Genomic DNA, 124995 nt, shown 5'->3' on the forward strand with positions numbered 1-124995 from the left:
TCAATCACTTTGCTATTTTTCCTGTTCAGTAAAAGGAACCTCATTTATCGACGCTTGATCATCCCTTGTCCCAGCCCATGCTGGCCAGTGAGCCAAACCCCTCTCTGTGATTGGTGAGAATTAGAGGCTTGGCTGCAGCCTATGCCAACTTGTGTATAAAATTCGTTATGTTATCTACTTTGTGATTGAATCACTAGCTAGTGTCTTATCTGCAGATAATAAAATCTTCCTTGGCTGAAAATCACCTTCTCTCCTTGCTGGCTGGATGATTTCAATTGGGCCTGATCTGAATGCTCGCCAAAGCAGGGACTCACTCAGAATGGGCAGCTCAGGCGGATCATTTGCCTGGGTTTCTGCCAACAGGCTTCTCCCTGGTCTCACTGAAATGGGGACAACAACACTATGTAACACTATTTTTGTTTCTGGGTTCTCAATGTCATTTCCTAATTGGTTCTATCATAAAAGTATGGGAAAAGTTTATTAAACTGCCAAAACTTGGTCTTTGCCAGAGGGAGGGACCTCTTGAAGTTGGTACTAAGGAGAATGGGGGCACCTGTCCTACCTGTGCTCCCCCCTGGCAGGCCGGGCGTTACCTGTTTGTTCATGAAGCAGTAGATGATGGGGTTGTAGACGCAGGAGCTCTTGGAGAAGAAGGCGGGGATGGTGACCAGGCGCAGGTCCAGGCCGTGGTCCCGGTTGTTGACCATGTACATGGCCAGGGAGGCGTAGGGCACGTAGCAGAGGCAGAAGGAGCCCACCATCACCACCACCATCCGAGAGACCTCCCGCTCCGCCTTCTGCGTGGTGGCCGACTCCTGCTGCTGGGCCGCCACCTGCGCGGGACGGGAAAAACACGCTCACATTGGAAGGGGCTCCCAAAGGCCACCTAGTCTGACCCCTTATTTATTTATTTACAGCATTTCTATTCCGCCCTTCTCTCTCACCCCGAAGGGGACTCGGGGCGGATCACATTACACTTATAGGCAAACATTCAATGCCTTTTAACATAGAACAAAGACAAGACAAACATAGGCTCCGAGCGGGCCTCGAACTCATGACCTCCTGGTCAGAGTGATTCATTGCAGCTGGTTGCAGATGGCTTGCTCTCCAGCCTGCGCCACAGTCAGGCACAGGTGGCCACCCGGCCTCTCGTTACAAACCTCCCCAGAAAGAGAATCCACCGGGCGTCCAGACACTCCATATCCCACTAGAGTTGGAAGGGACCCCCAAAGGCCATCCAGTCCACCCACTCCTTCCATCCAAGTCTTCCCTATAGATGACCATCCAGCCTCTGTTTACAAATCTCCCCAGAAAGAGAATCCACCGGGCTTCCAGACACTCTATATCCCCAAAGGCCATCTAGTCTGACCTCCTTCTGCCAGGCACAATCCAAGCCCTCCTATATGCCATGAGAGTTGGAAGGGGTCCCCAAAGGTCATCCAGTCCAACCACTCCTTCCATCCAAACCCTCCCAATAGATGACCATCCAGCCTCTGTTTACAAATCTCCCCAGAAAGAGAATCCACCGGGCTTCCAGACACTCTATATCCCCAAAGGCCATCTAGTCTGACCTCCTTCTGCCAGGCACAATCCAAGCCCTCCTATATGCCATGAGAGTTGGAAGGGGTCCCCAAAGGTCATCCAGTCCAACCACTCCTTCCATCCAAACCCTCCCAATAGATGACCATCCAGCCTCTGTTTACAAATCTCCCCGGAAAGAGAATCCACTGGGCTCCCAGACACTCTATATCCCACTAGAGTTGAAAGGGACCCCCAAAGGCCATCTAGTCTGACTTTCTGCCAGGCACAATCCAAGCCCTCCTATATTCCATTAGAGTTGGAAGGGAGCCCCAAAGGCCATCCAGTCCACCCACTCCTTCCATCCAAGTCTTCACTATAGATGACCATCCAGCCTCTGTTTACAAATCTCCCCAGGAAGAGAATCTATCAGACTTGCAGACACTCTATATCTCACTAAAGCTGGAAGGGAGCCCCAAAGGGCATCCAGTCTGACCCTATTCTGCCATGCACAATCAAGGCTCTCCCAATAGATGACCATGCCGCCTCTGTTTACAAATCTCCCCAGAAAGAGAATCCACCGGGCTCCCACTCTATATCCCACTAGAGTTGGAAGGGACCCCCAAAGGCCATCCAGTCCACCCACTTCTTCCATCCAAACCCTCCCTATAGATGACCACCCGGCCTCTTTTTACAAATCTCCCCAGAAAGAGACACTCTATATTCAACTAGAGTTGGACGGGGCCCCCAAAGGCCATCCAATCTGAACCTCTTCCTCCCAGGCATAATCTAAGCCAATGAAAGGCAACCTTTTGCGCTTGGGTGTGTCAAAATTCACTAAAAGACCTAGCATGACTTGGGTGGTGTGTAATATGTATAGTTTAAATAACAAAAATGTATAATTATAATATATAACTGTATTTAATAAATCAAAAGCTATTTACTACCATTATTTCCATGTACAACAATCTATGGCGCCTCTTGCAGTTTCCACGCTGATTTCTCTCTATTGTAGTTTCAATGTAGTCATGAGCAATGAATAATATAATAATAATATCATAGTAATGATGTAATAATATACTAGAATAATAATAGAATGATATAATAGTAATTATATCTATATATATAATTGTGATGTGCACAATTCCCATGGAGTAAACAACAAAACCACTGGACGAAATCACACCAGATTTGGCCACAAAAGACATAGTCATCCAATCAATCTGCATGCGGCAGCGTGGCAGCAAAAACGGCTAGGCGTGTCAGTGCTGACACGCGTGTCATAGGTTGCCCATCACTGATCTAAGCCCTTCTGACAGAAGGCCATGCAGCCTCTGTTTTGACTTCCTTCTGCCAGGCGCAATCCAAGCCTTCTTGGAAGATGACCATCCAGCCAGTTTACAAATCTCCCCGGAAAGAGAATTCACCAGGCTCCCGGATACTCTATATTCCTCTAGAGTTGGAAGGGACCCCCAAAGGCCATCTAGTCTGATCTCTTTCTGCCAAGCCTTCGCTGCCGATGACCATCCAGCCTCTGTTTATAAATCTCCCCAGGAAGAGAATCTATCAGACTGGCAGACACTCTATATCCCACTAAAGCTGGAAGGGAGCCCCAAAGGGCATCCAGTCTGACCCCATTCTGCCATGCACAATCCAAGCCACTCCCGACAGATGGCCATCCAGCCTCTGTTTACAAATCTCCCCAGAAAGAGAATCCACCAGGCTGCCAGACACATTAGATTCAATTAGAGTAGGAATGGGCCCCCAAAGGTCATCCAGTCCACCCACTTCTTCCATCAAAACCTTCCCAACAGATGGCCATCTAGCCTTTGTTCACAAACCTCCCCAGAAAGGGAATCCACCAGACACTCTATATTCCACTAGAGATGGAAGGGACCCCCAAAGGCCATCCAGTCCACCAACTTCTTCCAGACACTCTAAATTGAATTGGAAGGGATCCCCAAAGGCAATCTAGTCTGACCCCATTCCTGCCAGACACCATACAAGCCCTCCAAACAGATGGCCATCTGGTCTCTATTTAAAAATCTCCCCAGAAAGAGAACCCACCAGACTCCCAGACAAAACATATCATCTAAATCCAACATTTCAGCATCACTAGCATTTTGTGATGCTCCTCCTGCAAACTCAGAGGTTAAGATGCTGCAAATGCACTAAAGAGCTCAAGAAAGCCCAAAGAAAGGAGTTCAGGTCCAAGTGAAAAGGCACAAGGAAAGGCGCATGAAAAAGAGCATGAAAGGGCGCATGAAAGGGCGCATAAAAGAAGCATGAAAGGCATGCGAAAAGGCACATGAAAGGGCACATGAAAAGGAACATGTACAGGTGCATGAAAGGGTGCACAAAAAGCATGAAAGGGCACATGAAATGCGTGTGAAAAGGTGCCTGAAAAGGCACATTAAATGTGATTGAAAGGGTGCATGAAAAGGCGCATGAAAGGGTGCACAAAAGGGCACATCAAAAAGAGCAAGAAAGGGCACATGACAGGAGCGTCAAAGGCACATGAAAAGATGCATGAAAAGAGCATGAAAGGATGCAAGAAAAGGAGCATGAAAGGGCGCATAAAAGAAGCATGAAAGGCATGTGAAAAGGAGCATGAAAAGGAGCATAAAAGGGCACATGAAAAGGATCATGTACAGTTGCATGAAAGGGTGCACAAAAAGCACATGAAATGCATGCGAAAAAGTGCACGAAAAGGCACATTAAATGTGATTGAAAGAGTGCATGAAAAGGCTCATGAAAGGCTGCACAAAAGGGCACATGAAAAGACACATGGAAAGGAGCAAGAAAGGGCGCATGAAAGGAGCGTGAAAGGCACATGAAAAGGTGCATGAAAGGATGCAAGAAAAGGAGCGTGAAAAGGGGAATGAAAGAAGCATGAAAGGGCGTGTGGAAGGGCGCATGAAAAGAAGCATGGAAAGGTGTATGAAAGGGTACATGAAAACGTGTGTGAAAAGGTGCACGAAAGGGCACACGAAAAGCGCAAGGAAGGAGCATGAAAAGGAGCACGGAAAGGTGCATGAGAGGGCACATGAAAACGTGTGTGAAAAAGTGCATGAAAGGGCACATGAAAAGCGCAAGGAAGGAGCATGAAAAGGAGCACGGAAAGGTGCATGAGAGGGCACATGAAAACGTGTGTGAAAAAGTGCATGAAAGGGCACACGAAAAGCGCAAGAAAGGAGCATGAAAAGGAGCACGGAAAGGTGCATGAGAGGGCACATGAAAACGTGTGTGAAAAAGTGCATGAAAGGGCACACGAAAAGCGCAAGGAAGGAGCATGAAAAGGAGCACGGAAAGGTGCATGAGAGGGCACATGAAAACGTGTGTGAAAAAGTGCACGAAAGGGCACACGAAAAGCGCAAGAAAGGAGCATGGAAAGGAGCACGGAAAGGTGCATGAGAGGGCACATGAAAACATGTGTGAAAAAGTGCATGAAAGGGCACACGAAAAGCGCAAGAAAGGAGCATGAAAAGAAGCATGGAAAGGTGTATGAAAGGGTACATGAAAACGTGTGTGAAAAGGTGCACGAAAGGGCACACGAAAAGCGCAAGAAAGGAGCATGGAAAGGAGCACGGAAAGGTGCATGAGAGGGCACATGAAAACGTGTGTGAAAAAGTGCATGAAAGGGCACATGAAAAGCGCAAGGAAGGAGCATGAAAAGGAGCACGGAAAGGTGCATGAGAGGGCACATGAAAACGTGTGTGAAAAAGTGCATGAAAGGGCACACGAAAAGCGCAAGAAAGGAGCATGAAAAGGAGCACGGAAAGGTGCATGAGAGGGCACATGAAAACGTGTGTGAAAAAGTGCATGAAAGGGCACACGAAAAGCGCAAGGAAGGAGCATGAAAAGGAGCACGGAAAGGTGCATGAGAGGGCACATGAAAACGTGTGTGAAAAAGTGCACGAAAGGGCACACGAAAAGCGCAAGAAAGGAGCATGGAAAGGAGCACGGAAAGGTGCATGAGAGGGCACATGAAAACATGTGTGAAAAAGTGCATGAAAGGGCACACGAAAAGCGCAAGAAAGGAGCATGAAAAGAAGCATGGAAAGGTGTATGAAAGGGTACATGAAAACGTGTGTGAAAAGGAGCACGAAAGGGCACACGAAAAGCGCAAGAAAGGAGCATGGAAAGGAGCACGGAAAGGTGCATGAGAGGGCACATGAAAACGTGTGTGAAAAAGTGCATGAAAGGGCACATGAAAAGCGCAAGGAAGGAGCATGAAAAGGAGCACGGAAAGGTGCATGAGAGGGCACATGAAAACGTGTGTGAAAAAGTGCATGAAAGGGCACACGAAAAGCGCAAGAAAGGAGCATGAAAAGGAGCACGGAAAGGTGCATGAGAGGGCACATGAAAACGTGTGTGAAAAAGTGCATGAAAGGGCACACGAAAAGCGCAAGAAAGGAGCATGAAAAGGAGCACGGAAAGGTGCATGAGAGGGCACATGAAAACGTGTGTGAAAAAGTGCATGAAAGGGCACATGAAAAGCGCAAGGAAGGAGCATGAAAAGGAGCACGGAAAGGTGCATGAGAGGGCACATGAAAACATGTGTGAAAAAGTGCATGAAAGGGCACATGAAAAGCGCAAGAAAGGAGCATGAAAAGGAGCACGGAAAGGTGCATGAGAGGGCACATGAAAACGTGTGTGAAAAAGTGCACGAAAGGGCACACGAAAAGCGCAAGGAAGGAGCATGAAAAGGAGCACGGAAAGGTGCATGAGAGGGCACATGAAAACGTGTGTGAAAAAGTGCACGAAAGGGCACACGAAAAGCGCAAGAAAGGAGCATGGAAAGGAGCACGGAAAGGTGCATGAGAGGGCACATGAAAACGTGTGTGAAAAAGTGCACGAAAGGGCACACGAAAAGCGCAAGAAAGGAGCATGGAAAGGAGCACGGAAAGGTGCATGAGAGGGCACATGAAAACGTGTGTGAAAAAGTGCATGAAAGGGCACATGAAAAGCGCAAGAAAGGAGCATGGAAAGGAGCACGGAAAGGTGCATGAGAGGGCACATGAAAACGTGTGTGAAAAAGTGCACGAAAGGGCACACGAAAAGCGCAAGAAAGGAGCATGGAAAGGAGCACGGAAAGGTGCATGAGAGGGCACATGAAAACGTGTGTGAAAAAGTGCACGAAAGGGCACACGAAAAGCGCAAGGAAGGAGCATGAAAAGGAGCACGGAAAGGTGCATGAGAGGGCACATGAAAACGTGTGTGAAAAAGTGCACGAAAGGGCACACGAAAAGCGCAAGGAAGGAGCATGAAAAGGAGCACGGAAAGGTGCATGAGAGGGCACATGAAAACGTGTGTGAAAAAGTGCACGAAAGGGCACACGAAAAGCGCAAGAAAGGAGCATGGAAAGGAGCACGGAAAGGTGCATGAGAGGGCACATGAAAACGTGTGTGAAAAAGTGCACGAAAGGGCACACGAAAAGCGCAAGAAAGGAGCATGGAAAGGAGCACGGAAAGGTGCATGAGAGGGCACATGAAAACGTGTGTGAAAAAGTGCACGAAAGGGCACATGAAAAGCGCAAGAAAGGAGCATGGAAAGGAGCACGGAAAGGTGCATGAGAGGGCACATGAAAACGTGTGTGAAAAAGTGCACGAAAGGGCACATGAAAAGCGCAAGAAAGGAGCATGGAAAGGAGCACGGAAAGGCGCATAGGACTTACGGCCCGCAGTGCGCCCAGGAGCTGTGAGTAGGAGAAGATGATGAGGGTCAAGGGGACGATGAAGCAGAAGATGAAGAGGAACCAGGTGTAGTACTCGCTCTTGTACTTGGTGCCCACCGTGTACCAGTCCGGGCCGCAGGAGCATTGCAGGCCCTCCGGGATGTACCTGAGGAAGAAATATCACAATACAGCGCAGGGACGATGAATGGCTTATATATACCCCAAAATCCCCATCCTGTCATAGAATGGTGGGACCCAATGGGCCTCCTTGAGGTCAGCCAGCCCACCCCTTCTTCGTCCCCTTCCTCACCTGCTCCACCCGAAGAAGGGCGGGATGGAGACCCCGATCCCGATGAACCACGTGGCCGCTACCACCAGCAAGGCGTGCTTGGAGTTGAAGCGGAAATTGCCGAAAGGCTTGCAGATGACGATGTAGCGCTCAAAGGCCAGGAAGGCCAGCGACCAGCCGGTGACCAGGCCTGGGAGGGAGGAAATGGACAGACGTGGGTCACTGTGGAAGGACGGGACAGGTCTCTTCTCCATCCTGATGTATCTACACTGTGGAACTAATTCGATTTGACACCACTTTGGCTGCTGTGGCACGATGCTATAAAGTTCTGGGAATTGGTCTCTTGCCTTCTCCACCAAAGGATATGGGTGCTTCACCAAACAACACTTTCCCAGGACACTATAACATTTAGCCACCTCAAAGTAGTGTCAAACTATATTAATCCCATGGTGTAGATGGTGAAAGAGAAACTGGGATGCTCTAAACGTAGCTGAATGAAAGAGCATGATTCCAGTGTGTCCCAAATCTGGGAGAGGTATATTATGCGGGAAATACCCGTATTGCATCGCATAATAGTCGCACCACCATTTTTGTGTGTGCCAAACATGTTATTTTTGTTTTCTTCGCAGGAAATACATGTATTTCATCGCATAATAGTCGCACCACCATTTTTTGTGTGTGCCAAACATGTTATTTTTGATTTCTTCGCAGGAAATATGTGTATTTCATCACATAATAGTCGCACCACCATTTTTGTGTGTGCCAAACATGTTATTTTTGTTTTCTTCGCAGGAAACACATGTATTTCATCGCATAATAGTCGCACCACCATTTTTGTGTGTGCCAAACATGTTATTTTTGTTTTCTTCGCAGGAAATACCCATATTTCATCGCATAATAGTCGCACCACCATTTTTGTGTGTGCCAAACATTTTATTTTTGTTTTCTTCGCAGGAAATACCCATATTTCATCGCATAATAGTCGCACCACCATTTTTGTGTGTGCCAAACATGTTATTTTTGTTTTTTTCGCAGGAAATACATGTATTTCATTGCATAATAGTCACACCACCATTTTTGTGTGCGCCAAAAATGTTATTTTTGTTTTCCTCGCATAATAGTCACATTCTCATTTGGGGCTGATTCTCCTTTCCTTTCTTCTTTCTCCGAAGGCAAAACTACAAAATTGAGTTTTCTGAAACTCCACTCTTCTCTCCTTCCTCCTTCCAAGGCGATACTTAAGGCAGTTTAAAAAAACAGAAATGGAAATCTCTGGAACATGGATCTTGCCTCCTTTCTTCAAAGAAAGGAGGTTTTGAAAACTGCTTTAAGGCTTTGGAGGAACAAGGAAGGAGAGAAGAATGGAGCTTCAGGGACTGCAATTCTGTAGTTTTTAAATTGAATTGTTTTTGGAGAAAAGAGGGAGGAGAGAAGAGTGGAACTATAGATATCCTTAGCTGCTTTGAGTCTCCTTATGGAGAGAAAAAGCAGGGTATAAATAATAATAATAATAAACATAACAACAACAACTGCCTTTGGAGAAGGAAGGAAGGAAGGAGGAGAGAAGAGTGGAGCTATAGAGACTCCTAACCGCTTTGAGTCTCCTTGGGAAGTGAGAAAGCAGAGTATAAATAGTAATAATAATAATAATAATAATAATAATAATAATAATAATAATAATGTGACAGAATCAATGAGAAGCAACTGGAAAAGCTTATTTAATATGAGGATTTAAAGCTCGAACTGCAAACACTCTGGCACAAGCCAGTAAAGGTGTTCCCAGTGGTGATGGGCACACTGGGTGCAGTACCTAAAGACATTGGCCAGCACTTGAAAACAATCAGCAATGACAAAATTATCACCTGTCAGCTGCAAAAGGCCACCCTACTTGGATCTGCACGCCTTATTCACCGATACATCACACAGTCCTAGACACTTGGGAAGTGTCCAACGTGTGAGCCAATACAACAGCAAGCATAGGGATTTTGTTTCCTGTGTACTCATCTTGTTGTGTATCAAACCATAATAATAATAGCATTTGGAGAAAGAAAGAGGGAGGAGAGAAGAGTGGATCTCCTGATACCTTAATTTTGTTGTTTTGAAACTGCTTGCCTTCTGAGTAAGGAGGGGAAAATCAGCCCAAAATCTGGGTGCGACTATTACGTGATGAGATACAGCATCCCTTTATTTCCGCGCCACCCCTAAGAAGACCCCTGAGCTGCCTTACAACAATAGCCTTTGGAGAAAGAAGGGAGGAGAGAAGAATGGATCTCCAGAGACCTTAATTTTCTTGTTTTTGAACTGCTTGCCCTCGGAGGGAGGGAGAATCAGCCTGAAATGTGGGTGCGACTATTACGTGAGGAGATACGGCATCCCTTTATTTCCCCACAACCCTTATGAAGACCCCTGTGCTGCCTTACAACATAATAGCCTTCGGAGAAAGGAGGGAGGAGAGAATCAGCCTGAAATGTGGGTGCGACTATTATGTGATGAAATATGGCATCCCTTTATTTCTGCACCACCCCTATGAAGACCCTTGTGCTGCCTTACAACATAATAGCCTTCGGAGAAAGGAGGGAGGAGAGAATCAGCCTGAAATGTGGGTGCGACTATTATGTGAGGAGATACGGCATCTCTTTATTTCCCCGCCACCACTATGAAGACCCCTGTGCTGCCTTACAACATAATAGCCTTCGGAGAAAGGAGGGAGGAGAGAATCAGCCTGAAATGTGGGTGCGACTATTATGTGAGGAGATACGGCATCTCTTTATTTCCCCGCCACCACTATGAAGACCCCTGTGCTGCCTTACAACATAATAGCCTTCGGAGAAAGGAGGGAGGAGAGAATCAGCCTGAAATGTGGGTGCGACTATTATGTGAGGAGATACGGCATCTCTTTATTTCCCCGCCACCACTATGAAGACCCCTGTGCTGCCTTACAACATAATAGCCTTTGGAGAAAGGAAGGAGAGAATCAGACTGAAATGTGGGTGCGACTATTACGTGATGAAATATGGCATCCCTTTATTTCTGCGCCACCCCTATGGAGACCCCTGTGCTGCCTTACAGCATAATAGCCTTCGGAGAAAGGAGAGAGAAGAGTGGATCTCCAGAGACCTTAATTTTCTTGTTTTTGAACTGCTTGCCCTCGGAGGGAGGAGAGAATCAGCCTGAAATGTGTGTGCGACTATTACGTGATGAAATATGGCATCCCTTTACTTCCCCACCACCCCTATGGAGACCCCTGTGCTGCTTTACAACAATAATAATAGACTTTGGAGAAAGGAGGGAGGAGAGAATCAGCTTGAAATGTGGGTGCGACTATTACGAGATGAAATATGGCATCCCTTTATTTCTGCGCCACCCCTATGGAGACCCCCGTGCTGCCTTACAACAATAGACTTCGGAGAAAGGAGGGAGGAGAGAATCAGCCTGAAATGTGGGTGCGACTATTATGTGAGGAGAGACGGCATCCCTTCATTTCCCCTCCGCGCCTATGGAGACCCCCGTGCTGCCTTACAACAATAATAATAGCCTTCAGAGAAAGGAGCGAGGAGAGAATCAGCCTGAAATGTGGGTGCGACTATTGCGTGAGGAGATACAGCATCCCTTCATTTCCCCGCCGCGCCTATGGAGACCCCTGTGCTGCCTTACAACGATAATAATAGCCTTCAGAGAAAGGAGCAAGGAGAGAATCAGCCTGAAATGTGAGTGCGACTATTGCGTGAGGAGATACAGCATCCCTTCATTTCCCCGCCGCGCCTATGGAGACCCCTGTGCTGCCTTACAACGATAATAATAGCTTTTGGAAAAAGGAGGGAGGAGAGAATCAGACTGAAATGTGGGTGCGACTATTATGTGAGGAGATATGGCATCCCTTTATATCCCCGCAACCCCTATGAAGACCCCTGTGCTACCTTACAACAATAATAATAGACTTCGGAGAAAGAAGGGAGGAGAGAAAAATGGATCTCCAGAGACCTTAATTTTCTTGTTTTTGAACTGCTTGCCCTCGGAGGGAGGGAGAATCAGACTGAAATGTGGGTGCGACTATTACGTGATGAAATATGGCATCCCTTTATTTCCACGCCACCCCTATGAAGACTCCTGTGCTGCCTTACAACAATAATAATAGACTTTGGAGAAAGGAGGGAGGAGAAAATCAGCCTGAAGTGTGGGTGCGACTATTATGTGAGGAGCTACGGCATCCCTTTACATACAGCCTATGGAGACCCCCGTGCTGCCTTCCACCTCAACGCTTTACCTGCCACCGATCCCAGGAAGGCCTCCATCGCGCAGACGTGCCTCCCGAAGAAGAAGTATCCCTGTGAGCTGGCCATGAAGACAGTGAAGACGGAGAAGGTGCAGAAGAGGAACCCGGCGAAGGAGATGTTGACCAGGATGTAGTTGAGCGGCTGGCGCAGCTTCTTGTACTTGACGGTGACGATGAGGATGATGGCGTTGAGCGGGGTCCCGGCGAAGAAGACGAAGCCCATGAAGGCGGTCTGGAAGTAGAAGGCCCACATCGGGGCGATGTGGTACTGGGGCCCATCCCAGGGCCCCACCGAGGAGATGTTCTCAAAGAGGTAGAAGTCTTCTTGGCCGGACATGCTGACCGCTGCCAAGCGCCGCCAACCGGGCACAATCCTTTCCCGGGGCCTCCTGTTATAGATGCCGGCGGAGGGAAATCCACTTAGGGGATCCAGCGGGGATCAGGCGGTAATCCCCGATTATCCCAGAGGCAAACTTGGGGATTACGGGGTCCTAAGAGCCTTACCTTCTGTCCCGTAAAACCTCCCCAGAAGTTAATCTCTGTGCTGCTTGGAGAAGATTCGAGGAGCTTCTTCGGTGGCACGGCAAAGAGCAAGGCAATGGAGAAAGCAGGGCTTATTATACAAGGAGGACAAACTCCCATCATCCCCAGAAATGGAGAATTGGGGTCAGTTTTGTATTGTGCAATATCATTTGTCTGATTCCTTCCAGAACCATTTGGATGGAAAGCAGCGAGCCCAGCTCCAATCGACACTGCTGTATAAATGCAGTTTCGTAACGCAATTACACTGCCGTAATGAGTCCAACTTGCCACATAATGCAGTTGCATAATGCGCATAATTGCAATGGAGTTTATGATGGGGATGAGGGTTTATTATTGGAGGACGAGGAGCACAAACACCCATCGTCTCCAGAAATGGAAAATTAGGGTCTGTTTTGTATTGCGCATAATAGTCATCGCATAACAGTCGCGCCACCATTTTTGTGTCAAAAATGTTATTTTTGTTTTCTCGTTGACACCGCCGCATAATGCAGTTTCGTAACACAGCGGCACTGCCGTAATGACACATAATGCAATTAAACTGCATTATGGAATTGCATTATAAATCAGCACAGATAGGGTTACAAAGAGACGGTCATCATAATGCAGTTGCACTTCCGTAATCATCATCATCATCATTTAATTACTTATTAATCGCCCTCCATCCAAGATGCTCTAGGCGATTTACAAGATAAAATTGTAAAGGATAAAAATACATACATACAAATATTGATAAAATTAAAATAGATTAAAAGCTCTAGTAAAGAGCCAGGTCTTCAGTGCTAGGGTAAAAGGCCTAATGACACGTAATGTGGTGAAACTGCATTATGAGTCAAGTGTAGATAAGGTTACAAAGAGACAGTCAAAATTGTCCTAAAAGACCTCTCGTTAAATTGCAATTGAACGAATCTGCACAGCCAATCGACGAAACACACATTTACAAATTGCAAAGCATTAATGCAACGGACGAAGGAGACCACAGTGGCGCAGCGTGTTAAAGCGCTGAGCTACTGAACTTGCGGACCGAAAGGTCGCAGGTTCGAATCCGCAGAGTGGAGTGAGCACCCGCTGTCAGCCCCAGCTTCTGCCAACCTAGCAGTTCGAAAACATGCAAATGTGAGTAGATCAATAGGTACTGCTCCGGCGGGAAGGTAACGGCGCTGCAGGCAGTCATGCCAATAATAATAATAATAATAATAATAATAATAATTTTATTCTTATATCCCGCCCCATCTCCCCGGAGGGACTCGGGGCGGCTTACATGGGGCCATGCCCAGACACGACAGCACAAATCAGATAAAACATTAAACCGAGCAGTAAAACTTCAACATGATTAAAAACAGTCATAAAAGTCAATATACACAATAATATTAAGATCCCGATTTGGGTCACACGGCCTTGGAGGTGTCTATGGACAACGCCGAAACGGAGATGAGCATCAACCCCCAGAGTTGGACACGACTGGACATTAAGTCAGGAGAAAACATTTTCCTTTACCTTAATGCAATAGACAGTACAGTAGAGTCTCACTTATCCAACATAAACGGGCCGGCAGAATGTTGGATAAGTGAATATGATGGATAATAAGGAGGGATTAAGGAAAAGCCTATTAAACATCAAAATAGGTTATGATTTTACAAACTAAGCATCAAAACATTATGTAATACAACAAATTTGACAGAAAAAGTAGTTCATTACACATTAATGCTATGTAGTAATTACCGTATTTACGAATTTAGCACCAAAATATCACGATGTATTGAAAACATTGACTACAAATATGCACTGGATAATCCAGAACGTTGGATAAGCGAGTGTTGGATAAGTGAGACTCTACTGCAGGGGTCCTCAAACTTTTAAAGCAAAGGGCCGGTCTACAATCCTTCAGACTGTTGAGGGGCTGAATTATCATTTGAAAAAAAATACGAACAAATTCCTATGCACACTGCACATGTCTTATTTGTAGTGCAAAACAACAACAACAATGAAAGAACAATACAATATTTAAAAATGAAAACAATCTTAACCAACATAAACCTATCAGGATTTCAATGGAAAGTGTGGGCCTGCTACTGGCCAAGGAGATAGTCAAGTTAATTAGGATTGTTGTTGTTGTTGTTGTTGTGTGCCTTCAAGTCATTTCAAAATTCGGGTGAGCCTAAGTCTAAAATTAATTATTTATTTACTTACTACATTTATTTACTACATTTATATCCCACCCTTCTTACCCCGAAGGGGACTCAGAACAGCTGTATGTACATCCAATATATTATATTATTAGCATAGCACAATATTAGCATTATATATTACTTTATTGAACTATACCACTATACTGTAATATTATTAGTAATATTATATGTAATATAGAATATATAATTAATATTATCATATGGTATTATTATTAGTATTATATTGTATTACATTATAATATTATTATCAATATTATATGTACATCCAATATATTATATTATTAGCATAGCACAATATTAGCATTATACATTACTATATTGAACTATACCACTATACTGTAATACTATATGTAATATATAACATATAATTAATATTATTATATGGTAGTATTATTATTAGTATCATAATGTATAACATTATAATATTTTATCAATATTATATGTATATACAATATATTATATTATTAAAACTGATATAAAAATATATTATAAAACTGAGGGTGGGGGCCAGGTAAATGACCTTGGAGGGCCGCATCCGGCCCCCGGGCCTTAGTTTGGGGACCCCTGCTCTACTGTATCTCCAGAATCAACGACTCACTCAGATAAGGACATCCTTCCACATGAGTTCTTGGGACTTTGTTCTGTTAAAGGATTAGCAAGGAAATATAAGTGGACCAACTTTCTGTAAAATTGTTTACGTCTCTTTCATCATTTACTTCCTTGACTCATAGAATCATAGAGGTGGAAGAGACCTCGCGGATCATCCAGTCCAACCCCAGTCAGCCAAGAAGCATGAAAATCGCATTCAAAGCACCCCCGACAGATGGCCATCCAACCTCTGTTTCAAAGCCTCCACCTCACTTCGCAGCAGAGAGTTCCAATGCTGAACAGCTCTCTCTCCCAGTGAGGAAGTTCTTCCTCATGTTCAGGTGGAATCTCCTTTCTTTCCTGTAGTTTGAAGCCATTCTAGTCTCCAAGGCAGCAGAAAGGAAGCTTGCTCCATCCTTCTTCTGACTCTCCCTCATATCTTGATCCATAGCCCTCATCCTGTCTCTTCTCAGCCTTCTCTTCTGCAGGCTCAACATGCCCTGCTCTTTCAGCCGCTCCTCATAGGGCTTGTTCTCCAGACCCTTGATCCTTTGAGTCGCTCTCCTCTGGATACACAAGAACTCCAAGATCTTTTCCACGCGTCCTGCTGTCGAGCCAGGCATCCTCCCCCCCCCCCCCATTCTGTCTCTTTGCATTTCCTTTTTTCTACCCAAAATGGATTATCTTGCATGTGTCCCTCTTGAACTTCATTGCGTTCGTTTTGGCCAATCATCTCTCTAATCCAGAGGTCCTCAAACTTTTTAAGCAGAGGGCCAGTCCACGGTCCCTCAGAGTGTTGGGGGGCCAGACTATAGTTTAAAAACAAATATGAACAAATTCCTATGCACGCTGCATATGTCTTATTTGTAGTGCAAAAAAAGGCCAACAAAATGTTATGGTTTGCAAAGGCACTGTGCTATATTTGTGTGTTGACTAGAAAATGAAGTGCATGAAGCCAATTGGCTGAACCTGCAAAGACCTGTAATTTGATTTGAAACTGTTTCTGTTCTGCTGCTGGAGAACCGGTTTGAACAAGTTTTTGTTCAGTGTGAGTCTGTGTGGTGACTGAGTACTGCCTGGGGAAGATGACTCTGTACTCAGAGAGTCCTTGCTATTTCTGAGGCCTTGTTTGCTACTGGGAAAAGAGGATGAAGAACCAGGACTGTATTCTTCACTGAAGCAGATTTATGGACTGAAAAAGGGCTGTTTATGACTGCTGGGTTTCTGTAAGCAATCAGAGGGACCATTGTGAATACCATTGTTTTTTTTTGATCCCTTGGAATTAGTAAAGTCCTTGTATTATTTGTTCTGCAAATCTGAGCGGTGCGTCACTGTTCTGCAGGCTCATGGGCACATGTAAGAGCTTCCGTTTACCATCTACAATGCGCAACACGAAAGAACAATATAACATTTAAAAATAAGAACAATTTTAACCCACATAAACCTACCAGTATTTCAATGGGAAGCGTGGGCCCGCTTCTTGCTGATGAGATAGTCAAGTTAATAAGGATGGTTGTTGTTGTTGTTGTTGTTGTTGTGTGCCTTCAAGTCATTTCAGACTTAGGGCGAGCCTAAGTCTAAAACTGAGGGCGGGGGCCAGATAAATGACCTTGGAGGGCTGCATGTGGCCCCCAGGCCTTAGTTTGGGGACCCCTGCTCTAATCTGTCAAGACTCTTTGCCTTGACTTTTCCAAAACAGCCAAGCCCCATGTTTGAGCAAAACAGGAGGTGATGTTTTCAATGCATTTCCATTTTTCTTAGTATTGCGTTATTCATTGTCTAGCCCAGGGGTCCCCAAACTAAGGCCCGGGGGCCGGATGCGGCCCATCGAAGCCATTTATCCGGCCCCCATGGCACAAGGGCAGAAGGGGGTTAGACTAAATGACCCAAGGGGTCTCTTCTTCTCTTACAACCATTATTATTATTATTATTATTATTATTATTATTATTATTATTATTATTACTATATTTTATGACACAGCAAACAAGATTTATATGCTGGATTTCATATCACAAAATCACATTATTATTATTATTATTATTATTATTATTATTATTATTATTATTAACATTGAGGCTGGGTGGCCATCTGTCAGGGGTGCTTTGCTTGTGCTTTCGGAGCACAAAGGCAGAAGGGGATTGGACTCAATGGCCCAAAGGGTCGCTTCCAACCCTCTTTGTTGTTGTTGTTGTTGTTGTTGTTGTTGTTTTATTGTATGACACAGCAAACAAGATAGATATGCTGGATTTATTATTATTATTATTATTATTATTATTATTATTATTATTATTATTGCTCGGTGGCCAACTATAGTCCAGCCCTCCAACGGTCCGAAGGATCATGAACCGGCCCCCTGTTTAAAAAGTTTGGGGACCTCTGGTCTAGCCGCTAAAAGTTAAAACAACAAGAAGAAGAAGTTATTAGGACCTTATGTGACAAGTGAGCATTAAAGTTTTCTGTAATTATTTGCATTTGTTTCATCGTTCAGTTCCTTCACTCTTTGTCTTGACTTTTCCCATTTTATTGCACATCATGAAAGGATGTTCTGTGTATTTACAGATTTGTTATGCTATTAATAATTGGACAGCAGCTAAAAGTAAACATGTTATCGGGTCCTGATAGGATTGTTGAGCATTAGAACCATGTTCAACAGCACTAATTGAACTCATTGCATTGCAATGTAACATCTTACTTGAAATGCGGTAAGACCATTATTTGGAATTTCGTGGCTCAATGCTATATCATAGGAGTTGTAGTTTTACAAGGCCTTCTCTGCCAAAGAGTGCTGGTGCCAAATTAAACTACACCTCCCATGACTCCATAGCATTAAGCCGTTGTAGCACAAGTGGTGCCAAACTGCATTCGTTCCCCAGTGTAGATGCACCTGGAAATACCTTTTGTTGCATCGGAAGGTTCGTCTACACTTGGAGCGCTACGGCTCATGGCGATGGAATCCTGGAATCTGTAGTGCGACATTTAATACTGCTTTTAATATTTGTATATTATTTTAAATCGTATTGTGATGCTTTTAGGAGCAGAGCTCCAGAGACCTCAATTCTATACTTTGCTTTCGGAGGAAGAAGGAGGGAGGAGAGTGGAGCTTTGAGTCTCCTTATGGAGAGAAAAAGCAGGATGTAAATACACATAAACATAATATAATCTATATATATAAAAGGGTAATGAAATTTCGGCCTAGGACAAAACAACAAAACTACACATCCCAGAAACACTAAACTTGGCAGCACAACCCCTCATCCATGCCTCTACGTTCATACAGCAAAAAGAAAAGAAATATAAAGTCCTAATTAGAGGGAGAGGAATAATTGTTTTTATCCAATTTCTGCCAGTTAAAAGGCTAAGCTCCACCCACTTGGTCTCCCAGCAACCCACTCAGCCCAGGGGACAGGCAGAGTTAGGCCTCACTTAGGCCTCTTCCACACTGCCTATAAAATACAGATTATCTGATTTGAACTGGATTATATGGCAGTGTAGACTCAAGGCCCTTCCACACAGCTATAACCCATTTATAATGGACTTAATGTAAGGTAAAACCTTTACCCTTTACCTTAACTACCACCAATTCCTCAAGACTTTATTTCCCATCCCACCAGACTTCGCCACAGCAACGTGTGGCCGGGCACAGCTAGTCTATATATATATAAGGAGAATGGCATCGCTCCACCGGGCAAAACAACAAAACCAAAGGCCCCCCAACCTAGAAAATTGACAACACAACCCCTCATCCACGTCTCTATGTTCTTACAAACAAATAACACATCCCTAACCTCCATGGGGCCAAAAAACCCCCAAAACCGGAATGCACCCCTTTGTGACCCACCGTGATTGACACTAAACAGCCTTGCAGCTTCAAAACCAGGCTGCCCCCTAGGCTACAGCAAAAAACAAACAAACAAAAAACAAACAAAAAACACCACTTCAATGTGAATGTTAAACCATTGTGTAGAAGGGGCCTCATATAATCCTGTTCCAGGCAAATCATATAACATTATCAATATAATGTATAATAATTACTGTGCTCTAATAACAACACACAACAATATAATCTTCAAAATCAGGACACTAAATAAACAACAACACTCAGAACACAGGGGAATTCCACACAGGAAACAACCAGGCCCAGCTAACACCTCCCAACAAAGGATTCCCTCATGCAGGAAGCAGCCAGGCTTGGAAACTGCAAGACCATTCAATGCTAAACAACTTCAATAATCACACCCAGCTGACATGTCCCAGTAAAGGATTCTTCCAAGTACTAACCAGGCAGACCTTGAAGCTGCAGGCCTATTCAATGCTAATCAAGGAGATCCATAGCAACACCTGCCTCAACCAGACAACAGTTCTTTCTACCACACTGCATGTTATTCCACACATATATCAACCCCTTTGTGGCCCACCTTCATTAACACTGAACAGCCTTGCAGCTTCAAAGCCAGACTTTGAAAACCACGAGGCTACTCCATCTCATTCAGCCTGGCCTAGCAAGCATACCCTATGTAGAAAACGGCCAGGCTTTGAAGCAGCGAGGCTATTCACTGCAATTCCAATTGGCCACAGCAACGCGTGGCAGGGCACAGCTAGTAATCATATATTTTAACTAGGAAATGACTAGAGAGATCATCTGGTCCAAGAATACCATACAATTGTGCAAAAAAGCAGGGCTCGTCCGGGATTTGAACCCGGGACCTCTCGCACCCTAAGCGAGAATCATACCCCTAGACCAACGAGCCAGTTGTTGTCAATGCTTTCCAGATGTTCTTTCTCTTAAGGCAGGCCTTTGATTTAAGGCTCAGATTACTTTCCATGTGGCCAGGATTGTGCGGCTTAAATGCTATGCAAACACAGACACAGAGATAGACACACACAATGCATGGCTTTCAGCATTAACTCTTTCTTCTCGCAAGACGCAATAGTCTAGGACACACTCAACAAGCCTGAGCCCCATAGGATGAACGGAAATTGTGAACAACAACAACAACAACAACAATGCATTGCTTCCAACATTAACTCTTTCTTCTTTCAAAATGCAATAGTCTAAGGAATATTCAACAGGCCGGAGCCCCATAGGATGAATGGGAATTGTCAACAACAACAACAACAACAACAAGAGATTGGATTTTCCTGGCAAAACAAAGACACAACCTTGCTGTGATGCAACAACAACAACAGGATATTGGATTTTTCTGGCAAAACAAAGACACAACCTTGCTGTGATGCAACAACAACAGCAGCAACAACAGCAACAGCAGCAACAACAACAACAACAAGAGATTAGATTTTCCTGGCAAAACAAAGACACAACCTTCCTGTGATGCAACAACAACAGCAACAGCAACAGCAACAGCAACAACAACAACAAGAGATTAGATTTTCCTGGCAAAACAAAGACACAACCTTGCTGTGATGCAACAACAACAGCAGCAACAACAGCAACAGCAACAACAACAACAACAACAACAACAACAACAGCAACAAGAGATTGGATTTTCCTGGCAAAACAAAGACACAACCTTGCTGTGATGCAACAACAACAACAACAACAACAACAAGAGATTAGATTTTCCTGGCAAAACAAAGACACAACCTTCCTGAGATGCAACAACAACAGCAATAACAGCAACAGAAACAACAACAAGATATTGGATTTTCCTGGCAAAACAAAGACACAACCTTCCTGTGATGCAACAACAACAGCAACAGCAGCAACAACAACAAGAGATTAGATTTTCCTGGCAAAACAAAGACACAACCTTCCTGTGATGCAACAACAAGAGCAACAACAGCAACAGCAACAACAACAAGAGATTAGATTTTCCTGGCAAAACAAAGACACAACCTTCCTGTGATGCAACAACAACAGCAACAACAGCAACAGAAACAACAAGAGATTAGATTTTCCTGGCAAAACAAAGACACAAGCTTCCTGTGATGCAACAACAACAGCAACAACAGCAACAGCAACAGCAACAAGAGATTAGATTTTCCTGGCAAAACAAAGACACAACTTTCCTGTGATGCAACAACAACAACAACAACAACAAGAGATTAGATTTTCCTGGCAAAACAAAGACACAACCTTCCTGTGATGCAACAACAAGAGCAACAACAGCAACAGCAACAACAACAAGAGATTAGAAGTCTATTATAGAAACCTCTATAAAAACACGCAGATAGATACAAAAAAAATAGATCAGCACTTAGCAGATATGAAGGTCTCCAAACTTTCTGAAAGCATGAAATCAGACTTGGATAGACAAATTACATGGGAAGAACTGAACTCTGCTATTGACAAGGCCAAGCTAAATAAAACCCCAGGTCCGGATGGTTTCTCAGCTCTGTTCTACAAGTTGTATAAAGAAGAGTTAGGCCCATTACTGCTCTCAACTATGAATCAAGTGCTCCAAACAGGAGAGATGCCAGAGTCCTGGGAGGAAGCCACAATAGTTCTGTTACCCAAACAGGACAGAGATATGGAACAAGTGAAGAACTATAGACCCATCTCATTAGTCAATAACGATTATAAGTTATTTGCCGTAATCTTAGCAAACAGGTTGAAACAAATCTTAGTAAAAATAATACACGGGGATCAAGCAGGCTTTCTTCCAGGCAGACATCTGAGCCAAAATGTAAGAACTGTGCTAAATATAATAGAATATGCCGAACAAGACCCAAGCAGAGAGATTGCGCTATTGTTTTTAGATGCAGAGAAAGCATTCGACAACGTGCGGTGGGAATATATGTTGAAAGTGTTGGAGCTCTTTGGAGTGGGACAACATTTTAGAAGGGCCATAGGAGCCATTTACTCTAGACAAAGGGCCAAGCTAAAAATAAACGACGAAATGACAAACTACATAGAAATTCAAAAAGGGACTCGACAAGGGTGTCCCCTGTCGCCGCTACTGTTTATTTGGATATTAGAAATTTTGAACATCAGAATTAGAGAGACCAGCGAAATCAAAGGAGTCAGGGTAAAAGGATACGAATTTAAAGGGAAGGCTTTTGCAGACGACCTGGTCTGCTTCTTAAGGGAACCATTAAAAAGTACATGCACATTATTTGAGGTTATTAACAAATTTAGCATGGTGTCGGGCTTCAAAATCAATAAGGAGAAATCGGTTTTTCTAACCAAAAATTTATCCAATTGTGATACGGCTGACCTAGAGAAATTGTCTAACTGCAAGATAGTGCCAAGAGTAAAATATCTTGGATTATGGTTAACTAACAAAAACAGCAAACTCTATCAAAATAACTATGACAAAACGTGGAAGGAGATAAAAGGAGACCTTGAAAATTGGCAAAGACTCCAACTTACTTGGCTAGGGAGGATTGCTGTGATTAAAATGATGGTGCTACCCAAAATGCTGTTTATGTTTCAAAATTTACCAATTATCAAGGGGGTAAAGGTGTTTGAAAACTGGAAGAAAGATTTGGTTAAATTCATTTGGAATGGGAAAAAAGCTAGAATTGCCTATAGGAATCTTATTGACGTGAAGGACAGAGGGGGCCTGGCACTCCCAGATCTCAGATACTACTATGAAGCTGCTAACTTTAGCTGGCTAAAGGACTGGATTAAATTGGACAACAAAAAATTACTTAAATTAGAGGGACACAATTTAAGATACGGCTGGCATGCTTATCTATGGGATGAAAAGGACAAGGTGAATAAAGAATTTAAAAGGCATATTATAAGATCCAGTCTCTTAGCAACGTGGAAAAGATACAAGAAGGGGATTGAGCCCAAAACCCCTCTGTGGCTGCGCCCACTCGAAGCAGTCTTGAGACCAGCTACATGTAATGAAGTTGGAACGTATGAGGAATATTTAGTTAAAGAAAGAGGGCAATGGGCACTTAAGGGCAGAGAAGAATTAGGGTTAAAAGACTGGTTCAGTTTTTATCAACTGCATGATAGATTTAGAAAGGATGCGGCGGTGGGATTTGCATCCAAAAAATCCGAGTTAGAATGTATCTTTGACAGAGGCAACAAAGGCTTAATCTCAAGGCTTTATAAATTTATTCTAGACTACAACCTTGCAGACAACCTAATAAAAACCGTTATGATCTCTTGGGCCAGAGACTTTAGTAGAAACATAGACCTGGAAGAATGGGAGTATCTCTGGAAAAAGGGGTTTAAATTCTCTCTGGCCGGCTCAATTAGAGAGAATATGTTTAAAATGTTCTATAGAACATACATAACTCCAGAGCTTCTGGCGAAAATAGAGAAAACAGAAAGAGGGGCCTGTTGGAGATGCAAGAAAGTAAAAGGAACATTTTTCCACATATGGTGGACCTGTAATATAGTTCAAGAATTCTGGATAAAAGTGGTGAAAGAAACAAATAATATGATTACCAATAAGGTCAAGAAGAACCCCGAGACATGCTTACTAGGTTTATTTAGAAGGCGTATTAGCGCAGGAGATGAAGAAATTTGCCAATATTGTTTTGTTGCGGCAAGACTGATAATCGCAAAAACATGGAAGGGGGAAGAAGAGCTAAGTATTAAAGACTGGAGAGACAAACTGGGGGGTTATATCCAAATGGCCAAGCTGACAAATAGCAACAGAGGAGGAAATAATGAGGAGTTTGCAAATAAATGGAGGCTGGCAATTGGGTATTTGGAAAAGAAGACAAAGGTAGATTTGACGACAGCCATAAAGGGGATTTAGCGAAAGAAGATACAGGGGTAGTTGACGGTTAGTTACGTGATACTTACTGAGGGGTATCGGAGGTCTAGGGGGTCGGGTTCACGGGTGAGGGGCAAGGGGGACAAGGATAAGTTAAGGTACAACAATGGTATAGCAAATCTGTGATCATCCATTAGTTTAGCGACATGTGCAAATTGTTATACCTGTCTGGGTCTTCTTCTTTCCTTTTTTTTTTTTCCTTCCTTTTCCTTCTGCGGTTGTATATGGATACATGTTACTCTATTTTTTGTTTTTCACTTTCATTAATAAAAAAAACATTAAAAAAAAACAAGAGCAACAACAGCAACAGCAACAACAACAAGAGATTAGATTTTCCTGGCAAAACAAAGACACAACCTTCCTGTGATGCAACAACAACAGCAACAACAACAGCAACAGCAACAAGAACAAGAGATTAGATTTTCCTGGCAAAACAAAGACACAACCTTCCTGTGATGCTTGACATTGTTGTTGTTGTTATTACCACCACACTGTATCTCTCCCGAAGGAGACTCAATGCGACTTAACATAAAAGCATTAGCATACAATTTAAAATATACAAACAGGCAAATTTTAGATATTTGTATGTTGTGGGTTTTAAATTGCATTGTTTTTTTTATTGATGCTGTGAACCACTTTGCATCTCGGTCAAGAGGAATAACAACAACAACAACAACAACAATTTTGTTTGTAACCTGCCTCTTTGCAAGACTGAGTACTACACAGAATATATTAGTCAAGATGAATGAGAATAATAATAATAATAATAATAATAATTTTATTTTTTATCTACCTCTTTTCAAGATGGAGCATTATACAGAATATATTAGACCAGAGGAATAATAATAATAATAATAATAATAATAACAACAACAACAGACAGCCAAAAAACAATGCAATTTAAATCCTACAATTTAACATTTCATTGGTGCAAATTATTTCAGTGTGTTTTATTTTATGCCCATACCTTTTAATATATGTGTTTTTACCTATATATACTAACTGTGTAATACTCTGTCCTGCAGAGAGGCAGATAACAATAAAATTATTATTATTATTATTATTATTATTATTATTATTATTATTATTTTATGACACAGCATAAAATAATAATAATAATAATAATAATTATTATTATTATTATTATTATTATTATTTTATTGTTATCTGCCTGTCTGCAGGACAGAGTACCGCACAGAATATATTAGTCAATAATAATAACTGTATTTGTTGTCTGCCTCTATGTTATCGACCGCGTTTGGGGGATCGGGTCCCTTAAGGAGGGAGCCGACCCGGTCCTGAGGGAACGGACCCTGGCGAAGCCAAAAGAAGAATATAAGCCGCAATACAACCTGAAGCCTGGAATGAAGAAGGTCCGCCAAGTTGAAGGAAAATCCGCCAAGGAGTTTTTATTTAGCAATTTCAGCTGAAAAGGACGCTAATAGCGATCATTCAATCTACTAGCGTAACATATGTTTCAAATAAAGTCATATTTATACAATGTTTCGGTCTGACAGCCCTTTGAATTTCCCGCCCCGCTTCCCTGCCCATCTGATCGCGGATAGGCTGAGAGGTTGAACGAGGCGGGCTTTCGTTTCCCGCCTTGCCCTGCTGGCCCAATGGGGAGCTGTTTTTTGTCCCCCCTCGGGCCAATCAGAGAGGAGGAGGCGGGAGCTATAGAAACAATGCGGTGACCGGACAGGAAACATCGGATTAATTCTGGCCCAGCCAATTTCTAAAGGAATTAATGACACCCATCAAGGATGTCCGGGGTCCTGTCACGTTCGCAGATTTTAGATATGTCTTTGGGGTGTCAGACGGGAAGTGGTGATTTGATGAGCCATCATTGACGGCCCCACAGGGTGCCTTCCTGCGGCGTCCTGGCCTGCGATGTGACAATGCTTGCCTTGGGGGCGAGTCACCTTTAGTTTGGTGACTCGCCCTATATTGTCCATGCGATCGGAGTGAGATGGGATTAACTGTGGCAGATTATCCCTTTGTTTTTTGGGAAGGGGAGGTCTGAGTCATGGGGCTAGAGTTCAGGTTGGGGTCATAATATTTCCCATTTGATTTCATGATCTGACAATTATTTGGGATAAAATGAAAATTATAAATAAAGTCGGAACATAAACCCAGCAGGGAAAAACACATATTTTCCGGGGATCCCAAAGAGTGTAAATACATATAGGCAGATAGGTAGATAAAGGAGAATCCATAAAGGTGGGTGGCATTGCATAAAGGGGAATCATGAATGATATAAACAATATAAATGAGCAATAGAAAACATTTGATAGGAACGAAGTTCACAACATCTGGGGAATCCAACATAGAAGTAGGGTTCAAGCAGCATGATTTCACAATCCATGAAGTTAGCCCAACAGTTTGAAATTCATACAACAGTGAGTCATGTACATAGAATATAAAAATTCACAAATACATGAGGGGAAAGAGTTCATAAGGAATTCATTGAGATGGCATGGGGAAGGGGCACATATGGGTTAGTAAGTCTTTGGAGGTATAGGATTTCATAAGTCCAAGGGGTAGGTGTGGGGAAGAGTGTTCTTCTCTTTCATAAAATTATGAAATTATGAATGAAACGTGGAGGGCCCCCGTCCGGGCATCCCTTGGCAGCTGTAGAGGGTGAGGGTCCTTGGTGAACTATGTCTCCCCCGCGAGAGAGCGATCCCCCCCATCCCCATTTCACAGAAGGGGGCCAGGGAGAACCATTCCGCGAGTCGCGGGGAGAGAAAACCCCGGGATAAAGCAGCAACTTGGCTTGGAAAGAAACGCGGTTCTGTTTGACAGTCAGCTGTTGAGATGCCGAAAACTGGACCGATTCCGGGTCTGCTGGTTGTCTTCGAGTCAGGAGCCTTAGAAAGGGTTAAGACTAAAAGAGGAGCGTTCTAGGGGTAATTTTGATAGAGATATGAGCCAATTTATATCGTCCGCCATGTTAATCTATGGCGGAGAACCTCAGCCGGAGTTAAAGGACGGGAGGGAGAGAAACCGCATGCAAAAAGGAAGGAGTCAGAGGGAGATACAAAATAACCAGGTAGAGAGTGTTACTGTTAAAATAAATGCTACTTTTATTGGGGGGATTTGTTACATAGTTCAGGGAAAGGGAAAATGAAGGAAAAAAGGTCTTTTAATAGTGGTCTGTTGCGGTCCCGCTCCGTTCTTTCGGAGAGTAATCTATGGAACTCTCTGCTGCGTTTTCAAATTAATTTGAAAGCGGGGGCGACGGTTATCATACATGCAATACAGAGTATTACACAGTTAGTATATATAGGTAAAAACACATTTATTAAAAGGTATGGGCATAAAATAAAACACACTGAAATAATTTGCACCAATGAAATGTTAAATTGTAGGATTTAAATTGCATTGTTTTTGGGCTGGCTGTTAGGAATTGTTGGAGTTGAAGTCCAAAAGACTTGGAGGAGGGACGAAGTTTGCCCATGCCTGGTCTGCACTGAACATATAATGCAAATGGTCAGTGTAAATAGTAAAACACTCTCTTAATGTAGTGCCTTTCCTGTATGTAGCAACCACCCCGCTCTGTGGGTTGAAACGAATGCCATGCAGACTTAATTGACTGTTTGCTTATTCAATGGACCGTCATTTCAATGCTATGACTTGGCCTCCGGTTTGCATGTCAGAACCTTCCAGGGCATTAAATGGGCAAGACTTGTTGGCACGGGTTCACTTTCAGTAATGCTAGACTGACTCCTCCTGATTTGCAACGACTTTGGGGTTTTTATTCCCACGTAGGCATATAATCCAGTTTGAAATTGCACTGTATGATTAGTGTAGATGGAGCCTTGGAATAGCAGAAATCAAGACTAGCCTCTTCTCCTCAATGGGACATCCTTCCTAATACCCTGTTTCCCCCAAAATAAGACATCCCCAGAAAATAAGACCTAGTAGAGGTTTTGCTGAATTGCTAAATATAAGCTCTCCCCTGAAAGTAAGACTTAGCAAAGTTTTTGTTTGGAAGCATGCCCAACAAACAGAACACCAGAGCATGCATGGAGTACATACCATAGAGTGTTGTACATGGAAATATTGGTAGTAACAAGAAATTCTTGATAGGACTCACAGTTTGTCTGGTTATGCTGGTTTGTGATGACAACTATTGTACAATATATAATAAATGTTCATTTTTTTTGTTCAACAATAAATGTGAATTTTTCTTCATGGAAAAATAAGACATCTCCTGAAAATAAGACCTACCGCATCTTTGGGAGCAAAAATTAATATAAGACACTGTCTTATTTTCTGGGAAACACGGTATGTAATAATATTACAATTAGGCCCCTGAACTGCCATGGCTCAATGCTATGGAGTCCTGGGAATTGTAGTTTGAAATCCCTTGAAATGCTATGGCTCAGGTCTGAGGTTTGCCCATGCCTAACGTAAGTGGTCAGCTCTCTCCAGGAGGAAGAAGAAAGAGGAGCCACTAGAAAAGAATCACTTTGGGTTTGGCCGGTCAACCTGTTCCCAATCCTCCTCACCGTAGCATTGTCTGTTAGCGTCTCTGAAAGACAACTGCAAGCCAGTTGCCCACCTTTCCGCATGCGCCCGGCGGCTCCAAGCCACGGGAGATGTTCGGATGTTCGGAGAGGAAACGAAAGCCCCATTAATCCAATTGGGTCAATCCCGCTTCTGATCATCTTCCCACAAGTGGGTAAGGAGGTCAGGGACACGGAAGGGGTGCCAGCGGGGCCTTTAGCCACCATCACATGCCATGCCAACCCCTCACCAGCCTCCTTTGTGGTGTTTACGGGATATTCAGTCCATAGGGGAGAAGATGTTGGGGGGATTGGGCAGCTGATACCCCCACATTCCTTTTCAGCCCCTTGCCCATCGGTTGGGATCAGAGATGATATCTTTTCCATGTACCATTCACTATACAACAAAAATTGAGGGAAAAAATCTGTTCCTAGTTTGAAAGTGTTATTTCCTGTTTAGTTGTGAGTTCTTTACTTTGAAAGTAGTTGTTCTCCTCCAGAAACTTCGCTTTTCGGTCTGCCACAAACTAGGTAGAATTGGTTGAGACTCGGTGAGATACTCATTGAGGACTTCATCACATGCAGTAAAATCAGTACGTCTACGTATTTAAAAAATGGCCCATAACATGACGCAAGCTTGTTGCAGGTATTTCGCCGATTCTAAAGTGTGTTTTTTCCCTATGCTTTCTAACTTGATTGGCAATTACAGTAGAGTCTCACTTATCCAAGCCTCGCTTATCCAACGTTCTGGATTATCCAACGCATTTTTGTAGTCAATGTTTTCAATACATTGTGATATTTTGGTGCTAAATTCGTAATTACTTCATAGCATTACTGCGTATTGGACTACTTTTTCTGTCAAATTTGTTGTATAACATGATGTTTTGGTGCTTAATTTGTAAAATCATAACCTAATTTGATGTTTAATAGGCTTTTCCTTAATCCCTTCTTATTAGCCAACATATTCGCTTATCCAACATTCTGCTGGCCCGTTTATGTTGGATAAGTGAGACTCTACTGTAACTTCTTTTTTCAATTTATTTATTTATTTATTTACATCACTTTTATCCCGCCTTTCTCTCCGAGGAGACTCAAAGCGGCTTACAGTAAATAGGCAAAAATTCAATGCGTAAAAACAATGTAAAAACAACAATTCATATAAAACAATCTACAAAACAACAGTTCATACAAAACAGATACCATTACAAAATAAAAACACATTATATAAAAATTTTAAGAATGTCCAAGATTAAAATCCATTCATCCAGAATCCTCAAGTCTTCGTACAGGTCATGTAAAGTCCATGTTCTCATTCATTAAAAGCTTGTGTGCACAACCATGTCTTTAAGGCTTTCCTGAAGCCTAGGAGAGTTGGTATCTGCCGTATGTTGCTGGGGAGGGTGTTCCACAGCCGAGGAGCCACCACCGAGAAGGCCCTGTCCCTTGTTCCCACCAGCCTTTCCTGCGAGGTTGGTGGGACCGAGAGCAGGGCCTCCCCCGATGATCTAAGAGTTCTAGAAGGCTCATAGGGGGAGATACGTTCGGACAGGTAAGATGGGCCAGAACCATTTAGGGCTTCTTTTTTCAATTCTTTTTTCAACTTCTTTTTTCAATTCCTCATTGTTGTTTATTCATTCAGTCACTTCCAACTCTTGGTGACCTCATGGACCAGCCAAGGCCAGAGCTCCCTGTTGGCCGTTGCCAGTTCCGTCAAGGTCAAGCCAGTCCCTTCAAGGATCCATCCATCCATCTCACCCTTGGTCGGCCTCTCTTCCTTTTTCCTTCCATTTTCTCCAGCATCATGATCTTCTCCAAGGTTTCCCGTCTTCTCATGATGTGGCCAAAACACTTCATCTTTGCCTCTAATCTCCTTCCCTCCAGTGAGCAGCCACTGGGCATGATTTCCTGGAGGATGGACTGGTTGGACCTTCTTGCCAAGGTCCAAGGCACTCTCAGGATGTTCCTCCAGCACCAGAGTCCAAAAACATCTCTCTTCCTTCGCTCAGCCTTCCTTATGGTCCAGCTCTCACATCCATAGGTGACTATGGGGAAGACCATGGCTTTGACTATGTGGACCTTCGTTGCCTGTGTGATGTCTCTGCTCTTCACTCTTTTGTCAAGGTTGGCCATTGCTCTCCTCCCAAGAAGGAAACGTCTTCTGATTTCCTGGCTGCAGTGATCTTCCTGCCTAGAAATATAAAGTCTGTCCCTGCCTCCACATTTTCTCCCTCTGTTTGCCAGTCATCAATCAGTCTGGTTGCCATAATCTTGGTTTAACTGCAGCCCGGTTTCTGCACTCTCTTCTTTCTTCCACCTTGGTGATAAGGCTCCTCAGCTGCTCCTCACTTTCAGCTTTCATCAGAGTGGTATCATCTGCATATCTAAAGTTGTTAATGTTTCTTCCAGCAATTTTAACTCCAGCCTTGGATTCATCAAGCCCCGAACGTCATATGATGTGTTCTGCGTACAAGTTGAATAGGTCGGGTGAAAATTTCTCACATGGTGAAGTGTAAATACACCCAACGTAATGTGTGATGAGAATTCTCCCTTGCCCGCTTGTAAACTGTCAGAGTATTTGCAGTGCAAATGGAAGGTTGGATAGAAGCAGTGGAACGCAGAACGAAGAAACACTCAGAGATGTTGGTAAAACTATTTACAAAGTTTTACTGTATGCAGCAGTAATCAACACAAACAGACTTGCAGACAACAGACGAACACAGGGCTGTTCTGTTCTCCAACAGAACTTGACTCGAACTCTAGGCAGACAGAACTCAACTGAACTGAACTGATGCAATCGTTATGCACAAACACTTGTGTCTGGATACTCCCTAGTTCCAGCCACACATCAAGGTCATCATAGCTTCTTGGCAATCAACTCTTTCCACATTATGGTACAATCTGGATGATGCAATCAGTTGCAATACAAGCATGGCACAAATTGCATTTAAACACTATCAATACACAAATCCCACATTAACATAAACATCTTGGAGGGAGGAGCCGAGATAGGCAGTATTGATTCCTTTCTTCCGCCATCAACATTTTGGGACCAAGGAGGAAGGAACGGTAATTTCTATCTCTTTTTAAATGAGAAAAGTTAAAAGGTAGTTCCAAAAGACAAAACATGGAGGATTTTTTCCATCCAAAGAAAACGAGGGAGGAAAAATACCCCTGTGATGAGAAGGCAAACAGATAATTAGAAAAGAACGCGGGAAGAGGGAAACTGTGTGATGGGGATGCGAAGATCACCCGTTTAATTTTCAATGGGGAATTGTGAAGCTTATGGGAAAAACCACGATCCCAAATGCTTTAGTTATCCCGTGGGATGAAGTCCTGAAAAACTAGAACAAAATGCGCTGCAAGATGGCCCTCCCACAGAAACAAAATATTTGCATGTGTTGTCAAAGGCTTTCATAGCCAGAATTACTGAGTTGCTGTGAGTTTTCTGGGCTGTATGGCCATGTTCCAGAAGCATTCTCTCCTGATGTTTCGCCCACATCTATGGCAGGCATCCCCAGAGGTTGTGAGATCTGTTGGAATCTAGGCAAGTGGGGTTTAGATATCTGTGGAAAGTTCAGGGTGAGAGAAAGAACTCATGTCTGTTTGAGGCAAGTGTGAATGTTGCAAATGGCAAGCTTGGTTAGCATTGAGTAGCCTTGCAGATTCAAAGCCTGGCTGCTTCTTGCCTGAGGGAATGCTTTGAATTATAATGTTGTTTTATTATTTTTATTCTATTATATCATAAATATAATGATTCTATATTAATGTAAATCTCTCAAGCCGTGCTGCTTTACCCCCTCCTTCCTCCTCTTTGCTCATAGAATCCTAAAGTTGGAAGAGACCCCAAAGGCCATGCAGTCCAACCCCTTTTTGCCAGACAGGAAGACACAATCCAAACCCTCTCAACAGATAGCCACCCAGCCTCTAATTAGAAAGCCCCAGAGAAGGAGATTCTATGAGACTCCTGCCAGCATCCTTATCCATGTCATTTGTGGTTTGTGATAACCAGAATGGGACATAGTCATTCCATATGAATGGGATCAAGGAGTTTTTGTCTATCACAAGGTGAATATGACCCAGCACTGTGATGTAGCAGCTAAAAAAGTCAATGCGATTCTAGGCTCCATCAATAGGGAAACAGTATATAGATGAAGGAAGCCATATATGTATTGTTAACGGCTTTCATGGCCGGAATCACTGGGTTGCTGTTAGTCTTTCGGGTTGTATGGCCATGTTCCAGAAACTTTCTCTCTTGACATTTCACCCACATCTGTGGCAGGCACACCTCTGAGGATGTCTGCCACAGATGTGGGCGAAACGTCAGGAGAGAAAGCTTCTGGAACATGGCTATAGCGCCTGAAAAACTCACAGTAACCCAACCATATAATAGTCCCAATCTTTGGTCAGACTTCAGCGGGAATAATAACCATGTGTCTAGTTCAAGAAGGAGAGAATACAAGTCTGGTGGCATCACCTTCTCTGGAAGTTTCTCAGCAGAGGCTGGATGGCCATCTGTTGGGAGGGCTCCGATTGTGTCAATACACACTTGAACTGCCATGGCTGAAGGCTCTGAAATCCTAGTAGCTTTTAAACAGAGGCTGGATGGTTATCTATTGGGAAGGCTTGAATAGTGTTTTACTTTTTGATAGAAGGGGCTGAACTGGATGGTTGATGTTCTACTCCAGAAGCGTTGTTTTTGTGGCCTCAAGCATGGGCCAACTTCGGCCCTCCCTCCAGGTGTTTTGGACTCCAACTCCCACCATTCCTAACAGCCTGCCGGCTGTTAGGAATGGTGGGAGTTGGAGTCCAAAACACCTGGAGGGAGGGCCGAAGTTGGCCCATGCCCGGTGTAGATGATGGCCGGAATTGTCAGTCTCGGTGTTGTCAAGGGCGAGCGTGTGCCAAGCCTCGAAACAAGCCCATCCTGGAAGGATGAGCCGGAGAAAGCGGCTTAAGGAGAGGCGATTGGTGCAGACCCTGACCCGGGATGCGGAGGGAGGGAGGGATAAGAAAGGGGATTAAGGGCAAAGCGATTACCCCAAACTCTCCTCCTCTTTGGGGTTGAGTAATCGGGAAACAAGAAGAGGAGGAGGAGGAGGAGGAGGAACTGCCCTTGGTCCTTGGCTCCTCACCTGGACCTATCTTGGTCTTCTTAAGACGTCAAAGGCGTCCACCATTGGGTGGTGAGGCCAGGCTGTTTGATGGGACCTTGGCAGGGGTCCCAGAAAGGGATCTCCATCGCACTGAGCCATAGCAGTCCAAGGGATGCCAAACTACAACTCCCTGGACTCCATAGCATTGAGCCATAGCAGTTCAAGGGATGCCAAAATACAACTCCCAGGCCTCCAGAGCATTGAGTCACAGCAATTATAGTGATACCAAATTACAGTTCCCAGGATTTCATAGCATCAAGTCCTGGCAATTGAAATGATGCCAAACTACAACTCGCAAGACTACACAGCATTGAGTCACAGCAATTAAAATTATACCAAACTATAACTCCCAGCTCAAGTGATATCAAACTACAGCTCCCAGGATTCCATAACATTAAGCCATGGCAATTAAAGTGATACAAAACTACAACTCCCAAGACCCCATAGCATTGAGTCCTGACAATTAAAGTGATACAAAACTACAACTCCCAGGCCTCCAGAGCATTGAGTCACAGAAATTATAGTGATTCCAAACTACAACTCCCAGGATTTCACATCATCAAGTCCTGGCAATTGAAGTGATGCCAAACTACAACTCCCAAGACTCCATAGCATTGAGTTACGGCAATTAAAGTCATACCAAACTACAATTCCCAGTTCAATGATACCAAACTACAACTCCCAGGATTTCACATCATCAAGTCCTGGCAATTGAAGTGATGCCAAACTACAACTCCCAAGACTCCATAGCATTGAGTTACGGCAATTAAAGTCATACCAAACTACAATTCCCAGTTCAATGATACCAAACTACAACTCCCAGGATTTCACATCATCAAGTCCTGGCAATTGAAGTGATGCCAAACTACAACTCCCAAGACTCCATAGCATTGAGTTACGGCAATTAAAGTCATACCAAACTACAATTCCCAGTTCAATGATACCAAACTACAACTCCCAGGATTTCACATCATCAAGTCCTGGCAATTGAAGTGATGCCAAACTACAACTCCCAAGACTCCATAGCATTGAGTTACGGCAATTAAAGTCATACCAAACTACAATTCCCAGTTCAATGATACCAAACTACAACTCCCAGGATTTCACATCATCAAGTCCTGGCAATTGAAGTGATGCCAAACTACAACTCCCAAGACTCCATAGCATTGAGTTACGGCAATTAAAGTCATACCAAACTACAATTCCCAGTTCAATGATACCAAACTACAACTCCCAGGATTTCACATCATCAAGTCCTGGCAATTGAAGTGATGCCAAACTACAACTCCCAAGACTCCATAGCATTGAGTTACGGCAATTAAAGTCATACCAAACTACAATTCCCAGTTCAATGATACCAAACTACAACTCCCAGGATTTCACATCATCAAGTCCTGGCAATTGAAGTGATGCCAAACTACAACTCCCAAGACTCCATAGCATTGAGTTACGGCAATTAAAGTCATACCAAACTACAATTCCCAGTTCAATGATACCAAACTACAACTCCCAGGATTTCACATCATCAAGTCCTGGCAATTGAAGTGATGCCAAACTACAACTCCCAAGACTCCATAGCATTGAGTTACGGCAATTAAAGTCATACCAAACTACAATTCCCAGTTCAATGATACCAAACTACAACTCCCAGGATTTCACATCATCAAGTCCTGGCAATTGAAGTGATGCCAAACTACAACTCCCAAGACTCCATAGCATTGAGTTACGGCAATTAAAGTCATACCAAACTACAATTCCCAGTTCAATGATACCAAACTACAACTCCCAGGATTTCACATCATCAAGTCCTGGCAATTGAAGTGATGCCAAACTACAACTCCCAAGACTCCATAGCATTGAGTTACGGCAATTAAAGTCATACCAAACTACAATTCCCAGTTCAATGATACCAAACTACAACTCCCAGGATTTCACATCATCAAGTCCTGGCAATTGAAGTGATGCCAAACTACAACTCCCAAGACTCCATAGCATTGAGTTACGGCAATTAAAGTCATACCAAACTACAATTCCCAGTTCAATGATACCAAACTACAACTCCCAGGATTTCACATCATCAAGTCCTGGCAATTGAAGTGATGCCAAACTACAACTCCCAAGACTCCATAGCATTGAGTTACGGCAATTAAAGTCATACCAAACTACAATTCCCAGTTCAATGATACCAAACTACAACTCCCAGGATTTCACATCATCAAGTCCTGGCAATTGAAGTGATGCCAAACTACAACTCCCAAGACTCCATAGCATTGAGTTACGGCAATTAAAGTCATACCAAACTACAATTCCCAGTTCAATGATACCAAACTACAACTCCCAGGATTTCACATCATCAAGTCCTGGCAATTGAAGTGATGCCAAACTACAACTCCCAAGACTCCATAGCATTGAGTTACGGCAATTAAAGTCATACCAAACTACAATTCCCAGTTCAATGATACCAAACTACAACTCCCAGGATTTCACATCATCAAGTCCTGGCAATTAAAGTGATACCAAACTACAACTCCCAAGACCCCAAAGCATTGAGTTACGGCAATGAAATTGATACCAAACTACAATTCCTAGGATTCCATAGCATTGAGTCCCAGCAATTAAAGTGATACCAAACTACAACTCCCAGCATTTCATAGCCTCAAGCCCTGGTAATTAAAGTTATACCAAACTATAACTCTAAAGGACTCAGAACTATAACTCTCAGGACTCCAAAGCATTGAGCTATGGAAACCTGGGAGTTGTAGTTTGGTATTACTTTAGATACCAAACTAAAACTCCCAGGATTCCATAGCATCATGCTACAGCAATTAAAGTGATACCAAACTACAACTCCCAGCATTTCATAGCCTCAAGCCCTGGTCATTAAAGTGATATCAAACTACCGTATAACTCCCAGGACTCCAAAGCATTGAGCAATGGAAACCTGGGAGTTGTAGTCTGGTATCACTTTAGATACTATACTACAACTCCCAGGTTTCCATAGCTTTGAGTCACAGTAATTAAAGTGACACCAAATCACAAATCCCAGTACTCCATAGCATTGAGTCATGGCCATGAAAGTGATGCCAAACTACAACTCCCAGGATTCCATAGCATTGAGTCACGGCAATTAAAGTGATACCAAACTAGTGATGGGGATGCGGTGGTCCGTTGCCACAGCAACGCGGAATCTAGAACTCTAGCATCTCGGCCAAAGAGGAAGGAAGGATGCCGGGCAGGAAGGGGCTCTTGATCCATCTGTGAGGCCGGTTGCCTTCGTCCGGGAGCTGGACGGGATGGAGTGGACACCGGGTTGTGTGCTGAGTTTGTGCCTGTGTTTGTGATGCCTGCCGAGCCGCCCAAAGATCCGACCAAGGGAACCGACACCCGGAGATGGAGCATCCGCCGGACTGTAAGGAAGAGGGAGCCAAAGAAGGCCGTGTTAATCAATGAGTGTGTGCAATGGGAGTCACAGAGGGAACTTTATGGGAACATGGGTGGCTTTACGTGCAATCATCCCACTGATTTGGTATAAGGGTTTGCTCTGGGGTACCGCAGCTCCAGGTAAAGGGCTTTCTTTCCCCAGACTGCCTCCCCATTGGAGGGTGCATCTACACAATAAGAGGATTTAATGCAGTTTTTTTTTTCCGTGTCAGGAGCAACTTGAGTTGCTTCTGGAGTGAGAGAATTGGCCGTCTGCAAGGACGTTGCCCAGGGGACGCCCGGATGTTTTTTTGATGTTTTTACCATCCTTGTGGGAGGCTTCTCTCATGTCCCCGCATGGAGCTGGAGCTGATAGAGGGAGCTCATCCACACTCTCCCCAGGTGGGATTCGAACCTGGCAGCTTTCAGGTCAGCAACCCAACCTTCGTCACTTAGTCCACTACGCCATCTGGCAGTTTAATGCAGTTTAAGACCACTTTTCACGTTTGCATATTGGTATGTTTTAAATTGTATGCTGCTGCTTATATGTTAGGATGCTTTGAGTCTCCTTTGGGAGAGATAAAGCAGGGAATAATAATAATAATAATAATAATAATAATAATAATAATAATAATAATAATAACAACCACCACCACCATCATGCACTAGTGCTATGGAAGCATGGGAGTTGTAGTCTGGTAAGGCACTAGCATTACTTGTTTTAATTGTTTTTAAATTGTTGTATGCTTTTTTTAATGTATTTATTGCTGTGTTTGGATTTGTTTTTACTGTTGTATTTTTATATTGTTTAGGTATGGTCCCATTGTAAGCCGCCCTGAGTCCCCTTGGGGAGATGAGGCGGGATATAAGATATATATACAGTAGAGTCTCACTTATCCAACACTCACTTATCCAACATTTTGGATTATCCAACGCATTTTTGTAGTCAATGTTTTCAATACATCGTGATATTTTGGTGCTAAATTCATAAATATAGTAATTACTACATAGCATTACTGCGTATTGAACTACTATTTCTGTCAAATTTGTTGTTAAACATGATGTTTTGGTACTTAATTGGTAAAATCATAACCTAATTTGATGTGTAATGGGCTTTTCCATACCTCCTTATTATCCAACATATTCGCTTATCCAACATTCTGCCGGTCCATTTATGTTGGATAAGTGAGACTACTGTATGTGTGTGTGTGTATGTGTGTGTGTGTGTGTGTGTATATATATATATGGCTAAAAGCCCTGCAAAACTCCCTTGATTCCATAGCATCGAGCCAAGGCATTTAATGTGGGGATAAACTGCATCAATTCTACAGTGTAGGCGCTTTCCAAATGGCAACTGAACCTCAGTTTTGCCGTTTTGATCTTTGTGGATTTAATTGTTTATAATAATAATAATACTTTTTTTATATACCGCCCTATCTCCCAAAAGGGACTCAAGGCGGTTTCCAACAATAATACAACAACATGCAGCACATAACAGTATAAAAACACATTATTACACAAAATAAAACCTTTGCACTAAAAATAACAATCAATAATAATACAACAGCTTCGAGTCGGGGGGCGAGGATCAATAATCTCATAAGTTATAGATTTGACCACAACTTTACGGTCATTAGTTATATATGCGCTCTCTCTCTCTCTCTCTCTCTCTCTCTCTCTATATATATATATATATATATATATGCTCAAATGTTACATTATCTAATATATATTATAATGATCTGTATTTTATGTGGGAACCAATGACAGATTCCACAATCTCCCTTCCACTGATCAAAACATAATCCTAATATAGGCAATGATAATAATATAAACCTAATATAACATGGATCGATAGGCAATAATATAACATTCCACTGCCCCCTGGTGGATACATTTTGAAATAGGCTTAAGGAAGGCAACCGCTTGCAAGCTAAGCAGGGTCAAACCTGGTTGGCACTTGGATGGGAGACCACCATCAAATCCCAGGAGATATTTCAGAGGAGGGAATGGGCAAAACCACCTCTGAATATAAAGTAAAGGTAAAGGTTTTCCCTTGACGTTAAGTCTAGTTGTGTCCAGCTTTGGGGTTGGTGCTCATCTCCATTTCTAAGCCAAAGAGCCAAGGTCATGTAAACACCTCTAAGGTCATGTGGCCACTGGCATGACTGCATGGAACGCCTCTGAATATACCTTGCCTTAAAGAAAAACCCTATGAAATGTCTAATGCAACTATAACCTTGTGTTCCTGCCTGGAAGAAGGGGGGTTGGACTAGATTGCCTCTGGGGATCCCTCCTAACTCTAAGATTTTATTATCCTATCCTATCTATCTAATCTATGTATCCCTATCTATCTATCTATCTATCTATCTATCTATCTCTCTATCTATCTATCTATCATCTTTTTAATTGATTGTTCTGTGTTTTAACTTGTGTTGTTGGGCTTGTCCCCATGTGAGCTGCTCCGAGTCCCTTCAGGGGGATACAAAAATAAAGTTGTTGTTATTATAATTTTCTAAAGGGAGGTTGGACTGGATAGCCTTGTGGTCCCTTCTAACTGTAGGATTTTATGATCCTATCACAGATCTATCTATCTATCTATCTATCTATCTATCTATCTATCTATCTACCTACCTACCTACCTACCTACCTACCTATCTATCTATCTATCTACCAATCTATCTATCTATCTACCAATCTATCTATCTATCTACCAATCTATCTACCTACCTATCTATCCCATCTATCTATCTACCTACCAACCTATCTATCTATCTACCTATCTATCTATCTATCTACCTACCTATCTACCTACCTATCTATCTACCTGCCTATCTATCTATCTATCTATCTATCTATCTATCTATCTATCTATCTATCTATCTATCTATCTACCTACCTACCTATCTATCCATCCATCCATCCATCTCTCTTTATCTCTTGGGTGGGGGGATGGATTGGATGGCCTTGTGGTTCCTTCTAAGTGGGTGTCTGTCATCTCATCTCCCTATCTACCTACCTACCTACCTGCCTATCTACCTACCTACCTATCCATCCATCCATCTCTCTTTATCTCTTGGGTGGGGGGATGAATTGGATGGCCTTGTGGTTCCTTCTAAGTGGGTGTCTGTGATCTCATCTCCCTATCTATCTATCTATCTATCTATCTATCTATCTATCTATCTATCTGACTAAAGGGAGGTTGGACTGGGTGGACTTAAGGTCTCTTTTAACTCTAGGATTCTATGATCCTATCATCTCTCTCCCTCCCTCCCGTATCTATCTTAGGGGGGATGGACTGGATGGCCTTGTGGTCTAAGATTCAATTATCTTACCATCTACCTACCTACCTACCTCTAATGTAGGAGGGGGTTGGACTGGATGGAATTGTGGTCCCTTCTAACTCTAAGATTCTACCATCCAATCTATCTCAGTCTGTCTGTCTGTCTGTCTGTCTATCTAGCTTAAGGGAAGTTAGACTGGATGAACTTTGTGGTCCCTTCTAATTCTAGGATTCTATGTTTCTATCACATCTCTATCTATCTCTACCGTATCTATCTTAGAGGGGTTGGACTGGATGGCCCTTGTGATCCCTCCTAACTCTATGTTAGGGATTCCTCTTCTTCAGAAGAGGAAGGGGAGCACGGAAGTGTTCATGAATCTGAGGGTGAGTTGGAATCTGAGGAGGAGATTTTGCAAGTACCCACATTTCAGGAGAGGCGAAAGGAAACAGAGCAGAGACATCGTTCAGCTAGAATAGCTGCTAGAAATGCAGCTGAGTGTTTGGGAACTGCCCTAGCAGCTGTGAGGGGACTCAGGGCTATAAAGCAGAAGCAGGTGCAGCCAGCTCTTGCTGGTAACAAACTGACTCAAATGCCTAAGCCTTCGCTTTGGAGGTCTTTTTGCTTACCTATGGTCTTATGGGATCGTCTAGATGGTCTTTGAAGGTCTCTTTGCTTAGCTATGGCCTTATGAGATCATCTAGATGGCTTTTGGAGGTCACTTTCCTTACCTATGGTCCTATGAGACCGTCTAGATGGCCTTTGAGGGTCCCTTTCCTTACCTATGGTTTTATGAGATTGTCTAGATGGCCTTTGGAGACCCCTTTCCTTACCTATGGTCTTATGAAACCATCTAGATGCCCTTTGAGGGTCCCTTTCCTTACCTATGGTCTTATGATATTGTCTAGACCAGGGGTCTCCAAACTAAGGCCCATGGGCTGGATACGGCCCTCTCCAAGGTCACTTACCTGGCCCCGGTCCTAAACTTTAGACTTAGGGTTGACCTAGGTCTACCTGGTCTTTGGAGGTCTCTTTGCTTACCTATGGTCTTATGAGATTGTCTAGATGGTCTTTGAAGGTCTCTTTGCTTAGCTATGGCCTTATGAGACCATCTAGATGGCTTTTGGAGGTCTTATGAGACCATCTAGATAGCTTTTGGAGGTCTTATGAGACCATCTAGATGGCTTTTGGAGGTCCCTTTCCTTACCTATGGTCCTATGAGACCGTCTAGATGGCCTTTGGGGGCCCCTTTCCTTACCTATGGTCTCATGAGAACGTCTAGATGGTCTTTGGAGGTCTCTTTGCTTAGCTATGGCCTTATGAGACCCTCTAGATGGCTTTTGGCGGTCCCTTTCCTTACCTATGGTCTCATGAGAACATCTAGATGGTCTTTGGGGTCTCTTTCCTTACCTATGGCCTTATGAGATTGTCTAGACCAGGGGTCCCCAAACTCAGGCCCATGGGCTGGATGAAGCCCTCCAAGGTCATTGACCTGGCCTCTGTCCTAAACTTTAGACTTAGGGTTGACCTAAGTCTGAAACGACTTGAAGGCACACAACAACAACCATCTTAATTTTGGACTATTTCATCCTAGCCCGGCCCCCTAACAGAATGAGGGACCGAGAATCAGCCCTCCACTAAAAAAGTTTGAGGACCCCTGCTATGGGATCTGGGGGCCTCAATGCAGGCGCGCATGAAAGCAAGTGAGTGCAGGATGGACCCACAAAGCCAGCGTGTGGCGGCTTGGCTGTGGCTGGCTCTGTCCATCCATTCTTGCCTTGCCCAATCTTGTGAGGCTGGGCTGAGCCTCTTGGCCTGTGTGCGCACCCTGAGTGGCTGGCGGGTGACCGTGCGCACCTTCCTTGTGCCATGCTGGGGGTGGGCCCTTCCTCCTCCTCCTCCCCCCCTCCCTTTCCCTCCCCCCCTCCCTCCCTCCTTGTGGCTTCGGGAGCAGCCATGGAGGCGGCTGGGATGCAGCTGCCAAGCAGCCGGAGGAAGGATGGCGCAGGTCAGTGCCAGAAAGGAGAGGAGCCAAGTGGGGGGAGAAGCAGGGGAAGGGGTGGGCAAGCGGGACATGCACAGAGGGGTCTCCTTTCCCGTGGCGTCCCCTCCCTCCCTTTCCTCCTCCTCTTGCATCCTCCCAGCCCGGCCCCTTTGGATGCTGATGCTGATGCTGCTGCATCCCTCCATCAGCCTCCCTTCTTCGCTCCCTCGCTCCCTGCCCTTGCCTTCTTTCCTCTCCACTTCCCACTTGTGGCTTCTTCCCATTGCTCCTCTATGGCAAACTAGGTCCAGTTTTGGTTCTTTTGACACCCTTTACCTGCCTCAGGTGCTGCCCCTTGGGCCTATGACATCATGGCTGGAGGGTGGTGATGTCATACAGGGGCCAAGAATGGCGAGAAGAGGAGAGCTTCCTTTTCTATATACAGTAGAGTCTCACTTATCCAAACTAAACGGGCCGGCAAACATTGGATAAGCAAATATGTTGGATAATAAGGAGGAATTAAGGAAATGCCTATTAAACATCAAATTAGGTTATGATTTTACAAATTAAGCACCAAAACATCATGTTATGCAACAAATTTGACAGAAAAAGTAGTTCAATACACAGTAATGTTATGTTGTAATTACTGTATTTACGAATTTAGCACCAAAATATCACGATATATTGAAAACATTGACTACAAAAATGGCTTGGATTATCCAGAGGCTTGGATAAGTGAGACTCTACTGTATACACACACACACATATATATATATACACACAGTAGAGTTTCACTTATCCAACATAAACGGGCCGGCAGAACGTTGGATTAGCAAATATGTTGGATAATAAGGAGGAATTAAGGAAAAGCCTATTAAACATCAAATTAGGTTATGATTTTACAAATTAAGCACCAAAACATCATGTTATGCAACAAATTTGACAGAAAAAGTAGTTCAATATGCAGTAATGCTATGTAGTAATTACTGTATTTACAAATTTAGCACCAAAATATCACGATGTATTGAAAACATTGACTACAAAAATGCGTTGGATAATCCAGAACATTGGATAAGTGAGACTCTCCTGTATACACACACACATATATATACAGTAGAGTCTTACTTATCCAACACTCGCTTATCCAATGTTCTGGATTATCCAAGCCATTTTTGTAGTCAACGTTTTCAATATATCATGATATTTTGGTGCTAAATTTGTAAATACAGTAATTACTATGTAGCATTACTGCATATTGAACTACTTTTCCTGTCAAATGTGTTGTATAACATGATGTTTTGGGGCTTAATTTGTAAAATCATAACCTAATTTGATGTTTAATAGGCTTCTCCTTAATCTCTCCTTATCATCCAACATATTCGCTTATCCAACGTTCTGCCGGCCCATTTAAGTTGAATAAGCAAGACTCTACTGTATGTATGTGTATATATATACATATATATATATATGTGTGTGTGTGTGTGTGTGTGTATATGTATGTATGTATGTGTGTGTGTATGTGTATATGTGTGTGTGTGTGTGTGTGTGTGTGTGTATATATATATATATATATATATATATATATATATATATATATATGTGTATGTATGTATATAGTGAAGATATCTATCACTTTAGGGTGACCCCATGGATTGCGTTTCCATAGGTAGAAATGGTTTTGCTTGTTCTTTGAAATACAGTAGAGTCTCACTTATCCAAGCTAAACGGGCCGGCAGAAGCTTGGATATGCGAATATCTTGGATAATAAGGAGGGATTAAGGAAAAGCCTATTAAACATCAAATTAGGTTATGATTTTACAAATTAAGCACCAAAACATCATGTTATACAACACATTTGACAGAAAAAAGCAGTTATGTTATGTTGCAATGACTGTATTTAAGAATTTAGCATCAAAATATCACGATATATTGAAAACATTGACTACAAAAATGGCTTGTATAATCCAGAACCTTGGATAAGTGAGGCTTGGATAAGTGAGACTCTACTGTACAAGGAACAGGACCTGGGATTCATTGGAGGTCCTTCTGGGCTTCAGGGAATAACAACAACAACAACAACGACAACAACAACAACAACATTTCTTACCCTCCTGTTTTCTTTCTGGACTGGGGAATTGTTCATTGGAGGTCCTTCTGAGATTCATTGGAGGTCCTTCTGGGCTTTGCGGAATAACAACAACAACAATAATAATGTTGTTTCTTAACCGCCTCTCTTCTTTCTGGACTGAGGGATTGTTCATTGGAGGTCCTTTTGGAGTTTGGGGAATAATAACAATAACAATAATAATGATATTTCTTACCCGCCTCCTTCCTTTCTGGACTGGGGGATTCTGGGAATGACTGTCCCAAAAGGCACCTTCTCCCATGCTCTGGAAGTCTTTTCTTGCAGCATTTTGGGGGAAAGGGATCGAGGTCAGAGCTTGTGCCTCCAAGTTGCCTATTGCTTTATGGCAACACTATACATTCCATAGGGTTTTCTCTGGCAAGGAAGGCCAATTTCTTCTTCCAGAATAGAGCCTACAGAAGCATGGGTTTGTTGGCTGTCCTTCTGGACTTTGGTCTTCTCTTTTCGGACTACCAATGCTGTATTGGGGATTCTGGGAGTGACATTTCATAGGGTTTGCTAGTTGCAAGGGCTTTCACCTTGGTGTAATGGTACCTGGTAAGCTGGAATGGCTGGAGAGTTGGAAATAATAATAATAATATACTGGATTATTATTATTAATAATAATAATGCAGAACTCTAGCTGCAAAGGCTTTCACCTTGGCATAATGGTACCTGGCAAACTGGCATGGCTGGAGAGTTGGAAATAATAATAATAATAATAATAACAACAACAAACATCATCATCATCATCATCATCTGTAATATTAACAACACCACCACCACCAACAATAATAATGCAGAACTCTAACTGCAAGGGCTTTCACCTTAGCATAATAGTACCTGGCAAACTAGCATGGCTGGAGAGTTAGATAATAATAATAATAATAATAATAATAATCTGTAATATTAACACCACCACCATGAACAATAATAATGCATAACTCTAGCTGCAAGGGCTTTCACCTTGGCATAATGGTACCAGGCATGGCTGCAGGGTTGGAGATAATAATAATAATAATAATAATATACCATAATATTAACAATTATAATAATAATGCAGAACTCTAGCTGCAAGGGCTTTCACCTTGGCATAATGGTACCTGACATGCTGGCATGGCTGGAGGATTAGAAATACTGTAATAATAATAATATACTGTATTATTATTATTATTATTATTATTATTATTATTATTATTATTATTATTAGGAACCCTCAAAAGTGGTTTGGCCAATTCCTTCCTCTGCAATAGCACCTCCAGTGTCTGATATCCATTGGTGGTCTCCCATCCAAGTCCTAACCACGGCTGCCCCTGCTTAGCACCTAAAATATACCTTGAAATCTGGTGCCGTTTGCTCTATTTCCCATTTCCGGGCAGAAAAAAAATAAATGGTGCTGAAAACAGAGAGCTGCCATTCCCACAAAGCTTAGTTTTGACCTTTTATGTTTTTGGGGGGCAAATAGGTATATCTATATCAGATCACATAATGTGATTCCCTTCTAGTTGTGCACAGAAAATTGTCCCTAAAGTCCCTTCGGGTGGTGGTTAAATAAAGAGATCATCCCCCGAATCTGTACCCTTTCTTCCCCAGAGGGTACCCCAATAAAGCTGCAACGGAAGAAAGGGTTTTGTGGGAATCATCATAAAAGGAATTGTGCATTTTTTTCCCTTTTGCAGAATCTCCTTTTTCCCCCTCCCTTCTAGTGACAAATGACCCAGTTATGTAATCCTCATTTAACAGGCTCAGAAAAAGAGAGTGAGTGTGTGTGTGTGTGTGCGCGCGTTTTGGGACGAAATCTTTGGAGATTGGTGCAGGCCTGCGTTTCTCTCTCTTTGTTGAATTTACCGAGAAAGGAGAAAAGGGACAGCAGAAAGCAGACGTGGAAATCAATACCTTTAAAACTACCTGTTTTTTTAAATTTTGGCATGGACTTCCATAGATATAAACCCACTTCTTTGGATACATAATAAGTGGCAGCCATGGTTAGGACTTGGATGGGAGACTACCAATGGATACAAGGCATTGGAGGCTCTATTTCAGAGGAAGGAATTGCCCAAACCTCTTCTGAGGGTCTCCATTATTATTATTATTATTATTATTATTATTATTATTATTATTATTATTATTATCATCATCATCATCATCATCATCATCAATACAGATTATTATTATTATCTATATATATAAAAACTAGCTGTGCCCGGCCATGCGTTGCTGTGGCGAAGTATGGTGGTATGGGAAATAAAGTATTGAGGAACTGGTGGTAGTTAAGGTCAAGGGTAAAGGTTTTACCTTACATTAAGTCCATTATAAATGGGTAATATAGCTGTGTGGAAGGGCCTTGAGTCTACACTGCCATATAATCCAGTTAAAATCAGATAATCTGTATTTTATAGGCAGTGTGGAAGAGGCCTAAGTGAGGCCTAACTCTGCCTGGCCCCTGGGCTGAGTGGGTTGCTAGGAGACCAAGTGGGCGGAGCTTAGCCTTCTAACTGGCAGCAGTTGGATACAAACAATTATTCCTCTCCCTCTAATTAGGACTTTATTTTTCTTTTCTTTTTGTTGTATGAACGTTGAGGCATGGATGAGGGGTTGTGCTGCCAAGTTTAGTGTTTCTGGGATGTGTTGTTTTGTTGTTTTGTCCTAGGCCGAAATTTCATTACCCTTTTATATATATAGATGTAATGTGGTGCTTCACTATGGAGTAAACAACAAAACCACTGGACCAAGTCACACCAAATTTGGCCACAAAAGACATAGTCATCCAGTCTATGTCTTTCAATAAAAAAACCTAGAAAAATAAAGTCCAAATAACAGACCCACCCATTGCATCCCATGCATGCGCAGAGGTCCCCGGGGAACTGAAACAACTACATTATCCAGAGGACCTCATAGCTGTGTGTGGAGCCTAACACCACTTTTAAAAAATGTTGCCATGATGGAACAGCCTTGCAGCTTCAAAGCCAGGCTGCTACCTAACCAGAGGGATCCTCTGTTGGCCACCTTGAATACCATTGAACAGCCTTGCAGCTTCAAAGCCAGGCTGCTTCCTAACCAGAAGATCCCTAACCACCAGACTATACAACAGCAATGCGTGGCCGGGCACAGCTAGTTATTAATAATAATAATAAGGACTTGGGTCATCAAAGCATATTTACACAATTCTGGGGTGGGATCAAAAGTAATAGGATGCAAATCCTACATTTTCAAATGGGGTGAATATGGTCATAGAGGTCTATTAGATCTTTACAATGGTCAGTTAGGATGGATATGGGAAAGCCAGATGTCTGTATTGTCAAAGACTTTCATGGCCGGAATCACTGGGTCGCGGTGAGTTTTTTGGGCTGTATGGCCATGTTCCCGAAAGCATTCTCTCCTGACGTTTCAACCACATCTATGGAAAGATCCCTGTCATAGATGTGGGTGAAACATCAGGAGAGATTGCTTCTGGAACATGGCCATACAGCCCGGAAAACTCACCGCAACCCAGCCATACATCTGCTCCCCAAAAGTCAGTTTGCGATGGTTCAAAAACTATATTGTTGTTGTTGTTATTATTATTGTTGACATTATTTATTCCCCTCCTTTCCTGCTGTGGGGACTCAAGGTGGCTAACAATCCCACACGGTATTTAGCCTTCTTTGGCTGGGTGAACACTGCCATCTAATGCAGTTTGAATCTGCATTATATGGTCAGTGTAGATGCATATAATGCAGTTATATGCGTTATATGCACCCACACTGACCATATAATGCAGATTCAAATTGCATTATAAGGCAGTGTAGTTCCAGCAAAAAAGGGTTGAGTTTCACCAAACTACAACTTCCATCACTGCATTATAGGATCCTGTGATTTTGCTACCTGGATGCAGTTTGAACTGTCCTGGCTAAAAGCTATGGGACCCTGGGATTCGTAGTTTGGTGAGGCACCTTCACTCTTTGCAGAGAAGGCAAAAAGATCTTGCAAAACTACATCTCTCAGGATTTCATAGCATTGGGCCCTAGCAGTTCAAGTGGTTTGAAACTGCATTCATTCTACAGTGTAAATGCACACTTAGAATGAATTCCATGGTGGATTGGTGAGAAGGAAGGCAATGCCATTTGGATTTTCTGTCTCCCATCTGCTTAAATTAAATGGAAATAAATGAAATAATACATCAATGGAAAGCACCCTTCTGGTTATGGGACCAGGCCTTTGAACAAGAGTAGCAGTAGAAATGAGATATGATAATTATACAACTCACTGATTGCCCCACTTGGACTTGAAACGCGCCTGAATGTATATTTATATGTATAACTATGTAGGTTTTTTTAAATGTAAGCACTCAATTTTAATTTACGTTTTTAATTTAAATGGATTTTTAAACATGATATAAATTGTTTTGATATATATGTTCATGTTGTAAGCCGCCCTGAGTCCCCTGAGGGGTGAGAAGGGCGGGGTAGAAATGATGTAATAAATAAATAAATAAATAAATATCTACATTGCTATCTAATGCAGTTCGAAATTGCATTAGATGGTTGGTGTAATAGACTCATCTAATGCAGTCTACACTGACCATATTATAATAATAATAATACGAGGGTTATCCAGAAAGTAGATTACGTATTTATTTATTATTTATTTATTTACAGCATTTATATTCCGCCCTTCTCACCCCGAAGGGGACTCAGGGCGGATCACATTACACACATCAGGCAAACATTCAATGCCTTTTAACATAGGACAAAGACAAACAAAAAACATAGCTCCGAGCGGGCCTCGAACTTATGACCTCCTGGTCAGTGATTCATTGCAATTAATTACACTGGCTTGCTCTCCCGTCTGCGCCACAGCTCCGGGCTGTATTGGAATTAAAAATGAACAAAGTATAGGAGAAAACATTTACCATATGCAGTTGAAAGCCAGACCCAAATACCACATCTCAACATAGTCCACATTGAAATCTAGGCACTTATCATAGCAATGAATGAGCTTGGCAACTTGTTTCCCACAAAACTCTGCCGCTTGCGTCCTCGGCCACCTGTTTCTGCAGCTGCGCATTGTCGCTAGAACACTGCGTTGAGGATGCAAGCGGCAGAGTTTTGTGGGGAAGGAGTTGCAAAGCTCATTCATCGCTTTCTGGATAACCCTCGTATAATAATAACTTTAATTTCATATCCCGCCACCATCTCCCCACGGGGACTTGGACGGCTTACATGGGGCAAGGCCCAACAACACAATTAACATAAAATAAACAAAAAATACATACAGTAGAGTCTCACTTATCCAAGCTAAACGGGCCGGCAGAATATTGGATAAGCGAATATCTTGGATAATAAGGAGAGATTAAGGAAAAGCCTATTACACATCAAATTAGGTTATGATTTGACAAATGAAGCACCCAAACTTCATGTTATACAACAAATTTGACAGAAAAAGTAGTTCAATACGCAGTAATGTTATGTTGTAATTACTGTTTTTACGAATTTAGCACCATAATATCACGATATATTGAAAACATTGACTACAAAAATGGCTTGGATTATCCAGAGGCTTGGATAAGCAAGGCTTGGATTAGTGAGACTCTACTGTAATACACAACTCACAGTATAAAAATAGGATAAAAACAGCAATATAGGATAAAATAACAACATTATAACAATAATTAATACTATCAACCAGACACAATTTCTGTCGTCTTCATGAGTGGGTAGACTAAAGCAGCAGTACAGAACGGGATGATAACTATAATTGGTCTATATGTTGACTTTATTGTGCAGTTTCAAACTGCATTCAATGACATTGTAGATAGGGGCAGTACTTTCCTGTTTCTTATAATATCTGCGATCAAATGGATCATTTACAGATCTTGGAATGATTCCCTTACTTTTTTTGGAAGTGGATAGGAGATCCTGAGAGTTGTTGCCCACAAAAAGTAACTTTCCCAAGCTCCGTAGGCAGCTGAGATGGAAATGGTTTTGCCCGTTGTTTCCACCATGTCTCCTGTATCAATTTAACAATATAATAATATATAATACTCATATTATACTATACTAATATTATAATATACTGTATATTCATATAATATTGATAATAATATTATAATGTAATGCAATATAATAATACTACACTATTATAATTGTATATTTATACTACATGTAATATTACTAATAATATTGCAATATAGTCGTACAGTACAATATAATAATATATAATGCTTATATAGTGCTTATATTGTGCTATACTAATAATATAAAATATTGTGTGTACCTTATATACTCGAGTATAAGCCAACACGAATATAAGCCGAGGCACCTAATTTTACCACAAAAAAAAAAAAAAAAAAAAAACAACCTGGGAAAACATTGACTCCAGTATAAGCCGAGGGTGGTAAATTTCAGAAATAAAAATTGATACCAATAAAATTACATTGATTGAGGCATCAGTAGGTTAAATGTTTTTGAATATTTACATCAAGCTCAAATTTAAGATAAGACTGTCCAACTCTGATCCAATCATTATTCTCATCTTCTTCAATGCAAATGTGCTTATGTATCCTTTTAATAATAATAGAGTAAAATAATACATGTAATAATAAATAGAGTAAAATAATAAATGCAATAATAATAATAAGATCAGAGTGAAGTAATAAATGTATCAATAATAATAATAAAAATAGAGTAAAATAAATGTAATAGTAGCAACAATAACAGAGAAAAATAATAAATGTACCATATATTCTCGAGTCTCACTTATCCAACATTCGCTTATCCAACATTCTGGATTATCCAACGCATTTTTGTAGTCAATGTTTTCAATACATCATGATATTTTGGTGCTAAATTAATAAATACAGTAATTACTACATAGCATTACTGCATATTGAACTACTTTTTCTGTCAAATTTGTTGTATAACATGATGTTTTGGTGCTTAATTTGTAAAATCATAACATAATTTGGTGTTTAATAGGCTTTTCCTTTATCCCTCCTTATTATCCAACATATTCACTTATCCAACGTTCTGCCGGCCCGTTTAGCTTGGATAAGTGAGACTCTACTGTACATGCAATAATAAATAGAGTAAAATAATAAATGCAATAATAATAAGAGTGAAATAATAAATGTATTAATAATGATAAAAATAGAGTAAAATAAATGTAATAGTAGCAACAATAATAGAGAAAAATAATAAATATACCATATATTCTCGAGTATAAGCTGATTCAAATATAAGCCAACCAGGACCCTCACCCGAGTATAAGCCGAGAGGGGCTTTCTCAGTCTTAAAAAAAGGGCTGAAAAACTAGGCTTATACTCGGGTATATACAGTATATATAACTTTTAAGCCGCCCTGAGTCCCCTTTGGGATGAGAAGGGTGGGATATAAATGCTGCTAATAAATAAATAAATAAATAAATAAATAATAAATACAATACATGTAATAATAGAGTAAAATAATAAATGCAATAATAATAATAAGATCAGAGTGAAATAATAAATGTATTAATAATAATAATAAAATAGGGTAAAATAAATGTAATAGTAGCAATAATAATAGAGAAAAATAATAAATATACCATATATTCTCAAGTATAAGCTGACCCAAATATAAGCCAACCAGGACCCTCACCCGTGTATAAGTCGAGGGGGGCTTTTTCAGTCTTAAAAAAAGGGCTGAAAAACTAGGCTTATACTCGAGTATATACAGTAGATATAACTTGTAAGCCGCCCTGAGTCCCCTTTGGGATGAGAAGGACGGGATATAAATGTCGCTTAAAAATAAATAAATAATAAATAGTTTTGATTTTGCTAATGGAGATTGTCTCCTCCAGGTGAAGTGGTCACCTCCAACACGGAAGTGAATGAGGAGGAAGAGGAGGATGAAGAGGACGAGGAGGAGGAAGAAGAAGAGGAGGAGGAGGAAGGGGAGGGAGTGCCGGTTAAGAACCTGGGCTCCTTGGACGACGACGACGAAGACGACAAGGCATCGGACCTCTCTGACCAAGAGCTGGACCAGAACCTCAGAGCTCAGGTGCTCCAACTGCTGGACGACCTGGAAGAGGCCAGAGAGACGGCTCTCAAACATGAGGACGACTCCTTGGAGTTGCAAGGTGAGGATCTGCAAGGAAGGCAGAGCAAAGGGGGTGGTATGACTGGAGATGACACCACAAATATGGTTTACACCAGGCATGGGCCAACTTTGGACCTCCCTCCAGGTGTTTTGGACTTCAACTCCCACCATAGAATCATAGAATAGTAGAGTTGGAAGAGACCTCATGGGCCATCCAGTCCAACCCCCTGCCAAGAAGCAGGAAATCGCATTCAAAGCACCCCCGACAGATGGCCATCCAGCCTCTGCTTCAAAGCCTCCAAGGAAGGAGCCTCAACCACAGCCCGGGGGAGAGAGTTCCACTGTCGAACAGCCCTTCTCACAGTGAGGAAGTTCTTCCTGATGTTCAGGTGGAATCTCCTTCTTTTCCTGTAGTTTGAAGCCATTGTTCCCTTGCGTCCTAGTCTGCAGGGCAGCAGAAAACAAGCTTGCTCCCTCCTCCCTATGACTTCCCCTCACATATTTGTACATGGCTATCATGTCTCCTCTCAGCCTTCTCTTCTGCAGGCTAAACATGCCCAGTTCTTTAAGCCGCTCCTCATAGGGCTTGTTCTCCAGACTCTTGATCATTTTAGTTGCCCTCCTCTGGACGCTTTCCAGCTTGTCAACATCTCCCTTCAACTCCGGTGCCCAGAATGGGACACAGTGTGATTCCAGGTAACGTGGTCTGACCAAGGCAGAATAGAGGGGTAGCATGACTTCCCTGGATCTAGACGCTATTCCCCTATTGATGCAGGACAGAATCCCGTTGGCTTTCTTAGCAGCCGCATCACATTGTTGGCTCATGTCTAACTTGTTCCCCACGAGGACTCCAAGGTCTTTTTCGCACACACTGCTCTCAAGCCAGGCATCGTCCCCCATTCTGTATCTTTGCATTCCAGTTTTTCTGCCGAAGTGAAGTATCTTGCATTTGTCCCTGTTGAACTTCATTTTGTGAGTTTCGGCCCATCTCTCTAGTCTGTCAAGATCGTTTTGAATTCTGCTCCTGTCTTCTGGAGTGTTGGCTCTCCCTCCCAGTTTGGTGTCGTCTGCAAACTTGATGATCGTGCCTTCTAACCCTTCGTCTAAGTCGTTAATAAAGATATTGAACCGAACCGGGCCCAGGACAGAACCCTGCGGCACTCCACTCGTGACTTCGTTCCAAGATGTAACAGCTGGTAGGCTGTTAGGAATGGTGGGAGTTGAAGTCCAAAACACCTGGAGGGCCGAAGTTGGTGTAAACCATATTTGTGGTTTCATCTCCAGTACATGGTTTACCTGCATGTACAATATGACCCCCATCTCTGCAGAAATGGTATCCCATGGTTTCACTTCTTCTCTTAATGGTCTCCGATGCAAGCGTCACCCTCTTCTTGGAAAACAAAAGTTTAGGGCAGAGGCCTAAGTTGAACCTAGTTGAACTTTTGGATGCAACTTTGGTTCCAAATTGTTCAATGGCTGCTTACATTGGCCAGCTTTTGATTCTGCTCTTGTCTCCGTGGCAGGCCTGCTGGAGGACGAGCGATTGGCCAGCGCTCAGCAAGCGGAGATCTTCACAAAGCAGATCCAGAGGCTCCAAGGTGAGTCACTTTTCAGATGGGGATGGCTTGTGCCACGAGTGCGAATCTTGCTTCCTCAATATATGGTTTATTGGGCATTTCCTTGGTTTTCAGCCAAGGCAGATTTCCCGTTTGTTGATGTTGTTATTGTCAGGGAATCAGCGACCCGACTTGATTGATGAGCCAGGTCCCACCTCAGCTCACCCGTCAGACCACTCTGCAAAAGTGGCACCAACCAAGAACGACAACCTTGTTGATTTATATCTGCTGAAGCCAGCGGCACTGAAGCTTTATTTACATTATTTACAGTGCTAATTAACCAAAGCTATCAGGACACATGTTGCATCCACACGATCAAACATGGAGCACGTCCGTCTCTCACAAAGTCCATTCTCTCTGCACTGAAGCACCTCCTCTGCATTACACAGCTTGTGATGTATCTTCCTGTCACATAGCACAAACAGAAGTCTTTGCCATTTGCCCTTCCAGCAATCAATCAGGGTTGGCTGCAATTAACTCCTTGATTGCTGCAATGCTTGCCAGAACAATCGCACACAATTCCAACAGCAACAATCGATTAAACATTTCACTCTATATAACAAAAACACTAACAGTTATGTGCCTTCGAGCCATTGCCGAATCGAGACCCTAGAGCAAGGCTTTCCAAACAGTGGTGTCGGGGGACACTAGTGTGTTGCCTGCATTCCATAGATATGTCGCAAGAAAAAAGCCCCCACACCCTGCAAAACAAAGCCTGCCTGGAAGGAAGGCACAGTCAAAGCCCTCCTGGCAGATAGCCATCCAGTTCAAAAACTTCCAGATAAGGAGACTCCACTGGACTCAGGCAATATATTATTTATTTATCTATTTGCAGCATTTATATTCCCGCACTCCTTTCTCACCCCGAAGGTGACTCAGCGGAGATCACAATGCACATATACATGGCAAAGATTCAATGCCATTATAAGACAGACAACACATATACAGACAGACAGTAGAGGTAATTCAACATTTTTCTAACTTCCGGCTTCTGGAGGTTATGCTCAATTCCGGCCACAGGGGGAGCTGTCGCGTCATCTTTTTTGATTGTAGTATTTCCTCCTTGTTCTTCGCTCACCGGCAGTTTTATGGTGTTGTAAATGAAATTAAATTAACCTTCCCTCGTTAAGCAGTCCCTAATTTCTCTACTCACTGCTGCAGCTGTTTTCAAACTGCTTAGGTGGACAGGAAGCTAGGCTAATAAATGGTTGGGTGCTCAATCCAACGCGGGCTTCGAACCTATGACCTTTCGGTCAGCAGTGATCTATTGCTGCTGGCTATTCACCAGCTACACCACAGCCCGACCCACTAGAAGGGATCCCCAAAGGGGCCAGGCTGGGTTAGTAGCCAGCTGCAATAAATCACTACTGACTGAGAGGTCATGAGTTTGAACCAGCCTGGGTCGGATTGAGTGCCTGACCATTAAAATAGCCTAGCTCATTGTTGACCTAAGCAACTTGAAAGATAGTTGCATCTATCAAGTAGGAAATGTAGGTACCGCTTTATGCAGGGAGGCCAATTTAACTAATTTGCAACACCATAAAAATCATCCAACAGAGTGCAGAAGAATGAGGACGTACTCCATCAAGGACTCGGTATCACAGTGGATGATGAAGCAGCAGCTCCCCCTGTGGAATCGAGCAGACCCTCAGGAAGCCAGAAGCTGGAAAATGTTAAATTGCGAGATTTTCAGTTGTGGGAATATCCCGGTTTCCACAACTGGCCAGAAAATACAGATATTCGAATCTCTGTATGTCCCTACACTCGGAAAATATGGGGAAATATGGAATTTTTAAATGTTGGTTTGTTCCCGGGTTATACATGTCGGTTCCTGATTGGTTGTATCCTAAAAACATGGCAACAGTTGACTAGAGGATGAAAATTTTAACCTGGCCAAAGAAATTTCATCCTCCACACAGTTAATGAAGTTTGTGGCACACAAACAAAAGTTTTGCCATGTAATCAACTTTCCCCATGTTTTTATGTTAAAGCAATGAGGAACAGACAAGTATAATCCAGGAACATTACCCTGTTGTTCCCATGCACAAGTACACGGCCAAACCTGTCTGGACAGATGGCCATGCAGCCTCTGAATGAGAAAAATAATGATGAAGTTCTGTTCCTGGCTTGAAAGTGTCACTTCCTGTTTATTAGTGTAGTCCTGACTTTTAAAGTAGTGGTCCTACTCTACAAACTTTGTTTGTGGCAACTTTCACCATCTTTTCAGGATGAAAGCAAAGAGAAACAGATATGTATGACCCAGGAACAAAACTCGTACGAATATTTGTCTCTCAAAGCTCATTTATACGGCAAAGATTATATGAAACCTACAAAGATGATATTATCTGTAATGATATACTATATAATATTGTATGAAACTCTTGTTAGGGGCTTTTTGTTTCAACAATTTTATGAATGGTGTTCTATTCTTAAAGAGTTTTCTGGTTTTCATTCATTACAACTGGCTTCTTTATTTGTATACTTGTTTGTATTATAGGGGTCAAGTGATACGCTTAAAAACTAAACAAAGCAGGATTGTTACAAGGCAACGTCTTAGGAAATTTGAACTCTTATGAAAGAGTTCCAATTGATATTTTGGAGGTAGGAGACCCAGGAGTTTCAGTTTTAGATGGCCTTTAGCTTTCCCTGCCAAAGAGTCCTGGTGTCTCAGTAAACTGCAACTCCCAGGCTTCTACAGTGTCAAGCCATAGCAATTCAAGTGGTGTCAAACTGCATTAAATCTCCAGTGCAGATGCCTCTTTTGTAGACTGAAGCCCATAGGAAGTAACCACATCCATGGTATGAATAAATTATGAGTGTTTAAGAGATTAAAACCTATTTTAAAAGAATAATATTAATACAACTGGAGGAGGGAGGCCTACAAATCCCATGCCTGTCTCTTCCTCAGTGTGGCACTGTTGAATTGATAATGTTGGATAAGTCGGTTTCTTTCGCTACTGTAGAAATACCAAAACGTGGGTGTGTCTACACTGTGGAATTAATGCAGTTTGATGCCATTTCAACTGCCATGGCTCAATGGTGTGGAATTATGGGAGCTGCAGTTTGTTAATGCACAGAAGGCAGAGAAGGCTGAAGACCTTGCAAATCTATATAATAATAATAATAATTTTATTTCTTACCCGCCTCTCCTTGTTGCTTGACGTCACAGCATAATTAAAACACCTAAACATTGTAAAAATTATATAAAATACACATATTAAAATGTATTTCTATAAAAGATGCATATTAAAATGTATTTCTATAAAATACATGTTAAAATATATAGAGCAGGGAGTAACATTGTAATGTTTAATTATTAAACAGGGATTAAATAACATTATAATGTAATAATACTAATATATTATATATAAGACGAATAATGTTGTAATATAATATATGTTATGTTATATATACTACAACTTATGATATGGTACAATATATTATATAATATTAATAGCATAATATACTGGTAGTGTATTATATATATTATAGTATAACAATATAGTACAATATAATAATATATAATAATATAATAATTGTATATGATATATTACATATATTATTACTAATAATATTGGAGTACAGTGGTATAGTACAATATACAGTAGAGTCTCACTTATCCAACACTTGCTTATCCAACATTCTGGATTATCCAACGCATTTTTGTAGTCAATGTTTTCAATATATCGTGATATTTTGGTGCTAAATTCATAAATACAGTAATTACTACATAGCATTACTGCATATTGAACTACTTTTTCTGCCAAATTTGTTGTCTAACATGATGTTTTGGTGCTTCATTTGTAAAATCATAACCTAATTTGATGTTTAATAGGCTTTTCCTTAATGCCTCCTTATTATCCAACATATTCGCTTATCCAACATTCTGCCAGCCCGTTTATGTTGGATGAGTGATACTCTACTGTAGTAATATGTAATACTAACATTGTGCTATGCTAATAATATATTATCTATTCATATAATATTGACAATAATATCATGCAATCTATATATATAAAAGAGTGATGGCATCACGGCGACCCACAAAACAACAAAACTACAGGCCCCCCAACCTCGAAATTTGACGACACAACCCATCATCCACGCCTCTAGGTTGATACAACAAAAAGAAAAGAAAAATAAAGTCCTAATTAGAGAGAGAGGAATAATTGCTTTTATCCAATTGCTGCCAGTTAGAAGGCTAAGCTCCACCAACTTGGTCTCCTAGCAACCCAATAAAAAATAATAAAAAACACTAAAAAAATTAAAAACACTACAAAATTAATACAATAAATACTATAATAACAGAAAATAACTAAAAATAATACAAGAAAATAATAAAATATAATAAATAAAAAGATAACTTACAATAAAATTAATTAAAAATACAAATAACATCAAATAAAAATTCCACAACAATTTTTAAGCAATACCACCACCACTTTGCCACAGCAACGCGTGGCCAGGCACAGCTAGTACAATATAATACTACTACTAAAACAATAATGATATTGTAATATAGTACTACTAATCTATTAAATATATTCACTACTGATAATATATGATAATATATAATGATATACTGGTTTTTTTTTTAAGTCAGCGAAGTACATGTGTTCCTGGGCATTCTTTCTTTAACAGAAAATCTGGTACCAGAGGCAGAATAACATGGAAAAATTATACGAGATAGTTTCCTACACACACAAAAAAGCAATATTTTAGCAAAGTTTTTAATCCACATATGTACATGTGCAATAAAACATCTAGGTCAGCTAACCTTAATATAAATAAATAAAACATGACTTTGGGACCAAGACTTTGATCAGTAATTGTTATTGTATATTTGTATATTTTAAGTTGTAATGTTTTTGATTGTGAGTTGCTTTGAGTCTCCATATGGAGAGATAAAGCAGGATATAAATAAATAAATAAATAAATAGATAAACACAAGACATGAGCTTAATATTCATGCTTTAAAATATCTCCCAGGACCGCATAGCATTGAGCCACTGCAGTTCAAGTGGGGTCAAACCTGCATTCATTCTACAGTGCAGATGCAACCTTTATCTTTTTTGTTTTCGGAAAGGCTTTGCTGCTCTGCTCTCCAACCCGTTCTCTATCATACCCCATTGCTTTTCAATGTGTATTTATAGGACTTTGCATCAGAGACCTCTTGTCGAGCGAGTGTGCATCTGTGCGCATTGCCGCTATAAATAGCAGGCGCACTGTGCACACCCACGTGTCTGGGAAGAGCAGGTGGCGGGGCTAAATATGAAGCCTGAATCAATATAAGAGGCAAGGAAGGGGGTCAACCTCGCAGGGCCGGGGCAAGAAAGAGGGGCCGGAGCAAACAGAGAGAGTGCAAAGGTTCCCAAACTACGTCTCACAGAATCCTAGGGTTCTGCAAAAGCATCATCGGGGTTCCGCAAAAAATCCTTTTTTAAAGTCTGCATGAAGACTGTATTGAAATTCAATGAACCTTTGCTTTGCAAACAAAATTTGAATTGTAGGACTGTCCGTAGCTAGGAAAGCTTTCCAGGCAATGCTCCATTTATTGATGCAAATTCAGCTTATGTTTACACCTAAAGCAAATTTAGGAATAAGTTACATCATAACAATAATAACAATTTTATTTCTTATCCACTAATAATAAAATGATATTAATAAAAACAATATATTATATAATGTAATAAAAAGTAATACAAAATATTATAATACTAATATGATACAGTAATACTACTAATAATATAATACTAATAATGTATAATAAAATAATACTAATAGTAAAATAATACTAACAATATATAATATAATAATATATAATGTAATAAAAAGTAATATCAATACTAATAATAAATAATAAATAAATAATAAATAATAATAATAAATAAATAATAAATAATAATACTAATATAATGATACAGTAATACTAATAATATAATACTAATAATGTATAATAAAATAAAATAATACTAATACTAACAATACATAATATTATAATGTAATAATAATATATAATGTAATAAAAAGTAATATAAAATACTAATAATGTATAATAAAATAAAATAATACTAATACTAACAATACATAATATTATAATGTAATAATAATATATAATGTAATAAAAAGTAATATAAAATACTAATAATGTATAATAAAATAAAATAATACTAATACTAACAATACATAATATTATAATGTAATAATAATATATAATGTAATAAAAAGTAATATAAAATACTAATAATACTAATGTAATGATACAGTAATTGTCAAGAGTCAGACGCCAATTAGCGAACAAAAATAGAGTTTATTCAGCAGATAAGCCAAAAAGTAATGTTAACACAGAAAAAACCTTGAAACACTTCACTATCAGTGCTTCAAGAGCAGTTCAAACGAAAATATAATTCAGCAACACAAGCAGGTAAAAACAAAGCTAAACAAACTTAGTGCAAACTGCACTTTCTGAGTCCAAGCCCTGCCAGCCGGCTCTGTAGTTTTCAAAGGAACAGTTCCCAAAAGAAAACACCAAATTGGTCAGGAAACAAACAAACAAACTAAGAATGCAGTAGACTGCTTCCACAATGTGGATAAAGCCGAAGGCTCCAAAAGGATGGTGAAAAGACGTCGTCCGGGATTCCAAGGTCAGGTCAGGAGATAACAGCGGTGTCCAAAGAGCAAGCCAGGAGTCAAAAGCCGATAGTAGTCATCAATCACAGGGCGAAGGCAGTAGCAAGGTCAAATTCCGATCCAAGGTCTGAAGAGGGTGCAGTCATCCAAAACAGGTCCATGATAAGACACAGCGAGAGCCAAGCTAGGTGATAACAGCAGATTCAAATCATAGTCCAAGTCCAGTCTTCACAGAGATTCCAATGGCGCCTCAGCAACACCTTGCCACACGCAAAGTGCAGTGGCCAAACATTCCCCTTCCTCCTGGGTGACCAAACACTCACACCCAAATACCAGGTGTCCCAAATCTACTCAGAGTCTGAGCTCCACACAGCTAGAGCTCGTGGATCTGGAGTACCTAGCAATTCGTCGGAGTCCCAATCATCCTGCCCACACTTAGCCCCATGAACACTTAAAGAACCATCCTCCCTTCTCCAAGCATCCCAATTGGGATCAGCTCCTGCAGAAACCCCAGGTTCAGAAGTATCCATACACCTCAAATCCCCAGACATCTCCGGTGGCTGTGCCCATTCAGTGCCCGCTTCCCCAGCCACCACCTGTTCCTCAGCATCCATCTCCCCATCTGAATCTTCCTCAGAAGATCCCCCATATAGCTCTCTAAGTCGCTTCCTGCGCAACTCCTCCAGTGAACCCTCATCACGAGGGTTTTTTCTTCCTCTTCGAATTCCATCCCCATCAACCATAATCCCCGAAGGCGCAGTCACAACAGTAATACTACTAATAATATAATACTAATAATATATAATACAAATGATATAATAATATATAATGTAATAGAAAGTAATATAAAATACTAATAATACTAATGTAATGATATAGTAATACTACTAATAATATAATACTAATAATAATATAATGTAATAGAAAGTAATATAAAATACTAATAATACTAATGTAATGATATAGTAATACTACTAATAATATAATACTACTAATAATATAATGTAATAGAAAGTAATATAAAATACTAATAATACTAATGTAATGATATAGTAATACTACTAATAATATAATACTAATAATAATATAATGATATAATAATATATAATGTAATAGAAAGTAATATAAAATACTAATAATACTAATGTAATGATATAGTAATACAGTAGAGTCTCACTTATCCAAGCTAAACGGGCCGGCAGAAGCTTGGATAAGCGAATATCTTGGCTAATAAGGAGGGATTAAGGAAAAGCCTATTAAACATCAAATTAGGTAATGATTATACAAATTAAGCACCAAAACTTCATGTTATACAACAAATTTGACAGAAAAAGTAGTTCAATACACAATCATGTTATGTTGTAATTACTGTATTTACAAATTTAGCACCAAAATATCACGATATATTGAAAACATTGACTACTAAAATGGCTTGGATTATCCAGAGGCTTGGATAAGTGAGGCTTGGATTTGTGAGACTCTACTGTACTACTAATAATATAATACTAATAATAATATAATGATATAATAATATATAATGTAATAGAAAGTAATATAAAATACTAATAATACTAATATAATGATACAGTAATGCTACTACTACTAATATATAATATAATAATAATATAAAATATAAGATGCCTCTCGCTTCCTGTTGCCTCAGCCCCATGGTTCTTAACTGTGAGCCATTTGCAAGCCGGGTGTTTGTAGCTGAGGGAGGAGGCCTGTCCTCGGGGACGGAGGCCTGTCTTGGCCCGGACGGCCTGCCCTCCTTTCCTCTCCCTTTCCGTCTCCACAGCAATGGATGCGGATCCCCTTTTGCCCTGCCTTGCCTCGGGAGGACGCCCTGCAGAGGCCGACTAGGCCCAAAGGAAGCCTGCCTCGATTGAGTTCCGGCCTTCTGGGCCCGAGAAGCCTGGGCCTGGCTTGGCAGGAAGGGGCGCGCGTGTGGCGGGAGTTCCAAAGGATGCTGCCGCTCTGAGGGCGGGCAGGGCACCCTCTGGCCCGGCGCCAGGGCTGCCATGGCAGAGGCACCCACCGTGGAAGCCACCGCGGCCGCGGAACACGAGCCTCCTGGATCCCCCACGAACAGTTGAGTCACCTGGGGTAGGCCTCAGGGTGGGTCCCCAGGCCAACTGGGCCTGGACTGCACGAGAGATGCCCAACCTGTGCGCCAGTTCCCCTCTTCAGCCTGCTGGGCTTTGTAGTACCTCAGGTTTTCCTTGGCAAGACGTACTGAGGCTGAGAAAGTGTGGCATCAGTTTGAACTTTAAGAGAACAATCCAAAGTGTTGAGTCCTATGCTTTTCTCTCATGGAAGAATAAAGGGGTTGGGCTGGATGGCCTCTGGGGTTGCTCTTATTATTATTATTATTATTATCAACACAACGACGTTGTATGGCACAGCAAACAAGATAGATATGCTGGATTTTGTTTCACAAAACCACAAGTCGAACACTTCCCAAGTGTCTAGGACTGTGTGATGTATTTTCTGATGATGTGTGCAGATCCCAGTAGGGTGGCCTTTTGCAGTTGGCAGATGGTGATTTTGTCAATGTCTATTGTTTCCAAATGCCGGCTGAGATCTTTTGGCACAGCACCCAGTGTGCCCATCACCACCGGGACCACCTGTACTGGTTTCTGCCAGAGTCTTTGAAGTTCAATCTTGAGGTCCTGATAGCGGCTGAGTTTTTCCTGTTGTTTTTCATCTATGCGACTGTCACCTGGGATGGCAACATCAATGATCCAAACCTTGTTCTTTTCCACAACTGTGATGTCTGGTGTGTTGTGTTCCAGAACTTTGTCAGTCTGGATTCGGAAGTCCCACAGTATCTTTGCGTGCTCATTCTCCAATACTTTTGCAGGTTTGTGATCCCACCAGTTCTTTTCTGCTGGGAGGTGGTACTTGAGGCATAAGTTCCAATGAATCATTTGGGCCACATAGTTGTGCCTCTGTTTGTAGTCTGTCTGTGCGATTTTCTTACAGCAGCTGAGGATATGATCAATGGTTTTGTCGGTTTCCTTGCACAGTCTGCATTTTGGGTCATCAGCTGATTTTTCAATCTTGGCCTTAATATTATTATTATTATTATTATTATTATTATTGACACAACAACATTGTATGACACATCAAACAAAATAGATATGCTGGATTTCGTATATTATTATTATTATTATTATTATTACTACAAAGGCTGTATGGCCATCTGTTGGGGTGCTTTGATTGTGCTTTTCCTGCTTGGCAGAAGGCCCCTGGGGTTTTTGTTGTTATTGTTATTGTTACTGTTGTTACAAAGGTTGGGTGACCATCTGTTGGATGCCCCCTGGATTTTCTGTAGTAGTAGTTGTTATTGTTGTTGTTGTTGTTGATGTTATTGTTATTACAAGGGCTAAGTGACCATCTGTTGGATGGTTGCTGGAATTGTTGTTGGAATTGTTATTGTTATTTTTGCAAAGGCTGGATGTTAGATGGCCCCTGGAGTTTCTGTTGTTGTTGTTGTTGTTGTTGTTGTTATTACAAAGGCTGAGTGACCATCTGTTGAATAGCCCCTGGAGTTTATGTTGTTGTTATTATTATTATTATTTCAAAGGCTTGGTGACCATATTTTGGATGGCCTCTGGAGTTTCTGTTGTTGTTGTTGTTGTTGTTGTTGTTGTTGTTACAAAGGCTGGATGACTATCTGTTGGATTTCCCCTGGAATTTCTGTTGTTGTTTTATTTTATTTATTTTATTTCCAATATTTCACCCGAAGGGACTCAGGGTGGCGTACAATTGGCAACAATTTGATGCCGACACATCATTAAAAACAACAACATATAAAAATGTATTACAACCAATTAAATACAGTATAAAATATAAAACATAAAACATATGCTTAAAATCCGTTCGTCCAATATCCTCCTACTATATCCATATAACAGTCTGGGTCGTCTTTGTCATTTATTCGTAAAAGCCTGGGCACATAGCCATGTTTTTAAGGCTTTTCTAAAACTCAAAAGGGTTGGGGCTTGCCGTATATCTCTGGGGAGGGTTGTTGTTGTTGTTGTTACAAAGGCTGGATGACTATCTGTTGGATGGCCCCTGGAATTTCTGCTGCTGTTGTTGTTGTTGTTGTTGTTGTTACAAAGGCTGGGTAACCATCTGTTGAGGGTGCTTTGACTTGTGTTTTCCCTGCATGGCAGAATAAAGGGGGTTGAACTGGATGGCTCGTGGGGTTCCTCCTATTATTATTATTATTATTATTATTATTATTATTATTATTATTACAAAGGTTGGATGGCAGTCTGTTGAGGTGCTTTGATTGTGTTTTCTCTGCATGGCAGAATAAAGGGGGTTAAACTGGATTTTCCCTGGGGTTGCTCTTATTATTATTATTACAAAGGCTGGATGGCTATCTGTTGGGGTGCTTAGATTGTGTTTGTGTTTTTCCTGCATGGAAGAATAAAAGAACGAACAACTCCTGGGCACTTCCCCTGACATACTGTTACATTTATGTTGGTTAAAATTATTCTTCATTTTAAATATTGTATTGATCTTTCTTTCCTTCCCCTCCACTACAAATGAGATATATGTGCCGTGTGCATAGTAAGCTGTTCATGTATTTTTCAATTAGATCACACAAATGCTCTCCATCCATCTGCCACTGGCCCAGCTTGTCTGTCAAATTTTAGAACACAATGCATCGAAGAGGTTTCCCATGCCTGATACACACCCACACCCACACACACACATATTTCTTAGGCCTCCACGAGAAACTTTTGCTTGCAAAAGGGCTCCGCAGCTAAAAAAAAGTTTGAAAAACCCGGCTCTAAATTGTTTGTCTTGAGTAGGAAGCTTTGTTTATTGATGGATTTTGCCAAATGAAATTTCTTTCTTGGAGATCTTCCTTATCTCCATATTTGTGCGGGTTTTTTTTTTTGCTGATTGCATGAATCCTGGAATTGGAAGGGACCTTTTTTAAGAACAATTGTGTCGGAACACCAAAGCTTTCAGAAATAGAAAAGAAACCTTGGGGTGCATCTATGCTGTAGAATGAATCCACTTTAATTGCCTTGGTTCAATGCTATGGGATTGTGGGGTGTAGTTTTGCAAGGCCTTGAGCCTTTTCTGCCAAAGAGTGAGGATGCCTCACCAAAGTAATTACATAGCATTGAGCTTTGATAATTAAATCACATATGACATCCCTCAAATAGAAGTTCCAGGTGCTCCTGAAGTAGCTTCCCCTATTGCTTTGCGTCAGATTACCATATTACGTGACTCTAATGCCCACCCTAATTTTGACAAGGTAATTTAGCCAAAAAAGGTGAGTTTTAGATTTGAGTAAATCCAGTATTCTAGTACAGTAGAGTCTCACTTATCCAAGCCCCACTTATCCAAGCCTCTGGATTATCCAAGCCATTTTTGTAGTCAATGTTTTCAATATATCATGATATTTTGGTGCTAAATTCGTAAATACAGTAATTACAACATAACATTACCGCGTATTGAACTACTTTTTCTGTCAAATTTGTTGTATAACATGATATTTTGGTGCTTAATTTGTAAAATCATAACCTAATTTGATGTTTAATAGGCTTTTCCTTAATCCCTCATTATCCAAGATATTCACTTATCCAAGCTTCTGCCGGCCCGTTTAGCTTGGATAAGTGAGACTCTACTGTACTTTGTTTTGAGGGAAGCTGCTATTTGCCCATTGTAAGCAGACACACTTAGCTACAATACCATTGGGAAGACTGGGATCCCAACTCCATCCCAACTCAAGTTTTATTGCATTGCTTCATTCAAACATGTTGCTGCCACACAACACTGTCTTTCTCCAACCTGCCTTCATTGCTCTTCCTGCGTCAATGCTTCTATTAAACCTTCATCTCATTCCTCTGTGTTTCTCTTCCCTCCCCAAATCCAGCTCAGATGCGTTCTCTGAAGGATGAGTACGATTCCCTGCAAGGAGTGAAGGATGTTGAGCTGGAACGCGTCGAACGGGAGCTACGGGAAGCCAACGAGGAGATCCACAACCTGCGCTTGGATGCCGAGGAGGCCGCCGCTTTGCACGAAAACGAAATCGCTGGCTTGCAAGAGGAGCTTTGCCGGCTGAAAGCGGAGCTGGATCGGGTGCAGCAGGTCCGGAACGAGTATGACATGGAAATCACTGCCCTGAGGGCCGAGATCAATATGAAGAAGTCACCTCCAGGCACATCAGCCAGCCCATCTGTGTCTGAGTTGGCTACGATGTCAGATATGGAAGAGCAGCTTTCCAACGCCAATGAGGAAGTGGGCCACCTACAAGGTAATTGGGGCTGCCTTGCACTGTGGGTGCTCTTCAGGGGTTAAAGAACTGAGTGCTGGGAGATGAAAGTGTTGGTGCCTTAATTCCTAGTGTAGACTAGAGATGAGGAGATTATTATTATTAATAATAGTAAAAACTTCACTTATATACTGCCCTATCTCCTCAAGGGACTCAGGGCAGTTTCCAACAACAGAAAATATAAACCAATTTAAAACCATGCAACTGCAACATGATACAAAATGAACATAAGTGCACAAGACATACAATCAGTTAACAATGGCCTAAAACTAATGACAAAAACTCCATCAACGAACCAAAATACTGTGACCAGGGTTCAACGTTGAGGTAGTCCACTATTAGATGCTAAGTGTTAGGGATTCCTCTTCTTCAGAAGAGGAAGGGGAGCAGGAAAGTGTTCATGAATCTGAGGGTGAGTTGGAATCTGAGGAGGAGATTTTGAAAGTACCCACATTTCAGGAGGGGTGAAAGGAAACTGAACAGGGATGTCGTTCAGCTAGAATAGCTGCCAGAAATGCAGCTGAGTAATTGGGAACTGCCCTAGCAGCTGTGAGGGGACTCCGGGCTATAAAGCAGAAGCAGGTGCAGCCAGCTCTTGCTGGTAACAAACTGACTCGAATGCCTAAGCCTTCGCTCCCCTTGTGCCTGTTTCGAGTCTGCATCTGGGAAACTGCTCCCAAGGATTTATTGCTGTTTCTTTGTCAGAAGTAAGACTGCTATTTGATTTGGGAAGTTATCAGAGACTAAGAACTGTGTTTGACCTAAGACGTCCTTGCTTTCTTTTGCATTATTCCACTGAGTGTGCTGTTCTTTATGTTTTGCTGAAGTAAAGCAGTTTTCATTTACTTACCACAGTGTTTTAAGGCTGTTCTTGAAAGACAAAACAGGACACTAAGCATAACAGGTGACACAATACAGTATGGGGCAAGGAAGTGGGTGAAGTGCTCAGCGGGAGCATAGCCGGGAGGGCCAAGGGTTAGTCCTGCTCAAAGATCTGCCGAAACTACCTGGTGAGGGTATCTGCATAAAGGTTGTCTGGCCTTTGTTGCCTGAAGGCATCTTCTGTTTGGGAGGTGTTTGCTGCCTGGAGTTCCCCAGTTTCTGAGTGCTGTTCTTTATTTATTGTCGTGATTCTGGTGTTTTAAATACTGATGACTAGATTTTGTGCAATGTCATGGTTTCCTCCTTTTTTTGAAATTGTCCACATGCTTTTTGTGGATTTCAGTGGCTTCTCTTTGTAGTCTGACATGACGGTTGTCAGTGGTTCTCAGATAATATTCTGTGTCCTGGTTGGTTCATCCAGTGCTCTGCTATAGCTGACTTCTCTGGTTGGATTAGTCTGCAGTGCCTTTCGTGTTCCTTGATCCATGTTTGGTGACCCCATGTAGATTTCTTGTTCACAGCTGCACGGTATGCGATAGACTCCTGCAGTGGTTAGAGGATCCCTTTTATCCTTTGCTGAACGTAGCATTTGCTGAATTTTCTTGGTGGGTCTGTAGATTGTTTGGAGGTTGTGTTTCTTCATCAGCGTCCCTATGCGGTCAGTGGTTCCCTTGATGCCTGGTAAGAACACTTTTCCTTGGGTGGATCTTTGTCTTTCCTCTTGTGGCTTGTTCTTGGTCTTGCAGCTTTACTGATGTCTGTTGTAGAATACCCATTGGTCTGCAGAGCCCAGTTTAGGCCAATGTGTATTCTACAACAGACATCAGAGGAGATGTAAGACCAAGATAGTAGTGTACAAATACAAGTATTTGCCAAAAATCACCTGAACATCAGGAAGTCCACATGAACACCAGGAAGAACTTCCTAACTGTGAGAGCTGTTCAACAGTGGAACTCTCTCCCCTGGACTGTGGTGGAGGCTCCTTCTTTGGAGGCTTTTAAGCAGAGGCTGGATGGCCATCTGTCGGGTGTGCTTTGAATGCAATTTCCTGCTTCTTGGCAGAATGGGGTTGAACTGGACAGCCCATGAGGTCTCATCCAACTCTAATATTCTATGATTCTATGATTAAAAGGGAATACTGTAGAGTCTCACTTATCCAAGCCTCACTTATCCAAGCCTCTGGATTATCCAAGCCATTTTTGTAGTCAATGTTTTCAATATATCATGATATTTTAGTGATAATTTGTAAACACAGTAATTACAACATAACATTACTGTATATTGAACTACTTTTTATGTCAAATTTGTTGTATAACATGATGTTTTGGTGCTTAATTTGTAAAATAATCTAATTTGATGTTTAATAGGCTTTTCCTTAATCCCTCCTTATTATCCAAGATATTCACTTATCCAAGCTTCTGCCGGCCCGTTTAGCTTGGATAAGTGAGACTCTACTGTAATAATGAACGAAGCAGGCCTGAGTGAAAGTCACAAAATCCTTGCTCCCAGCTTTCTGATTTTTATTTAATGAGGGGACATTTGCACTTCAGAATTTTGGAATCGTATTAAAAGAAGAGAGTTTTAGTTTTCTACTGGGGGCATTCTTTGTACCAAAGCAATAATTAAAAATCGACAAAGAAATCAAAAGGACTAGGCCCTGAGATCTGGAAACCCAAAGATCCATAGGAAGAATGCTATGTAGGCCACCAGATGCTTCACTCTGGAGAAGCAGATTTTGTTTCGCCTTCAAAGTAAAAGCAAAAGCAGGCCCGGCGACAGGGACCGTGAGGTGTTAGGTTCATGTTTCCGGTTTTGTGGAGCTCCTTGTCGTGGCCTCGGTCCAAACCCCATCTGCTCCAAGACTGGAACAAGTCTGGCTCTCAATAAGCCCAAGCTCTGGTTCTTCTGCATAGGCTGGGGAACAGGTTTGTGACCTCCGTGAATGGCACTCCTGCATTTCGTATGGGTTTGTGTCTTTTTCAGAGGAACTCCAGACCCTCAAGGCTCAATACCACGACCTGAGCGACGAGTACCAGATCTTGCAGGAGAGCAACAGGGTCATGGTCCACCAGCTGGAGAGACTGGAAGCCATCAAGTACAAGTGAGTCCCAGCGATTAGATGGGAGGCATTGTGAGAGTTGAAGTCCAAAATACCCAGAGGGCCCAAGTTTGCCCATACCTGGTTTAAATCTTTTGGTGTCAGGCATGCAAATGTAAAATGTTTTAAAGTGATCAACAAAGTGGTGAAAAACAGTGATTACAACCAGTGCTCTGCATTTACGGATTTAACTTTTACAAATCTGATTATTCGGGGATACGATTATTATATATTTCCTCTCTAGAACTCTCTAGGTCAGGGGTCCCCAAACTAAGGCCCGGGGGCCGGATGCGGCCCTCCAAGGCCATTTACCTGGCCCCCACTCTCAGTTTTAGACTTAGGCTCGCCCAAAGTCTGAAATGACTTGAAGGCACACAATAACAACAATCCTACTTGATTATCTCATTGGCCAGAAGCAGGCCCACATTTCCCACTGAAATCTTGAGAAGTTTACAGTATGTTGGTTAAAATTATTTTTATTTTTTAAATATTGTATTGTTCTTTCATTTACCAATATTGTAAATGAAATATTGTAAATGAATGATATGGTAATAATATATTGTGTATACATACAATATTAATAATAATATTATAATGTAATACAATATAATATTTATTTATTACAGTATTTCTACCCCGTCCTTCTCACCCAATAGGAGACTCAGGGCGGCTAATAATAATAATACAATATAATAATATTGTATAATATAATAATATTAATTATATATTATATATTAAATGTAATATTACTAATAATATTACGGTATAATGGTATAGTACAATGTAGTAATATATAATGCTAATATTGTGCTATGCTAATAATGTAATATATTGTATGTACAATATATTATATTATTAGCATAGCACAATATGCTATGTGAGGTATAAATGTAGTAAATAAATAAATAAGTAATTGTTGCTGTGTTTTTTTTTTTGCACTACAAATAAGATGTGTGCAGTGAGCATAGGAATTTGTTCATTTTTTTTCAAATGCTAATTCGGCTCCTCAACAATCTGAGGGAGCATGAATCAGCCCTACACTTAAAAAGTTTGAGGACCCTTGCTCTAGGTCCTCTGTTGTAAACTCTAGGGTCAACTTTAGCCAAAAGCTGACCATAGAGTTATGCTGAAGGACTTGCAGATTCCTAGGGAAGTGTTCTCTCAGGCAAATACACACACACAGCATTTTTTCCATATTTTCTGAGGGGTCCTGAGCCCCTAACCAAGCTAAAGTGAAAGCCTGATTTTGTTTAATCTCTGTTAAGTTTTTAACAATGTTGTAATGAAAGCACGACATGTCTATTATTCTATCATGGAAGCATAAAAAGAGACATTAGTCCTCATTGAACCTCCAACACCCAGAATTCCTAGCCAGCTAGTCCAATGGTCGGGAATTCTGGGAGTTGAAGTTCAAAACACTTGGAGAGACCTGATATTAAGCAAATTGGTTGCTAATAGATGGAGATATGCTAATACCAGGCCTGGGCAAACTTGGGCCCTCCAGGGGTTTTGGACTTCAACTCCCACAATTCCGAACAGCCTACCGGCTGTTCGGAATTGTGGGAGTTGAAGTCCAAAACCCCTGGAGGGCCCAAGTTTGCCCAGGCCTGCAAGTACTGACATGCAATTATCTGCACAAACATGCTGTGGAGATCTCAGGCAGAGGGGAATTTTTTCTTTCTTTCTTTTCTTCTTATTCACTTTAGATGGTAGTGTAACTTAGTTTAGAATATGTGTGACCGAGGCTTGGATGTTGGAGAACATTAAAAAGTTTATTCAGGCACAGAACTTAGTGGTTACAATGTTGTTTCTCAGAGTTACACTTTCTTAATCAGTTGCAAATATATCTTATGATGAATCCACTTTCAAAATACTTTCTCCTTTCCTTGAGCAGTCTAAACCTTTTTCTTCTCTTACAACCAAAGCTATCAACTGATCACTTTGGATCTAACTGGGATTGCTTCCCCTTACTACTCAGACTCTACGAATAAACCCAAACAAGTCACTTAACTTGCTTAATTTGACACAACTAGAGATCTGAGCTTCCCTGGTTTCCCTAACCTGGAACCAGTGTCTTCCCCGTGACTCAGATCACAGACTAAACTGTTTTTAAAACATTCCCTCCTTTTCCTCCAAACGGCGGTTGGCTCCGCCCTCGTTACTATGGCAACCTACCTCAGAATGCTGAGCTGGCTACCATCCCCCACGCACTGGTAACTAATACTTACCCTTTTAAACATAGTTAAACATGATTTTTAAAACGAAATTAAACATGACATCTATAAATCAAAATAAAAACACACTTCTTTACACATGCCATTCAAAAATAATGGCGATTATATCCGCCCAAGCGCACCTTCAACAAATAAAGGTGATTTGCATGCAGCAAAATGGAAGCAGGTAGCGTATCATGATGGGAAGAAATGTAGGGCCTCGTCCCAACTCCCTCTGTTATCCTTTTACCCAAAATCGCATGCTCTGGCTTACCACCAAGACCAGTTTGGACTGCGGGCATACATAACATGACCCAGATTTCCAGAAAAGCATAGGGTAAAAAGTTGAATGTTGATACTCAAGAGTTGAGAACTCAAAAAAAAAGAACTGAATTAGATTTGAATGCCTAGGAATGTCCTGTGTTATGTGTTACGCCAGCACTGGGCGCAGGGTGAGTAGAATATTCTTCCTCTGACAGGACCAGAAGCAAGTCGGAATCCGAGTCCATGGACTCGGATTCAGAGCCGGAGCAGGTCCCGGTCGATCCCAGCATCCGCCGGGTCTCCATCGCCCGGAGGAACACCCTGCGTGCGGGCGCCAGCGTCTCCTTCAAGTCGGTGGAGGTCGTGGGCACCAGCAGCACGGAGGGCGAGGAGAAGATGGAGAAGCTGGAGGAGGAGGACGAGTATGACCTAGAGAACCAGCTGATGATGGAGGAGGAGAAGGTGGAGCTGGTGCAGGCGCAAGTACGACCAAGCAAGGCCCTTGGAGCCTTCCCCTTCCCTAGAGCACTGATGCTCTCTTTATGGGCCATTGATGCTCTTTCTGTGGGGCATGGATGCTTGGAGCATTGATGCTCTTTCTACGGGGCATTGGTGCTCTCTCTGAGGAGCATTGGTGCTCTCTCTGAGGAGCACTGATGCTCTCTCTATGGGGTATTAGTACTCTCACTAAGGAGCACTGATGCTCTCTCTGTGGGGCATGGATGCTCTTTCTATGGGGTATTGGTGCTCTCTCTGAGGAGCACTGATGCTCTCTCTATGGGTATTGATGCTCTTTTTATGGGGCACCTATGAGAAATCAGTGCTCTTTCAATGGGGCATTGATGATCTTTCCTTAGAACATTGATGCTCTTTCATAGAATCATAGAGTTGGAAGAGACCTCGTGGGTCATCCAGTCCAACCCCCTGTCAAAAAGCAGGAAATTGCATTCAAAGCACCCCCGACAGATGGCCATGGTACATTGATTCTCAAAAGGGCATTGATGCTCTTTCTGTGGGTCGTTAATGCTCTCTCTAAGGGGCATTGATGCTCTCTCCTTGAAGCATTGATACACTTTTTGCAGGGCATGGATGCTCTCTCCATGGGGCACTGATGCTCTCCCCATGGGGCATTGATGTTCTTTCTATGGGACATTGATGTTCTCTCCATGGGGAACTGATGCTTTCCCTATGGGGCCTTGATATTCTTTCTTTGGGACATTGATGCTCTCTCTAAGGGGCATTGATGTTCTATCTATGAGCGATCAATGCTCTTTTTATGGAACATCGATGTTCTATGAGGCATTGATGCTGCTCTCTCCTTGGAACATTGATTCTTTTTCTAAGGAGCATTGATACTCTTTCTATGGGACATGGATGCTCCCTCCTTGGAACATTGATTATCTCTCTAAGGAGCATTGATGCTCTTTCTATAGGGCATGGATGCTCTCTCCTTGGAACATTCATGCTCTCTCTAAGAAGCATTGACGCGCTCTCTAAATAGCATTGATCCTCTCTCCTTGGAGTATTGATGGTATTACCTTGGAGCATTGATGTTCTCTCAAAGGAGCATTGATGCTCCCTGAATCCCTTCCTCTCGCCCTTCCCCTCCACAAATCATGATATCATGAACCGTATCCCTGCCACTCACCACAAATATAGATTGTCTTCCACATCATCACATGTTCTTTCCATATTAATCATAGCCTGCAGAAATTGTTTTTCCAGAATCTCTTTTAAGCCAAAGAAGGTTTAAGTCCAAGATTGCCTTGATGAGTATCAACAATAAATAGCTTCCAAATGAGCTCAGATCATCTCGATCCAAAAGTGGATAAATAAGGTAGAGAGCGTGGTTCATCCAGAAAAAATTAATAGTAGTAAAAGGAGACATATTTCTATGCTAGTTTTGGTTATGTTAAAAATTTTGAACTGATTTAAATCAAAGGCATTAAATAGCATGTTAACAATATCACAGATTGATGTTATAACTATCTTTTCCTGATTTAGGATAAATTAATTGCCCTTTGGTGATTTAATTTGAACACATGAGCGTCCACATTAACGTTTCCAATGTCTGGACAGGGCTGATAAGGGAAAGGAAAGGATATTTGGGGCAGATAACTTGGAGGAGAGATGTGTGGAAATGAATTGGTATCAGGTGTTAAAAGATACCAGCATAAGGATCCAGGTGGCCAGCCGTTTCTGGCTGTAGAAAGCAATTTTGGGAGAATGGATTTAAGCACAGGCCAGTGGATATAATCTTATTAGAAGAGAAGAAGTGTTTAAGAGAAATAAGAAATGGATGTGTTCTCTTCAGGTATAGCTACTTTGGTGTAATTCTGTGGTCAGCTTCAGCTAGAATGGCACTGGAGGATCTAAGGGAGCTTAGTGAAGTGTTCTGTCAGATAAAATAATAATAATAATAATAATAATAATAATAATAATAATAATAATAATAATAATAAATCACACAGTCCTAGACACTTGGGAAGTGTTCGACTTGTGATTTTGTGATATGAAATCCAGCATATCTATCTTGTTTGCTGTGTCATAATAAAATAATAAAAATAATAATAATAATAATAATAATAATAATAATAGGCTTTTATTTGCCACTTGTGTGAGTTTCCTGTGCCCCTAATCTCTAAAATAGAGGCAGATTATGTGTAAATGTGTGTGTATGTGTGAAATAGAAATGTTTGCATATTTGTATATTTTAAATTGAATGCTAATGCTTTTATGTTAAGCCGCTTTGCGTCTAGCGGGGTATAAATATAGTAATGATAATGATAATAATAATGGAAGGAAGAAAGGAAAGAGGGTACTTAGGGGTTTAAGATTACCTAATAAAAATATCCTTTATTCTATTTCACACACACATATGCACAGAATCTGCCCCATCTCAGGCCCCTTGTACACTGCCATATAAAATCCAGATGATCTGCTTTGAACTGGGATATATGGCAGTGTAGACTCACATACTCCAAAGTAGATAATGTGGATTATATGGCATTGTAGAAGGGGTCTTCGATGGGGCAGATTCTGTGTATATGTGCGTGTGTGTATGAAATACAATAAAGGAAGAAGGAAGGAAGGAAGAAGGGAAAGGAAAGAAGGTACTTGAGTTTAAAATTACTTAATGAAGTTGAAGATGAGAAGGAAGATGCTGAGGCCTCATCTACACTGCCATATAAAATCCAGATGATCTGCTTTGAACTGGAATATGTGGCAGCGTAATCCAGTTCAAAGTAGATAATGTGTATTGTATGGCAGTGTAGAAGGGACCTTAGATGGAGCAGATTCTGTGTATATGAAATAGAATGGCGGAAGAAAGGAAAAGAAAGGAAAAGAAAGGAAAAGAAAGGAAAGAGGTTACTTGTGGGTTTAAGATTACTTAATAAAAGTGAAGATGAGAAGGAAGATGCTGAGGCCCCATCTCAGCCCCATCTACACTGCCATATAAAATTCAGATTATCTGTTTTGAACTGGAATATATGGCAGTGTAGATTCATATAATCCAGCTCAAAGCAGATCATTTGGATTTCATATGGCAGTGTAGATGGGGTCTGAGTGAGATGGACAGACGGAAATCACATCAGGATAAGTAGAATAATAGAATAGTAGAGTTGGAAGAGACCTCATGGGCCATCCAGTCCAAGTAGGAGGGAAAAAAGTTTTTTACTCTATGCAATGCTAGATACTTAAGGGATGAAAAGAAAATTCAATTACAGTAGAATCTCACTTATCCAAGGTTCTTTATTATCCAAGGCAGTCTGCCTTTTAGTAGTCATTGTTTTTGTAGGAAATGTTACAATGTTTTGGTGCTAAATTCGTAAATACAGTAATTACTACATAACGTTACTGTGTATTGAACTGCTTTTTCTGTCAATTTGTTGTAAAACATGATGCTTTGGTGCTTAATTTGTAAAATTATAATGTAATTTTATGTTTAATAGGCTTTTCTCTGAATCCCTCCTTATTATCCAAGATTTTTGCTTATCCAATGTTCTGCCGGCCCGTTTATCTTGGATAAGTGAGACTCAGGATTGTTATTGCGAGGGGTAATGTTCCCATTCCTTTCTGTCGGGAAGGTGGGCTGTTTCTGACTCACTTTCTGTGCCTCCTCCTTTTTTTTTGCTCTGGCAGTACGAACCAGACACATTCAGCTTGTCCCAGTCCAGCCACTACGGGTGGAGGACTAAGTCCAGAGATCTCACGGAAGGAGAGTTCTCAGGAAGAAAGGCCTCTGAGGTAGGAAGGAAGACCTTGTGATGAGGAAAATGTGGGCACAACTCAAGGGAGGAGTGAATGAGAGAGTATGAAGCCCAAGCCAAGCCAGAGGGAGAGATCCTTCTTGTTTCCTGGCCTCGGGGGCTTAGCATTGTAGAATTGGAGGAGACTCCAAGGACCATCTAGTCCAGCCCTCTATCGTCCTGACAAATGTCCCTCCAGCCTCTACGAGAAAACCTCCAGAGCAGGAGGAAACTCCACCAAACTCCAAAGAAGTTTATTCCACTGAACAGCTCTTACCATTGGGAAGTTCTTCCTAATGTTTTGGTGGAATCTCTTTTCCTTGAGTTTGAATCCATGGCTCCGTTGTGTCTTGGTCTCTAGAGCAGAAGAAAACAAGCTTGCCCTCTTCTCCTCAATGGGAACTCCTTTCACATATTTAAACATGGTTTTCATGTTCCCTTCAACCTTCTCATCCTACGCCATAATAATAATAATAATAATAATTTTATTTTTGTACCCCGCCACCATCTCCCCAGAGGGACTCAGGGCGGCTTACAGATATAAAACCAGCATACAGTAATATCAAATACAAAAACACACAAATTTAAAAGGCATTAAAAAATCACAATCATTATAAAACACATGAAAAACACAGCAATAAAAACATAAAATGAGCTGGGCAAAGTGCACTGAGTGGAACTTGTAAACAAGAAGGAAGTTAAGGTGCTACATTCCTGATAGCGCTTGGCTTCTAGATGTTTTCCAGTTTTAGCTGCCCTTCTCTGGACACCTTCCATCTTGTCCATCTCCTTCCTGAATTACTTTGCCCAGAACTGGACACAAGGCTATTATTCTGGATGAGTTCTGAGAAAAGTAGAATGGAGTGGGACTGTGACTTCCCTCGATCCAGACATTAGACTCCTTTTGATGCAGCTTAGAATCGTATTGTCATTTTTAGCTGCCACTTCACATTGTTGACTCATGTCCAGCTTGTGGTCCACTAAGATCCCTTTTATATGGAGCCAGGTGTCACTCATCCTTTAGCTGTGGATTTAATTGATTTGAAGATTATGGAAGAAATGTCTGCAGAATCCTTCATGACCAAGGTGTCTTCACACGGCCCAATTGTGGTGATTTGGCCCCATTTTAACTGCCGAGACACCATGCAATGGCATCTTGGGAAAGTGGAGACCTGGATTTCTGTATGCCATTCTCCCAAACAATAGCACTACAGGTCTCTGGCAAACTAACAATCCATGGATGTCATAAGGTGGAGCTATGGCAGCTAAAGTGGTATCAAGCTTGGTTGATTGATTGATGTTTAATTCCATTTTAATGTTTGTATATTTTTTGACTTTAAATTGTATCAAAATGCTGCTTTGAATCTCCTATGTGGAGAGAAAAAGCAAGTTATAAAAAAACCCTAAACATCATAATCATCATCATCAACAATAACAACAACAATAATAAAATCCAGATTATCTGTTTTGAACTGGAATATATGGTGGTGTAGACTCATATAGGAGCCCCAATGGCAAAGTGTGTTAAAGCACTGAGCTGCTGAACTAATAATAATAATAATAATAATAATAATAATAATAATAATTTTATTTTTATACCCCGCCCCATCTCCCCGAAGGGACTCGGGGCGGCTTACATGGGGCCTAGCCCGATAAAATAATCAAATATCAATGATACAACAATAAAACAATTATACCAATAAAACATCAATTATCAATAAAACAATTGATAAAATCAACATAAAAACATACAATATTGAAAGGTCACAGGTTCAAATCCCGGGAGTGGAGTGAGCGCCCGCTGTTAGCTCCAGCTTCTGCCAACGTAGCAGTTTGAAAACATGCCAATGTGAGTAGATCAATAGGTACCGCTCCGGCAAGAAGGTAACAGCGCTCTATGCAATCATGCCGGCCACATGACCTTGGAGTTGTCTCCGGACAACGCCGGCTCTTCGGCTTAGAAATGGAGATGAGCACCAACCCCCAGAGTCCCCATGACTGGACTTAACGTCAGGGGAAAACCTTTACCTTTTAGACTCATATAATCCAGTTCAAAACAGATCATTTAGATTTCATATGTCAGTATAGATGGGGCCTGAGTGAGATGAACAGGCAGAAATGACATCAGGTAGATTAGGAGGGGAAAAAGTGTTTCATTCTTTACAGTGTTAGATACTTAAGGGATGGAGAGAAAATTCAATTAGTAGACAGGATTGGTATTGCAAGGGGTAATGCTCCCATTCCTTTCTGTCGGGAAGGTGGGCTGTTTCTGACTCACTTTCTGTGCCCCCTCCTCCTTTTTTTTGCTCTGGCAGTACGAACCAGACACATTCAGCTTGTCCCGGTCCAGCTACCGCGGGTGGAGGACTAAGTCCAGAGATCTCACGGAAGGAGAGTTCTCAGGAAGAAAGGCCTCTGAGGTAGGGAAGGAAGACCTCGCAACGAGGAAAATGTGGAAGAGGGAGTGAGAGAGTATGAAGCCCAACCCAAGCCAGAGGGAGATCCTTCTCCTTTTTTCCTGGCCTCGGAGGCTTAGCATTGTAGAATTGGAGGAGACCCCAAGGACCATCTAGTCCAGCCCTCTATCGTCCTGACAAATGTCCCTCCAGCCTCTACGAGAAAACCTCCAGACTCCACCAAACTCCAAGGAAGTTTATTCCACTGAACAGCTCTTACCGCTGGGAAGTTCTTCCTAATGTTTTGGTGGGATCTCTTTTTGAATCCATGGCCCATTGATTTGAAGATTATGGAAGAAATGTCTTCAAAATCCTTAATGGCCAAGGTCTGGTCACACTGCCCAATTATAGTGGTTTGGCCCCATTTTAACTGCCACAGCACCTTGGGATTTTTCTTTTGGAAAGTGGAGATTTGGATTTCTGTTTTCCATTCTCCCAAACAATAGCACTGCAGGTCTCTGGCAAACTAACAATCCATGGATGTCATAAGGCGGAGCTATGGCAGCTAAAGTGATATCAAGCTTGGTTGATCATAGAATCATAGAATTATAGGATTGTAGAGTTGGAAGAGACCTCATGGGCAATCCAGTCCAACCCCATTCTGCCAAGAAGCAGGAAAATCTCATTCAAAGCACCCCCGACAGATGGCCATCCAGCCTCTGCTTAAAAGCCTCCAAAGATGGAGCCTCCATTGATGTTTAATTCTATTTTAATGTTTGTATATTTTTGGACTTTAAATTGTATCGAAATGCCTTTAACGTAAGCCGCTTTGAATCTCCTATGTCAGTGATGGGCAACCTTTTGAGCTTGGTGTGTCAAAATTCGCCAAAAAACCAAGCCTAACTCAGGTGGTGTGTCACTTCGAGAAAAAAAAATCACGATATTTATAGTTTAAATAACAAAAATGTATAATTGTAATATATAAGCAAAAACCAATTATTTAACTTACCTGCTTAGTGATTTCTTTGACCCCTGGCACAGAGTGTCTACACTAGACTACAGCAAATGTTTCATCCTCGGCTTCTGCAGGAGCCGAGGATGAAACATCCTTCTCGGCATGCGGTCCCATACTTCTCTATATGTGGCCACCTCAGTGCTGACACGCGTGTCATAGCTTCGCCATCTCTGTCCTATGTGGAGAGAAAAACCAAGTTATAATAAAAACCTAAACATCATCATCATCATCATCAACAACAACAATAATAAAATCCAGATTATCTGTTTTGAACTGGAATATATGGCGATGTAGATTCATATAATCCAGTTCAAAATAGATAATTTAGAGGGTTGTTGTATGTTTTCCGGGCTGTATGACCATGTTCCGGAAGCATTCTCTCCTGATGTTTCGCCCACATCTATGGCAGGCATCCTCAGAGGTTGTGAGGTATATGGAGAAACTAAGCAAGGAAGGTTTATATAATCTGTGGAAGGTCCAGGGTGAGAGAAGAACTCTTTGTCAGTTGGAGGCCAGTGTGAATGTTGTAATTAATCACCTTAATTAGCATTGAATAGCTTCATCTCCTGGCTTCCTCCTGCCTGGGGGCATCCTTTGTTCAGAGTCGTTAGCTGCCCCTGGTTCCCATGTTTGGAACTCCTCTGTTTTCAGAGGATCATTTGGATTTCATATGGCAGTATAGATGGGGCCTGAGTGAGATGAACAGGCAGAAATGACATCAGGATGAGGAGGAGGGGAAAAAGTGCTTCACTCTGTACAGTGCTAGATACTTAAGGGATGGAAAGAAAATTCAATTAGTAGACAGGTTGTTATTGCGAGGGGTAGTGCTCCCATTCCTTTCTGTCGGGAAGGTGGGTTGTTTCTGATTCACTTTCTGTGCCTCCTCCTTCTTTTTTTTTGCTCTGGTAGTACGGACCAGACTCATTCAGCTTGTCCTCGTCCATCCACCGCGGGTGGAGGGCTAAGTCCAGAGATCTCACGGAAGGAGAGCTCGCAGGAAGGAAGGCCTCTGAGGTAGGGAAGGAAGACCTCGCAACGGGGAAAATGTGGAGGAGTGAGTGAGAGAGTATGAAGCCCAACCCACTGAACAGCCCTTACCATTGGGAAGTTCTTCCTAAAGTTTTGGTGGAATCTCTTTTCCTTGAGTTTGAATCCATGGCTCCGTTGTGTCTTGATCTCTAGAGCAGAAGAAAACATGCTTGCCCCCTTCTCCTCAATGGGAACTCCTTTCACATATTTAAACATGGTTTTCACGTTCCCTTCAACCTTCTCATCCTGCGCCATTCCTAAACTAATCCTGATAGCACTTGGCTTCTAGATCTTTGACCATGTTTGTGGCCCTTCTCGGAACCCCTTCTGTTGTGTCCATCTCCTTCTTATTTATTTACAGCATTTATATTCCGCCCTTCTCACCCCGAAGGGGACTCAGGGCGGATCACATTACACTTATAGGCAAACATTCAATGCCTTTTAACATAGAACAAAGACAAGACAAACATAGGCTCCGAGCGGGCCTCGAACTCATGACCTCCTGGTCAGAGTGATTCATTGCAGTGATTCATTGCAGCTGCTCTCCAGCCTGCGCCACAGCCCGAGCCCTTGAATTCTTGAATTGCTTTGGTCAGAACTGGACACAGCATTGTCATTTCAGGTGAAGTCTGGCCAAAGCAGAATGGAGTGGGACTATGACTTCCCTTGATTCGGACATTAGACGCCTTTTGATGCAGCCTAGAATCGTATTGGTTTTTTTAGCTGCCACTTCACACTGTTGACTCATGTCCAGCTTGTGGTCCACTAAGATCCCTTTCATATGGACTCCTTTTAAGCCAGGTGTCACTCATCCTTTATCTGTGGATTTAATTTTTTTTTTCTGCCTAAGTATTCCTCTTGAGTGAGGGCCCATTGATTTGAAGATTATGGAAGGGCTGGAACGAATTACTGGCATTTCAGAAGAAAGAATTACAGTGAAACCTTGACTTACAAGTGAACCAACATATGAGTTTTTTGAGATACGAGCCATCACTCGGTCAGGTTTCTTGCTTTGACATGCGAGCCACGATTTGAGTTACATTTCAATGGGGAAATCTGATTTGACATAAGAACAATTTGACTTAACAGCTCATCACTCGGTCAGTTTTTTTGCTTTGACATGCGAGCCACGATTTGAGTTACATTTCAACGGTGAAATCTGATTTGACATAAGAACAATTTGACTTAAGAGCTCATCACTCGGTCAGGTTTTTGCTTTGACATGAGAGCCATGATTTGAGTTACATTTCAACGGTGAAATCTGATTTGACATAAGAACAATTTGACTTAAGAGCTCATCACTCGGTCAGTTTTTTGCTTTGACATGCGAGCCATGATTTGAGTTACATTTCAACGGTGAAATCTGATTTGACATAAGAACAATTTGACTTAAGAGCTCATCACTCGGTCAGTTTTTTTGCTTTGACATGCGAGCCACGATTTGAGTTACATTTCGATGGGGAAATTTGATTTGACATAAGAACCATTTGACTTAAGAGCGCAGTCAGCGGAACGAATTAAACTCGCAAGTCAAGGTATTACTGTAACTTGGTCTCGATAGTAGAGTCCCTTAGGCTGACTCTCATGCCTGTGTGATAGGAATCTTGAGGCAGAGAGAAGCCTCATGATACTTGCTCCCTTTTCAAACAAAGCCTCCAAAAACATTAAAAACTTTTGGTAAGAAGGGAAAAGTCACCAATTTAGTTTTGCTGTCCAGTGATGTTGAAGGTAGGAGTCCCAAGAACCTGTGGAAGGAAGGTCCTGGGTTTGGGACATCCAGCTGAGGTCTGGAGTATTTCTTGATGCGTCTCTTCTTGATGTGCCTCCTCCTCCACCTCCTTCTTACATCAGCAGCCTGACGAACCCGTATCGATTCTGTGCAATAAGGAGAGCCAGCGCAGCCACACCGACAGGAAGACTAGGGTCAAAGACCTAAAGGAAGGAGAGACCATAGACCTAAGGAAAGGAATGGAGAGAGGCCCAAGCAAGGTAGGAACGAATGGGAGGCACTTTCGTTGGTAAGAAAACCTGGCCAACGCTCTAGGGCAGGCATGGGCAAACTTGGGCCCTCCAGGTGTTTTGGACTCCAACTCCCACCATTCCTAACAGCCGGTAGGCTGTTAGGAATGGTGGGAGTTGGAGTCCAAAACACCTGGAGGGCCCAAGTTTGCCCATGCCTGCTCCAGGGAGACAGAGAAGTGAGAAAGTGAGTTAGTGGCTCCGGGTTATTATTATTCTCCTCAAGGAGTAATTTTTTTTTTGCAATTTTCTTCATACTATGAAAAGGCCTTTGCAAATCATGCCGCTTTCAAAGCCTATTTGCAATTCGGAAAAAGTGCAGAATGATTATCTCTGCACGGAATATATTTATTTTGCACCTGAAATGTCTTATTTATTTATTCATTCATTTATTTGTTTGCAGTATTTATATTCCGCCCTTCTCACCCCGAAGGGGACTCAGGGCGGATCACATTATATACATATAGGGCAATGTTCATTATATACATATAGGGCAATTATATACATATAGGGCAAATATTCAATGCCCATATACACATAGAACTGAGGTAGAGACAGACAGACGCAGAGGCAATTTAACCTTCTCCTGAGGGGATGTTCGATTCTTTGTGTGAATTTCTGCACAGAAAAAAATAATCCTATTTTCTGCGCAAAATAACCTGCTGAAAGAAAACAGGCCAAAACAGGAACACAGGCCATTTTCCTTTTATTTGATATTTGATAATTATAACAGTGTTTTTTTTCCGCAGAATAATATCTCTGCACAAAATGTGTATTTATTTCGCACCCAAAATTGTGTGTGTATTTCTGCACAGAAACAAAAATCCTATTTTCTACACAAAATAACAACCTGTAGGAAGAAAACAGGCAAAAAGGAACACAGGCCATTTTCCTTTTATTTGATATTTGATAATAATAACAGTGTTTTCTTTCCGTAGAATAATATCTCTGCACAAAATGTGTATTTATTTCACAATCAAAATTGTTTGTGCTTCTGCACAGAAACAAAAATCCTATTTTCTGCGCAAAATAACATTTTATATTATTACATTTATTATTTTACTGCATTTATTATTATTACATTTATTATTTCACTCTATTATTATTAAAATGATACATAAGCACATTTACATTGAAAAAGATGAAAATAATGATTTAATCAGAGTTGAACAGTCATATCTTAAATTACAGTTTGATGTAAAGATTCAAAAGCATTTAAACAACTGATGCCTCAATTAATGTAATTTTATTGGTATCTCGGCTTATACTGGAGTCAATGTTTTTCCAGTTTTTTTTGTAATAAAATTAGGTGCCTCGGCTTATATTCGGGTCGGCTTATACTCAAGTATATACGGTAAGCCCAAATCCAAACCTGTCCTTGTGGGTTGCTGAGATACTGACACACCTTTGCTTTATGAAGGTTTGTTGTTCACATACTTGATTATTATTTATTTACAGTATTTATATTTATTTGCAGTATTTATATTCCGCCCTTCTCACCCCGCATTGTGGATAAAATGTACCTTCAGGCTATGTGCAAAAAGTGTATGTGAAACATCACCACATTTTGAGCTTAGACCTTAGATCCTTAGATCCCATTGAAGTGTAAAGTTGGAAGAGACCACATTGGCTATCTAGTCCAACCGCCTGGCATGCAAGAAAAGCACAGTCAAAGCCCTCCTGATAGATGGCCATCCAGCCTCTGTTTCAAAGCCTCCAAAGAAGGAGCCGCCACCAAACTCCGAGGCAGTGTTGAATTGCTCTTATGGTCAGGAAGTTCTTCCTAAGGTTCAGGTGGAATCTCCTTTCCTGTAAATTGAACCCATTGCTCCGAATCCTAGTTTCCAGGGCAGCAGAAAACAAGCCTGCTCCCTCTTCCATATTTATACATTCCAATCATGTGTCCTCTCAATCTTCTCTTCTGCAGGCTAAACATCCCCAGCTTCCTGATAGGGATTATTCATGGTCTTCAGACCTTTCCCATGGACCTTTTCCCAGTGTCACTCATCCCATATCAGCGCATTCCATCACATTTCTCCCTACCTTCCAGTATCTTACATTTCTCTCACTTTGCAAGTGTTCCTCTCTCCCTTGCAGTGCAACCAGGCTCGGAACAGTCTCCGCGAAATGGAGTCCAAGTGCCGGCTCAGCCAGAGCGAGTGGGAGCAGTTGCACGAGGAGCTGCGGCTGTGCAAAGAAGAGATCGAGCGGCTCAACGGCACCATCCCCATTGGCGGACGGGTAATCCAGACCGGGCAGTGAGGGGAAGGGGCACCCGGGGCCATACCTATGGGGTGGCAGGGGGTGGAAACAAGGCATCCTCTTCTAAGTTGGGAATGTTGTTTGGCACTACGGCAGGCGTGGGCCAACTTCGGCCCTCCTCCGGGTGTTTTGGACTTCAACTCCCGCAATTCCTAACAGCCAGTAGTGTAATAAGTACTTTTTAAACTTTAAAAATATTATTTTATTCCGCTTTCAGTGAGACAGGTTTCATTAGGCCCTTTCAGAGAAAGAATTAGACACAGACTCCAGTACTGGGTTTTATAATAACTACAGTATATTGGTTACACAGACAAAGGGGATACAGTAGAGTCTCACTTATCATGATATTTTGGTGCTAAATTCATAAATAAAGTAATTACTACATAGCATTACTGCGTATTGAACTACTTTTTCTGTCAAATTTGTTGTATCACATGATGTTTTGGTGCTTAATTTGTAAAATCATAACCTAATTTGATGTTTAATAGGCTTTTCCTTAATCTCTCCTTATTATCCAACATATTCACTTATCCAACGTTCTGCTGGCCCGTTTATGTTGGATAAGTGAGACTCTACTGTATTTACATTTTACTCAGCATTCATACACTTATAAATATTCACTCATCAGTCATTCGTTCATCAAGCATTCTTACCATCCTTCTTGGTTAAGTTGATCAGCTTCTTGAATGGAGGCAGCTATTCATAATGGTGTTCAGAAATGGTGTCCTGCTGGTCTGACACATTTTTCTGAGAAAAAAGGGTCTCTTTTATGTAGCATTTTCTGTTGATGTGGTTCTGAAAGTTTTAAATGAATGGCAGGTTGTTTGGCCAGCTAAAACATGGTTCCCGTCCCCTTGATCTGGTCATGTAAGTGTTATTTATTGTTATAATTGTATTATTTTACTTTGTTTAATAATGTGTTATTATGTTGTTATGTAATGTTTGTGTTGTTTTTATGATTGTAAACCGCCCTGAGTCCCATCTGGGAGATAGGGCGGTATATAAATAAAGTATTATTATTATTATTATTATTATTATTAAACATGCTGGCTCTTGTCAGTTCCCTACAGGTGTTGGCTTTACTTCCTTAAGCGATAATTGGTTTTCCTTCTTAAGGAGCCTTGTTTGACTTTAAGTGATGTTGGTTTTTATTCTTAAATGTAAGGAGCCATTGTGTTGACTTCCTTATTTACAAGAGCCATTGTCTTTGGTAATGTAAACATGTTGTTTTCGACCACATAGTTAATCATTTGTCTCTGGTCATCAGTTGTGGACTACTCTTCTGCTTCGGAGGAGGAGGTAGAATGGGAGGCACTTGGTAGCACTTGGGGATTTGGGATCAAGTGTTGAGGAGGAAGGAAAAGACAAGGAAGACATACTACAAGTCCCTACGTTTTTTGAATGGCAAAAGGCAAAAGAAGAAAGGAGAAGGTCAGCTAGAACCACAGCAAAAATGCTGAGCAATCAGACCTCACCCTAGGACAGTGATGGTCAACCTATGACACGCGTGTCAGCACTGACACGCCTAGCCATTTTTGCCGACACGCTGCCGCATGCAGATTGATTGGATGACTATGTCTTTTGTGGCCAAATTTGGTGTGATTTGGTCCAGTGCTTTTGTTGTTTACTCCATGGGAATTATGCACATTACATTTATATATATATTATATCATTCTATTATTATTCTATTATTATTATTGTAGTGTATTATCATATTATTACCATTATATTATTATTATATTATTCATTATTCATGACTACATTGAAACTAGAATAGAGAGAAATCAGCGTGGAAACTGCAAAAGGTACCATAGATTGTTGTACATGGAAATAATGGTAGTAAATAGTTTTTGATTTATTAAATACAATTATATATTGCAATTATACATTTTTTTAAATTTAAACTATACATATTGCGAAATTATGGTTTTTTTTCTCAAAGTGACACACCACCCAAGTCATGCTAGGTTTTTTGGTGAATTTTGACACACCAAGTTTATTTATTATTTATTTATTTACATCATTTATATTCCGCCCTTCTCACCCCGAAGGGGACTCGGGGCGGATCACATTACACATATAGGCAAACATTCAATGCCTTTTTAACACAGGACAAAGACAAACAAACATAGCTCCGAGTGGGCCTCGAACTTATGACCTCCTGGTCAGTGACTCATTGCTCTCCCGTCTGCGTATGCTGGGAGCTCAAGGCTATAAATTAGCAGCAAAGCCAGTAGTCAGTACTGGCAGCAACTGACCTTCCTGGTGTGTTTGTGTTTTGTTCTCCGTGCCACAGCTTTAGTGTTGGCATTGCAAAAGACTTCTGCTAAAGACTCTTCTTGTATACTGTAAGCCTTTTTCCCAAATAATCTTGCTCTTGTCATGTGAAGACTTGTTGCCAAAGACACTTGTTTGATGTCTGCTGTAAGACTTTGCATTGCTTTGGAACTTTACCTTCTGTTTCCTTTTTACTGCTGTTTGCATTATTATTTTGCGGAAGTAAAGCTTTCTTAGTTGCTTTTCTTACTCGTATTATAAGGCTGTTTCTGGAGCAAAACAGGACATCATCAATGTCAGCAATTCTCATCAGCAATTTTTAATTACAGTCCATGTATTCTTCACCTCCTTCTTGTAGTTTTCCAGGCTTCAATCATAGGCTGGCATCTCTAGACTATATAGATCCCAACCATACAACAACAACAAAAACAACAACTTTATTTTTATATCCCACCTCCATCTCCCTGAGGGGACTCGGGGCAGCTTACATGGGGCCAAGCCCAAGTGGTTACAGAGATAGTAATGAAAACATATCAATATAAAAACAGATCAATAAACATAATACAGTAGAGTCTCAGTTATCCAACATAAATGGGCCGGCAGAATGTTGGATAAGCGAATATGTTGGATAATAAGGAGGGAGTAAGGAAAAGCCTATTAAACATCAAATTAGGTTATGATTTTACAAATTAAGCACCAAAACATCATGTTATACAAGAAATTTGACAGAAAAAGTAGTTCAATACACAGTAATGCTATGTAGTAATTACTGTATTTACGAATTTAGCACCAGAATATCATGATGTATTGAAAACATTGACTACAAAAATGCATTGGATAATCCAGAACGTTGAATAAGTGAGTGTTGGATAAGTGAGACTTTACTGTAAAATAAAACCTGGTTTGATAAAAAACCTGAGGAAGTTCATAAAAAAATGAACTGGGCCGGAGAAAGTGCATACAGTGAGGAATGTAAACTAGAGAAAGAAGTAAGCAATCCAGGACTATGTGTTGTCGAAGGCTTTCATGGCCAGGATCACAGGGTTGTTGTGTGTCTTTCGGGCTGTGTGGCCATGTTCCAGAAGCATTCTCTCCTGACGTTTTGCCCACATCTATGGCAGGCATCCTCAGAGGTTGTGAGGTATGGAGAAAACTAAGCAAAGAGGTAAATATATATCTGTGGAAAGTCTAGGGTGAGAGAGGTCAGTGTGAATGTGTGTAGTTAATCACTTTAATTAGCATTGAAAAGCTTATCTGCTGTCTTCTTCCTGCCTCTGGGGCATCCTTTGTTTAGAGTCGTTAACTGCCCTAGGTTGATTCATGTCTGGAAATCCTCTGTTTTCAGAGTATTGCTTTTTATTTACTGTTCTGATTCTTGAGTTTTTTAATACTGGTAGCCAGATTTTGTTCATTTTCATGGTTTCTTCCTTTCTGTTGAAGTTGTCCACATGCTTGTGGATTTCAATGGCTTCTCTGTGTAGTCTGACATGATAGTTGTTAGAATGGTCCAGCATTTTTGTGTTCTCAAATAGTATTCTGTGTCCAGGCTGGTTCATCAAATGCTCTGCTATGGCTGATTTCTCTGGTTGAATTAGTCTGCAGTGCCTTTCATGTTCTTTGACTCTTGTTTGGGCGCTGCGTTTGGTGGTCCCTATGTAGACTTGTCCACAGCTGCATGGTATCCGGTAGACTCCTGCAGAAGAGAGAGGATCCCTCTTGTCCTTCGCTGACCGTAGCATTTGTTGGATTTTCTTCGTGGGTCTGTAGATAGTTTGTAGGTTGTGCTTCTTCATCAGCTTCCCTATGCGGTCAGTAGTTCCCTTGATGTATGGTAAGGACACCTTTCCTCTGGGTGGATCTTTGTCTTGACTCTCATGGCTTGTTCTTGGCCTTGCAGCTCTTCTGATGTCTGTGGTGGAGTCTCCATTGGCCTGTAGAGCCCAGTTTAGGTGGTTGAGTTCACCTTGGAGGAGGTGAGGTTCGCAGATTCTTTGTGCACGGTCTGTCAGGGCTTTGATTGTGCTCCTTTTTTGACTTGGGTGATGGTTGGAGTTTTTATGAAGGTATCTATCTGTGTGTGTAGGTTTTCTGTAAACTGTGTGGCCCAATTGTTGATTGGGTTTGCGGATGACCAGAACATCTAGAAATGGCAGTTTTCCTTCCTTTTCTTTTTCCATGGTGAATTGGATGTTTGGGTGGATGCTGTTAAGATGGTCCAGGAACTTGCTGAGTTCTTCCTCTCCATGGCTCCAAATTGTGAAGGTGTCATCTACGTATCTGAACCAAACAGTTGGCTTTTTTGGTGCTGTTTCTAGGGCCTGTTTTTCAAAGTATTCCATATAGAAATTTGCTACTACTGGGCTGAGAGGGCTCCCCATGGCCACTCCATCCTTCTGTTCATAGAATCCAGTGTCCCACTGAAAGTAGCTAGTGGTGAGGCAATGGTGAAACAGGGCTGTGATGTCTTCTGGGAAGTTTTGTTTGATTAGTGTGAGGGTGTCAGCTACTGGGACTTTGGTAAAAAGGGACACCACATCAAAGCTGATCAGGATGTCCTTGGTGCTTAGATTGAGGTTGCTGATCTTTTCTATAAAGTGTGTAGAGTCCTTGATATAATGTGTAGTGAGCCCAATGTGGGTTTGTAGCTGTGTAGCCAGAAATTTTGCCAGGTTGTAAGTCGGTAAGTTGGTAAGGGGCTTGGGATGAGGTGTTGTAGTTTTACAAGGTCTTTAGTCTTCTATCTCAAAGAATGCTGATGCCAAACTAGCTACAGCTCCCAGAATTCCATACTGTTGAGTCATGACAGTTAGAAAGGTTTCAAACTCCATTATTTCTGCAATGTAGATGAACCCTCAGACTCCACAGGCAGCAGTGATCGGAAGCTCTATGTTCTGTCTTTGCATTTATGGCACTCGTATTGTTTCCTATCAGCTTTAAGGACATCAGAATTGCCTTTCTGGCTCAGAGCAAGATAATTTCATCCAAACCATACATCTTATTTCATTACAGTAGTCTGTTAGGAATTGTGGGAGTCCAAAACACCTGGAGGAGGGCCACGGTTGGCCCATGCCTGCACAGCAGGGTCCCCTCTGTCTCTCAGTTGCTCTGTGTGTGTTGATGCTGCTTCACCTCCAGCCAGGACCCCCTTCCGTGGTCTAACAACCTCTCTCTTTTCTCTCCTCCCTCTCTCCCTCCTCCTGCCTCGGCTCATCTCTCCCCCTCCCCCCTTCCTCCGTGGTCTTCCCGTGGCCGTCACCTCCACCTCCACGCCATTCCACGCTCCCCCCCTTCCCCGCCCAGGCCCCCCGTGCGCCCGAGCCCCCCGTCATCTCACTCCCGTTCATAGGACTGGTTGTCATAGTGGCTCTGCTCTGGTGTTGGTGGGCCGAGACCTCATCCTAACCCCGATCAGGTACTGTTGGGATCCGCTTCGCTTTGCCTCACCTGCACGACCAGGCCGCGCTCCCCTCCCCGTCCCCATAGTCTCTTTTTCTTTCGTTTGTGGCTTTCTGTTTGTCCTCCCGACAACCACATCTGACCTGCCTTCCCTCTCCCTATCCTTTGCCTCTTCCAAACCATTGTAGATATGTAGGATTAAAGGCAGTTTGGTGTAGTTTGGTCTCTACAGCAGAGTAGAGTGCAAGGTAGCCAGTGCTAAATATGAGCTTATGGTAGGAAACAGGAGAGGAAATACGCAGGATGCTCCAGTACGGTTTTTATTTTTAGTGTTGGAGGTAATACATTTCAAATAGCAGAGACAAAATAAAATTATCTAACTTTAGTAGAAAAGATCCTAATGCTGGTTCTCATGTCTGTACGTAATAGTAACACTAATATAGAGTTCCTAATATTTAATAATAATAATAATAATAATAATAATAATAATAATAATAATAATAATGTAGGGTTCCTAATACTGGCTCTCATGTCTATATGCAATTCTAATAATAATAATAATTATTAATTTTTTATGACACAGCAAACAAGATAGATATGTTGGATTTCATATCACAAAATCACAAGTCGAACACTTCCCAAGTGTCTATTATTATTATTATTATTATTATTATTATTATTATTATTATTATTATTATTATTATTTGCCAACTGCAAAAGGCCACCCTACTGGGATCTGCACACATCAGCCGAAAATACATCACACAGTCCTAGACACTTGGGAAGTGTTCGACTTGTGATTTTGTGATACGAAATCCAGCATATCTATCTTGTTTGCTGTGTCATACAAAATAATAATAATAATAATAATAATAATAATAATAATAATAATAATAATAATAATAGAAGTTCCTAATGCTGGTTCTCAGGCCTGTACGTAATAGGAATAATAAACTGTATTATACTAATACAGAGTTCCTAATATTATATAATAATAATGATGATGATGTAGAGTTCCTAATACTGGCTCTCATGTCTATATGCAATAACAACAACAACAACAACAACAATAGAGTTCCTAATACTGGCTCTCATGTATAATCAATAACAACAACAATATAGCATTCCTAATACTGGCTCTTATGTCTATATGCAATAATATAGAGTTTCTTATTTACTGGCTCTCATGAGTAAGGGGTTATGTGACATTAAATTTTGCCATAGTTTATCCGCCCCTTGGGGTAAGAAAAGCAGGGTATAAATATAGTAAATAAAATAAAAATTCCTCATGCCTACATGTAATAATAATAATAATAATAATAATAATAATAATAATAATAATAATAATAATAATATCTGTCTCTCCTTGCAGCTCAAGGCGGAGTACAGCACAGATGTAAAGCACCTTGAATTAGAGAGAAGTTTCATGATGCTCCATTATTATTATTATTACTATTACTATTATTATCTGTATTTGTATCTGGTCTTTCTCCCCATAGGCTTCTAACAACCACATGACGTAATAAAAATTTAAAACAAATACTAAAATTAAAAAATAGTTCAATATTAGTGCATGGATATAAAATTAAAATACAATTAAATTAGCTTTCTTCCTTTTGAGCACTTTAGTGTGGTTTAGTTAGCTCTAATGCAGGCATGGGCCAACTTTGGCCCTCCCTCCAGGTGTTTTGGACTTCAACTCCCACAATTCCTAACAGCCTACCGGCTGTTAGGAATTGTGGGAGTTGAAGTCCAAAACACCTGGAGGGAGGGCCAAAGTTGGCCCATGCCTGCTGTAATGCATGGAAATAGGGTTGAGTCGGAGGATGAGGGTGAGTGTTGTGATGTGATGCTCCGTCCCGGGCCTCACTCTGTCTCCGTCTCCTTCGCCAGGTCCCAGCCGGAGGGATGAAGCCCTTGGCCGTCTTTGTCGCCTTGGCCGGGGCCTTGTTCCTGTATCCCAGCCTGAAGAGATGCAGCTCCAGTTGAATGGGGGGGAGGCCTCCGTGGCCGCCCGCCGTGGAGAGGACCGCACACACACACACCACGCCGCACCCCCCTTTCCCCACCCCCCTTTCCCTTCTCCCTCTTGACCTTCGGAGGGTGGGCTCCGCAATGGCCTAATGTAGCAAACTCCCTCTCTTTCCAGCATTTACGAATAAGGGGGGGACCAAATGGGGGGGAAGGATGGGGTGGCATTGGAGCTATAGAAACAGGCTCCTCACCCTTCTGCCCATAGGATACGGGGTACATCCCTTTGGGCTCCGTCCTCAAAGTTTTAGTGCTTCATGCCCAGACCAAGATGCACGAAGGAGGCCAGACCCCCTTTTCTAGGGATTCAGAAGCACAGGAAGTAGCAGAAAACCCCGGTCCACTGACCCGTGCCTCTTTTTTATCCTCATTTGGGCCCGAACCCCCTTTATAGGGATTGAAAATCTTAGGAAGGAGTTGAGATCCCCTCTTTTAACCTCAGATCTCCCTTGGTGACCATTCTATGACACCTTTTTGGGGAAGGGGCTTCTTAAGGCTTCTTAGGGCCACCCAGAGCAATACCTAATGCATTGTTCCAAACACAGCCACGGAGGTAAAACATTGGCAATAATTTTGGGGTTCGAACAGCACGCAAGGTGTTTGGGGTTGAGGGAAAATCTTTGGGGGTCTCCCCATATTTTTCTTTGGCAATACTTAAGGCCTGTCATAACACTGTGATGGGGACCCAATGGGGGGGGGGGGTGCCCCGAAGTGGCCAAAGGAGAGCTCTATGTGTCCCTCTGCTTTCTCCTTCCTTCCTTTGTCTCCTTTGAAAGTACTTCCAGATGCTTCTCCTGAGCCTTTGGGTCCATGCATTGTGTCTCTGGCCCTCCTGCCCCACATTTCCCCCTCCCCGGTTTGATCACAGCCTTGGGAAATGCTTGTCGGTCTGTGTCTCGGTGTGTGCAAACGCGGTCTTTGCAACTTCAAAGGTTTGGTGCTGCCGGATAGAAAGGATAGAAATGTCTTGGAGTCAGGGGAAAAACATGGGGGTCACTCAGCCTCCTTTCTAGCAATGGATCCCTCTCCGCTCCCCCCAAAACACAATAGGTAGGGATGTGGGGGGGCACAGTCCTTTGGATTGCCACAAGCCAGCCTCTCTGGACCCATTGGGCACGAAATCCTGGCCCTGCATGGTTTATTCTGTGTGCGTCTGTATGTGTCCAAGGGCATTCCTTCGCCCTGTCACCTCGCGGTCGGCTCTTACTGTTTTTGTCTTCCCTCCCTCGGCCTTTTGCCCCACCGCCTCCACCTGAGAAGGGGCAGGTCACTTTTAAGAAAAGAAGCTCAAAACACACACAAACACACAAACACAAAGCTACCGGAGACTCTTTGTGGATCTTTGTCTTTGTTCTATGTTGTAGCTCAGTAAAAGAACGAAAGATCTTTATAAATATGTCCCGTCTCCGGTCTGTTTCTTGGTCTGATCTCCTCTTTTCTGAATCATCAAGGAATGGTCAAAAACATGAGATTATTATTATTATTTTTATTATTATTGACACAAAGACATAGTATGACACAGCAAACGAGATCTACGTGCTGGATTTCGTATCACAAAATCACAAGTCGAACACTTCCCAAGCGTTTAGGACTGTGTGATGAATTGCCTTTGTTCTGATGGCTTGCTCCTGGGTTGCAAGGATCAGGCCTTCTGTCTCCTTCCTTCTTCAGGGTCCCATTCATGAGCCATAGCCAGATCTTCTCCTTATCAGCTTTTCCTTCAGTTTTGTCAAGGAACTTTCCATGCAATGCTTGGTTGTGCCAGCTGTCAGCTCTAGTTTGTAGTGCGGTTTTCTTGTACTGATTCTTTGTCTGCTGTTCTTTGAGGAGTTTCTGATTTTTGACTTGAATCAAAGCAGGTTCTTCACTTTTTTATTATTTCACATTGTTGTTGTTGTTGTTGTTGTTGTTGTTACAGTCAGCCTTTCACATTCACTGCGGTTAGAGGCAGAGGACCTGCCAGAATACCTTTCTAGGAATCCCTAGGTCCTCCTGTGAAAAATTGGAGCCAAAGGTATTAATGCGGAAGAAACTAGAAGAGGCCATCGTGATTTATTTTTGCCCGAACTGACTGGAAAGAATAAGATATCACTCACTAAACACAAAGCACCTTTTCACTTTGAAGTCAGTTTGCCGCAATGGAAGAAGTTCATGTAAGTTGTGCATACGTTGACCTTGCATGCTAAGAAAAAGATCTATGCTAGTTCAAACGCTAAGGTGAAAAAAGTACCCGAGAACTCAAGAACATCTGGTGGACAAGAAAGGCTCAAGAAATCCAACTCCTTGCTGATGTCCACAAAGGTCATCTATGGCCCAACAAATCATGGCATACACTTTGGAGCAAAAGTACCTCTTTTAGCTTCTCCTGGGACAGCCTAAGCCAGGCATGAGCCAACTTCGGCCCTCCCTCCAGGTGTTTTGGGCCTACGTGTCGCACCTCAGAATAGTTCACCTTGCTATAGACACTCAGTCAGACACAGAAGACAATCTTTTGAAGTTTTATTGAGCAAAAGCAAATATATAAATCAAAGCAGGTTGTTGAAAGGTTTTTCAAAGTTGCAGTAAAAGAGTCAATAGGAATCCAAATAGTTCATAAGTCATGAAAATCCATTAGTCCATAAACCATAGCAGTCAAATAATCCATAAGGCAAAGGCAGTAGTCAGTAGATCCCAAAAACAAGGCCCAAAGGTACAAAGATCCAAGAAGACTTTTCCTAAGCATGAAACCAGAACATCCACATAGATGAAGCGAAGATTTGCTTTGACAACAAGCTATCTGCAAACACAATTTTAAGAGCACCCGAGAAAGGCATTTCTTTTCCCAGAACTGGCCTCTTTCCCGCTAGCTTCTCACTCCTACGGACCTGAGAACCTCTCCATAACAGACGGTCCACCCTAGATAGATCAAGGTCTTTGTTATCTTGCACCAGAACTGGGACTTGAAAGCTCTCTTGCTCATTAATTCCCATGGGAATGTCATCCTGGCTGTTATCTATGGCTTCTGGGGTCAACAGTTTATTCTGTTCAATCTGCAATTCTCCAGCCTCTGATTCAGCCTGCATTCCCATGCCCTCATCTGCTGGCTCTTGCATCTGAAACCCAGAATCCCCTTCTTCATCCTGACTCTGGCTATACTGTAGCTGAGTCACAACACTATGGCTGTTACGAATTGTGGGAATTGAAGTCCAAAACACCTGGAGGGAAGGCCAAAACTGACCCATGCCTGGCCTAAGCTAAAGCCTTTTGCCATGACAAAGTAGTTGGACAGCAGGCAGGTCTGGGGTCCTCAGGCTGTAAAAGGCACCCACCCAACAGTCCTTTGATGGTGCTCCAGAGCGAGAAGGTTCTGGGAGGTTTCTATGAGTCACTTGGCTAAAATTGCTGCTAAGTCCCAGGTGGAGAGAGGGATGGGTTCATGCCAGGTCTGCCTCCCAGAGCAGCCAAAACACACACACACATATACACAGCCTTTACCTTCTCTTTCTTGAAGAAGGGAAGGGACTTGGGTCTGTTTTCGGGGTCTGGAGCACATGTCGTTCTCCTTTGGGGCGGCACATGCCGTGTTCCTTACGCAGCCTCCTCCTCCTCCAAGGCCAGGTGCTCCAGGGAGAGAAACTCATCATTGGCTATATCGAGTGCTGGGCATCCAAAACTCTTGGATCAGGGCCATTCCTCTTCCAGAGAGTAGAGTGTGCCTGTATTTTGGGACACGGAGGGGGGAGCAAAAAGGGACCAGCCCAAAGAGCAGAATGCTCCTATTTCGGGTTTGAAGGGGACACATTTTGCGGTCCTCACCTAAAAGAGTTTGCCTCCCCCAATTCTTCCAATATTTGACAGCTTTAGTATGCTCAGGAATTGAAGATGTGTCCCTTTGGAAGGAAGACTATACTTTTCCCCCCTTATTTCAATTTATGCCAGGGGTCCTCAAACCTTTTAAGCTGAAGGCTTATAGTTTGAAAACAACATGAATGGATTCCTATGCACACTGCACATGTTCTTGGTGGTCTGGGGAGACCAAGTCCCCTTGTCTGTCTCCTGAGAAATCTGTATAAAGACCAAGTAGCCACAGTCAGAACAGACCACGGAACAGGAGATGGGTTCAAGATTGGGAAAGGAGTGCGGCAGGGCTGTATACTATCGCCCTCCCTATTCAACTTGTATGCAGAAAACATGCGATGTGCGGTGCTTGATGAATCCAAAGCCAGAGTTAAAATTGCTGGAAGAAACATTAACAATCTCAGGTATGCAGATGATACCACTCTGATGAAAGCTGAAAGCGAGGAGGAGCTGAGGAGCCTTCTCACCAAGGGGAAAGAAAGAAGAAAGGGCAAAAGCCGGGCTGCAGTTAAACATCAAGAAAACCAAGATGATGGCAACCAGACTGATTGATAACTGGCAAAAAGAGGGAGAAAACGTGGAGGCAGTGACAGACTTTATATTTCCAGGCGCGAAGATGACTGCAGATGCAGACTGCAGCCAGGAAATCAGAAGACGTTTCCTTCTTGGGAAGAGAGCAATGGCCAACAAAAGAGTGAAGAGCAGAGACATCATACTGGCAATGAAGGTCCGCATAGTGAAAGCAATGGTCTTCCCCATAGTGACCTATGGATGCGAGAGATGCTTTTGAACTCTGGTGCTGGAGGGAAATCCTGAGAGTGCCTTGGACCTTGGCAAGAAGATCCACCCAGTCCATCCTCCAGGAAATAATGCCCAATGGCTGCTCACTGGAGGGAAGGATATCAGAGGCAAAGCTGAAGTGTTTTGGGCACATCATGAGAAGGCAGGAAAACTTGGAGAAGATCAAGATGCTGGGGAAAATGGAAGGAAAAAGGAAGAGAGGCCGACAAAGGACAAGGTGGGTGGGTGGTCTCCTTGAAGGGATGGACTTGACCTTGAAGGAGCTGGAGGTGGCCATGGCCGACAGGAAACTCTGGCATAGACTGGTCCATGAGGTCACAAAGAGTTGGAAGTGACGGAACGTATAAACAACAAAGACCCGAAAAAAAGTCTAAAACTCTTGTCTTGTGATGTAGAGTATGAAAACAGGCATTTTCTTCACTGTGTTTCTTCCTGAACATTAGGAAGAACTTCTTCACTGTGAAAGCTGTTCGACAGTGGAACTCTCTCCCCCGGGCCGTGGTGGAGGCTCCTTCTTTGGAGGCTTTCAAGCAGAGGCTGGATGGCCATCTGTCGGGGGTGCTTTGAATGAGATTTTCCTGCTTCTTGCAGGGGGTTGGACTGGATGGCCCATGAGGTCTCTTCCAACTCTACTATTCTATGATTCTATGAATTAGAGTATATCTTCATTTCTCTTACTTTTGAAAGGAATAAGGGTCATATTCCAATTGGTTAGTTCCAAACTGAAGAGTTCCAAATCACCAAACTACAAATCCTGCGGTTCAAGAGCAGTGAAAGTGATGTCAATGCTTTCGTTCTGTGGTGTAGATGCACTCCATAGTCATGGCAACCTCATCCCTTTCCAAGAATCATACCATCATAGAATTGGAAGGCGCACCAAAGGCCATCTACGAGGGCTATACAGAAAGTAGATTACGTTTTGGAATTAAAAATGAACAAAGTATAGGAGAAAACATTTACCATATGCAGTTGAAAGCCACACCCAAATACCACTTCTCAACATAGTCGCCATTCAAATCTAGGCACTTCTCATAGCGATGAATGAGCTTGGCAACTCCTTCCCCACTAAACTCTGCTGCTTGCGTCCTCAATGGGGAGGTGGCTGGCAATGCAGCATTTTGGCGACGATGCGCAGCTGCAGGAATGGATGACCGGCTGGATGAGGACGCAAGCGGTAGAGTTTTGTGGGGAAGGAGTTGCCAAGCTCATTCATCGCTATGATAAGTGCCTAGATTTGAATGGCGACTATGTTGAGAAGTGGTATTTGGATGTGGCTTTCAACTGCATATGGTAAATGTTTTCTCCTATACTTTGTTCATTTTTAATTCCAAAATGTAATCTACTTTCTGGATAACCCTCGTATCTTGACCCTTGGGATTGTCGTAAGTCAGAAATGGATAACATTTTGCTGCTGCAGTTGTACAAAACACTGGCTGACTCAGCTTTGGAGAGGATTTGAGACATCGGAGTAGGTCCACCCCACAGCAAAAAAGACTGTTGTGTGACAACGCCAATGAGATCACCATGTACGCAACTAAGTAAAAGTGACGGTGTGGGGTCATCCCGAGTAAATGCTTGAAGCATGAATGGGATTGAGATGCATGACAGAGCAACAATTTCTGGGTCTGGTTGTACTACAAGACTCGCCGGCTGGCCAGCTTGCGTTGTGTGAGCTGATGTACAGAAGGCTGCGTTTGGTGAGCTTTAGAGGTTTAGGACCCCTACAAAAGTGGGGGGGAAATACCCCCAAAATGCCAATTTCTTGCCTCTCTTGAGATTTCTATGTGCTTCAGAACATCTCAGAAACAGGTTAGAGATCTGTCCAAAACTGACAAAATGCATTTCAACAGGAAGGGATACCTTTGGGCATCTTTAGTTTGCTATCTATCTATCTATCTATCTATCTATCTATCTATCTATCTATCTATCTATCTATCTATCTATCTATTTATCATCTATCTATCTATCTATCTATCTATCTATCTATCTATCTACTTACGAGGGTTGAATGAAAAGTAATGCCTCCACCTTCGTAACTCCTCAACGGATGGCAGTCCTGGTCTGCGGCAGGTTCTGGCTTGTTCAGCAGACTCTCCTCTACAGTTCCATTTGGCAGGAAGCCTTTGCATTGAACAGTTGTGTTGTTAAAGTTCAAAGTATGGAACCCTGTGCAGACTGGAAGCTTTAGCATTGAACGGTTGTGTTGTTAAAGTGCAAAGTATGGAACCCTGTGGAGACGGTCGGTCAATGCGATTTAAGCAACGTGCAGTCACTGAATTCTTGAGAGCAGAAGGTGTCACCCCAAAGGAGATTCATCCGAGAATGCAAGCTGTTTATGGGGATTGTGTTGATGTGAGTCCTGTGCGTCGTTGGATGAGTAAGTTTAAAGATGTTGAGGTGGGAACATCTGACTTGCGTGACAAACAAAGAGTTGGACGTCCTGCGACAGCAACCACTGAGTTTCACAAGCAAAGGTTGACAGATTGATTCAGGATGATTGTCGTATCACTCAGAGAGAAATTTCAAGCATCATCGGCATGTCACAAGAACGTGTGGGTCACATTATTGCTTTGCTTGGCTATCAGAAGATCTGTGCACGATGGGTTCTGTGAGACACCGGTTGCGGAAACAGAGTGCTGACTTCTGTGACAGCTTCAGAAAACTTGTTTGGCAGAAATGTTCCAATTGCCTCGTGATTATGTGGGAAAGTGAATAGTGGTAGTTAAAGAGCTCTTTCTAAGGATTATTTTTGCCTTTGATTTATTAAAATATTCCCATCCAAACTGAAGTAACGAAGGTGGAGGCATTACTTTTCATTCAACCCTCGTTTCATCATCATCATCATCATCATCTTTTGGATCTTGTAAACAACATTTGGAGGATAACATTTGAAACCTTTAGAAATGTGTAACAGTATTGTGTGAAGTTCCCAGGCAATGCTCCATGGCTTGAAAATAGGAGTGTTATGTGCCCGTCTGGATTTGTATCTGCAAAAAGGCTGGACGGTATGTCCCACCGGTGCAGACTCGCGCTCCACTTGTGCCAAGGTGTTCTCCCTTGAACCCTTCCATCTTCAATGGCATGGAAAGAGAGCAGCCCTTTTGCACACACACTAAAGTCACAGCGTTTTCGTCTCCAAAATAAAGGCTTCTGGGTGAAACTTCTTCTCTATTCACTAGTTGTCAAAGAACGCAGCTACACTGTAGAATGAATGCAGTTTGGCACCACTTTACATGCCACGTGTCAATGCTGTGGAATTACAGGAGTTAAAGTTTGGTGAGGTACCAGTACTCTTGGGGAGAGAAGGCTCAAGGATATGTTTGTATGGATTTTAACTGATTTTTAAAAATACTGTTAATGTTTAAATCTGTTTTAATGTTTGCATATTTGTAGATTATATTGAAATGCTTTTCATGCAAGCTGCTTTGAGTCGCCTTGTGGAGAGAAAATGCAGGTTATAAATAAACATAATAAACATAATAATAATAATAATAATAATAATAATAATAATAATAACAAAATTCAGAAACTCCTCAAAGCACAGCAGACAAAGAATCAGTACAAGAAAACCGCACTACAAACTAGAGCTGACAGTTGGCACAACAAAACATTGCATGGAAAGTTCATTGACAAAATGGAAGGAAAAGCTGATAAGGAGAAGACCTGGCTCTGGCTCACGAATGGGACCCTGAAGAAGGAGACAGAAGGCCTGATCCTTGCAGCCCAGGAGCAAGCCATCAGAACAAAGGCCATTAATAATAATAATAATAATAATAATAATAATAATAATAATAATAATAATAATAATAGAAGACCTGGCTCTGGCTCACGAATGGGACCCTGAAGAAGGAGACAGAAGGCCTGATCCTTGCAGCCCAGGAGCAAGCCATCAGAACAAAGGCCATTAATAATAATAATAATAATAATAATAATAATAATAATAATAATAATAGAAGACCTGGCTCTGGCTCACGAATGGGACCCTGAAGAAGGAGACAGAAGGCCTGATCCTTGCAGCCCAGGAGCAAGCCATCAGAACAAAGGCCATTAATAATAATAATAATAATAATAATAATAATAATAATAATAATAATAGAAGACCTGGCTCTGGCTCACGAATGGGACCCTGAAGAAGGAGACAGAAGGCCTGATCCTTGCAGCCCAGGAGCAAGCCATCAGAACAAAGGCAATTCAGGCCAAGATCGAAAAATCAGCTAATGACCCAAAATGCAGACTGTGCAAGGAAACCGACGAAACCATGGATCATCTCCTCAGCTGCTGTAAGAAAATTGCACAGACAGACTACAAACAGAGGCACAACTATGTGGCCCAAATGATTCATTGGAACTTATGCCTCAAGTACCACCTCCCAGCAGCAAAGAACTGGTGGGATCACAAACCTGCAAAAGTCTTGGAAAATGAGCACGCAAAGATACTGTGGGACTTCCGAATCCAGACTGACAAAGTTCTGGAACACAACACACCAGACATCACAGTGATGGAAAAGAAAAAGGTTTGGATCATTGATGTCGCCATCCCAGGTCACAGTCGCATTGACGAAAAACAACAGGAAAAACTCAGCCACTATCAGGACCTCAAGATTGAACTTCAAAGACTCTGGCAGAAACCAGTGCAGGTGGTCCCGGTGGTGATGGGCACACTGGGTGCTGTACCAAAATTACGATCTGCCAACTGCAAAAGGCCACCTTACTGGGATCTGCACGCATCATCCGAAAATACATCACACAGTCCTAGACACTTGGGAAGTGTTCGACTTGTAATTTTGTGAAACGAAATCCAGCATGTCTATCTTGTTTGCTGTGTCATACAACGTCGTTGTGTCAATAATAATAATAATAATAATAATAATAATGACCATTCATCATTCACTGCACCCTTGCAGTGATGTTGACCGGCTATATCTGCCCAGAAGATCAGGGGGCAGAAGACTCTTACAAGTCAAACAAGCAGTCGGAGAAGAAGAACATGCCCTGGCAGAATATGGAAAGCAAAGTGAAGAACCTGCTTTGATTGAAGCCAAAAATCAGAAACTCCTCAAAGCACAGCAGACAAAAAAACCAGTACAAGAAAACCGCACTACAAACTAGAGCTGACAGCTGGCACAACAAAACATTGCATGGAAAGTTCCTAGACACTTGGGAAGTGTTCGACTTGTGATTTTGTGATACGAAATCCAGTGTGTCTATCTTGTTTGCTGTGTCATAATAAAATAATAATAATAAATATTTTCACTTGCACAACACAGTTAAAACACATCACCGTAAAATGCATACAATACAATGTATACAAAATTTTAAAACAGACCAAGACTGCTTTGAGAGGGAGCTGAAGCTGGATCGATCCCTCTCTGAAGTTACTTTTTCTGAGTGTGACTCGTGTGCTGGAAGGAGGAAGCCACAGTTTGGCACATTGCATCCAGCGGCGCGTTTTCCTAGATAGAAATAACTCGTCCTGAATCACGGCCGGATAGAATGTCTGGCCAAAGGACAGAGGACACCGTGTCTATGCGCTTGCCTTTCCCTTTGCCAAGACTCGGAAAACATGGAAGCTCCTCCACAACTTCCATTTGTCTCACTGAACGTTGGATAAGCGAACATGTTGGATAATAAGGAGGGATTAAGGAAAAGCCTATTGCACATCAAATTAGCTTATGAATTTACAAAATAAGAACCAAAACATCATGTTTAACAACAAATTTGACAGAAAAAGTAGTTCAATACGCAGTAATGTTATGTAGTAATTACTGTATTTATGAATTTAGCACCAAAATATCACGATGTATTGAAAACATTGACTACAAAAATGCATTGGATAATCCGGAACGTTGGATATGTGAGTGTTGGATAAGTGAGACTCTACTGTAGTTGCTTTCCCATGGTTGGTGCCTTCTGGTGCAGTTTGGTCCCATTAAATTAAATAAAATAAATCTTAATAAAGAGTATAAAGAGTATACAGTAGAGTCTCACTTATCCAAGCTAAACGGGCCAGCAGAAGCTTGGATAAGCGAATATGTTGGATAATAAGGAGGGATTAAGGAAAAGCCTATTAAACATCAAATTAGGTTATGATTTTACAAATTAAGCACCAAAACATCATGTTATACAACAAATTTGACAGAAAGAGTAGTTCAATATGCAGTAATGCTACGTAGTAATTACTGTATTTACGAATTTAGCACCGAAATAATACGATGTATTGAAAACATTGACTACAAAAATGCGTTGGATAATCCAGAACATTGGATGTATGTATAATTATGTATAAGAATGTACAAAATAAATGCTGGAAATGTGGTCAACAAGAGGGATCTTTTAAATATCTTTTATATATCTTTTTTATCTTTTTTTATATATCTTTTTTCTTTATTTTTATCCATCTTTTAAATATGTTTTTATATTAATTTATCTATCTTTTTCCTTTATTTTTATTTTCTTTCTCTTCTCTTTCCTACATACTTTATTCTTTCTTTTCTTAATCTCTTTAACCCTGTCTATATTTTATCATTGTAACATAAAATAAATCTTAATAAAGAGTATAAAGAGTATATTAAAAAAAAAACCAAGAGGGATCTTTTTTCCATATGTGGTGGACGTGCGAAAAATCGGCGAAGTTTTGGAAAACGATACAAGAGACATGGCAAAAAAAATCTTAAAAATAAAAATCCAAATGAAACCAGAATATTTTCTACTAAGCCTAATGGATGTGGAAATAGATTTGGATGCCAATATGGACATTTTGTTGAATTTTTGAATTCTAAGGACCACGGATACTGAGAGTCCGTGCCTGGTGAGACCAGCTAACTGCCAATGTTCCCAGAAGAAGATAAAGGCTTTATTTAACCTGCAGAAGGGACGCAATATACAGCAATGGATGCCAAAATGTACAAGCATAAACGTATTGAGAAATGCAACCATTTGTATACACAGAGACAGAGACAGACACAGAGGCAATTTAACCTTCTCTAGCTTCCAGCTTCCTGAGGGGATGCTTGATTCCGGCCACAGGGGGCGCTGCTGCTTCATCATCCACTGTGATGCCGACTTCCTCATTCCAAATGCTGGATGATTTTTATGGTGTCGTAAATTAGTCAAATTAGCCTCCCCACATAATGGTACCTAAATTTCCTACTTGATAGATTCAACTGTCTTTTGGGTTGCTTAGGTCAACAACGAGCAGGGCTTTTTTTATAGTTTAATGGTTGGGTGCTCACTCCAACATGGGCTGGCCTCGAACTCATGACCTCTTGGTCATAGTGATTTATTGCAGCTGGCTACTAACCAGCCTGCGCCACAGCCTGGCGCATTCAAAGTTTGGCATGTTGGGTCTGTGTGGCAAGTTTATTAGTTCCATCACCAGTTTGGTACAGAGTGCTCTCTGAGTGTTGGAGAACTACAACTCCTAGAATTCAAAAACACCCCCCCCCCAAACCCGTATTCAGTGTTGGCCATCTGGTAGTATGCCAAGTTTGGTGCAGATCCATTTGTTAACATAGTCGAAGTCTGATTTTTCCTCCCTAGTTCTTGAGGAGTACCGGGAGCCGGTCAGCACAGCCTGTGCTTCTGATTGGTCAGGGAGTGGGCTCAAGCCAGCTTTCTTTGGGATTTGTTCTAGTTCTGATGACATGGCTGGGGATTCCCTCCATGCTGGGTGGGGAAACCCAAAATGCCACCAATCAGCTGCTGGGAGTGTTTCCTTGGGTGGAGAGGAGTCCCCAGGAAACGATATTCATATTACGAGGGTTGAATGAAAAGTAATGCCTCCACCTTCGTAACTCCTCAGCAGATGTCAGTCCTGGTGTGCGGCAGGTCCTGGCTTGTTCAGTAGACTCTCCTCTACAGTTTCATTTGGAGGGAAGCCTTAGCATTGAACAGTTGTGTTGTTAAAGTGCCAAGTATGGAACTCTGCGCAGATGGTCAGTCAATGAGACTTAAGCAATATGCAGTCATTGAATTCTTGACAGCAGAAGGTGTCACCCCAAAGGAAATTTATCAGAGAATGCAAGCTGTTTATGGCGATTGTGTTGATGTGAGTTGTAAAGATCTTTTCACGACTAAGGCTCTTTCAGGCAGGGGGAAATCTTTTTATCCCACCCGCTGAGCCAAATTTGTAAAGATCTTATAACGAATGCCACCAATTTGTAAAGGACTATGAACGACTAACACCAATTTGGAAAGATGCAACCGCCAAAAACTCAGGGAGGAGACCTTTTACTTTTTTTTATTTCTTCTTCTTCACTTTGAAGGGTAGCATAACTTGGTTTAGAATATATGTGACAGAGGCTTAGATGTTGGAAGAACAATAACAAGTTTATTCAGGCACAGAGCTTAGTGGTTAGAATTTTGTTTCTCACTTAGAGGTATTCTTATTAACAGTTACAATACTAGAATGAGATGAATCAACTCTCTAAAGTATCACATCTTCCTCTGCCACTTTTAAACCGTTACTTCAATGGATCTCTGTGAGTCCAGCTGGGATTGGTTCCCAAAGTCTGAAACTTGGACTATCCAGTGACTTCAAACCACAGTCACCCCTGTGATATACTATCACAGATTCTCTGTTCCTTACCAGGACACAGACTACATTAAATAAGTCACCAAACTTATTTAAAACCGACTCAAAATGAACAATTGAGTCTCCTTGATCCCATCAACCTGGAATCAATCTTCCCTGTGCCTCATCAGAGCACAGACTGACTGGCTTTTTAAAACTCTGCACTTCTTCACTAAACGGCAGTTGGATCTGCCTACTTCTCCATGGCAACCAGCCTCTGAGTGCTGAGGTGCAATAACTGTAATACACAAACACAAACACACAATTAAACATAACATCTGTAAACAAAAATTTGTACTTCATTACATGAGTCCTGTGCATTGTTGGGCGAGTAAGTTAAAAGATGTGAATAAGTTTAAAGATGTTGAGGTTTAAAGATGTTGCGTGACAAACAACGAGTTGGACTTCCTGTGACAGCAAACACTGAGTTTCACAAGCAAAAGGTTGACAGATGGATTCAGGACGATCATTGTATCACATAGACAGAAATTTCCAGCATCATCGGCATTTCACAAGAGCGTGTGGGTCACATTATTGCTTTGCTTGTCTATTGGAAGATCTGCGCACGATGGGTCCTGTGAGACGCCGGTCGCGGAAACAGAGTGACGACTTCTTCCATGACGTCTTCAGAAAACTTGTTTATCGTTGGCAGAAATGTATCCAATTGTCTGGTGATTATGTGGGAAAGTGAATAGTAGTTGTTAAAGAGCACATTCTAAGGATTATTTCTGCGTTTGATTTATTAAAATATTCCCATCCAAACCAAAGTAATGAAGGTGGAGGCATTAGTTTTCATTCAACCCTCGTAATACTGGGGAAAGTATATTTCATTGAAGGAATATTTGATACTAAGTTGTCCCCTGAAGGAGGTTCTTGGTTCATGTAGATACACGTTAGTACAAATCAGCGCATATCTAGGATTTTAAATTTCTAGCTGCATGGCATGTGGTAGATTCCTGCACTGGTTGGAGGTGTGGTGTGGCTCACAGAGGAGAGTGGGTGTCAGGAAGGTTGTTTCTGTGGCGTGTTTTGCTGGGCTGCGTCACAAGAATTGGCACCGCTCCCGGGGTCCCGATCCGGTGCTGCCTTGACTCAGCAAGGATCAGGTTCCTGTGGCCAAGGAGATGGATTACGCTGCAGGAGAAGTCTTGTGAGCCTCCTCTGGCCCTTGGTGCCAAACAGGTCATAGGGTGGCCGTGGAAATAGGGTGGCTTGAGAGCCAGGAAACGTGCACACAGCTACCCAAAGTCATGTCCAAAGAGTAGGGACAAGCGCCCGTCAAAGGAAGATGTCCCTCCAATCCACTTGGAAAGGATGGCCCCGCAGTTCATGGCTTCTGAGGCATTCTTCTCCAGTGACACATTTCTAACCACCTTATGACATTGAGTTGTAGGGACACTTCAGCTTCTTTTTAAGTATGGAGGGGCACAGAGCTCATCACACAAGTTAAGCTACTTCTGGCCATCACGCATAGCCCTCTGTGGTTGGAAAGAGGCAGAGTGTCCTTGTAATGAAGTATGAATTTTGGTTTACAGTTGTTATGTTTAATTATTGGTATATGTTTGGAATGGGTAAGTATTAGAGTTACCAGTGCGTGGGGGACCTTCTGAGGCAGGTTGCCATAGAAACGTAGCTGTAACTATTTCGAAGCTAGCAAGAAAGGGGTGGAGCTAGCTGGATGAAAAAGGAGGGAATGTTTTGAAGAGAGTTCAGTCTGTGCTCTGATGAGGCACAGGGAATAGACTGGTTCCAGGTTTAGGGAAACCAGGAAAGTTGAAATCTGTCAGGACCCAGGCTGCAGAGCACCAATAACCATACACAGAGGCCAGAATCTATCTAATATCTTTATTGAGGAAATATATAAAGTTAATAAAAACAAGTGTAGAATATAGTTCAGAAGAAGACATTTCAGGAAAGGTCAAATATAGTCCAGGAAAACAATGTCCAATATGAGATATTAAAGTCCAAAGTTGTAATCCAATAACCGAAACACACACTTTGCCAAGCAAAGTGAGGGGAAATGACAAGGTCCTTTAGTCCATGGAGCTTGATGCAAGGCTGGGGAGCAAACTAGATTCTTGGCAACAAGGCTTGATTCAAGGCAACAAGAAGCGAGGAGCAAGAACAGGGTCCGTGGTGAAATCCGTGGTGAGGTCCGGGGAACAAGGCAGGGCTGGAACGAGAGCAAGGTCCTGGAAGCTGGAGTAGCGTAGTCCACACACAATCTACTCCTGAAGCTGACGAATTGACTCCGCAAGGAATCCTTTGTGGCCAACATCTATATAGGATCTTGTTTTCCCGCCAAAGCACACTTTCTCTGGGGAACAAGAACCGAAACCTATACTGTCCAGATGCGAGACTCCTTAAACTTTCCCAAGGGAAATAGACTTAATCATCTAATTGTCTGGCAGCTATCCGGGCGCTTCGGCGAGTCGCCTCCCGAGCGTGCCTATCTTGATTATAATAAAGGCGGCGAGAAAATGGGGGAGATTTTTCCACAAGGCTTGTTTGGCTGACTTCTTGTGGACAAACATCCTGCAGCTGCAAGGGCTCCAAATCTGGCAGAAACGGTGGGAAACCCAAGTTTTCCTCTTCATCTGTCACAACAGTACTAGGAACGGGACTACATGGCCCATAAGTCATCACAAAATCTCAGTCTGTGATCGGAGGAGTCACAGGGAAAGACTGGTTCTGAGGTGGTTGGAACCAGGGAAGTTCAAATGTTAGTCTGTGATCAAGGAATCACAGGGAAAGACTGGTTCTAAGGTTGTGAGAACCAGGGAAGTTCAGATCTCTAGTCTGAGTCATTTTAAATAGGTCAAGTGACTTATTTGAGTTAGTAGTGGAGTCTGAGTGGTAAGGGGAAGCAATCCCAGTTAGATCCAAAGTGATCAGTTGATAGCATCGGTTGTAAGCAGAGCCGGCCTTAGGTAATTTTCAAGTGTAGGCGAACAGAATTTTGGCGCCCCCCCCCCAAACCAATCACTAAAAAATAAAAGCGTTGGATAAGCGAAAATATTGGACAATAAGGAGAGATTAAGGGAAAGCCTATTAAACATCAAATTACATTAAGATTTTACAAACTAAGCACCAAAACATCAAGTTTTACAAGAAATCAACAGAAAAAGCAGTCCCGACTGTGCCCCCGTATGTTTTGTGCCACAGGCGACTGCCTAATTTGCCTCATTGTTGGACCGCCTCTGGTTGTAAGAGAAGAAAAAGGTTTAAACTGCTCAAGGGAAGAAGAAATTCCTTTGAGAGGGAATTCACCATATGCTAATATTGCAGCTGTTGAAGAAAGTGTACCTCTAAAGTGAGAAACAACATTGTAACCACCAAGCTTGTGCCTGAATAAACTTGTTATTGTTCTTTCAACATCCAAGCCTCTGTCGCATATATTCTAAACTAAGTTACGCTACCTTTTAAAGTAAAAGTAAACATCTCCCTGCATCTTTGGTGGTTGCATCTTTCCAAATTGGTGGCAGTCGTTATATAGTCCTTTACAGTCCTGAAAGGAGGGAACTCTGGCAATTGATCTCATCACATTGAGACATTTCCTAGCCGTAGGACACTTCAGCTACTTTTCACGCATGGAGTGGCATGGAGCCCATCACATGTTCCCAGGGAGATCAGGCAGGCACCCACCCTTGCATGCTTTAAAAAAAGAGTTAAAAATTTGGTTTTTTCGCTGCGCATTTGAATAATTCAGTCCCCTTGACTTAAAATTAATATACTATTTTTCGCACTGTTCCCCTTTCCCGATACTTAATTGAATGTCCATCCTCACTCCGATTGTCGAGAAATACTGGCACTTTGTCCTTTTTCCCTGCAGCACTTTATAATTACATTATTGCACTTTAGTTTTAATGACCCCTCCATTCTATCCCTCTTTATCAACCTGGTGGTCCATTTTATACTATTTTAATATTACTCATCTTATGCTCTAAATGAGTTTTTATCGTACATTGTATCATTCTTGCATAATGTCGATTTTATTGTGTTTTTATTTATTGGAATGTGTCTTAACTTGCTGTATTTTTATATTGCTTTTGGGCCTTTGCCCCGTGTTAGCCGCCCCGAGTCCTTGTAGGGAGATGGTGGCGGGATAGAAAAATAAATTATTATTATTATTATTATTATTATTATTATTATTAAAAAGTGGCAGAAATGTCCTGAAAGGAGGGAACTCTGAACATGGGCCAGCCATCCTGTCCAGAGCTCCTGTCTCTTATCACACTTTACTCCCATGTTTACAACTGAAAAACAGGTGGGATGGGAACCATCAAAGTCACCTGTTTGGTATCATTGCTCAACTGTCAGCAACGGTTTCAGCCTGAGTCACTGTCTCTTGGGACGGAACCATAGAATCCCATGGAAAGAAGAGGCTTTCAATCAGGGCCGGCCCAAGGTAATTTTCAAGTGTAGGCGAACAGAATTTTGTCACTCCCCCCAAGCCAATCACTGAAAAATAAAAGCGTTGGATGTGCGAAAATGTTTGATAATAAGGAGGGATTAAGGAAAAGCCTAAATAAAGAACAACACTCTGAAAACAGGGGAAATCCAGACAGGAAACAATTAAGGCTAGCTAACACCTCCCAACCAAGGATGCCTCCAGGGAGGAAGCAACCAAGCTTTGAATCTGCAAGGCCATTAAATGCTAACCAAGCTGGCCAAATGCAACATTCACACTAACCTCAAACAGACAAGAGCTCTTTCTCTCACACTGGACTTTCCACAGATATATAAACCCCACTTACCTAGCTTCCAACAGACCTCAAGAACCTCTGAGGATGCCTGCCATAGATGTGGGTGAAATGTCAGGAGAGAATGCTTCTGGAACACGGCCAGGCATCCTGGAGACCTGGCCTCGAGGAAGTGGCGAGAAGGAAGGGGTTCGCCATTTTGGGGAGCATTGAAGTGGCGTTTCTCTGCTCCGCAAAGCGGCAAACGCCTTCCTTGCAGAGGCAGGAGTTGCCTCAACAGCGCCCCTTAGAGGATGGCGCCATAGGCAACTGCCTAATCTGCCTCGCGGTTGAACCGCCCCTGCTTTTAATGGGTGTCAAGGGCCTTGGGCAGGGCAGAGGATCTCTTGGCTTTCAGATATTGTTGTTTCTCCTGATTATTAAACAAAAAAGTAATACTGACCTTGTGACGAATGTAAGATGAATGTATGGCCAGCTTTTAGGTTTCCACGTGTGAGTGTTATGGGAAGGCAGAACTCGACATGGGACTGCCGACAATGTAAGAGGGGCAATTCTCTATGCTAAAAGGACGCTTTCCCCTCTCAATGTGATAAGGTGGTGCAAGATTGATTTTCTTCTCCAACTTTGATATCGAATTATATATATATTGACACTCAAGGATCTTCTCCAGTCCTTGAGACCACAGTCTCCATTTGGATTGTTATTGGGACTCAAGGAGATGAAGTGTGCTAGGCTATTCAATGCTAATTAAAGTGATTAATTACAACATTCACACTGGTCTCCAACAGACAAGAATTCTTCCCCCCACCTTGGACCTTCCACAGATATATATAAACCTTCCTTTCTTAATTTTTTCCATATACCTCACAACCTCTGAGGATGCCTGCCATAGATGTGGGTGAAACGTCAGGAGAGGATGCTTCTAGAACATGGCCAGACAGCCCGGAAAACACACAACAACCCTGTGATTCCGGCCATGAAAGTCTTTGGCAACACAGGCAGCAGAGAATGATTCTGTATCAGGGACTATGTGGGCATCTACATGGTTGATTTAATAGCCATGGCTCCATGCTATGGGTTCATGGGAGTGGTAGTTGTACACTGTCTTTAGCCTTCTCTGTCAAAGTGTACTGGTGCCTTGCCAAACTACAACTCTCAGGATTCCATAGTATGTTTAACCATGGTATACATATGCTGCTGATTAGGACTCTATTGAGTCTCTGGCTGAGTGAGCCTGCAGTGCCTTTCATGTTCTTTGACTTGTGTTTGTGCTCTGCGTTTGGTGGTTCCTATGTAGACTTATCCACAGCTGCATGGTATTCAACCAGAGAAATCAGCCCTTGATGAACCAACCTAGACACAGTATATTATTTGAGAACACACAAATGCTTGACCACTCCAACAACTAGCATGTCAGACGACACAGAGAAGCCATTGAAATCCACAAGCATGTGGACAACTTCAACAGAAAGGAGGAAACCATGAAAATGAACAAAATCTGGCTCCCAGTATTAAAAAACTCAAAAATCAAAATAGTAGATGGGAAGCAACACTCTGAGGGCAGAGGAGCCCCAAGGACGGCTAATGACTCTGAACAAAGGATGCCCCCCAGGCAAGAGACAACCTTTCCAATGCTAATTAGGGTGATTAACTGAAACATTAGCGCTAGCTTCCAACTGACAAAGGACTCTTGTCACACCCTGGACTCTCCACAGATATATATATTTCCCTTCCTTTCCTAGTTTAACCTCTGAGGATGCCTGCCATAGATGTGGGCGAAACATCAGGAGAGAATACTTCTGGAACATGGCCAGAAAGCCCGGAATACATACAACAATCCTGTGATCCCGGCCATGAAAGCCTTTGACAACACATCGAAATACAGACTGTTTGGTAGTCCGAAAGAGTTTCCTTCTTTGGAGGTTCCTAAGCAAAGTCTGGATGGCCATTTATTGGGAGGGCTTGGGTTTTGCCTTGCTGAATGGCAGAAGAGGGTTGGGCTGGATGGCCTTTGGGGTCTCTCCCAACTCTAGGTTTCTATGATTCTGTGTTTGGCTCTTGAGGCTCCTCTCTCTCCACTCATGAAGCTGACTACAGAGTCTTCCTTTGCTCTGGAGTGAATATGCATGTAGAAAGAGAGGTGTTTTTGGCCCGGCTGCCCCGAGGGATTCCTGAATGGCCGAAGAAGCCGGGGAGCATGGGATACGGTCTTCTATTAATAACCTGCCGAGTCACCGAGGGCCACACATTCCGCCCACCTGCTGCCTCCTCCGGGCAAAGAAAGAGCCTCCACCTGGCCTTGTCTGTCTCGTCCACGAGTCAAAGGACAGACGGCTCTCAGTCGGGGAGGAGGAGGTGGTCTTTGAAAGGAAAAAGAGCATGTGATGACCCAACCTGGACACAGAACATTATCTGAGAACACAGGACTGCTGGACCACTCCAACAACCACCATGTCAGGCTACTATCGCACCTCAGGCTAAGTTCACCTTGCTATAGATACCCAGTCAGACACACAGGCAGTCTTTTGAGGTTTTTATTAAGCAAAGCAGGATATAAATCAAGCAAGCAATCAACAGGTAGTTTAAAGTTGTAGTGAAAGAGTCAATAAGTCCAATAAGATCACAAGGTAAAGAAATGTCCAATAATCCAAAATGCAAAGTCCGTAAGTTCAAAGAGCATGGCAAGAGCAATAATCCACAAGGCAAGGTATTAGTCCATAGAGTCCAAAGAATAAGGCCCAAGAATCCAAGAACACTGGCAAGGAAAACATCCACATAGATGAAGTGATGAATTGCTCTGACAAAGAGTGATCTGCAAAAGCACACTTTAATAACAACTCAGGAAGGCGTTCCTTTTCCCACAGCTAGACTCCCGTTTATGCGCTAAACGCTCACTTCTACGAAACTGGGAACCCATCCAAGACAAATGGTCCTCTCTGGATAACCCATTGCTTGTGCTACCGTTATCTTGCACCTGGCCTGGAGCTAAATCTTCTCCCTCATTATTTTCCAAAGCTGAAGTTTCTCCCTCATCATTTCTCAAGGGAAGAATGTCAGCCTGACCGTTATCTGTTTCTCCTGGGATCAGCAGTTCATCCTGCTCAAACTGAAACTGCATCTCTGAGCTGACTTCAGCCTCAGACTGTTCTTGAATCCCAAAAACAGAATCCCCTTCATCTTCATCCTGAATCTGGCCAGCCTGTGGCTGGGATAGAATCATAGAATCATAGAATAGTAGAGTTGGAAGAGACCACATGGGCCATCCAGTCCAACCCCCTGCTAAGAAGCAGGAAATCGCATTCAAAGCACCCCCGACAGATGGCCATCCATCCAGATACAACAGCTACACAGAGAAGCCACTGAGATCCACAAGAAGCAGGTGGACCATCTCAACAGAAAGGACGAAGCCATGAACATGAACACAATATGGTCACCAGAATTAAAAAAAACACCAGGATCAAGACAATAAATAAAGGAAGAGTGGAACTGCAGACAACCGAGTGCCTGTTAACACCACCCAAACAGAGGGTGCCTCCAGGCAAGAAAGGTCAGGCTACCCTTAGACACTGCACTGATTGACTTTGCCGCTGAAAGAAAGAAGAAGAAATGTGGCATTTGTTCTGCGTGCCCAGTGATACAAGTGTCTAAAATTGAATGCTCTCCTTTTTCCGTCAATTCCTTCCACTTTTTAATCCTCGGGCGATATATATATATATATATATATATATATATATATATATATAGAGAGAGAGAGAGAGAGAGAGAGAGAGAGAGAGAGAGAGAGAGAGAGCATGTAGTTTTTAACAAAAGGCCCCATTTATGCTTTTTTCCCCAGGCACTTTGAAATATTATGGGTATAGTGCTTAATAGAGGATCAAGACAGTAAATAAAGAAAGAGTGGAACTGCAGACAGCAAACAACCAAGTGCCTGTTAACACCACCCAAACAGAGGATGTCTCCAGGCAAGAAAGGCCAGGCTACCCTTCGGCATGCAAATAGCCGTACTGATTGACTTTGCAGCTGCAAGGCTACTCTGTTATGAATAACTTTCCAATAAATTGAAAGCATAGCTTCTTTTTATTGCAATTTCACTGTGAGAGGGTATATCAGAACTTTTACAGAACAACATTTAGACATAGAGACATACAGATTCTATGCAACAACACTGGATTCACAAAAACCCTACAGTTAATGTGTTTTGTTGAAGGCTTTCATGGCTGGGATCACAGGGTTGTTGTCTGTTTTCCGGGCTGTATGACCATGTTCCAGAAGCATTCTCTCCTGACATTTTGCCCACATCTATGGCCGGCATCCCCAGAGATTGTGAGGTCTGTTGAAAGCGAGACAAGTGGGGTTTATATATCTGTGGACGTTCCTGGGTGGGGGGAAGAACTCTTGTCTGTTGGAGGCCAGTGTGAATGTTGCAATTAATCACCTTAGCATTAAATGGCCTTCCCAGCCTCACATCCTGGCCTGGGGGAATCCTTTGTTCAGAGTCATTAGCTGCCCCCGATGATTCATGTCTAGAATTCTTCTGTTTTCAAAGTGATGCTCCTTATTTACTGTTCTGATTTTGCAGTTTTTTTTAATACTGGTAGCCAGTAAATAAGGAGCCCCAGTGGCGAATTGTGTTAAAGCGCTGAGCTGCTGAACTTGCAGACCGAAAGGTCGCAGGTTCAAATCCCGGGAGAGGAGTGAGCGCCCGCTGTTAGCTTCTGCCAACCTAGCAGTTCGAAAACATGCCAATGTGAGTAATAATAATAATAATAATAATAGATCAATAGGTACCGCTCCAGTGGGAAGCTAACGGCGTTCCATGCAGTCATGCTGGCAACATGACCTTGGAGGTGTCTACGGACAATGCCGGCTCTTCGGCTTAGAAATTGAGATGAGCACCAACACCCAGAGTCAGACATGACTGGACTTAACGTCAGGAGAAAACCTTTACCTTTTAGCCAGTTAATAAGGAGCAGCACTCTGAAAACAGAAGAATTCCAGACAGGAATCAATCAGGGGCAGCTAATGACTATGAACAAAGGATTCCCCAGGCCAGGATGTGAGGCTGGGAAGGCCATTTAATGCTAATGAATGTGATTAATTAAAACATTTACACTGGCCTCCAACAGACAAGAATTCTTCCCCCCACCCAGGAACGTCCACAGATATATAAACCTTCCTTGCTTAGTTTCTCAATACCTCACAACCTCTGAGGATGCCGGCTATAGATGTGGGTGAAACGCCAGGAGAGAATGCTTCTGGAACATGGCCAGACAGTCTGGAAAACATACAATAACCCTGTGATCCCGGCCATGAAAGCCTTCGACAACACATCTTCTTGATGGGTGTTGGCCTTGTGTTGACTTCCTTCTTAACATCCTTAACTTAAAAGAACCATTGTCTCTACCCCAAATGTTCATGAAATCAGCAAAAGTTGACAGATGTAACCATTTCTCTTATCACTGTCACAGTTCCTATCACAGTTAGCAGGCAGCTCGACCATTTCAGGTCTTATCAGCAACTTTTAATTACGGTTCAGCAATCAGGGAGTTAGTCATTGCAGGCCTTAATATTTTGAATGGTGTCTTAAAAATTATTAGGTTTCATTCGTTCATCTGCCATATAATTCCATTCAAACCATATATCATATTTTTGTCACAACTCGAGGCTAATCAAGCTTGCTAATTGCAACATCCACACTTGCTTCAAACAGACAAGGGTTCTTCCTCCCACCCTGGACAAAAAAAGACGCCAAGAAAAAGAACTTCACCAAATTGTGCTTCCCTTTGGGTTCCCAGATTTCAGGTTTTTGCAGATCATCTTTATTTGAGTACATAAATTTTCTAGTTTGGACAAAATCAACTCCAGCCACAGCCTGTATTAAAAATCATCATCATCCATACAGCCCTTGGCTGGAGCTGAATTTATCCAAATTGGAGAATTTCTACCCTCAAATAGAAACGACCCACAAAAACTAGTCTTGCTTGTTTCCTGCCTTTCCTCAAGTCAGAGTAAAACACAGTTAAAATAAAGAGATAATACATGATGAGACCGTTAAGGCAAAGACATGGAGTTAAGGTTAAAGATTAATGCTCATCAGCACCAATTTGTCACAAATCTAGAAATTCCTAAGTAGAAAAGTTCTCTAGCGGCACATCTACACAGTCAAATTAATACAGTTCAATGCCACTTTAATTGTTTTGCCATGGCTGAACACAATGGAATTGAGGAATTGTAGTTTGGCAAATTACAACTTTCAGGATTCACCAAATAAGGAAGATCTGGAGTTAGGGATTACCAAACTATACTACTTAAAGAAGAGAATGGAAACAACAATACTGGAAAAGAAGTGGAAGAAGAAGAAGAAGAAGAAGAAGAAGAAGAAGAAGAAGAAGAAGAAGAAGAAGAAGCAGGAGAGAAGGAGAGAAGGAGAGTGAAGAGGAAAATCAAATATGAAGAGGGAGTTAAAAATATACTGCAATAATGTTAAGGGGTTAAATTCACCCAATAAACGTAATAAAATATTTAATAGAATTAAGAAACTTGATTATGACATGATCTCTTTGCAAGAGATCCATGTAACACAAACAGATGCGACATATTTAGTATAGAAGAGAATAGGTCAAGAATTTTACTCTTTGGATAAGAAAAAGAAGAGAGGGGTAGTAACTTATGACAACACAAAAACTCCTACTTGTGAGGAGTGTAATATGAAATGAAATATGAAATGTATCGAATAGAATGAAATATAGAATGAAATATATGAAATGTATCAAAGTAAGATGTTAGTATTGTCAGCTATTGTATTGCCATGTATATGTGTGTGTGTGTATATATATATGTGTGTGTGTGTGTGTGTAAATTTGTTTCATTGGCTGTTTGGTTGTGCATTTAATTAAATCAGATCTAATTTGCCAAATAGTCACTGTTGAATGTTTTTATGTTGAATATTTTATATTGTGGAATGATATTTTAAATTGTAAGTCGCTCGGAGCACTCTGGTGGAGAGCGACTAATTAAGAAATAAAGTGAAGTGAAGTGAATATGTAAATTGAAAATAAAACATTAATCTCAAAAATGCGCTATGTCAGTATTTTGGAGTGCTTTCTCTGCCGACATCCTCTCTGGCCATGAAGAATAAACCTCTGCTTTTGCCTGAGTTGGCATTCTGGATTAGCTAGATACGCCGGGACCCTGAACCTGCGGTTCTTGTGGATGCTGAAATCGCTCAACACTATCACTATTATTTGTGTGATCTGGGGTTCTGACCTTTGCAAGACGGCTGACTCACGTTGGACATACCACCGTCTGCCCGTGCTTTGGATTACACTTGCTTCTGTTTTTAGCCGACTGTTTCTTGCAGTCTTCCTGGAAGGAGCTGTGATTCATAGCGCTGTCTAAAGGTCTTCATTCTGGGATGTTGAGCACAAATGGCCCTGTGACGGGTTAGCATTCACCTCCCAGAAATGCCTTCACAAACGATCCAAAACTAGTAAGTGACCGGACCTGAATCACAGTTTGGAAAAGAAGATGATACTATATGGGGCCAGGGGAGCATATATGAATGAAGTGACCTGTTTAAATATTGCATTGATTGGTTGATTCATCCATTGAAAGGATATCCTTCTTCTGGAAACCTGGAATGCTCCAAAATCCAAAACTGTGTGCTGTACTCTTATTGATGCAACCTACAATTGCATTAGCTTTTTGAGCTGCTGCATCACGCTGTTGGCTCACATTCAGCTTGTGGTCTATTAGTGGTCTATTATGCATCCCGTCTGAACACAGTATGTAACCAGGCCTGAAAAAATATTGGATGCATACTGATATAAACAGAGTCTATCCCAATGTGATAAGGTCCTAAGACTCCGAGATCCTTTTCACAAAGATTGTTTTCAAGCTCCTCGGGTTAGCTTCACTTGCTGTATACACCAAACTGCACACAGGTTGAAGTCTTTTTTAGTTTATTAGAAAATAGAAGATAAAACTTTCTTTAAAAGCAAAAGTAAAGTTCCAAAAGATCGTTACAAAATAAAGCCTTCAAGAATAATTCAAGAAATCACTATGAATAATAAGAATACTAGACATAGTCCAAATGGATAAGTTAACACAAAAAATAAGAGAAGGGAAAAACAAAACAGACTGGATAAACTTTATAAAATTCCTAACAAAAAGAAGAATGGATTTTATGATAGACCTGTCTAATATATAAAGTAGATCAAACGGAATACATAAAGACACAATTAATGAAAGAGACAACTCCGAAGCCAAGATGGGAAGTATAACCCGATTTTTTTGGGTTTTTTTCCTCTTTTTGTTAATTCCCCCCCTTTTTTTGGTTTTTTTAAACCTTTATTTCTATGTTTATTTTCTTCCTCTTGATACTTTCCCACTTTTCTATTGATATATTGTTCCACCATTTTCAATGTATTATGTTTCACTATAAAATAAAAAAATTATTCACTAAAAAAAAAGAAATCACCATGAATAAACAGAGTCCCATTAGAGCATGACAAAGTCCCAAGAACATGATCACAAAAGCTGCAAGATAATCCAGGAAAACGAGAGCTTGCTTCTTGGTAGAATGAAAAGTTGCTTTGACAAAGGTTTGTCTCCAAACACATTGCTTTTAATACCCTTTGCAAAGCATGAAGGCATTTCTCTGGCCTCTAACCTCCCTCTTGTTTGCGATTCTCACACTCCTCCGAACCCTGAATTCCAAACAGTCAGTGCGATCTAAGGAACCTGTTTCATCAAGGTCAGCCTGCTCGTTAGTTTGCTGAGCCTCATTATCAGACTGAGAACTGTCCTCCTTTTCCAAGTCCATTTGCACCTGGCTAGTTTCAGTATCAGCAACATCATTCCTCATCTTCTACAACAGGGACATTTTGAACCTGACTTTGAACCAGAATCCCATCATCCTCATCAGAGTCAATCTGAGGTTCCAGCTGAGTCACAACAGTGTCATCTGTCCAGATGTGTGCATTTCATTTTTATTGCTAGAGTGTAGTACAGTGTGTACAGGCTTTCACGGCCGGAGTCACTGGGTTGCTGTGAGTTTTCTGGGCTGTATGGCTATGTTCCAGAAGCATTCTCTCCTGTAGTATGCTGCATTTCTCCACTGTGTGGGTTTTGGTCCTGCTTTCTCTATCCTGTGATGGTCATTTAGATCCTGATCTTGTCCTCTGGGGAATTAGCTTTCCGCCCCAGTTTGGTGTCATCTACCTTCTATTTCATGATCAAAGCCGATGTGAAGGGACCATAAGCCAGAAAATAGTAATTTTTCGCATATGGGGCTTTGCCTCTGCATACGTCATATTAGCCTTTTTATATAGACAATGTAAACATTTTGCATGAAACAAAGTAGTACGTGTAACAAAGGACCTGTGCCCTTCCCTTCTTGTGGGCTGGTGCTTTTCTCTAGAAAATTCCAAGGAGAGAAGCTAGCGCAGAGTAAACAAGTTAGGTCACAGATACCACTTGTGCCAAAATAGGTGTGGAAGGTGAGGAAGATCCTCAGCAATTGGTCAAGTTTAGATAAGACAAGATGTATATTCTCTGTTAACTGCACCACACTTTGCAGTGGCCATTTGCATGTACAGACCTTTGTGTGTGTGCGGCTGTTTTGGGCTTGTCCCAGTGTAAGCTGCTCCGAGTCCTTCGGGAGATGGAGCGGGGTATAAATAAAGTATTATTATTATTATTATCAACACAACGACGTTGTATGGCACAGCAAACAAGATAGATATGCCGGATTTCGTTTCGCAAAACCACAAGTCGAACACTTCCCAAGTGTCTAGGACTGTGTGATGTATTTTCGGATGACGTGTGCAGATCCCAGTAGGGTGGCCTTTTGCAGTTGGCAGATGGTGATTTTGTCAATGTCTATTGTTTCCAAATGCCGGCTGAGATCTTTTGGCACGGCACCCAGTGTGCCCATCACCACCGGGACCACCTGTACTGGTTTCTGCCAGAGTCTCTGAAGTTCAGTCTTGAGGTCCTGATAGCGGCTGAGTTTTTCCTGTTGTTTTTCATCTATGCGACTGTCACCTGGGATGGCAACATCAATGATCCAAACCTTGTTCTTTTCCACAACTGTGATGTCTGGTGTGTTGTGTTCCAAAACTTTGTCAGTCTGGATTCGGAAGTCCCACAGTATCTTTGCGTGCTCATTTTCCAATACTTTTGCAGGTTTGTGATCCCACCAGTTCTTTGCTGCTGGGAGGTGGTACTTGAGGCATAAGTTCCAATGAATCACTTGGGCCACGTAGTTGTGCCTCTGTTTGTAGTCTGTCTGTGCGATTTTCTTACAGCAGCTGAGGAGGTGATCAATGGTTTCGTCAGTTTCCTTGCAGAGTCTGCATTTTGGGTCATCAACTGATTTTTCGATCTTGGCCTGAATTGCCTTTCTCCTGATGTCTTGCTCCTGGGCTGCAAGGATCAGGCCTTCTGTCTCCTTCTTCAGGGTCCCATTCGTGAGCCAGAGCCAGGTCTTCTATTATTATTATTATTATTATTATTATTATTATTATTATTATTATTATTTGCCTTTGTTCTGATGTCTTGCTCCTGGGCTGCAAGGATCAGGCCTTCTGTCTCCTTCTTCAGGGTCCCATCCGTGAGCCAGAGCCAGGTCTTCTATTATTATTATTATTATTATTATTATTATTATTATTATTATTATTATTATTAATTGCCTTTGCCCTGATGTCTTGCTCCTGGGCTGCAAGGATCAGGCCTTCTGTCTCCTTCCTTCTTCAGGGTCCCATTCGTGAGCCAGAGCCAGGTCTTCTCCTTATCAGCTTTTCCTTCAATTTTGTCAAGGAACTTTCCCTGCAATGTTTTGTTGTGCCAGCTGTCAGCCCTACTTTGTAGTGCGGCCTTCTTGTACTGTAATACAAGAAATTCTTGTAATAAGTTATTATTATTATTATTATTATTATTATTATTATTATTATTACATGGCAGTGTAGAAGGAGCCTCAGATCCACCCTGAGAATCTCTCTGATGTCAAGTACCCTAGGTACATATTCTTATGAAAAAGTTTTATTTCAGATTATTACTCAAAAGTAAACTTCAAAAGTTGCTGTTCTATTATGTCCTTAGCTTTTTGTAGTTCGGTGCTTCACCAAACTGCAAAATCCATGATTCTATATCATTGGGCCACCATGGCAGATAAAGCGGGGTCAAGCTAAAAGCCATGGTCGTTAAAGTGGAAAGTGCTGGAGCCTTCCTCCCTCCTCTTCCAACACGTTACTTCACGGCTCAAAAAAGGTGCTTTCTCATGGGATGGCCCCAAGCCGACCGGCCGCAGCAGCTGCCGTTGGGAGCCCTGAGCGGAGCTTCATTCTTCTCCGATGATGCCGAGGCCGCCCAGAATAGCTCATGAGCCCCAAGCCGGTGGTGGTGATAGTGATGAGGATGATGACGTGGAAGTGGCAGGCGGGAAGCAGAGGGACACTTGGCTTGTAAACAGCACTCGGGGAAAGGCCCACAAAGGGTCCCGTTTGGAGAGACCAAAAAACACTGCTCTAATTTGTAGTGCGGTTTTCTTGTACTGGTTTTTTGTCTGCTGTGCTTTGAGGAGTTTCTGATTTATGATTTCAATCAAAGCAGGTTCTTCACTTTGCTTTATATATTCTGCCAGGGCATGTTCTTATTGTTATACCTTTTCCCCCTCTTCCCTTCCCCTTATTTTGTGCCACCTTCACCAGGACCAACCAACTCATACTGTTTCACAAGTCCAAAATTTCATTGTCTCTGTTGCTGGTTTATACCCCTTTCCCTCATTAAAAATATACTCAATAAATTTTCTCCATATTTTCCAAAAATCTGTTTGTTTCAATATTCCCTTTTTGATTTTAATATTACAAGTCAGCTTATCATTAATTGCTATGTTCCAAATTTCCCTGTACCATTCTTCTAATTGGATTTCCTTTTCTTTCTTTCTTTCAAATATTGTCCTTATCTATATTCAAGAAGTGAAAAAAAAGAGGACCCAAGCAATAACCAGTGTCTAGTCAGCCTGACATCAAGATCAGGAAAGATTCATTAAGGAAAAGAAATGGATTCCCTTAAATCACGGAGACACTAATCCACTATTACAATAGCAGACCAATCTCGAACGTATATTTTACAGGTTATACAAAACACAATAAAGCATTAATATACAAACAATATAAGTATGTTATATTCACCGTGACTAATTGTAGCCAAGAATATTCTACCAAAGATGCTTTTAGCAATAATTTTCTTCTGGAGAGCTAGCACAGTGAACGTTATAAACTCTCTCTCTCTCTCTCTCTCTCTCTCTCTTATACAGTAGAGTCTCACTTATCCAACACTCGCTTATCCAACGTTCTGGATTATCCAACGCATTTTTGTAGTCAATACTTTCAATACATTGTGATATTTTGGTGCTAAATTCGTAAATACAGTAATTACTACATAGCATTACTGCGTATTGAACTACTTTTTCTGTCAAATTTGTTGTATAACATGATGTTTTGGTGCTTAATTTGTAAAATCATAACCTAATTTGATATTTAATAGGCTTTTCCTTAATGCCTCCTTATTATCCAACATATTCGCTTATCCAACGTTCTGCCGGCCCGTTTATGTTGGATAACTGAGACTCTACTGTATATATATATATATATATATAGAGAGAGAGAGAGAGAGAGAGAGTTTATATATTAATTGAAGTTTTACCTTATAAGATAGAGTAAATTAACATCGAAAGAGTGCGAACATTCGATTGTATAGAAAGAAGGAAAACAGAGATTAAAAAAGGATCAAAAAGGGAGAGAGAGAGAGAAAAAAAACAAAAACCAAAAACAAAGCCAAAGTGTCCATATTTATATAATAAAGAAAAAATAATAAATCTGAACAAATGGCGATATAAAAATGCAAAAGTACTTGGCAAAGAAACACACCAAAAAGCAAAAAGCATTAGCACGTTATAAACTCTTGATATCTTTTGGAGGATCTCTACAAGCTCTCCAGAAGAAAATTATTGCTAAAAGAATCTTTGGTAGAATGTTCTTGGCTACAATTAGTCACTGTGAATATAACATGCTTACCATATATACTCGAGTATAAGCCGACCCGAATATAAGCTGAGGCACCTAATTTTATCACAAGAAAACTGGGAAAACATTGATTCAAGTATAAACTGAGAGTACTAAATTTCAGAAATAAAAATAGAAACCAATAAAATTACATTAATCGAGACATCAGTAGGTTAAATGTTTTTGAATATTTACATAAACTCTAATTTAAGATAAGACTGTCCAACTCTGATTAAATCATTATTCTCATCTTCTTCAATGTAAATGCCCTTATGTATCCTTTTAACAATAATAGAGTAAAATAATACATGTAATACTAACAATAATAATATCAGAGTGAAATAATACATGTACAGTAGAGTCTCACTTATCCAACGTAAACGGGCCAGCAGAACGTTGGATAAGCGAATATGTTGGATAATAAGGAGAGATTAAGGAAAAGCCTATTAAAGATCAAATTAAGTTATGATTTTACAAATTAAACACCAAAACATCATATTATACAACAAATTTGACAGAAAAAGTAGTTCAATACGCAGTAATGCTATGTAGTAATTACTGTATTTACGAATTTAGCACCAAAATATCATGATATATTGAAAACATTGACTACAAAAATGCGTTGGATAATCCAGAATGTTGGATAAGCGAGTGTTGGATAAGTGAGACTCTACTGTATTATTAATAATAAAAATAGAGTATAATAGATGTAATACTAACAATAATAACAGAGTAAAATAATAAATGTAATAACAATAATAATATCAGAGTGAAATAATAAATGTATTAATAATAATAAAAACAGAGTAAAATAATAAATGTAATAACAATAAAAATATCAGAGTGAAATAATAAATGTATTATTAATAATAAAAACAGAGTAAAATAAATGTAACTAGCTGTGCCCGGCCACGCGTTGCTGTGGCGTTGTCTGGTGGTGTTGGTGAGAAATTGTTGAGGTAGTGGTGGTATTGAATGTCTGTTGTATGGTTGTCTTTATGTTTAGTATGCACACTGAAGTGGATTATA

The 124995-nt window shown here is 41.7% G+C and overlaps 2 protein-coding genes, 1 long non-coding RNA gene and 1 other non-coding gene across 12 annotated transcripts in view; 1 reads left to right on the forward strand and 3 right to left on the reverse strand.

Moving 5' to 3' along the window:
* The window catches only part of opn1sw (opsin 1, short wave sensitive), a 15647-nt gene extending 3115 nt beyond the window's left edge, over positions 1–12532 (reverse strand). The window contains exons 1-5 of the mRNA XM_062983386.1: positions 11756–12532; positions 11718–11724; positions 7506–7674; positions 7196–7361; positions 594–833 (exon numbers count right to left, since the gene is read on the reverse strand). Coding sequence (XP_062839456.1) covers positions 594–833; positions 7196–7361; positions 7506–7674; positions 11718–11724; positions 11756–12094 — 921 coding nt within the window. The 5' untranslated portion in view covers positions 12095–12532. The remainder of the gene's footprint in view (positions 1–593; positions 834–7195; positions 7362–7505; positions 7675–11717; positions 11725–11755) is intronic.
* A 7219-nt stretch (positions 12533–19751) lies between these two features.
* trnap-agg (transfer RNA proline (anticodon AGG)) lies at positions 19752–19823 on the reverse strand. Its single transcript has one exon. It is a non-coding gene; the product is annotated as a tRNA-Pro (tRNA).
* Positions 19824–36632: 16809 nt separating this feature from the next.
* Positions 36633–94383, forward strand: ccdc136 (coiled-coil domain containing 136). Of its 9 annotated transcripts, none has more exons than XM_062983391.1 (13): positions 36633–36847; positions 52067–52345; positions 53829–53903; positions 66457–66837; positions 69721–69838; positions 72528–72795; positions 76456–76560; positions 78878–78982; positions 80883–80987; positions 82854–82991; positions 85119–85262; positions 90861–90972; positions 92850–94383. In XM_062983391.1, exons 1-12 carry the CDS (start codon positions 36829–36831, stop codon positions 90960–90962), a joined length of 1839 nt encoding a protein of 612 aa, XP_062839461.1. In that variant the 5' UTR covers positions 36633–36828; the 3' UTR covers positions 90963–90972; positions 92850–94383. The 9 variants fall into 9 exon arrangements, with proteins under 9 accessions (XP_062839461.1, XP_062839457.1, XP_062839458.1 ...); XM_062983387.1 differs by lacking the exon at positions 36633–36847 and adding an exon at positions 42000–42147; XM_062983388.1 differs by lacking the exon at positions 36633–36847 and adding an exon at positions 42000–42147 and having other exon boundaries at positions 82857–82991.
* Positions 48848–51750, reverse strand: LOC134299695 (uncharacterized). The gene is made up of 3 exons (XR_010006954.1): positions 50504–51750; positions 50121–50236; positions 48848–49093 (listed from the first exon to the last, which is right to left on the reverse strand). It is a non-coding gene; the product is annotated as an uncharacterized LOC134299695 (long non-coding RNA).
* Positions 94384–124995: the final 30612 nt, after the last annotated feature.

The sequence above is a fragment of the Anolis carolinensis genome, chromosome 5 (assembly GCF_035594765.1).
Source record: "Anolis carolinensis isolate JA03-04 chromosome 5, rAnoCar3.1.pri, whole genome shotgun sequence".
Lineage (NCBI taxonomy): Eukaryota > Metazoa > Chordata > Lepidosauria > Squamata > Dactyloidae > Anolis > Anolis carolinensis.

Coding starts and splice junctions, on each gene's coding strand:
- ccdc136 (XM_062983387.1), top strand. CDS start 42,009: ATGCTGGGGGTGGGCCCTTCCTCCTCCTCCTCCCCCCCTCCCTTTCCC. Junction 53,904..66,456: donor GCAGATCCAGAGGCTCCAAG/GTGAGTCACTTT, acceptor CCCCAAATCCAG/CTCAGATGCGTTCTCTGAAG. Junction 72,796..76,455: donor TGGAGCTGGTGCAGGCGCAA/GTACGACCAAGC, acceptor TTGCTCTGGCAG/TACGAACCAGACACATTCAG.